General features: G+C 38.2%; 5 protein-coding genes and 1 long non-coding RNA gene across 12 annotated transcripts in view; 1 reads left to right on the top strand and 5 right to left on the bottom strand.

The window, feature by feature from the left end:
• The window catches only part of LOC127979268 (phosphatase and actin regulator 4A), a 43,277-nt gene extending 33,360 nt beyond the window's left edge, over positions 1-9,917 (bottom strand). Inside the window, exon 1 of one of the 3 annotated variants that reach the window (XM_052584605.1) lies at positions 9,510-9,917. The gene's annotated coding sequence lies outside the window, so the exon portion shown is untranslated. Of the gene's footprint in view, positions 1-5,364; positions 5,459-9,509 lie in introns of those variants that run through there. The other 2 variants (XM_052584608.1, XM_052584606.1) reach the window with 2 other exon arrangements.
• A 27,715-nt stretch (positions 9,918-37,632) lies between these two features.
• On the bottom strand, positions 37,633-40,195 carry edn2 (endothelin 2). Its single transcript, XM_052584664.1, has 5 exons — positions 40,028-40,195; positions 39,457-39,610; positions 39,170-39,283; positions 38,631-38,723; positions 37,633-38,521 (listed from the first exon to the last, which is right to left on the bottom strand). Exons 1-5 carry the CDS (start codon positions 40,086-40,088, stop codon positions 38,434-38,436), a joined length of 510 nt encoding a protein of 169 aa, XP_052440624.1. The 5' UTR covers positions 40,089-40,195; the 3' UTR covers positions 37,633-38,433.
• Positions 40,196-47,769: 7,574 nt separating this feature from the next.
• hivep3a (HIVEP zinc finger 3a) lies at positions 47,770-97,186 on the bottom strand. 3 transcript variants are annotated; one of them, XM_052584591.1, is made up of 8 exons: positions 96,224-97,186; positions 82,998-83,072; positions 64,143-68,287; positions 63,524-63,663; positions 57,562-57,737; positions 56,976-57,077; positions 53,298-53,938; positions 47,770-52,166 (listed from the first exon to the last, which is right to left on the bottom strand). In XM_052584591.1, exons 3-8 carry the CDS (start codon positions 67,905-67,907, stop codon positions 51,612-51,614), a joined length of 5,379 nt encoding a protein of 1,792 aa, XP_052440551.1. In that variant the 5' UTR covers positions 67,908-68,287; positions 82,998-83,072; positions 96,224-97,186; the 3' UTR covers positions 47,770-51,611. The 3 variants fall into 3 exon arrangements, with proteins under 3 accessions (XP_052440551.1, XP_052440553.1, XP_052440552.1); XM_052584593.1 differs by having other exon boundaries at positions 47,770-52,163; XM_052584592.1 differs by lacking the exons at positions 82,998-83,072; positions 96,224-97,186 and adding an exon at positions 71,981-72,395.
• A 53-nt stretch (positions 97,187-97,239) lies between these two features.
• Positions 97,240-101,405, top strand: LOC127979307 (uncharacterized). 2 transcript variants are annotated; one of them, XR_008158771.1, is made up of 5 exons: positions 97,240-97,479; positions 98,949-99,107; positions 99,269-99,346; positions 100,876-100,927; positions 101,007-101,405. It is a non-coding gene; the product is annotated as an uncharacterized LOC127979307 (long non-coding RNA). The 2 variants fall into 2 exon arrangements; XR_008158772.1 differs by lacking the exon at positions 97,240-97,479 and adding an exon at positions 97,535-97,932.
• A 3,783-nt stretch (positions 101,406-105,188) lies between these two features.
• Positions 105,189-114,981, bottom strand: LOC127979282 (serine incorporator 1-like). Its single transcript, XM_052584632.1, has 10 exons — positions 114,856-114,981; positions 113,805-113,966; positions 112,394-112,581; positions 112,097-112,176; positions 110,415-110,552; positions 108,289-108,458; positions 108,048-108,138; positions 106,886-107,036; positions 105,969-106,187; positions 105,189-105,887 (listed from the first exon to the last, which is right to left on the bottom strand). The coding sequence occupies exons 1-10, from the start codon at positions 114,892-114,894 to the stop codon at positions 105,749-105,751; spliced, it is 1,377 nt and encodes a 458-aa protein (XP_052440592.1). The 5' UTR covers positions 114,895-114,981; the 3' UTR covers positions 105,189-105,748.
• A 7,956-nt stretch (positions 114,982-122,937) lies between these two features.
• Positions 122,938-144,179, bottom strand: part of LOC127979275 (E3 ubiquitin/ISG15 ligase TRIM25) — a 25,790-nt gene continuing 4,548 nt past the window's right edge. Inside the window, exon 6 of one of the 2 annotated variants that reach the window (XM_052584623.1) lies at positions 122,938-124,782. In XM_052584623.1, the coding sequence (XP_052440583.1) occupies positions 124,214-124,782 (569 nt within the window). In that variant the 3' untranslated portion in view covers positions 122,938-124,213. The remainder of the gene's footprint in view (positions 124,783-144,179) is intronic. The other variant, XM_052584624.1, reaches the window with a different exon arrangement.

Here is a 144,179-nt window from a genome sequence, read left to right as displayed (position 1 = left end):
TCTCGTGCGCGCTCTGTCTCTCTCTCTCTTGCGCTCGCTCTCTCTCTCTCTCTCTGTTCACAGAATCAGCACAGAATACACAACACACTGTTTGTCTGTAGGGCCTCCACTAATAAGCCTCTTTAAACAGAACAGCGCTCTTGTTCTCATATTTAAGGACCAGACTTATGTGCCCTATGAACCCTGGGACAGCAGAAGTGAAATATCCCCAAGCACCCAGAGCAGGATCGAGGACAGCAGATCTAATCTAGATCCATCATGGGCACAAGCTGATTAAAGTGTCACACTGTCAGTAGGACGGCTCAGCTGCTGCCTCACATGTCATCAAGGTACTAGACATGTTCAAGGGGAATCACATGCTGAGTTTCATTAAAAGCATGTAATTATAGTATATTTACACCACAACATATTTGCTGCCAGTGACACAAAAGGAACATTTGATGTGATTCCATAAATGTATTTACAACATCTGCACCATACGGTTTATTTGAGCTTTAGAGTTGAGCTTCCAATGCTGGTGTTTCTATACATATGCAGATGTTTCATGGACAAGTTGTTCACTTTGGCTGATCATGAAAACCTCAAACTGAGAAGTCAGAAACCATATTTGCATGGATGATTTGAGGATCAGTCATCAGCAGTGAAAAAGGATGTGCCAACCACGCATGTCAACATTAATGAAACTCTATCCTACTAATAGCAAACAGACTGTTTTTTCACTGTAGCACTCCAGTGGTCACTGAAGCGGGGAACAGAAAATGTAAAAACAAACATAAATTATCAGTTAACCACTGACTATACGGACTACTTAATGATCAATTAATCGATTAATCGTTAACTGTAATGCTGCAGAATGCCTCTATTGAGTTTCAGTCTGAATAAAAGGGTTATAAAATGAATAGATGTGATTATGATCATTTGATCAAATGAAGAGAGCGCGCCATACGTTTGAGTTCATTTACTTTGTTGACTGTTTTGTAGCAGGGATACTGCTGAACACGCTAGGGCTGTGCGATATGGACAACAAAAACAAATACTGTCATGATTTTTTAATCAATTTTGCGATTTCGATTTTAATCACGATTTTGTAACGTATCCTCACGCTTTTTTAAATGGGTAACTTTATACGGAAATCCTTGGCCTTTTCAGGTGGGTATCCGGCATATACCTGCGTATCACGTAGACTTAGCAGACGCGTTTTCATGCGAGTTTATGTTTGACACTAGGCTAACGTGACATAGTTTTGCTTAAGGTAGAATGATAAGGCTAATTATGTATGCATGCACAACCTTACACAGTTTTGATAGCGTTAATAATGAACACAATGTTAACGTAGCCTACTGTGATGATATGCCGACTGCACACATACACATGCTTAGTCTTGGGATTTCCACACCTTCCCTTGATCATAACTTCAATTCAAAATTTGTTAGTTTATTGGAGGTACAGAAAACGACACAGCAACGACACAGATTGTCCAGTGTATTTAAATTGGCGCCAAGGCAATGTTTTCCCCCACAGGCTAAATTCATCTCGTGACGGGGCGTTCATGGGGGCGGGTCCAGACCAACCGTCTGTTATATATTGGATATAGAGCTCACTTTAGCAGTGCCTCAGGTGTTTTATGTTTTGCCCAATATATTACAACGTGTCTCCTCTCGCTCATCACATTAAAGGTCACGTTTTCGTGTTTATTTGAAGCTTTGATTGTGTTTACAGTGTGCAATATAACATGTGTTCATGTTTCGATCTGTATATACCGCTGTTTTCACTGTCATAAAAACGGGCTGATGACTTCCTTGTTCTATAAAGCTTCAGAAATACGTAACAAGTTCTGATTGTGCCAGCGGTTCCTGTGTTGTGATTCGACAGCAGCTTAGCTCACATTGCCCAGAAAGGTCACGCCTCTTACCATAACGTGGAGATGCATGCGCTCAGTGTTATTGTAAACATGTCTTTAATTTTACCCTATCAATTTGAGCCTGAATCAGACCCGGAGAACATAGATGAAGAGGATCGAGTTGAACCTGTGCAAGCACGACTTTTGCAGGATGTTTCACAATGGTAAGCTGTTTATTTAGTACAAGATTGGCATGGCTGTAGCTAAACCAGCATGTGGTTAAACAGTAAACAATAGATATAATCAACAAATAATTTAAACTGATCATTACAAACACCAACAATCGATGGTGTTCGGTTGAATTACTATACTTTTTTTAAAAAAATTGTCAGATTAGTTTCAATTACCATCTAGTTAAAGCTAAACAGCATTGCCCTTGTGTAATAAGTTACAGAAACTGTTAAACGCACCAACTTAATAAAATACACTTAACGGTTGTGGTCTATAAACAACGCCTTCTCCAGACAAAGAGGGAACTTACGGAGCGCCGCCACACTTCTGTTTAAATACGTAATTTAATTTCAACAAATTCAATAAAAATTTATGCATTGTTTATTTTCTTAAATCTTCACAGTCTAACCCTCTAATAATTTCACAGGTTTATTTCATTATCTTTCACTTTTAATCGCATCTCTTGCTGTGTGTTAAACATGGGAAGGGAAATTAAAGATTTCATGAATTAAGAACCATTTTTTTAATTTGTTCCCTTATTTCAGTTATATCATGGGTTATTTAGGGAACAAAATTAATGAAACATGGACAGTTGCCACAAATGAATAAGTCATAGGAACGAATCAACAAGTTGTAGGAATGAATAGTCTATCTGTCCTGTGTCCCACAGCCCTGCAGAGCACAGTTATCTGATGAAATGACTGAGTTACTACATTTCTATTGCTTTACATCTTGAAGAACTTTTGTGTTGTTTCTATTTTAATGAACTTTTAAACATTAAAAGCTTAATTAGTACACTGTGAATTAATGATGATGCATTTACAGGTGCTGGTCATAATTAAAAAAGGTGATTTATTTCACTAATTCCATTCAAAAAGTGAAAATTGGATATTATAATCATTCATTACACACAGACTGATATATTTCAAATGTTTATTTCTTTTAATTTTGATGATTATAACTGAAACTAAGGAAAATCCCAAATTCTGTATTTCAGAAAATTAGAAGATTACTTCAAGACCAATACAAAAAAAAAAAAGATTTTTAGAAATCTTGGCCAACTGAAAAGTATGAAAATGAACAGTATGAGCATGTACAGCACTCAATTCTTAGTTGGGGCTTCTTTTGTCTGAATTACTGCAGCAATGCGGCGTGGCATGGAGTCGATCAGTCTGTGGCACTGCTCAGGTGTTATGAGAGCCCAGGTTGCTCTGATAGTGGCCTTCAGCTCTTCTGCATTCTTGGGTCTGGCATATCGCATCTTCCTCTTCACAATACCCCACAGATTTTCTATGGGGTTAAGGTCAGGCGAGTTTGCTGGCCAATTAAGAACAGGGATACCATGGTCCTTAAATCAGGTGCTGGTAGCTTTGGCACTGTGTGCAGGTGCAAGGTCCTGTTGGAAAATGAAATCTGCGTCTCTATAAAGTTGGTCAGCAGCAGGAAGTGCTCTAAAACTTCCTGGTATATGACTGTGTTGACCTTTGACCTCAGAAAACACAGTGGACCAACACCAGCAGATGACATGGCACCCCAAACCATCACTGACTGTGGAAACTTTACACTGGACCTCAAGCAAAGTGGATTGTGTGCCTCTCCACTCTTCCTCCAGACTCTGGGACCCTGATTTCCAAAGGAAATGCTTAATTTCATCAGAGAACATTACTTTGGACCACTGTCAAGTCAACAATCTTCCCCGTGATTGTGTAGCCTACAGAACTAGACTGAGAGACCATTTAAAGGCTTTTCAGGAGTTTTGAGTTAATTAGCTGATTAGAGTGTGGCACCAGGTGTCTTCAATATTGAACCTTTTCACAATATTCTAATTTTCTGAGATACTGAATTAGGGATTTTCCTCAGTTGTCAGAAATAAACATTTGAAATATATCAGTCTGTGTGTAATGAATGAAGATAATATACAAGTTTCACTTTTTGAATGGAATTAGTGAAATAAATCAACTTTTTGATGATATTCTAATTATATGACCAGCACCTGTATGTAAATAAGATCACCGTCACTCACAGCCTCTCACACATGTTCATTACATGAGCCGCATGCAGCCTAACATTAAATCAGTTAATCGAACATCGACAGCTTCAATCGATAGCATCTCTTATCAACAATAAATCGATCATCAATTAATCATTGACATCCCTAATACGGACTAAACAAAGGGCTACTGCAAGTTTTAGGCAAATTTAAAAATGTCAGAGCAAGTAAAGAAAATAAGGATTAAATTAAAAGAAAACAACACAACACATTCTAGTGTAAAGGTCTAGGAAGCAGACAATGAGTTGTATTAAGAAGTTTTCCAGTGTAAATGTCTAAAGATCCTCAAATCAAATATATTTACTTGAGGAGCAGGTTTATTTGAGTTTATTAGGATTCAAACAAGAATATTATGTGAGTGCATGGGCAAAAGAATACGTTTAAACAAGTTTTTAATTCCCAGTGATAGATATTTGTTTTGTACTTCAAGCAAGAACTCACTTAATTTTGTTAACTTTCACAAGACTTCATTTTACACATGCATCAAGTAAATCCTGATTTTAAGGACATTTAGACTACACATTACACAAAACTTGACGGATGCAAGAATCATTCTTTCTGTGGTTTTGACATGAGTGTAAACACACACAAATAAATTAAAAGTGTACAAAACAGTGCAGCTGGAACAGAATCAAGGTGCTAACAAATGTAAGGCACACACACACATGGTCTAACCCGTTTCGTCAAACTGGTTTGGCGGCTCATGAACACTGTACACAGTAATGAAAAAATGCAGCGCCGCTGAAGATCTCTTGAATAACACACGGTCACAGAGACATGTTAAGACAAATGGCCTCGGAGGAAAGTTACAGGTCTGTGTTTGACAATTCTCTGGCAGCCCTGCCCATATTCAAATAAAAGCTGCCTTGCTTTAAAATGCTTTGATCTATATTCAAATACAGCCAATGTGTATTTTAAAATTACAACTTATCAGAAACTCCCCTTACATTCATTCAAGACCCATTATAACACAATGACATATTCCTATATTAACAGTAAGTGAAGCAATAAAGCGGTCAACACCAGCATTACATGCACTGACACTCCTGCAGCTCTGTAACGCTCCCCTGGAGAAGGAAACATGAGCAATGAACACCGTAGGCACCATTTTACTGACACCATACAAGTGTTCATATAAGAGCAAACGCCAGACACCCGGTGCAGTGTGTGTGAGTGTGTGTGAGGTGAACAGTATAACTTGCACTGCAGGCATAGGTTAAACAAATTAATAACGATAACTAACCACGTGAATGAGTGAAACGTCCTCAGCGTCGAGAAACTGCCGTGCGCCGAAAGTCTGTCAGAAATGAGACAGAACTGGACTGACTGGTTGTGTAAAGTGACCTGGTGTCACTGCAGTATTTACATAGCTTTGAGAGTTTAAAGTACAAACTAGATGTTTAGCACAAACCAGCAGCAGGCGCGCACACACACACGGCACAGATCTGAAACACTGAAACTGCCAATGCAGCAATAGAGTCGTTGATTATTTTCTTCACACAATGAGTAATGTTTGCAGTTTTCCATGCAATGAGGAAAGAGGCTGGTGGGTGACAAAAAAGCTACATAAATGCATCATAAGCAGAGTCCATATGTCCTGGGGCCAGATGCATACACTTCACAGTGTTATGGGAAGTTGGTTATGGGAACTAACCTAACTAATCTACATTTCCCCCCAGATCCATTTTCCTGCTTGCATTCACATTTCACACTGGTGACAGGAACTCAGAAGTGATGGAAAACAATGTGTTGTATTGTGATGTATTTTACTGATACCATTTACTAGTGTTTTCGACCGATGTCCGTTTATTGACAGCTGCTGCAGTTATCTAAATTAATTATTATAATTATAGTTAAATTAATATTATTAATATTTAAGAAATGGGAAATTATTTGACAATGGATTAAAAAAAATAAATGTGTAAAAAGAAACATACTTATACTTTAGATGACAGTATTTTTTACAAATAAATTAAATATTTAAGAAAATTTTGATTTTAAAAAAGTAACCACTGTAATCAACAGAGCTCTCAGTATTCTGGGAAGTTTGTGTGCATTGGGAATCATACTTTTCAAATAAAGCCAGGGTAACCCTCATTTTACGTACAGCACAAAGTGAAAATGACATGAATATGACAGTGGGCAAATGTATAAACCACAGCTTGATTTGAAAACCTTGAGTTTAAAGTTTAAAGCATTCAATTCACACGGACCGAGCGTCACACAGAGAACATGTGATCATGCTGGATACACACTTCACAAGATCTCACAGCTGGATTCGACTGTTTGAAAGGTTTGTCAAATTAAATGTTCATTAGTCATTCAAAAATTTGTTTAAATGAAATAAATGCGTATTTGCTTAATGCCGACGGAAAACGAGAAAGTACTGTAATGTTTGCCTTTCTATTATTAATAATATAAAACAATCATTATAATACTGTTTGTATACATTAATTCCTTTCTGATCTATCCGTATTAGACAGAACTATTAACGATGAACAAGACATGTGTGTTGCACTGTGAGATCAGGCGCTGCCGCTCTAAATACTAGCTGTCAAAATAAAAGTCCCACCTCAAACATAATGGCCAAGCAGAAAAACTTATCGGCCGATGCAGACATTTGAAAAATGGCAAATATCGGCCATGGCGATTTATCGGTTGACCACTACCATTAACTAACTTGGACTGCACTGATTAACTAATAATTTTTCAAATCGATACTGAAAACTAAAATAGTGCCGGAATAGTGCTGAACAATAAAAATGTTCAATGCAAGCAGCAGTTCAAAACTGTTAATAATTAATGCACATCTCGTCAGTTCTCTAATCATTGGTAAATTCTTAGGATGGGCGTTTTCCACAAATATCACATTCGAATATTTGAGCTCACAAAAAAACGAATATTCAAATATTTGTTTATTTAAATTAAGCTTAATGAGACAGATGTTATTTTTCAGTAACATTTATGGTTTCTGCCATTCATGAACAAGCTTACACACGATAAACTTGAACATTACGCTACATCTTGTTTTGTAGCTGAAAACCTTTAACAATGTGTGCAAACAAACAATAGTACAGAGCAAAAGCAAAAAAAAAAGCGAACAAAGAAAAAACTTAAAGCAGCTTGCAGCAATTAGGCTATTGTACAGAACGTAGCCTACATTTAACTTTGAAACTTTGAAACTGTCAGCACATCTTTTTTTGCTTTTTTTCTATTGTTTTACATGTTCTTGATAAGAAACAAGCATGTAAACATGATCGGGGGAAAGTCGGCTCCTTCGTCTGTTAGCAATAAAAAACGCGCTCTGACGGCACAGACGTTGGCGGGACTCACAAATAACGGTGTGTAGTAAAACGAATACGTTTTGTGAAGCGCTTCGTGTTTTGGTTTCACCACTGAATGGGATCCTAATCTGGAGGAATACATGGCTCCAGCAAGAACTGTCTCCACTCGTCTCGGCTGGATCCTCTGTAATCATCGCTGAAGAACTGGCTCAGCCTTTTCCGACGAGTGGGCGTTGCATCCTCTTCATCGTTGGTGACGGCGGCTGCATCCGCACCACTCGCATCAAGGAAAATGTTCTGATAATGTTCAAAAGAAAATTTCTTACTTCTCTCATGTTTTCATCAAGAAACCTGCCAAGGGTTTGTGAGTTTGTGCCGAGGGTCTAGGGCAGATGCGAGAAGAGGAGTTTTCACTGCATTTTCCAAGTTAGCGGTGTTTATTCGTTGCTTGAGAGATGCCGCAACAATGTTCTTGAATTCGGTCACTTTCTGTGATTCTCCACGGCATATCTGAAGTACTGTAGAAGACCGCAGTTCTTACTCTTTAATAAATTAAATTCTGTCTACAGACATCTTCAAATATGCCGTGGAGAATCACAGAAAGTGACCAAATTAGGTTTTATTGTGTTTTTTTTTTTTTTTATAATAATTTTTTTAAAAGACTGACAATATGCACATTATTTATTGGCTGATATTTATCATGCACCCCTAATTTCCTGTTCAAAAAAACATTTCTCAAGGTGCATTTCCACTGACAAACAGCGAGCGCAGCGGAGTGAGCGTTTTCAATTCATTTTGTGCAGCTTGTCATTGAACAACAACTCTGTAGTGAATGTGGCTCCACGTCAAAGGGCTCCGGTGATGGAGATTTACCGCTGATTACAGAAACAGCTTTACTGATAAGATGCTGTAGTCATTTCTGTAGTATTTCTTACCTGAATAAAAAAAACTTACTTAAACTGAAAAACTTGGTTTCATAGCTCTCTTTATTCGATTGCATTTATTTGTGCTTTTGTTTGCATTTTTTTTTTAATCTGTTCTTATTTTATTAATTTTTTTTTTTTTTTTTTTTTTTTTTTTTTTATGAAACCTTGCGTTGAAGAAAAGTAGGTTTTTGTTTGTATATGCAGGCAATTATATCTTAGGGGGAAAAAAATCAGAATCTGCATAAATCAGTATTGGCAGATCACACTAACAAAAAGATCGGAATCGGAAATTGCATTCGGTGCATCTCTACTAAAATGCCATCATAAAGATAGAGAGCCCTTCATCATCCTAAAGAGCATCAAGAGCTCTGAGCTGAAACAAAACAATCCTTCATTGTCTGACACTCATTATTAGATGAACTGGCAGGATGAATAGAGGTTAAATGGGACACACTCAAGCTTGAACTAGGCCACCGATTGAACAAAATCACAGCAACAGGACACATGTTGATGTATGATGAACTCACTGTGCATTCAGATGGACCAAACAGCAACAAAGTCACAATGCATTCAGCTGCACAGTGTTTGCATGAATGCAATGCAACCTTCCCAGAACAATCAGGGTATGCCCAGTCCTGCTTTAACTGGGTTCAATGTGTCTCCGGCAGAAAACACACCCTGGGGTTGCTCTATTGGTGGGTGTAAGTTATACCTGAGCACCGCCTGAACCTGGACCTGCTCAAACTTGCCCAGAACAACAGAAACCATGTGGAGAATGCATTCATTTTTCGCCTATCAACTCTCAGTGGAGAAGCTTCATCCAAACTGAAACTCATTCTACACATAGACTATAAATCAGAGCTTATGATGACATCATTACCTGATTCAAGCCACTTTATCATTAATCAAATTAACTTGACGTGACAACTTCATTCATACATATTTTATTTATTTGGGTGTATGTTTTTAAAAGTGTTGCTCTGTATATCCAGTGGTTAACGTTCTGTTTTAAAATGTTTATTGTTGGGATTTCCTTGTTTGCTGGTGATGTTTTGAAACCTAACAACAACAGGTTGTTGAGCTATTAGCATTTAGCGGCTAATCATTAACACCAATCAAAACATCAAAACACCTGTTTATTGATAATCACGACAATACGTTAACTGAAAACGCATTACCTGTGTGGATGTATTAGTAGAATCCCTCCATAAAACTTGTTGTGAGTCCGTGAAGAGTTTTAAACGCAGGTTAACCTCGCGGCTGTCAGTCAAACTCTGTCAGCTCCACAAACTCTCAGAACGAGACGAGATTAAATAAAGTAACATCCGAAATGTCCTTGCATTAATATGTCCTGTACCAGAGTCCTCTCATGGCGCAGTTGTGGGTGAGTTATTTCAGTTTACCCGATGAGAACTCGTGTTTATCGACCGCAGCGGTCAGGTTTCTGCCGTCTCTGAGTGATCAGCGGTCGAGAGATCACGGGTTGCCAGGTGTCTCACCTGGAACTCCTCCGCCGCGAACCTGTGCGGTGACGCTTTACCGTAGCCGAAGCCTGACAGGTCACGTGACGAGGAAAAGCTCGAACTGGCTTCCAAGATCACACGGTTGCCAGGTCGCAGCCGTAAATCCCTCTTCAAAAACGTTTGATTTGCAAATGTATTTATTTTATATAATATATTTACATAATAACATTTTCTAGGTAAGTTGTAACATATACTACTGTAAAATGTTAATGTTTATTCATGTTAATATTATTTTATTTCAATGTTATTGTTTTATTTATTTATTTTTAATTGCAGATAAATAAAATGGAAAATTCCTGTATATATATATATATATTTCTTTCTTTCTTTAGTAAAAATAATAATAATAGGGCTGCGCCGATCACGACCGCTGATTAGAGAACCGGCTTTACTGACGAGCACCCCTAAACAATATATATATATATATATATATATATATATATATATATATATATATATATATATATATATATATATATATATATATATATATATATATATATATATGCAGAAATGCATTTTATATAATATATTTATATAATAACATGTCCTATCCAAGTAGTGTAAACTCTGCCAGAGTCATATGTTAATGTTTATTAATGTTGGTATTATTTTATTTTAATGTTATGGTTTTATTTATAATTTCTCATAATTTTTTAATTGCAGATTAACAAAATGGACAATTATGAAACTATATATATATATATAATAATTATTATTATTATTAATGTACTTAAACATTCTTGTCATCATTACAGAAATAAATGAGTAATTTTTTTTTAAGCACTATTCTTCTTTTACATTTTTTCTTTACCAGTATACAAAAAAAAAAAAAGATTGAATACCTGTATTTTCTTGTATTAAGTATTATAATTATAAATCACACTTCTGCGCTTACAGGACATCAGTGCAGAAGGAAATCAGTGTTCTGGTGTGGGACTTGAGTTACTAGACACGCACTCCATCTAGTGGACACGTTTAATACTGCAAGACAAATAATGATCATAATAATAATCATTCTTCTTATTATAATGATGATAATAATAATAATTTGAGAAGCTTATTGCTTAATTAGTAGTATCTCTTGGGAATATCTATAAACTCTATAAACATAAAAAGGAATCTTATTAGTTGAGAAATGGCCATAGTAGTTATAGTTTGCAATCATAATCTCATCAAGTCATATTTTTAATGAATACTACCAGCAGAAGAGATTTTGCTCCTGCCAGGGTCAGTGGTGGAGACCTAAATGAAGCTCATTTAAATCTGCAAATCTTACAGATGACGTGAAATGTCAAGATGCTGAAGGATATTTTTACTGCTTTTTCAAACTGCTGTGTAATGCCAGCTGGAGAATCTCCAGGAGAGTTTATCTCACTGTGTTGGACGTGAATGTCCTTACATTATGATCGTATGATTACAGCTTGAAGAATGGGATAGGATGAGGACGGGGACGTGATGGTCTCTTTGAGAGCATGAAGACTGAGGTTATTTGTGTCTCACAGATCAAGCACAGGTGTCAGTTAGATAACATCCATCCTCCAGGGAAAGTCTTTTCACTTGTGTGCACGTGGAGTTTGTGCATGCACAACCTTTCAGACATGAAGGAAGTGTTTTAATAACAACTGTGTCAAAGGCAATCAGCTCCTGAAATATCTGAAAAACGTATCCTGTTCCTCATACCGATTTAAACATGATGTTTGTCCAGTGGCTATTTTAATAGTGCCTCACATTAAAGGAGTGTTAAGAATTGAGTGTGCACAGACTTGCCTGAAGAAATAACACTTATTAGTGACCTGTCGATGTACTGTAAGTGAGGTTAGAGTAGCATGTTACAGTACTTAAAAGGGTTACATTAAAACATTGCAAGATACAGCACATTGCATATTATGTCACTGAGTTATTAGCAGTTCATTGTCACAGAAAAAAACACAGAGAGGGTATGAAGTCTTCTGTTGACTCGGGGTGGGATCACTTTCATTTCTGATTTTATTCAAGCTACAAGCCTTAAACCTCACACCCCCGTCCTTATCTGTGAAAACCGTAAGTCTCCATATTTAGAAGCATTCTGAGATAAAAGACAAAGCAAAGCATGCTTCATGTTAAATAAAAGGGGTATTTTAAGTCTCAGAAGACAAATGAAGTCAATGAAGTGCATGAAACATCTATAAATACAGCACCAGAAATATACACAATGCATGCTGTTTTCAGAAGCCTGTCCCACCAGGATTTGACTCTCTACAACCTTTAGTGAATGTGAAAGTATAGTACAGTACAATAGTAAAACACTCCTTTTGATATACAGTATGTGCTCAATCTCTTTTTAATCTTTTAATTAACACACAATCTTATATTCAACCTGTGTTAGGTCATAATAAACTGCCTTGTCCCACTCATGTCAAAACATGCTTTAATGTACTTATGCAGTTTAAGTTATATAACCTTAATCGGCATGTATCTGAAGTTTTCTGTAGGTGCAGACTGTGAGCTCCATTGACACTGGATGACCTGCATTCTGTGATTTATTTATAAGTGTTTTTGCTCATTTGTAGTACTACCCAAAGCACCTCCACCTAAACAGGTAGGTTTAAATGGCACTTCCCTATTTCTAAATAATAGAGAGGAATGCAAGTTTGATGAGGGTGGAATCACAGTACACATTGTTTCCATAGAAAGTGCTCATTAAATGACCTACACAAAATGTTGACAGCTTGCTGCTCCCGGATTATTTACCCAGCAAGACTCGAATACCTCCTATACGATATAAATAATATTATATACATAATAAGATATATTATAGGAATAGTTCCCTTCAAAATGAAACCAACAGATTTGGAGAAAGCATTACATCACTTGCTCACCAGTGGATCGTCTGCAGTGAATGGGTGCCGTCAGAACGAGAGTCTGATAAAACATCACAATTATCCTGAAGTAATCTACACCAGTCCTTATAAAGCAATAAGCCATTATTAAAATGTCTTAGCTGTTTCTTCCCGTAAAAAAGTCTATAATAGATACATGTCTGAATCAGGAGAGAAATCTGCACAGATCAAGTTTAACATCTAAGAACAAATGTGTCATGGATTTTGATGTCAGAGACAACAGGGGATTGACTTTTTCACCGGAGGAAGCATTATTGTTTATCATGGACTTGTATTTTATCCAGAAGTAACGGTTTGAAGTTAAAAATGTTTTAATGATGGATTGTTTTGTTTTTTTTCAAACAGGCAGCTTTTGAATTCACAAGATGTTAATTTTTCATTTTTATCAGCTGTTTGGCCTCTCATTCTGACGGCACCCATTCACTGCAAAGGATCCATTGTTGAATGGATGTTCAACATGTAATGCATTTCTCCAAATCTGATGAAGAAACAAACGTATCTATACTGTATCTCGGATGGTCTGAGGGTGAGGGCATTTTCAGCATTTTATTTAGGCCTATATGAATTTTATTATTTTAATGTTATTACAGTGAACCACTTTCTAACAACAAGCGAACTACAATAATCTGAAGTAACAACAATGAATACTATGGGTGGAAAATAATAACATATTGCAGAAATTCCTGGATTAACCTAATAATAAAAAAAGAAGAAAAAAAAATGTATGTATATATATATATATATATATATATATATATATATATATATATATAAACATTTCACATTGAATAAACTTCTCATTAAAAGGTCTAGCTGCTTTTGTCACCCTAAATTGTCACCTTATAATTAGTCAACCCCAGTGGTCCTCACTCAGGTCCCTTTAGACGTCCAGAGAAAGAATTTGTATTGAAGTAACAGTATCACTCTAAGTTAAAATGCTGAAAAGGTTGAGAAATACTAGGCTATACTATATTTTACGATCCAACAATACTTCATCACATCATTTCTATTTTTTTAGACCACAGAAATCATTGTAAAGAGCAGCTCATGATGGGATATATGACATCCCAGGCTTATCAGGTCACAGCGTTTAAAGTAAACACTGCATTCCTCAAAGACTTTATGAGAAGTGATTCATCATGAACTTGCAAAAAAAAAAAAAACATTTCAACAACCACAGTCCATTTCAAATCACAATCCATATGCTCCTTTTTGATATTACGGTGTATTGTTTGTGTAGTTGTGGTTTTGTGCAGCTCAGATATTGACTTCTTTGCTGATAAAAGGTGAGTTCGCACACGTTCAGTTTACAGTCTGAGATGTGAACGTGGATCTATCCGTCTAGACTCCTACACTTACATGAAGCATTGTCCAAGACTGAAGGATTTACAGTTAACTGTGCTGTTTAATCCAGAACTAGTCATAATCTGTGTCTAAAACTACCTTGTGACTCATCTGACGTCATTGTCTGTGCACGGAAGGAAAATAGGGAACGTTTCCAATGCAATCAACCTTTCTCTCAACACTATTCCCACTCAGAAAAATAATAATAATAATAATACAACAGACAGGATTGTACATTTAATAAGTTAGTGTTAACTACTAATCGTATTCATTAACAGGATCGTACAAAAGGAAAAAAAAAATTGTTCGTTTTATTTACTGTGAGTCCTCAAGGTTGGGTTTTCTATTTTGCAAGCTGTTTGGGAATTACAGCCAAACTGATTTCCTTATTATAAAGACAAAGCTTGTTATTTTAAGGTATCAAACTATTAAAAAAAACATATGACGGATATTTAAGCCAAAGTGGGAGAAGATAAAAATCTTTATTTGATCTTTATCTCTATTTTATCTTTGTTATTAACAATTACAAATACACATAATATGCAAGTGTTTGGTGTTTTATTAACATTAAATGAATATTGCTCCCAAAAATGTAAATAGGTTAATGTGTTGTTTTTTATACCTTTATGTACCCATTTAAAAGTGGTTTTAAAACTGAATGAGTTTCCTTCTTCTGCTAAACATAAACCATATTTTGAAGAAGGTGGAAAACCAAACTGGTTCACAGTGACTTCCAGAGTATTTTCCCCCTACCATCAAAGTCAATGTGGACCAGCAACTGTTTGGTTATCAGCTTCTTCAAAATATCTTCATTTGTTTGCAGCACAAGAAAGATATTAATATACTGTAGGTTTGGGACAACGTGTGAGGGAACAAACAATGACAGGAATTTAATTTTAGGGTAAACTATCCTTTAATTCACACAGCGTACTGTCCCTTTAAGACCTGCATGTATCTAATGTACAGACATATATCTGTTTCTTTCAGGTGTTTACTTTCATCGTAGACATAACCAACTGAGGCTATACATAAACCTATTGTGTTTTGACAGTATTAACACCAAACATAACTAAGATCAGTAATCAGGCACAGTTTGAAGGGCTTTTTTGTTTTCGTGCTGCGCTTTCAGTGTACTCAGAAAAAATGGATGTAAAAACAGCACTCATTTAAATAACCAGTAATACTTTAAAACAGATGCAAAAAAAAAAAAAAAAAAAGTAAATTGATGTTAATGTTTGTTGCAGTATATTAAAAAAATTCCAGTATGCTAAAGTGTCCTTCTTTTTCAGAAAGATTGGAATAACTTAACTTTGTAATAAATGGCATTCATCAGTAACTGATGGGTACTTTCCCAAAGGCTCCTGAAAAAAAAAAAAAAAAAAAAAAACACTAATAAATAAATCACATTCAAGATAACCTACAGTCTGTGTTCATTCACAACAGAACAATGAGCGCTTGACAACCGTTACATCCTCTCAGTGATAAACTGTGATCCCTCAGCCCAAAATAAACAGAATATGGGTTAAGTTTGGAAAACAGCATTCTGACAGATCCATGAAGTGTGGGCCGCAGATACGACAGACTCACAGTGAGGACAGCATCAAAGAGAGGGAAAATAAACACGCGTGTGTCTGATAATGTACAGCAGAATGCATGATCTGGGTTGAGACACACATTAATTCCCACTGAAGTACCTGCCTTTGTGTTACATACAGAGACTGATGCCAGAGATACGCAGCAGAATGGAAACTTAGATCCTTTGTTTTTCATAACAAACCGTATCTTGCATTGAAAATGGCATTTTTGTAGTTTCCCAAGCAATTTAAGCTCTTGTAGTTTTAAGAATGGCTTGTCATATTTTTAGTATGACCACATAAACAGCACTATATTTATCTGATGAAGTTCAGCAAAACAGTCTATTCTCTTCATTAGATTCCAGTCAGCTTTCACTGTTTCCTTTCAGTGTGTTGAGCAACATTTGACTAAAAATACTCTCAGAATGTCATATTGTGAGTGAGTGAATGAGTGTGTGTGTGTGTTTTTTTATTATTATTATTTGTCAAACTTCTGTTTGAATAGGCAAGAGTGAATAGAAACTTGGAGAAGTGTTTCTGTATTTCATTCATGTAATTTCCTGGCAGAACTTTGTTTTGAAGTAAATGTCTCAAACTGATAAACACAGTTAGTGCTGGTGGCACTACCATGTCTTTGATAACCCGTGATATTTTAAGTCAACTAGAAGTCAGTATCCACTTTTCATACACCATTACTATAAATACAGTAATAAAAATGTGAATGATGATCACTGAATGCATGGACTCCAAAAACACCTGCATCATAAAGTGATTATTATTACTGACCTACAGCCAAGCTGTTTGAAAAAGAAAAGAAAAAAAATGTTTTTCGCTGAATTACACATGAAAGATTTTGGTGTATTATATAATTATGCATTGTATGACATGCACGCACACACACACACACACACACACACACACACATTGTGAAAAACAATACAACTTACCAAAACACCCCTTAGACTTCTTTGGTAAATAGGGTAAATAAATATTTATATATAAATATATATATATAAGAAATACTTTTTTCAATGTTTTATTTCATCCTGGTGTTTTTAGAATTGTGTGTATCATTTATGCAAATAATAAAATTAACATTTATTATTATGGGGTTCCGTTTCTGTCCATCAAAGAATCTAAATTGTTTTCAAGATTGCTGATAATAATAAAAATAATAATAATAATAATAATAATTTCCTGCTTGCCGATTTCTAAAGATCATGTGACACTGAAGACTGGAGTAATTCAGTTTTGATCACAGAAATAAATTACGCTTTAAAATAAATATTAGAAAAGAAAACTGGTATTTTACATTCAAACACATAAAACCTTACGAACCCCCATTTTTGTAACAGTCCTGATAACTTTCAGTCAACTTGATATAAATCACTTTTGTTTTATATCATTTCAAGTCAAACATAGCATAAGTACAGATAAAGTTATTTTCCTCCTTGCTCAAAAGCCAGATGTTGTTAAGACAGAGCTAGCGTAGATTTGTTCCTCCTTGATAAGCAACATTTAATCTAGCACACAAACAATGAGTTTAACCATCCCACACTCTTCCGTGCTTGGTGTCAGAGGCTAATAATAGAGCATCAGCAAAGACGACTCTTCATGGCATTTTAAAGCAGTGACGTGTGACTGTGGCCACTCAGATGAGATCACAGGAGGACGTGTCTTCAGGGATGTTGTCAGGTTTATAACAGAGGCTGCTTCTGATTGAGTCCTCTGATAAACATGCTCATGTGAGGTCTGTGCGGAGATGCAAGTTGGCATGTAGCAATACTTGAGAAGGGCACGTAGTTCGTGTTATCACGATCACTTTGTTTTGTATGATATCTGAAATGTGTATAATACAAGCACATATGGGCTGTACTACGGGAATGGCAACAATATTTTCCCCTTATGGACAAAACATGTTTTGAGAAAAGGAACAAAGCCCCTTTTAAACGGTTGATTTAGTTATTTTATTGTAACGTATAATCCATCACACAAACAAATAAAAACTCAATATTTTACGTTGTTATCAAACACCTCCTTACGAGACTTTTCATTTCTAAAATGTTATTTTTAAATGCTACAACATTAACGCTTTACATTAATGGCTGCAAAACATCCTAAAACATCACCACGTTCGGGTTGACTGAAGGTGCCTTTAGCGCCATTTACTCCAAAAAATTTTCAATAAAAAAATAGAAGAACCAGTGTATTTTGCTAAAATATTTTTTTAGGCAACGGATATTGAAATAAGGCAAATCATTCAATGATTAAGCATGTGGCCTACTGTATGTATGTTTGTGTCTAGCATATTCCTCCTCCTGCAAATGTAAGTTTAAGTCTCACAATTATGAGAAAAGACGACAGAACTGGCAGATTTAAACTCACAATTTTGTGAAGAAAAAAAAAAAGTCAGAATTGAGCGGAAAAAAGAGAGCCTACATTATTTTTTCATTCAATGGCAGAAACTGCCTTCCATATTTAGTAGGCTATGTTTCTAAGAATATTTTTTATTCTATGACAAATTAAATAGCCTTATGCATAAAGTACAAGTTTAGCACTGTAGAACTTCAGAAACTGACGTTTGGCTTCCTGTAAACATATTTTTAGCAACAGAAGATTTTGCATTCCTGATTATTATCAAGTTGATTCAAGTGTCACTGCAGTACTTGAGAAATATTAAATATGTTGTCACTTACAGTGACCATGAGCTCAGGCCTTGTTGCTTCTGTTCCCTTTCATCTACAGAACAGATGCCACTATCCAAATTATTTTGCATAGTGGAAGTATATACTGTAGGTTAATAACTACAGGGAAAAAAAGTGAAGTAAAGAGTACAATTATTTTACACTACATACCAGTGCATTTATGATTATAAAAAATACCAAATACCAGTTTGCAATACAAAGCAGCACAACCGACTGTTTGTGTATAGTAAAGTAGCTGTAAGTGAAAGCCTTGCACGTTCAATTGAAAAACACTTACGAATAAGGTGGATTGCATAATATCATCAAGATTCAGGACCGAGACAGATAGTGTGGTGTTGTTTCAAATGACGCACTGTAGTGATCAGATAAGCCGACACTAGTGTTAAGAAACACTAAACAAACTCACAAGATCTTTTGGGCAAAAGAACGGCATGGTCCAGACACTAAAGCCTGACAAATGCACACATTCCGTCTGATCTGCATTGCTAAGCTCCTAGTGAGATGATAAATAGGTAGGTCAACGGTATGTGTGTGCCGGCTCAATTAGCTCTTCTCAGGTTATCAGTCACGAACAGATGATTGAGTGTGTATAAATTCAGGTCATGAGAATAAGTTGAATACAGTATGTATCTAGTAATCATTAACCTTTGTTGCAGTGGTTAAAAAGTATAGTGGAGGATATTTGCTCTGGTTTTGTTGATGTCAGTGATTGTGCAGCACTAAGGCTTTCTTCTGGAGATTAAACTTGAATGTTTCTACTAAAGCCCATATATTATTATGTAGCATCATCATTAACAGATTTGAATATTGGCATAACGTCTGGTGCATACTGTAACGGAATTCAAAGTATCATTTTAGTAGTTTAGGGACCAATTCTCTTTATTACCCAGTTGCTTATAAAGCATGCCTATAATTACCATATTGGCTGTTTATTAGTTTTTATAAAGGACACATTCGGTGTGACCATATTCTACATGCCTAATTCTACCCCATACCTACACTTAACAACTACTATACTAACTATTAATAAGCAGTAAATTAGGAGATTATTGAGGCTAAAGTCATAGTAGTCATAGAATTGGACCTTAAATTTAAGTGTTGCCATTATCAGGTTTAAGTTCTTCTTTAGAGTGTTCCTTTTTCAGGCCAGTCATGGACATTTGTGATAATGAGCTAAACAGTTATTTAATCATTTCACAGGGACATCATGTTTTTAAGCCCTGTGATGAACTGGCCATCTGTCCTGTGTGCCCCCTCCCTATGACCCAAAACGCTGACGCAAACTCCAGCCCCCCGCGACCCTAAAGAGGATCAGCTTTTTGGAGAACGGATGTATTGGTCTTGTAGTTAAAGTAAGTCTATAGCGCACAAGAACTGACTGCACATAATCGGATCCATATGGCTTTTCAGAAGTAGTAAACTTGCTCTGTAGTTCACCTGGTTCTACTGCTCACTTGCACACTTTTATGACCCTGGACTACATTTCCCATGATTCATTGAACCAATCACATTCACCTAGTCACACCATGCACCTGAGATCAATCACACCCACACACAGCATAATCATCAGACACGCTTTATAAGCATTGGACTTCCCCTCACACACGGCCGAGTATTGTTCTGCACATATCCCTCTCCTAGCGATAGCTGTGATTCAAAGCTAATTCCATGTTTGTTTTTGTCACAGTGTCTGGGTTTTATTCCCTGGGAATCCACTAGGTGTCCTCCTTCCCCATGTTGTCTGTCACTTTATGAATCACATTCCTCACGTCCTCTGCTTAATTTGCACCCAGCTGTCACTAGTTACTAATCATTACACTCTGTCTAATTCCCATTAGCGTTTGTCTCTCCTTGTGTATTTAACCCGGTCTGTCTTTGTATGTGTCACGGAGTCCTTGTGAATTCATGTCCGTCATTCAGTCTTGCCCTTGCCTTGTGTTCGTGTTTTGTTTATGTTTGGATGGATGTTTTGGTTTTCGACTCATGTCTGGACTGTTTATTCTATGTGGATTAACCCCTAATAAAGACGTACTCGCAATTGGTTCTCTCTCCGTGAATCCTTGTATCACCGGCCGTGACAGAAGGACTCCGTCACTGCAAGAACCAGCGGTATGTCTTTTTCCTGTTCCCCAGCCAGGATGGCGGAGCGGAGAGGAAAGTATCTCCTGTTGACCGCCCTCCACCAACAGGGCAATGAGGTTGGTGCCCTGACACAGGTGTTCTGGTCCCTGGCCGAGGGCATGGGATACAATGATGCGGCCCTGAAGGATTATTTCAACAGCGGGCTAGATGATCCAGTTTCTCAGGAGGAGATGGCGCATTTAGAAACACTTGAGTTCTGGGAGTTTGTGTACTATTTGCAGCATAGGCTTTACGTGGGATGCCCCAGCCACTCCTGTCTCTTCCGGTGGGACAGTCGGCAGCCCAGCGCCACTGCCCAAGAAGTCGGCCATCCCAGAGCCACAGTCCAGGATGGCCGCCGGTCCAGCGCCACTTCCCAAAATGGCCACAGTCCAAGATGGCCGCCCTTCCAGAGTCATGGCTCAAGATGGCCGCCAATCCAGCGCCACAGCACAAGATGGCTGCCAGCCCAGCACCACAGCACAAGATGGCCGCTAACCCAGCGCCAATGCCCAAGTTGGCCACCGATCCAGCGCCACAGCACAAGATGGTCGCCAGCCCAGCACCAAAGCACAAGATGGCCACTTGTCCAGAGTCATGGCCCAAGATGGCTGCTTGACCAGCGCCGCTGCACAGAATGACAGTCACAGCTGACTCTCCGGAGTCGAGTCAGGTTCCTGTTGACCCTCCAGAGTCGAGTCAGGTTCCAGTTGACCCTCCAGAGTCGAGTCAGGTTCCAGTGAACTCTCCAGAGTCGAGTCAGGTTCTAGTGAACTCTCCAGAGTAGAGTCAGGTTCCTGTTGACCCCTCAGAGTCAAGTCAGGTTCCAGTTGATCCTCCGGAATCAAGTCAGGTGCTCGTGGACTCTCCAGAGTCGAGTCAGGTGCTCATGGACTCTCCAGAGTCGATTCAGGTGCTCATGGCCCCTCCAGAGTCAGGGTTAGTCACCATTGACCCTCCAGAATCAGGGTTAGTCACCGATGACCTTCCAGAGTCAGGGCTAGTCACCGATGACCTTCCAGAGTCAGGGCTAGTCACCGATGACCTTCCAGAGTCAGGGCTAGACACCGATGACCCTCCAGAGTCAGGGCTAGTCACCGTTGACCCTCCAGAGTCAGGACTAGTCACCGTTGACCTCCAAGAGTCGAGTCAAGTCACTGGTGATCTTCAAGGACAGAGTCAAGTCACCGATGATCTTCAAGAACAAAGGCAAGTCACCATTGATCTTCATGAACAAATGCAAGTCACCAATAATCTTCATGAACAAATGCAAGTCACCAATGATCTCCATGAACAAATGCAAGTCACCAATGATCTTCATGAGCAGAGTCAGGTCAGCATTTATATTCTGGAATCCAGTGTAAACACCATAGGGTTGCCAGAGCCTCGTCAGGTCCCAGTCAAACTCTATGAGCACCCGATGGATCCTGTTGTGGCCACGGAGGCTAATCTTAACTTGTTCAGATTCTTTGTTTGAGACTTGCCTAACCAGACTTCTCCTCCTGTTGGTCCGGCCGCACGGATGTGGTGGTCTTCTGCTCCACCCTGGGGGACTCCGATCTCGACCACACGGACATGGTGGTCTTCTGCTCCGCCCTGGGGGACTCTCGTCCTGACCACAGGGTTGTGGTGGCCCTCTGTTCCGCCCTGGTTGGCGCCATGTGATGTCCTTCATGGACTTATGTTTTGTGTTTTTCGTTTTCTGTTGTGTTTCCTGTCGGTTCCCCTCTGTTAGCCTGGCCCTCCGTCCCTCCCCCTGATCCTCTTCTGGTCCACCTCCCTCATGGCCTCCCTGTTTTGTGTTTACACTTCTGGTGTCTGTTTCCCATGTTTCTTTTCTGGCCCTCTGTCCCTCCCCCTGAGCCTCCACCTGTCCGCCTCCCATCTGGTCTCTGTTTTATGTCTTGTCGTGGAGCGTCTGGGAGCCGCTCCGTAGAGGGGGGGTATTGTCACAGTGTCTGGGTTGTATTCCCTGGGAATCCACTAGGTGTCCTCCTTCCCCACGTTGTTTGTCACTTTATGAATCACATTCCTCACGTCCTCTGCTTAATTTGCACCCAGCTGTCCCTAGTTACTAATCATTACCACCTGTCTAATTCCCATTAGCGTTTGTCTCTCCTTGTGTATTTAACCCGGTCTGTCTTTGTATGTGTCATGGAGTCCTTGTGAATTCATGTCCGTCATTCAGTCTTGCCCTTGCCTTGTGTTCGTGTTTTGTATATGTTTGGATGGATGTTTTGGTTTTCGACTCATGCCTGGACTGTATATTCTCTGTGGATTAACCCCTAATAAAGACGTACTCGGAATTGGTTCTCTCTCCGTGAATCCGTGTATCACCGGTCGTGACAGTTTTCATAGTCTTGTTTAAGTTTCCTGGTTTTCATAGTCTTGTCTCTGTGTCTATTTTTCATTTGTTTTCATAGTCTTGTTTAAGTTTCTAATTTTCATAGTTTAGTCTTTTTCTTACTTTGCCCTGTAACTCGTGTTTTGACCCTTTGCTCTGGATTACCCCTCCTGCTTAGCCCTCTGGATATGTTCGCTTATCAGAGACACATGCTTGCCCTTAGCTTATTCTTGTGACTTGCCCATATGACATATATGAATCAGAGATTTGTATTTTGTATTTTACACAGCCAGCTTTTTACTTTTTTTTTTTTTTTTTTTTTTTAATTTTTTTGGTAGGGTTTGGGGTTGGTGTTCGGGGTAGGTTTAGGGTTAGTATAAGTTGACAATAAGTTGACAAAGAAAGTGTTAAAAGATATTAAGCAGAGAGTCTACTAATACTCTAGCAACTTCTAGTTGACGTGTAGTTGCAAAGTTACTTACTTACTGTAGAATGTCTAAATTGGACTATAATTGGAATTTTTTTTTTTGAGAGGCTGTTTTGATTTATATGCTCCTGAATGTTTAGTGATCATGTTGGCTTACTTACTTGCATTAATAACTTCTGTACACCTTTCATTTATTCAGATCTTCTTCTTGGATCCAGAAGTGTCGCACTATTTCAGATGATCCATAACAGCGCCCCCCTACAGTATAACTTGATTGTATTACAGATACACTTCCAGATTGCCAGAATAACTTGCCACTTGCCTTGTGTCATAAATTATTGAATTACAGTTTATATCCCTCCACCTCTATAGTGGTTCAGATCAGAGTATCGGAGTATGTGTGTGGTGCTGAGTGGAAATCGGGTTGTGTGATTTCGCCTGGAGCAAGGAGATGATTTTTGAAAGTTGGTGCATCTGTGTTTTCTCTAGTCCCAAGATCGCTCAGAGTTGATGTGACCCAAAACCCTTTCAACGAAAAGGGAAATTGGTGTCATTCCAGTCTGTTGGTTGCTTGACGCTTTGGCTTGTTTTGTACCTATTTTTGATAGTGGATGAAAATATATGAACTAACTGTTCACATTTGCTCTGAGACTTTACACTAAACTCTTATAAAACATGCCCTATGACATAACAAGTCCACATCAAATCTCATGTAACACTGGGTCTGCTCTTAAGCATCAGTATCCCAGTGCACTGTGGAAAAACCCTTCTCTTGGTTTTAGGATAAAGCAAGCCATGCTTTTTGCATCACTGTGAGTCATTTGATCTCTTGTTCCTGGTCCATGCCAGAGCAGTGCACCCGTAACCATGCTGTATGCTAATTCTGTCAACTTTCCAAGCCTTCAAGATGAGTATCTGTGTCCCTTCATGTCTGTCACATCATGGAAAATGATAAGTTGTTGGAGGAGAAAGACTGTTTTTTGAGCAGTGGAAAACAGGCCCAAATTTAGCAGATCTGACAGTCTGGAGATTGTCATATAGTCACACAGGAAAATGGAACAATGACTTCCAGCTACGGAGGAATCTGGGTGTACCCAGCAGGAGCGCAGACTGACTTGTTTGGAGGGCGTTTCAGGACAAGAGTTTAATGGAAAAGAAACTCCAGGTCAACACATTGGAGAAAGCGGGTCTCAGATGTATTGTGGTATGTTTACCTATTACCTAACAGTGGGTCAGGAGCGGACAACAGTGAAAAATAATTAGATCACAACTCCGTCAGGAATGAGGGCAGAAGATGTAAACACCTCATGAATGTGAACAGCAAAAACAAGATCTTAGTTACATTACCAAATGTAATTCTGCAATATTCTAAAGATGCTCCGTGTCACATTTACAGGGGAACTCATGGTTGCATTTGGAATCTTTAAAGGGACAGTTCACGCAAAAATGATGTTGTTTCAAACCTTTATGAGTTACATAGAACATAAAAAAAGATATTTTTGAGGAAATCCATATCATGGATGTCAGTGGCCACCATCTGTTTGTTTACCAGCTTCAAAATATCTTCCATTGCAGAACAACTTGAGGATGAGTAAATGACAGAATTTTAATTTCTGGGTGAACTATACCTTTAATAAAACTATTATTTTCTTGTTAACCACAGGCTTTAAGTATGGGTTTGGAAAGACTATAGTTAGGCTTTAGTGAGAGTTTAGAAATGTTTTATGAAGGGTGGTTACACTGAAGGTGTTCACTTGGTGCTTACAGTATATGTAACTGTGTGACAGATCTCAGAAAGAAGAGAGTGAGATTTCAGCCGGGACACTAAAGGACACCTACTTACTTATAATTTTCTTTTATTGCATTTTATTTTTTATATTCACATAGTGCCTGCCATAAAAGAGTTTCATATCATTCCAACAGTCTAAAATGACCAAAAAACAACAGAGAGTCAAATCACTTGTGTAAAATGTACAGTACATACAGTACTTTTTTTTTTTTTTTTTTTTTTTTGACATAACTAACTGGTCAGTAGATATGTAGTTCCCAGAATGCTTTGCAAGGGACTGCACTAGCACAGTAAATGTAAGGCTTAAAGGGGGGGTGAAATGCTCGTTTTCACTCAATATCCTGTTAATCTTGAGTACCTATAGAGTAGTACTGCATCCTTCATAACTCCAAAAAGTCTTTAGTTTTATTATATTCATAAGAGAAAGATAGTCTGTACCGATTTTTCCCGGAAAAACACGACCAGCTGGAGGCGTAACGTGTGGGCGGAGCTAAAGAATCACGAGCGCGAGTAGGCTTTTGCGTTGAGAGCGTTTGGAAGCTGTGACACCGTGAGGACAAAACAACCAAAACAAACCATGGCTTACAGTCAAATTCAGCGTATATTTTTTTTAAGCTGTACATGTGGAAAGTGCAGTTTGATTACAACATCGCATGTTGTTTACTTGATGGGCTTACACGCCGACAGCTAAGTTAATAACACAGAGATATTTGAAGCAGTTTTACTCACCGCATGTGGTTCCAACACACGATCGTGACCCTTTTTCGTTGGGACTGCATTATCCTTAAGAAATAAACTGTATTAATATACAAATCTCCATATTCATCGGGAAGAAGGAGGCGGGAACCGGCTCACAATCAAAATGAAACTTTAATTACAAAAATAAACACAAAACAGCGCGTCAGCCCCTCACGGCGACTGACGCGCACAAATAAAAGCCAAACACATAAAATAATGTCCCAGGCCTGGTCCTCTCTCGTCCTTCACGGTCGTCACTCCAGTTTTATATCCTTCCATCTCCTACGTGGGACTCGATACTAGCGGTGGGGCTCAGGTGTAGCTCATCTCCAATCACTACACCTGGCCTCACTCCTCGTTCCCACGCCTCTCGGCCCCGCCCCACTCGCCACATAAACGATGTGCAAATCCGGCGTCAAACTGGGCCTTGTTTGTAAAACAAGCATCTTCGAAATGCAGGGGAACAAACACAAACACTTGCACAACTCCGTTGATGCTCTGTAAAAATAAACTCCATCCACTGGTCCCTTAATGTTGTTTCTCTTTTGGTAATCTGTGCAGGGTTGTCTTGCGCTGGCAACCAAAAACACACTTCTTTTGTGACATTTCGCGACGCTCTAGCTCTGATCAGTGAAGTCTGTTGTGCTCTCAGTGCTCTGCTATACGGGAGCGCGCGCTCTTCCGGCAGAAGTGCCCTTAGGACCCATATAAGGAAATTCCACTCCATCTAACGTCACACAGAGCCATACTCGAAAAAAACTTTCCGAAACTTGTGACGAACCGGAAGGAGTATTTTTGGAACAGAAATACTCCTTCAAACGTACAACTTAATTTTTTAAACTTTGTCCATGTTTAGCATGGGAATCCAACTTTTTAACAGTGTAAAAAACTCAGCATGCATGAAATAGCATTTCACCCCCCCCTTTAAGTATTATTTTGTGCAGAACCATTATGCACATGTGTGCATCGCCTAATGTGTGTTTAGACTGTAGACACTCAGTGATTCTTGTGCCAATATTGACATCATTTTCTTTCTTATTTGTTCATTATGTACATTGTGTATTAACACAACATCTTATTATTATGAAAAAAAGGATTTGATCCCACATAAGATAATTTCATTTTTTTGAGTGTTTTATGTCACATATCTAAATATTTTGTAATTAAGCATTTGTAACAATTAAGTTGCAATTTAATGTTTTTAAAATATTTTTTTTTCTTTGAATTTAATAACATTACAGGAACAATTATAATCAAGCACATTACATGTGCTTCAGTGTGTTAACCAACACATCAAACATGTAATTTTTAAAGCACAACAAAAATTATTAAAACATAATGATTTAAAATGTACTTTAAAGTAAAACTTTTAACTTCATTTCTTACCAAGTGCAATTTTTTAAAATGTAAAAAGTGTGTTAAGAAACAGTCTTTAAAGCGCACTCTCTTCTAGTACACTTAAGTGTCTTTTTTTTAAATCAAGTTACCTTTTATTTCATTAATATATTATATGCAAATACATATTTTTAAACCTTTTAAAATTTGAAGGACACCTCAAGTGCACTTTCAAAACAATTAAGTGCACATCTTTTTTCACCAGGGCAGGTATGACACCCAAAGTAATATCAAGTTCTTTCATGTCCAGCCAGTCAGATGCCGTCTATTGGTATGTTAAGAATTTAGTAAGGATTTTGTAAGACTTTACTAAGGGTGTGACATATGTCATTAAAGCCATTAAGGTCGTCTGTTCTCAGAATGACGCCATTCCATCATTCCAGATCAGTCACAGTTCATATACAGGCAACTATGGCAAACATGGAAAACCCCACACTGCTCCCAGAGAAGAATGTTTGTCTTTGATCGCATGTGGAGATTTCAGAAACTTGTAGTGATTACAAGAAATCATTTTGCATTCGCTCTGGTAAAGCATAACATTTTAGGAAACAGTTAATGTTATCTTGTTGACATTAACAAGAAACTGGTGCCACCAATAGCTTTGGGGCAAAAGTTTTGAATAATGATTTTGCCATATGATGGTTTTATAGTTTGTGTTGTTGATTTGTTTGTTAATGGAGGCACAGTGAGTGACTCAGTGGGTAGCAATGTCAGCAAACACACCAAGAGGATTTCTGGTTCGAGTACTGTCTGAGTTTAAAAATAAAAGAAGAGTCATTCTGGGCTCCTCAAATAACTTTTCTGTGAGTGTTTAGTTTGTTTATAATTGTCTGAAGAACATTTTAATAATCTAAAGAACTTTTTTTTCTCACTAAAAAGAAACTTTTTTTTTTTGGTAAAGTATGGCAAACTAAAATATATTTCAATTATATTGAAACTTTTACGTTATGTATTTAAATATATTTGTATTTCCACATTTGTAATGATGAAGTTGCATTTTAGCACATTTAAAGTCTATTAACTTTAAATGTAAATATTTAATAACAAACTACAGTTAAAATTATAATCATGTAATTTGCATGTGCTTTATATTAGTCAGCATATCAAAAATAAGTGTACTGTACTTCCTTAAAACATGACAAAATAAAATGTACTTTAACTTAAAACTTCAGTTCAGCATTCAACACAATCATCCCTCAACAGCTAATTTACAAACTGGTCCAGCTGGGGCTCAACACTTCGCTGTGTAACTGGGTGTTGGACTTTCTGACTGGAAGACCTCAGGCAGTACGGGTCGGCAGCAACACATCCAGCACCATCACACTGAACACTGGGGCCCCCCAAGGATGTGTGCTGAGCCCCCTCCTGTTCACTCTGCTGACCCATGACTGCACACCTTCACACAACTCCAACCTCTTCAATTAGTTTTTTATTTTAAAAGTTATTTGATGGTTCCAAGAAGAACCCTTAACATCCACAGATCTTTTTCAGTACACACACACACAAAAAGTGAAAATTAATCATGTTTAGTAATCATCTCGACTCCAACTCTTTTTCTCAGAATTGTGTGATATAAACTGGCATAAGTCTTGCAATTCATATTTTTTTCTTGCAATTCTGACTTTGTTTTATATATCTCAAAATTCCGAAAAAAGAAGTCTGAATTGTGAAATATATATTTGTATTTGCGAGAGAAAAGGCAGAACTGTGATAACACTGCTCAAGTCTGGTCAGAGGGGGGTGTTAATCAGTTTCAGCTGCATTGGTGTTTGATAGTGACAGGACACACACTTTATTCAAAAGGAAGAACCACTTGCTCTGTGCATCACACATCATTATGCTATTTCTGAGTCATTGCAGATCCACAGTCATTTAAGTTTCGGGGTTCAATCTGATCAGTGTTTACACATATTCTCAATCTTATTAGAAGATCCGGGGGATTCGGGGATCAATACGATTACAAACAAATTATTTGGTTGCATGTAAATGCAACCAATGAGACAACCCCCCAAAACAGGACTGGTTTTACAGGTGGAAGCCACTGACATTTTTCCCCCTACTCATCTTCTCTGACTGAAAAAAGTCAGAAATGCAAGAAAAAAGTAAGAATTTCAAGATATACTGTAACTTTGCAATTGTGAGAGAAAAGTCAGAATTGCAAGAAAAGTCAGAATTGCAAGATATAGCTCATTCAAATACTGAGGTGCTAAACCATTCAGGGCTTTATAAGCAATAAGCAATATTTTAAAATCTATACGATGTTTGATAGGGAGCCAGTGCAGCGTTGACAGGACCGGGCTAATATGGTCATACTTCCTGGTTCTAGTAAGAACTCTTGCTGCTGCATTTTGGACTAGCTGTAGTTTGTTTACTAAGCGTACAGAACAACCACCCAATAAAGCATTACAATAATCTAACCTTGAGGTAATAAATGCATTGAATTTTGCATTTGACATTGAGATCATAGGCCGTAATTTAGATATATTTTTGAGATGAAAAATGCAGTTTTACAAATGCTAGAAACATGGATTTTTAAGGAAAGATTGCGATCAGATAGCACACCTAGGTTCCTAACTGATGACGAAGAATTGACAGAGCAGCCATTAAGTCTTAGACAGTGTTCTAGGTTATTACATGCAGAGTTTTTAGGTCCTATAATTAACCTGGCACCTCTGTATTTTCAGAATTTAGCAGTAAGAAATTACTCGTCATCCAGTTTTTTTTTTATATCGACTATGCATTCCATTTTTTTTTTTAATTGGTGTGTTTCACCGGGCCGCGAAGAAATATAGAGCTGAGTATCATCAGCATAACAGTGAAAGCTAACACCATGTTTCCTGATGATATCTCCCAAGGGTAACATATAAAGCGTGAAGAGTAGCGGCCGTAGTACTGAGCCTTGAGGTACTCCATACTGCACTTGAGATCGATATGATACATCTTCATTCACTGCTACGAACTGATGGCGGTCATATAAGTATGAATTAAGCCATGCTAATGCACTTCCATTAATGCCAACAAAGTGTTCAAGTCTATGCAAAAGAATGTTGTGGTCAATTGTGTCAAACGCAGCATTAAGATCCAATAAAACTAATAGACAGATACAACCACGATCAGATGATAAGAGCAGATCATTTGTAACTCTAAGGAGAGCAGTCTCAGTACTATGATACGGTCTAAATCATGACTGGAAATCATCACATATACCATTTTTCTCTAAGAAGGAATATAATTGTGAGGATACCACCTTTTCTAGTATCTTGGACAGAAAAGGGAGATTCGAGATTGGTCTATAATTAACTAGTTCTTTGGGGTCTAGTTGTGGTTTTTTGATGAGAGGCTTAATAAGAGCCAGTTTGAAGGTTTTGGGGATATATCCTAATGACAATGAGGAATTAATAATAGTCAGAAGAGGATCTATGACTTCTGGAAGCACCTCTTTTAGGAGCTTAGGTGGTATAGGGTCTAACATACATGATGTTGGTTTATTAATAAGATATATAAGTTCATTTGTACTCACACTTGCCATAGTCTGTCACACAGACATGAGCTCACCCTCCTCCATCCCCAACTCCTCCTTATGCAGATACATGATCACTTAATTGCTTGCACATATAGATATATCATCTGTCCAACTCATTGCTTAATTGTCCAAATTTATTCACAGTACTGTATTACTCTACTTGGAATATATAACTGTTGCATATAAATATCTGGCAATTGCTTATGCTTCAGTGGATTTCAAGCCTCAGCAAGGTTTACCTGTTGATAGCTCAGAAGCCTTCAGAGTGAAGCCTACCATCAAATATAAAATTCAGGACCTCTACAATAATCTTACTCAAACAGAGTGGTCCCGACTCCCGACTAAACTTGCAGTTGTGAGAAAAAAGTCAGAAATGCAATTAAAAAAAGTCAGAAATTTGATAAATGAATATAAACTAATATACTAATGCACATCTAAAGTATTGTTTATGATTTTAATGCTAACATGTGGTTTGATATTAAATTTAAAGTTAATATATTTTTAATAAAATAAATAGCAAATTTACTACAAATACATAATTACAAACATTTTTAAATAAACTGTGGTGGCCAAAATTGTTAGAACACTCGGCATATTTAAGAGGTTTCGTTTGTTTTTGTTGAACTACCTGCGACTGAAGGAATCAGCTTGAACATTGAAAATGATGGACTGAACCACTCAAAGACCTCAACCAAAGACGATTTGGAAAATAAACTGGACAGATCGATTGTAAATTGAAAGGAAAGCCTTTGGCTTGAGTTACAAAAAGCAAGGGATAACATTAGTGTTGAAGTTTTCAGGAAATATATTGACACTATTCCAGAGAGATGTGCTGCTGTAACAAAGCTAAAAGTGGATAAAAACACTTCATCTGATATCTGTTGGGCTCAGAGCAACCATCTGCATGTTACATGAACATTATGAAATGAATATCATGCTTTGGAGGCAAAAAAAGGTCAATATTTTCAGATCTGTCAGGTGTTCTAACAATTTGGCCACCACTGTAAGTGAGGCTTAAGTAGAACTTATTAAATTTAATATAAATGTAAACTACAATTAATTTTCACTTAATTGCCTTTTACATGCAATGAAGTCACTGACATTAAATTCAAAAGGAAATTAATTTAAATTGTATAACTTCTGTAATAAGTACTCTGTTTAAAAGTGTGCTCTACATCTTAGAAGAAGTAAATACTTATTTTTTTTTTCACAAGGGTATACATGCATATTTACATCTATCCAGAAAAATATGGGGGAAAAAAATTACTTTACTATGAATTTTGGAACTATGTTTCAACTATTTGTTGTGGTTTACATGAATCTGTCTGTGCTTCTGTAGTCGAATATCTCTCAGTGGTGTTTGTTTTGTGAGAGAGTATTCTTTAGAAACACCAAGAAGACAGGACGTCTTTCATTAGAAATAGCTGCTTCTCTTTCTACAAAACAAGTAATATTTCCCTGAGGAAATGCTCTATTATGTGACTCCCATGATAATTCCTCCGTTCTTGATCCAAGGAGACAATTGCCATAGTATTCCTTCTTTTCACAACTTGCAGTAATGACTTCCCACAAAAACAAGTGTGTTTGCTTCTTCCTAGTGTTTAGACCTGCTATAGGAAACAACTGCATCTGCAGTCAACAGCTGTATCTTCATGCACCTGCTCGCAGTAGACGTGACAGTCTGCATTCACTCGCAACATCAATCCCAGCAGATTCCAGCGTCCTGCACCAGGAGGCACTGGGTTTCCCTTTATTCTCTGGTATGTGGATCAGGGTCAGCCGCAGATGGTTATCACTGCCAGCTTTGAATGAGAAATTAAGATAGTGATCCAATACAATTAAAGTGACAGACTTGACTGTTTACAGAGCTGGCTGAAGGTTGTTTATAAAGAAGGTCTGACTGTCTACAGGCTAGAGAGTCTGTCTATCACTTTATGCTATCTGCTGTACGTGTGCCACAACAAAGGACTGACCGACCGTGATCTGCATCTTGAGCTGTTATTCTCAAATATGTCTCAAGTCCGGACATGATAGAGTGAGCTGTTTCAAAACAGGATTCTTATAAGATACACTTCTTTCCGGCCATACACTGTATGTATCCTTCAAGGAGAACACAGTCCCACATTGCACTGCAAAAAAAAAAAAAAAAAAATCTGCTATGGGGTAATAACGGAACTATTGTTTTATGGGATATTAATTTTCATAGTTTTATATAAATTATTTTTGTTATAAAACAAAACATTTGTAAATCAAAAACACTCATTTCCTATTAAGAGAGAGAGAGAGAGAGATATCTATTACAGCTGAATGTGTCTGTCATAAAATAATGTGCACAATATGGTTGTATTTTTGAGAAGCCTGCAGAAGTCAAGGGAAAACACACATTTTCTGGAAAACTTACACTTTGGGTGGTTTTTGATTATTCCTCTGCTTTCCAAGAAGAAGAAAATGGCAGTCTGAACAGCTTCAGCATGCTGTCTGTTCTTATCTGACCATTATCAGTTTGTAGCAGTGAATAGGTATCATATCAAGTTCAGTATGGAGTGCCACAAGGCTCAGTATTAGGACCATTGTTTTGCACACTTTGCATGTTACCCTTGGGAGATATAATCAGGAAACATGGTGTTAGCTTTAACTGTTATGCTAGTGGTCCTCTGCTCTCAAAACTATTGGAATGCATAGTTGTTATAAAACACTGGATGACTAGTTATGTTCTACTGCTACAAAACAAAAATGAAAAAAAAAGACAACACAGAGGTGTTAATCCTCACACCAAAAACCTCTGCATGTAGAATAGTGGCTGCTCTGTCAATAGTGCATAGACAAAATGTGGGAAGCACCTTAAATTTGTTGTACCATTGCTGAAGTTGTCAGGTGATTTCTATAAAATGCAGATCACTATCTTCTCAGTTGTTTAAAATATTAAGTGTAATAAAATGGCATTTAATTTTCAAATTAAAGAGGATACAGTTTACATTTTGTTACATTTAATTATCACTTAGCAGATTTTGACTCTAATACAAAGTTCTTTACATTTTGTCAAGTTTCTGCATTAAACCTGTGATTTTGGCATTGCTATCTTGGGTCATACATCCATGAAAACTGCCAAAAAAAACTGGTATGCCAGACCAGTAGTTGGCGCTGTCACCTTGTTAGTAAGCAGTAGCCTACCTGTAGGGAAATGACGATTAGCTCTTTGTGGGCGGGAGTTCACACCGACTGCGTTAGAAAACTCCTTGAGCAGCAACAACACTACCATGCACTCCGCCATTGTTGTGTATGTTTGTTCATGCTTGCCTTCAAAATTGACATGGACTCCACATGTCTACATACCTAACATGTACTACGCATGTGCATGACGTCACTGTTTTCAAAGATTTACATGGAAACAGTAATGGTGGCGTTTTCAAAAAACTTGCACTTTGAAACCCATTTTTTTTTAATTATGTGTTATCAGTCCACATATGTCGTTGCCATGTGAATGAACAGGCAAAACATTTTGGGCTAAAAACGTTGTGTAAACTACATTATCATAAACCACATAATGGCATTATCATTATCATAAACTGCATAAATCATTCAAATCCTAAGGTTTGCTTTCAATAATTTACTGGTATTTGCGCCATTATTTACAATGGCTTTAACCCATTTTGCATCTGTGTTGTTAGCAGATGACCCACACCTACTGTAATCATCAAGTTAGGTAGACAAGTTATGTCGTGTGTACTATGCAATAGCCATTTTATAAGAGCAACAAGAGACAACACATAATTTCAAACAAATATCACATCCTTTGGGTCAGCAGAGCTTCACAAGACACACGTTATGTAACCTCACACATCAGTTCTCCTGAACTCAAATGTCCTGTCACACACTCACACATTCATTTAGATATCATGATGGAGAGCTCATATTGACTTTTACTGTTTTTATATTAAGTTTCAAATGAGGACTTAAAGTACAACTACCATGACTTTTTAAACTAAAATACCAATTTACAGATATAATCAAAACATAATTTAATCTGTTTGTACATTTTTCTCTTTTTTTATTTCTTTTTTTTTATTATCAATCCTCACATGTAGGTTCTGTCAAGTTTTAATAATCCTGTTGTGAAATTTAGTTCCCACAAATAAATAAATATCTGATCCCTGTCCCCTCAACAAGGGCGAATTATACACTCACTCTGTAAACATAGGGATTTTTTTTTCTGTATTTATTGGTGTTTTACCAGTGTTTTGAATTTCACACATAATTTTGCATAATAATAAGAGATATTGTCATGTGTAATGAGCTGCCATTACTTTTTCTGTTATTTTACGGATTTATTTTTTATAGTGTATTTAGTGCAGATTCTACCCCTAAAAGAAGTGCTCTGCATTTGCATTTCCCACTATTGAGAAGACAACCCCAAAACAAGATTTTGCCATATTTAGCTAGCGATGGGCACATTTTGTCCTTAATGTAAAGCACACACACAGACACACATTCCTGCAATGAAAGAGAAGGAAGACTAGGAACTTTCAGTCTGTTGTTATCACACCAGTCTGAAAAAAAGAATGAGCAAAGAAAAGAAAAATTTCCTTAAAATGAATGCATGCCAACCTGCAGACACGCACCTGCATCCACGTCTAATGGCCTAAACGGCACAAAAAATCTTAGAGAACACAAAGGGAAAGATTAAAACAAAGCACACTGTGTTATGACAACCACAACAAATAACTCCTAATCAGTTTCCGTCCCAGCCACATTAGTTCCTCTCATAGAGTGTTTTTCCACTGTTTTTCCATTTTTTTCTCTCCCAGTACTTCATTAGCTATGCATCTGAAGGAATGCGACGGGAATGTGCAGACGGCATCCTGTTTTTTTTCTTACACTTAGTCAGCTGTTTACTCTCAGAGAGCTGTGTGAGCACAAGCTGCTTTCATCTCCGTTGTAGAAAGAAAGACAGATGAAGGGGGGAAAGTTTGTTTGAGGCCTAGTTGCACATAATGGTGTAAAATTCTACATTTAAATTTGTGGTCACACTTTATTTTAAGGTCCACTTGTAGCCATTAATAAACTATTAATTTGCTGTTCATTAATATAAAGGTAGTTGTTGGTAGTTGGGGAGGATAAGGGATGTAGAATATGGTCATGTAGCATATGTGCTATATAAGTACTAATAAACAGCCAATATGGTATTAATATGCATGCTAATAAGCAACTTGTTAATAGTGAGAATTGGTCCCTATTCTAACGTGTTACTAAATTTCTATTGTATTAAAATATAATCAATATAGAAAACCCTAATTGCTAGTTTCATAATTAATTACAAAGAAATAGCAGGTAGCATGGAGGTAAATATGATATTTTATTTTGAATGCAGAAAGTTTTGTGAAATGAAAGTGTGATGATATTTTTTTTTTTTTTTTTTGTTAAAGGGCTAGTTCACCCCAAAATGAAAATTGTGTCATTAATTACTGGAAACCTTTAAGATAAATGAAGATATTTGACAAAATGTGAGAGCTTTCTGATCCTCCATAGACGGCAATGCAACTGAAATATTCTCAGGTCCAGAACAAAATGTTCTCGTAGCTTCACTAAACTGAAGTTGTGCCACTGTAAGCTTTCAGATTCCATCACAATTATCTTCATTTGTTTTCTGAAGCTAATCAAAGGTCTTACAGGTTTGGGACAACATGAAAAATTATAATAAAAAAATAAAAATAAATATTAACAATTAACCATGCCTTGAAATTTTGTAAAAAGAGATTTTGCTTACCATCCAAAGATTAAAAAAAAAAAAAAAAAAAAAAAAAAAAAAATATATATATATATATATATATATATATATATATATATATATATATATATATATATATATATATATATATATATATATATATATATATATGTGTGAGTATGTTGATTAATTAATCAGCACATAATGTAACTGATCTAATATATATTGTAATCAGCGTATGGCTCTGTTAGTTACTCTATGGTAACCCATAATAATTATGCAAAGTATTCCAAACATTTTACATAAGCCAAATTCTATAGATCGACCCGCATCATGAGGCTTTCCTCCTGCATTAAGGGACTTTCAGAACTGCACATGTTGAGTAAACATTTGGGCAGCTGGAACGGGCTGGTAGACAAAGAGACTGCACATCTCAACAAGATAAAATACCGTCCCAGACGACTGTCAAACACTGCTTCGAAAGAAATAACACAAATGCTCTGGCCTCGGTGCTGACCTGAGAACGGTATGTTGTGCACCTGTTCAGATCCACATGTGGAAGTTCTATTAAGTTCTACATTTGTAAAGAGTATCTTAATGTATGAAATATGACGTTGGCTGAGCAATAACATGACATACAGTATGTAAACAGAAGTCACAAAAGATATCCAAATATGTGCATCTGTAAATCTTTTTAATGTATAGGTGCATATTCCATAAATTTGCCTGATGTGAATTTACTGACAATGAAATTGCCATAATTTATACACACCCCAGAAAATACATAATAGAGCACACAGAACCTTCCTAATCGAAGGTGTATCGCTCACACATTTACAGCCCACACAAGTGGGTCGAACAAAGTATGCATGAAGTCATTGGTCATTATGGGATTGTGTATTTGTTGCAGGTTTTAAAGTGTAATGTACTGTTGAGGAGTGTAATGTTTAACACAAAGAGCAATGTGATATTTTACACATCTGAACCGCATTGATTCGACAGCACAGTAGTTCAATAAAGACTTCTTTGTTGTTTGGTAGTATATTGTTTATTAATAGATACTATAATACAAAAATACATTTCATTCAATAAATTAAATAAGTTAACAAACTAACAGTTGGTTGCAAGCAGTGTTTCAAGTTTAAACATTCAAGTATCTGTGAGGAACTACTAGTCCTTTTCTTCACAAGAACAGGTACAGCAGAACTAAATGCATATATTACAATAGTCAAAACTCTGTATGTATAATTAAAGTAGTCATGAACAGATTGTATTTAATAAGGCAGTAATGGGAACTCTACACAGTAGCTTTTACAGTATTTATATAATGGAGCCGGCTTGACTTTAGGAAAACAATAACAGATTTTTTTTTTTTTTTGGCAAGCTTTGAGCTATTGAAACATACACACTCCACTGAAAGTATGCAATAAGTACTTCCTCCTTCACTGAAGGGAAAATCAGGAAAAATGGAGGGAAGGAAGAGCCATAAAAAGAAAACAGATAAACATTCCTCACTGGGCTTTTTTTCTCTTTTTTTTTTGGACACTTTTCTTGAGCAGCTGATCACAAAGCATCAGACACATTCATCTCCAAATAAAAGAAAAATAAATATGTAAATAAATAAATAATAAAGTTAAGCTCTGATACAGAGAAAACATAATAAATAAAGGAAAATAAAAGAAAATATTCAGTGTCAAGAACAGAGATTAAACAGTATCTAAAATCTTTCAAGCGCAGGGGTTTCATCTTTCCCACCATAGCTTCTCACATGGCAAACTTAAATGAAGTCCGCTGTTTTTAACTCGCTCTTAATTGAAAATGTCACCATTTCACTGATGCAGAAGCTGATCTTTTCTTCTTTTCTCTGTGTTCTCTCGTTCTGCTCCTCTTCGGCTGAAGTACCTGAGGGTTTGTGCCTCAGCAGTTCAGCTCGCTCTTGAACTCAGTGAATCCGTCCCGTCTGCAGGACTTTGTTCAGGCGCTCCATCAGACGACCGTCGCCTCATCTCTCTCTAACTGATCAAGAGATTCCTGACTCGGGATTTCTTCTTGGTTGAAGCTGTTCGTGAGGCTGTCATGAAGTTGTTTTTAATCACCTTCCTGCAAATGAAAATAACACGTTGTTTAAGCCCCAGAGCAGGATATTTCGTATATTCACTGAAGCGAAGGCATGTGCTGAATGTGCTCATGTTGAAAGAAAATTATTTACCTGAGAGACGACAGTAAATAACCGCTGGTTTTGCCAATGTGATTTGACCGGTCATCAGATTGGGTCACAATCTCCATATCTGGATTTTCTGAACTGCAAATAAAATTTGAGAATAAGGTTACACACTGAATTCACTCGTTGAAAAAAAACCTGCTCATTCAGATGTGCATGTTATAAAGCGATGGTACAAAAGATTAAAAATGTAATTTGTACACAATCTACTTTATTTAGTGACTTGCTCTTGTGAAACCAGATCTAAATGTCTCTCACACATAAATACAAGGGTTAATGCCATCCCTGAAAAACCACAGGAATCTTCAGATACTGTTTAACTTGTATGACTCGTAACTGCTTTAGTCATTAGACAGTTTCTCATTCATTCCCTTATTTGCTTCTTTGAAGAGCATGCATATCAGAGCTAGCTAACCCCCCACACAAGCTGCCCTGATCTCGGCAGGTCACACACGGCTGCCTACGGCATCCGCCACAGACGTAACGACCCGCATCTGTCTGATTTCATCTCCAGCGTCTGAGCTCACCTGCTGTGACAGAAACTGGAGCAGGTCCGGTCGGTGGGATTGGCACATTCACAGCGGCCCGTGGAGCGCCGGCGACGGGACAGAGGGCTTCCCAGACCGAAAGGTGTGATCTTACTGTATGAGACGAGAGGGAGAGGGTTAACAGAGAACTGTGAGCAGACAAATGCAAACACTGAGTCATATTTTAGCGATTACAATGACATATTATGAATCTAATTCCAATCTTGTTTTGGTTTAATAACTTTCTATTCCCTACATTCCCCCTTTGTCATCTTAGACGTACTCACTTCGGTGTGTTGACCCAGATGATGTCCAAATGGCAGAAATAGATGCACTCGTTGTCCGACCAGCTGCTACAGGAGCAGCGTTTGGTCCGGACCCGTTTGAGAGCAGGGGGATCGCTTGATGCCTCAGACTGATCGGAAAGAGGATATCCAAACCCTAGAAAACACACACACTCTGATTAAAGCCATTCATAAAATGTTGTATATGACTATATTAATCTGTATGCATTAGGTTACACCACCAAAAGTACTTTTTACTCATCCAACTGCACAAATGTTGGTGTTTTTCCATCTTATACGTTTCTAAATCTGATCACTAAACATATACTACAGATACAGTACTCTGTCATTTCTCTATATAGATATGACACTCCGTAATAACTGCTGACCTTATCTGTAAAGATAACAAGGCATAATGATTTTCTTTGTGTGTGAAAATCAGGCTCCATAAAATCTAATTAATAAGACAACTGAATTTTGTATGTAGTCTCTCTGATAAATAATGGCATAGAATCGTGTCAAGCCACGGAAAACACACATGCTGTGGAAAACGCATAAAAGGTAAGTGTCTCACCTTGCTGCAGCACACAGAGAGTAACTGAGATAAAGACAACAGTCCACAGTGAGCAAGCCATTCTGGAGAGTTGAACACGTCTGGTAAATCCAGTTAAGTGATGATATACAGCTAGTATCTGCGGTCCACAGAGCTCCACACTGACAGGTGCTTGTGTTCAACTCAACCTGCCCGCCTTCATTTATCCTCCCTGAAGCTCCGCCCACTGGGCTGTCACACGGCACTGGATCCAGGAAGTGGAGGAGAGAGTGAAAGACAGCCGCTGATGTCAGTGACTCCCCCTGGACGAGTCAGTGTCACAGAAACAGGAAACGTTTATTTCCACAGGGGAGGCCGTGTGCTGTCATCGTCACAGGAGATACTGTTTAATGGCATGTTTTGCATGTGTCCCGGGATAGACTGCACAAAACCCCGGAGGAAAAAGCAGGACTGATAGTGCATGTGCAGGATATCCAGTTAAGTCCAGGAACACAGATTGTGGATACAGAATGGGTGCTGCAATGGTTTAGTATTGATGTCAAGCTGGAAAAAAAACATGCCAAACATTTCACAGTAAAAGCGCACACGAATCTAATAGATATTTTTTAAGAGAATAACTTTTCAATGTGATCTTTGTATACAGTAAGTATATTTATATTTTCAGCATCATTAAATATGATTACATATATGAGAATTGGGTTGAGAATGAAACCAAACTACTGGGGTCCAATTCCCACAATTAAATATACAGAATTACTATCAACTACTATATTAACTTCTGTATTATAACCATATTACCTACTACTTCTACTTTAGCCTCAGTAAACTCTCCCTAATTTGCTGCTGATATGGTTTTGCACAACAGGGCATTAATATGTGCTTTATAATACTAATAAACAGCCATAATGCTAGTAATGTGCATGATATTAAGCACCACTATTAAGAACTTGTCCCTAAACTAAAGTCTTACCATATCAGATGAAATCAATGTCTGAGCAATAATGTTTTCCTTCTCAATATCGTTTTAAGGCATGGAAGATACCCTATGTATTTTACCAATGAGATAACATTCACAAAGTATGCAAATTGCACATGAAACCCACTCATTGGAAATAATGGCAGCGTCGTTTGTCTGTCATTAATATTATCAGCACACTCCAGTTAACAAATGTCACTGATTCAAAAATGCAAAATATTGTAACCTGGAGGAAGACATTTTATTACACACTGGAAATATGTGCTGGAAGATCCTCTCACATTAGCTGTGCTTCCAACTAGTGTGTGCTATTAATATCCTTTATTTCCTATTATTATAACTCTATACCTGATAATCACACACACACACACACACACAAGTGTCTGGTCAGCTATCCTTGTGGGGACTCTCCATAGGTGTAATGGTTTTTTATACTGTACAGACCGTATTTTCTATCGCCCTACACCAACCTTACACCTAAACCTAACCCTCACAGGAAACTTTCTGCATTTTTAGATTTTCAAGAAACTTCATTCTGTGTAATTTATTAGCTTGTTTACCCGTGGGGACCTCAATTTAGGTCCCCTCCGTGACATGAGTCCCCATGAGTCTGTGTGTATTCAGGTTTAAGTCCCCACCAGAATAGAAAAACAAGTACACACACACACACACACATACAGTATATTACTGTTAACTTTATTTATTTGAATGCATGCTTAATATTATTTATTTTATGATAAATAAAATGCATGGATATGCCTTGAAAATATAAAACCAAGCAAAACATGCCATGGCACCTTTTTAAAGAGTGACATTTTAGGCTAGTTTAATGGTTTGATATGTTTATAAACACCATGAATAATATTCACAAGGAATAAAACGGAAAGTATGATATTTATACAGGAACAGTTCCACTAAACAACTTTTTTTCCCCCTCTATGAACTGGAAAAATATTAAACATTCAAAAGTCACTGCAGGGGGGCAGGAAATGCCAGAGTGATGTCACAGTCTACTAAACAATGGCACCTCACAGACTGTTTGTCCTGCTGAGGTCAAAAACATAAAACAATAACTAAAGCAAATGTTTGTTAGGTCTTACATCATGGGAAGATTATAAAAAGTGGCAGTTTTTCAGCTAAACCAAGATTTTTGAGGATTATGGCCTATCTTTGTATGATAACATCATCTTTGTTTTAAAAAGCAAATTGTCAGATTTATGAACTGAGAGCTAATAAGAATGAGATTAATTATGCTGTTTGACATTTATAAAGCAATTTATCCCGAGACATATTCTTGTGCTTCATAACAAGTTAATGATTGCCCTGGTCCCCGTACAGTTTCTAGTCACAATCTAACAATGTGTCATGTTCCATTTCCTCTTCCACTCAGCACAGTGGCTCGCTGGAGGAATGTGGCGATGTGCGCTGACAAACACACAAACAACTGAAAGCGCCTGTGGAATTTATCCGGAAGCTCTCAGGAATGTGCTACTCTACTGCACTTTGACACCTTACATGCTCCTTTAGACTTTCCTGACCAAAACTGGTCACTGAGAGAGAGAGAGAGAGAGAACAACAAAGATGACATGCAACATTTGTTTAACGATGCTACAGGAATAATGATGTCATTGTTGAAACTTAGCTGTGGAATTAAGACACATGATATCACACGCAGACCCATATTAAGACAACGCATAACAGCAACCTTTTAAAGGGAGAGTTCACCCTTGTATGACAATGCAAAATCGTAGTAAGATCTTTTTATCATACAGTGAAAGTGACTGGTATGATTATGGAAGACCATTTCCAACACTAAATTAAAAAATAAATAAATAAATAAAAAGGTTATTGCGACTTTACAGATTTACAAGATATAAACTCTCAGTTGATAGAAAAAAAGGCTGAATTTTTAACTGGCAGTTGTGACTTAATATCTCGCAATTCTGACTTTATAACTCGCAATTGTGACTTTTATATCATGCAATTGTGACTTTATAACTCGCAATTGTGACTTTTATATCATGCAATTGTGACTTTATATCTCGCTATTGTGACTTTTATATCTCGCAATTGTGACTTTATATCTCGCAAGTGTGACTTTATATCTCGCTATTGTGACTTTTATATCTCGCTATTCTGACTTTATATCTCGCAATTGTGACTTTATAACTCGCAATTGTGACTTTATATCTCGCTATTCTGACTTTATATCTCGCAATTCTGACTTTATCACTCGCTATTGTGATTTTATATCTCGCTATTCTGACTTTATATCTCGCAATTCTGACTTTATCACTCGCTATTGTGACTTTATATCTCTCAATTGTGACTATATATCTCTCAATTCTGACTTTATCACTCGCAATTGTGACTTTATATCTCACAATTGTGACTATATATCTCTCAATTCTGACTTTATCACTCGCTATTGTGACTTTATATCTCGCAATTGTGACTTTTTTATCTCGCTATTGTGACTTTATAACTCGCAATTGTGACTTTATATCTCACAATTGTGACTATATCTCTCAATTCTGACTTTATATCTCGCAATTCTGACTTTATATCTCGCTATTGTGAATTTTATATCTCGCTATTGTGACTTTATATCTCGCAATTGTGACTTTATATCTCGCAATTCTGACTTTTATATCTCGCAATTGTGACTTTATATCTCGCAATTCTGACTTTTATATCTCACTATTGTGACTTTATATCTCTCAATTCTGACTTTATAACTCGCAATTGTCACTTTATATCTCGCTATTCTGACTTTATATCTCGCAATTGTGACTTTATATCTCGCAATTCTGACTTTTATATCTCGCAATTGTGACTTTATATCTCGCAATTCTGACTTTTATATCTCACTATTGTGACTTTATATCTCACAAGTGTGACTTTATATCTCGCAATTCTGACTTTTATATCTCGCAATTGTGACTTTATATCTCTCAATTCTGACTTTATAACGCGCAATTGTGACTTTATATCTCGCTATTCTGACTTTATATCTCGCAATTCTGACTTTATCACTCGCTATTGTGACTTTATATCTCGCTATTCTGACTTTATATCTCGCAATTCTTACTTTATCACTCGCTATTGTGACTTTATATCTCTCAATTGTGACTATATATCTCTCAATTCTGACTTTATCACTCGCAATTGTGACTTTATATCTCACAATTGTGACTATATATCTCTCAATTCTGACTTTATCACTCGCTATTGTGACTTTATATCTCGCAATTGTGACTTTTTTATCTCGCTATTGTGACTTTATAACTCGCAATTGTGACTTTATATCTCACAATTGTGACGATATCTCTCAATTCTGACTTTATATCTCGCAATTCTGACTTTTATATCTCGCTATTGTGACTTTATATCTCGCAATTGTGACTTTATATCTCGCAATTCTGACTTTATATCTCGCTATTGTGAATTTTATATCTCGCTATTGTGACTTTATATCTCGCAATTGTGACTTTATATCTCGCAATTCTGACTTTTATATCTCGCAATTGTGACTTTATATCTCGCAATTCTGACTTTTATATCTCACTATTGTGACTTTATATCTCTCAATTATGACTTTATAACTCGCAATTGTGACTTTATATCTCGCTATTCTGACTTTATATCTCGCAATTGTGACTTTATATCTCGCAATTCTGACTTTTATATCTCGCAATTGTGACTTTATATCTCGCAATTCTGACTTTTATATCTCACTATTGTGACTTTATATCTCACAAGTGTGACTTTATATCTCGCAATTCTGACTTTATATCTCGCAATTCTGACTTTATATCTCTCAATTCTGACTTTATAACTCGCAATTGTGACTTTATATCTCGCTATTCTGACTTTATATCTCGCAATTGTGACTTTATATCTCACAATCGTGATTTTATATCTCGCAATTGTGACTTTATATCTCACAATCGTGACTTTATATCTCGCAATTATGACTTTATATCTCACAATCGTGACTTTATATCTCGCAATTATGACTTTATATCTCACAAGTGTGACTTTGTAACTCACAATTGTGACTTTATATCTCACAATTGTGACGTTATATCTCACAAGTGTGACTTTATATCTCGCAATTGTGACTTTAACTTTCCATCGTGAATTTATATCTCGCCGTTGTGACTTTATATCTCGCAATTGTGACTTTATATCTCGCAATTGTGACTTTTATATCTCGCAATTGTGACTTTATATCTCGCAATTGTGACTTTAACTTTCCATCGTGAATTTATATCTCGCCGTTGTGACTTTATATCTCGCAATTGTGACTTTATATCTCGCAATTGTGACTTTTATATCTCGCAATTGTGACTTTATATCTCGCAATTATGACTTTATATCTCACAAGTGTGACTTTGTAACTCACAATTGTGACTTTATATCTCACAATTGTGACGTTATATCTCACAAGTGTGACTTTATATCTCGTAATTCTGACTTTATATCTCGTAATTCTGACTTTATATCTCACAATTGTGACTTTACTTTTAAGTTTAAATAATACATTTCCATATAAATGCAATTAACATTAACACCGTGTTTAGCAACATTACAGTTCACACTTAAGTATATTACTTAAAAGCATTTTTTTTTCAGTGCACTTCTTTTTTCACAAGGGTATCCTATATTCTTTCTCTTGTATTTTGTGAATATAGTGATATAGAGTGATATAATTTGCTGCTATAACTCAAGGGTGTTGTATGTGGTTGCTAATGTGGTTTGGGTGTAACCGTGCAGGACGAGTGTAGTTTTGGTCAAATCATTAACCCTCCTTATGTGAGTAATATCTTATCAGATGAATATACTTCATTCTGCTGTCAAACATGACACTGTTCAAGGTGTTTTGGAACAGGTGAGCACACCCTTAAAATTGCAAAATGCATTGTTATTCCATCTACCTGCAGCTAGAATGTTATGCCCCCTGTAACAGAGGTGTTTGAGGAATTACAAACAATGAAAAATGCGTTCATTTTGTTGGAATGCTGCAAGAGATTAATCCGTTTTTGGCAAGTGTCTAAGAGGGGTAATGATGGTAGATGATAGTGCACACAAACACACACACACACACACAGTTCAGTTCTGTTTCCTGTGCATTCCTCTGGAGTGAGCTATGACCTGCATCACAGTAAAGAACGTAAACAGCATTTGACGATCTGAGGTCTGGAACTCAGGCTTCATGGGGGCTTTACTGATAAACCCTCACTTGTCTTATTAAAACACCTGCCTAATGTAAATAAACATCAGTAAACTATGCCAATACTGACACCTGGCCAGACCTGTAACAATGTTTCTATGGATACCGGCGGTTCACTTTGGCGACAGTCGAGTTTTGACAGAATAGTTGCACAACCATAAGAACAAAAAAAAATAATAATAATAATAATAATAATAATAATAAAAGGTAGAATGTAGACCAATATATTTCATTAAATAGAATATTTAATGCACACACACACACACATATTAATTTGGCCATCGCAGTGAGGACATTGCATAGACTTTCATTGATTTTCCTTCAGGTTAATGATATTTTCTATAACCCAACCCCTACTTACACATCACAGAAACATGTGCAGAACACTAGATTTACATCTAAATATATTGTCCTGACTGGTGGATTGTCAAAGTGTTTTGTAATAATAGGATAGCTGGTCCTAAAAGGTTTTGTCAAAATAACATACACACATTACAATACATTACATTACAGTAGGCCTGTCTATTGTAACTTGTCTGTTTTAGCGCATCTACAGCGACATCTACTGACAATATACTCTCTCTCTCTCTCTCTCTCTCTCTCACACACACACACACACACACTCTCTCTCTCTCTCTCTCTCTCTCTCTCTCTCTCTCTCTCTCTCTATATATATATATGGGAAACAGCAAAAATAATGAGGTATATTGTCAAAGTGAAACCTTTCAGCATTTTTTGTTTAATTAAATAAAAAACCGTAAATAATATGTGAAGACTTAACCCCCCCCCCCCCCCCATTAATAAAATAAAAGACATTTATAAACTGTATTTTTCCTGTAAACACAGTTCATTAAGTGGAGTGTGGATATATATATATATATATATATATATATATATATATATATATATATATATATATATATATATATATATATATATATATATATATATATATATATATATATATATATATATATATATATATATAAGTGTTTAAAACCTACCTTACAATTACCGAGTATTCCTTCAAACAACTACGGAGAAATGACGTCATTTAGCGCTGTGATCACGCGCCAGCAGAGGGCGATATTTCCTCTGAACCATTCCTAAAATCATTCCTCTCTTCAAGAGGAGTCAGAAATAACCAAGAGGAACAGGTACGAGATTAAGTCCAGGGTTCTGCTGGTTAGCATGACCTCGTTAGCATTAGCTGGAGGATAATGACGCTTGACAAGAATAGATGTCTTATCCTTTAGACACCAAAGCCATTCACTGGCTGAGACCACTTTTAAAGGTAGCCTACTCTTGGTCTGAAATGATAGAAAATCGCTATATAGTCTTAATCATAAAAATGCTAATTTATGTATTTTAAATTACATATAATATTACCAAAGCTAAAACTGGTCCAATTAAACAGTTGCACAAACATTACAAGAATGCTATTAAAATGCTATTAACAGCATTACTTAATGGAAACATGAAGATGCTAATCCATGAATTAACAATATATTTGTATATAGTCTGAGATATAATTATGACAGAACACAGGAACATTTTGTGCATAGTTTATCGAATAAAATAAAGATAGGTAAAGCAACAACAGACTCTTGAAACTATCTTTCAATGTAAATTCCTGTAACTCTTATATTTCTGATAATACTTTGTCCTGTCTGAAAGAGTACATCACAACGGGAGGCACACCGTACTGACTAAATAACCAACACCACAAGAACAACTGAACCATCAACCAGAGCTGCTCATCTTCTGGGTTTGACCACATTCTAGTCTATTTACTGGAAATGCATGAGTGTTTCAAATGCTGGCCAAAAATAGTCTACCGACCATCACATACAACAAAGAAAAACAGATGCTGCAATGCCATAGAATATAGTATAAATGCATATAAAAACATACATTTGTACAGTAGGATTTCTACTAAGATTTACAATAGATATAGATATATTTTCCTCATGATGAGTGGAAAATTCCTTAGTTAAATGCCTCCATGCTGTAACACAATAAAATGTGAAAAATGGGACTTGGATTTTATTGGCACCTCATATATATTTATGTATTATTTTATCAAATACATAAAAAGTATTCATTTTACACTGCATATCACACACACACACATAAATGCGCATGTGTGGTAGGTCTATGTAAAATGTGAACTGTAGACAGGAAAATGTACATAGATCAGGAACGTATTGTATCTACACATCTACATAACTAGCAAAAATGATTCAGCAAAGCTTAGTCCAATGATTCAATCCTGGTCTGAGACATTTTCTCTGCTACCCAAAATCTGACAGACCCATAAAAGGATAGTTCACCCAAAAAAATAAAGCTCTGTCATCATTTCCTCATGCATCCAAACCAGCATGTTAGGCAGAATGCTACAAAAAGCATCCTATAAAATACCCTAAAAATACAAATCATGTCTCCTGAAACCATGCAATGGTCGCATTTTTCAGTATTTTATGCTTCCCGAGCTACACTTATAATGTGACAGTGATAATTTCGAGATCAAAGGCTATTTGATTTTAACCCTATGATATAAACACTCTGCTGTCTCTTTTAATTGTTCAACAACTTGGCATACGAAATAAGAGTTACATGAGCAACTCTTTTGAAAACTTTTACTGTGTTACTGTGTTTTTGATATCACAGCTGCCCATGGCTAACTAATTGTAAAACGTGTTGATTGTTAGCATTAGATCTACAGCTAGCATGTAGGTGATCAATCAAGTCTGTTGAGCACATGAATGCAATGATCTGCCAATGCAATTTGACTTCTACACTCTGACGGATGCTTTCATCATAACTAGCACAGTGAAGACATGAAGTAAACATGGGCTTTTGGTGAGAGTGCAGATGTTTCGCTGAACTGAAGTGACTGACAGTGATTGAATGCAGGGATTGTTCATAATCAACCTATTGTGGCATGCGAGAAGGTGGGGTCTAAAGATGGTCAGAGCAATGCAAATATGTGTAAATACTGTACATTCTCAGAAGAAAGGTACAAAAGCTTTCACCGGGATGGTACCCTTTCAAATAGTACATCTTTGCATCCAAAATGTGCATTCCAGTTATACCTTTTTTTTTTCTGAGACTGTAGAGAGCAAAAACTTAGATATTTTAAGAAAATTAAGAAATCCCATGCAGGGAAAGTCTGGTAAAGAGGCTTGATTCACGACCACAAAACCAGCTATTAACAAAAGAACATGTGACTGTAAATGAGTCCTTATTTTAACATTAACATGCTTGCATGTGGTGGGTCCATAATCTTTCTGTAAATGTATATTTGCAAAGCCTGCAAAAACTATGATCCTGTTTTCTTATTTCTCCTGCCTGTGGACAAGTCAAAAAAAAAAAAAAAAAAAAAAATCAATGATGTAGAATTGAACTCTGCTGATGTTTTCGTGTCTATAACATCATAAAAACCCAGAGGTAGTTCTTTTTGGAAACTTGGTTTCAATAAAAGCTCTTTTGGACTAATAAGAAATATTTTCAAACAAATTTTCCATAAAATCATAGTTTGATTCAAGACCCCTTTAAGGTGTTATTCTGTGAAAATCTTGCCTTTCGATCTTCAAAAATAGTGCATGATGGAATATTTTACATGTTGGTCAACAGGGTCAGAAATTCACTAATCCACTTTGGGGATTTTTAGAGTAAAAAAAAAAAAGTCTAATTACCTTATTTCATATTTTGGTTTTGGGAGTCCACAACAACAGGTGGACATTCATGCAAAGTCAAAAAACATTTTCATTGTCTTTAGCATTTATTTTTTTACCTTACTTGCTCAACGTCTCCCAAACGATTCACTCAGTGATCATTTTTTTCAAACCCCTTTTTTGCGTGTTGCGAATCTGCAGTGATCGGTCCGATTGGTCAGTGTCATTTCATCATGAGCCTGTAACGCCTGATAAAGCTGCGTTTGTGAGCACAGTGCTGCTTTGTGTACAGCGTTATCAGGGAAACGTTTCAAAAGTGGCACCTAGTGGCAAAAAATTAATATACTGTACATTATCATTCAGAACAATGCGAAAATACCAACAAGTGGGCAGGCAATAATTCGTTTTAAAAATGACTCGTTTCAAATATTCAGAGTCAACTCTTTCTTCTGAAAGACAATAACTTTATACAGGGTGCACTTTCAGATTTAAAACTTTGAAGGATGTTTTCATTCACTTAGGCCCTGTCCCAAATGGCACCGTGAGCCCTCACAGTCGTCCTCTGAGGTCGCACTTCCGTGTTAGAATGTCGCTTTGACTGTCAGGTTGAAGTTTGCTGCGGAGCTCGCCCCAGTGCGGACTCTGCAAAAGTGCAGATCGAGGGCACATAACAGCTGCAAAGGGGGTGCAAAGTTCTGAATGCTAAAATGATGAATGGGACACCCAACGGTCTCGTGGACTTAATGGACATGCGCACACGGCGGTCATTGTAAGTGCACATGAAGTATTCCATTTGGGACAGGGCCTAAGATCCGTGTTACACAATGCATGACATTTCATTTTCAAATATTAAAGGGGGAACTATAAATGTTTGGGAAAACCACGTCATAATCTGGCTAGGCTACACAGACAAAACATACTTAAGAACCATTTATGAACTAGTTTATTGCAGTTTACGCTTTAGAAAATCAAGACTCTATTTGACAAGAGAGCACAATTCATTCAGTGAATGTGACGCTGAACAAAACTGGTGTTTTCAGCAGTGACCAATCTAAACGCCTCTGACTGGTCTTTGCATTCATAAGCTCAACAGAAATGTGTGACTGGTTATGATGCTCAATTCTGCAAAAAAACAAAACAAAAAAAAAAACAATGATGAGATCTGATGAGAAGAACACAGATGCAATATTAGCAGAACTAAACGTAATGCCAAAATCATCACTTTTCCTTCATTTTTACATTACAGCCATAATATAGTTTCACGGGTTTGTGTGCCCATATAAACTTAACATTAGTGATAAACAGGTTTGGCTTGATGTCTGCAATGGAGGGCTGAGAGAGACTATTCTGCTCTAGCTCTGATAGTCACTCTATAGACAGAAAGATAAATAAATAAATATGACTAAAAGGTGGAGATGGGGAGGAGGAGGGATGCTGAAAGGACTAACCACGGAAGTGATAAAAGGCCATATATATACTCAGATATTAATGTACTCGAGGAAGTTTTGGCCCCCTTATTTTAAATTTAGGGGCATTTTTGTTCCTTTTGGTTGCATTTTGCCCCAAGCTCGCATTTATTGCCAACACTGTTGGCCAATACCAAAAGCTATTGTGTTGAAAGAGCAAAACCAATCATCGTGCCTAACACGCAGGTTTGAAATGACAAATGTGTGAATAAATCATAACAACATTTTCATTTTTGGCTGATCTTTTCCTTCAACACTTAGCATCCATGGATGTTCTTGAAGCGTCCACCGGCTGAGCCTTCTTAGGACTTCGAGGATGCTTTCTGTTGTTTCTTTGAGAGATACTCTTCCATGTGGTCATGGGAACACTGGGAACCTCCTTCTTTTTTGAACCGAGCTCTGCTTGAACTGCTCCTTCATCGGAGGAAGCGTCGCTCTTCGAGCTCATCTCCACCGCAGGCTCTGTGAACACTATCAGCTGATTTCTGGGATGAGAAACGTCGCCTGGAGGACTCCCATCGGCCCCTTTCTCCTTCGTCAGCAGGGTGACGGTCATCTGGGCCACGCTGTGGTTCAGAGATGCGCTCCGGAGCAGTATATTGGAGCGTGGCTGCACCATCTGGATCCCACCGATGGGAATGGTGAGGCTGAGGCTGGGAGTCATCACCTGGGGCTGCGAGTGCAGGGGCAGGTGACTTAACACGCGCTGGCCTTCCTTGGGCTGTGTGTTCCTGGAGAGACACCCCTGTGCCGGAGGCCAAGACTGTGTCATGCTGGTCCTTCTCTGAGGACTGTGTGTCTTCTCCTTGGGAGGAGCCAGAAAGACATTTTTAGTGAAATCACCATGTAGAGTGAGCACTAATGCAGTCATCTTTATTCTAGGCGAAACTGTGCGGCAAGACTTGTTTTGCGGCTATAGCTAAAGATAGCCCTGGTTCATCCCAAATGTGTATTTCAGATGGTAAACAGACGTGTGTGTATTTATACGTTCATTGGTTAGTATCTTAGGTTTTGTAGAGACCAGCAGCCTGGCTTCTATTTCTAATAAAAGTTGTGACACTGAAATAACACACAGTGTGCTTTTGGAATCTGAATATTTGTGTTGGATGTTTATCTTGGATATATTTGTCTGTCTTGTTTTCATACTAATTAGACTTTGTGTGCTAATAAAAACCATATTTCTATCCTTCTAACATATTTAGCTATCAGGACTAGAAAAGCACAGTTTACTCACTATTGAAATATGGGTGAATGTCTGTTAAAAGAGGTGGTAAGGGGTTATATGGTTCGGTCAAAAAAAAAAAAGATATATATATATATATATATATATATATATATATATATATATATATATATATATATATATATATATATATATATATATATATATATATATATATATAGTTTTTGACTTTTAATTTTGATCTTGATTCTTTTTCCAAAGACTAAAACATTAATGCAAAGTAAAAAGATGGTTTATTATTCAAACAATAAATCAGTCTATTCTTTCTATAGACATTAGCCAAAAGGTTACTTAATTAGCCAATATAATATAGTTTTAAGAATAATTTTTATAATAACTATAACTATAAATAAGACAATTTTTTAATATTATGATGTCTTTTTAAAATATGCATTGCATTTTCTGCTATTTATTAAAATAATAATAGTAATAATCAAACCCACAAGCTTTATTGCAGTCAGTTATTGTTGTCAAGCAAAAACACTATTTATACAAAACTGTTTTAGTTTTTTCTTTCTATGGGGAGCATTATTTGCTTTTAGACAAACTGAACAAAACCAATATAAAAATGCACTTTAAATAAATGACATCATTCATAAGTGTTGGTGTTTTAGCAGTATTTGATTATAGTTACTTGGCACAGAAATCATAAATAAGCCAGTCAGTAAGACAAAGCTGCATTAAGACACTCACCAGTTTGGTCTTGAGGTGTAATCTGCTGGGCGAGGTTTTTGTTGAATCTCTGGGTTCATCGGCTGGGTACTGAATAGTCACACTGGCCCCGACGGTCAGTGCAAGTGGACAACTGGGAGACGCAGGATGTTTGGGGGACAGGGCTCTAATGGGGGACACACGTCTCTCTGGGAAAGGTGAGGCTTGGCGGTTTGAAGGAGACAAAGAGGACAGGCAGGATGCTGGAGAGAAACTGAGTCTCGGCGAGGGACATCGTCCAGGAGACTGCGGTAAAGCAGGGGACATTTGCAGGCCAGGAGACAGGCTGCGGATGGGGGACGAGCACTTCCCTGTGGAGGGTTCGAGGAGTGGAAGGGTTATGACAGACTTGGTGGTCTTAGGAGAGGAGGCTTCTCTGTAGTGGCTCGGTTTGCGGGGACTCATGCTCACAGGCAGTTTGGGATGCTGCTCCCAGCCTGGGTTTGACAGGCCTGAGACGCCACAGGAGCCAGGAGGGTCTCTGGACAGAGACGGGGTTTTAGGCGAACCTTGCTCATCACCTTCATCATTATCTTCAGGCTCGTCCTCATCTGTCTCCTCTGCATCAGAGAACTGATGCTCCTCCACTAGTTCCGTCTCGAGGAGATGCTTATCACTGTCACCTACAGCACAGGACAGTGTCTATCAGCACTCATTCGACACAGTTCATTCATCAAAAATAAATCAATAAATATCATGTCCTCTGAGCATATTTTATGATCGTGTTTTAGTGCCGCGTTAAAAATAAAACAAATCTAAGATTATGAGATTAAAGTAGTAAATTCTAAAATTTCCAGTGGTCTGGCAACTTCTCCCGGTGCTCCCAATCAGGGCCATTTGCATGTGCAGTATAGGCTATATTCTCAAAATATTAGGCTATATCTATTTATTTTTAATTCTTGTTAACATTTTGACCTTATTCTTGTAATTCTGACTTTATTCTCAAAATATTTAGATGTTATACTTGTTATTTCAACTTTATCAAAATATTTCAACTTTATTCTTATAATTTCAACTTTATTCTCATAATTTCAACTATTCTCAAAACATTTTGACTTAATTCTTGTAATTTCAATTTCTTTCTCAAAACATTTTGACATTCTTGTAATTTTGACTTTCTTATCTAAACATTTTGACTTAATTCTTATAATTTAAACTTTATTCTCAAAACATTCTGACTTTATTATTGTAATTTAAACTTTATTCTCAAAACATTTTGACTTTATTCTTGTAATTTAAACTTTATTCTCAAAACATTCTGACTTTATTATTGTAATTTAAACTTTATTCTCAAAACATTTTGACTTTATTCTTGTAATTTAAACTTTATTCTCAAAACATTCTGACTTTATTCTTGTAATTTTGACTTTATTCTCAAAACATTTGGACTTTATTCTTGTAATTTAAACTTTATTCTCAAAACATTTTGACTTTATTCTTGTAATTTAAACTTTATTCTCAAAACATTTTGACTTTATTCTTGTAATTTAAACTTTATTCTCAAAACATTTTGACTTTATTCTTGTAATTTTGACTTTATTCTCAAAACATTTTGACTTTATTCTTGTCATTTAAACTTTATTCTCAAAACATTTTGACTTTATTCTTGTAATTTTGACTTTATTCTCAAAACATTCTGACTTTATTCTTGTAATTTTGACTTTATTCTCAAAACATTTTGACTTTATTCTTGTAATTTTGACTTTATTTTCAAAACATTTTGACTTTATTCTTGTAATTTTGACTTTATTCTCAAAACATTTTGACTTTATTCTTGTAATTTTGACTTTATTTTCAAAACATTTTGACTTTATTCTTGTAATTTTGACTTTATTCTCAAAACATTTTGACTTAATTCTTGTAATTTTGACTTTATTCTCAAAACATTTTGACTTTATTATCGTAATTTAAACTTTATTCTCAATTTTTTTGACTTTATTCTTGTAATTTAAACTTTATTCTCAAAACATTTTGACTTTATTCTTGTAATTTAAACTTTATTCTCAAAACATTTTGACTTTATTCTTGTAATTTAAACTTTATTCTCAAAACATTTTGACTTTATTCTTGTAATTTAAACTTTATTCTCAAAACATTTTGACTTTATTATCGTAATTTCAATTTCTGTAAATATTTCGACTATTCTTATAATTTAAATTTTACTCTTGTAATTTCAACTTTATTCTTGTAATTTCAACGTTATTCTCAAAATATTTTGACTTCTTTCTTTTAATTTCGGCTTTCATCTCAAAACATTTTGAATTTATTCTAATAATTTCAACTTTATTCTCAAAACATTCTGACTTTATTCTTGTAATTTTGACTATTCTAAAAACATTTTGACTTTATTCTTGTAATTTCGACTTTCTTCTCTAAACATTTTGACTTAATTCTTATAATTTCAACTTTATTCTCAAAACATTATTCTATTAATTTGGACTTTATTCTTGTAATTTATACTTTATTCTCAAAACATTTTGACTTTATTATTGTAATTTCAACTTCTGTAAATATTTTGACTTTATTCTTATAATTTCAACTTTATTCTTGTAATTTCAGCTTTATTCTCAAAACATGACTTTTTTCTTGTAATTTCGACTTCTTGAAATATTTTAACTTTATTCTTGTAATTTCAGCTTTATTCTCAAAACATGACTTTATTCTTGTAATTTCGACTTTCTTCTTGAAATATTTTAACTTTATTATTAGAATTTAAACTTTATTCTCATAATTTCAACTTTATTCTCAAAACATTCTGACTTTATGTTTACATTATTCTCAAAATATTTTGTCTTTTTTCTTGTAATTTCGACTTCTCTAAATATTTTGACTTTATCCTCATAATTTCAACATTATTCTTGTAATTTTGACTGAATTTATATACAATATATCTAACGTGCCACTAAACTGCCGTAATATTTAAACCACATGCCACAATAATCTATTGTATTCACAAATACTATTACTGTCTATATTATTATTTGTAATTAATCAAATTGATTATTCTGTGTATCGTATAATTTGATATTTTTTTAATCTAAGCGACTGTCAATGGTTTAATTCTTTCAACTAGCAAGTTAATCCTGAGAAACTGACATTATATAAATTATACATCTGTATGCTACCATTAAAATTTTGGGTCAGTAAGTTTTGTTTTCATAATTAAATTTGAATTAATTATATTCAGCAAAAATGCAATTAAATTTATCAAAAAGTGACGGTAAAAATGTATAATGTCGCAAACGATTTCTATTTCAAATCAATGCATTTTTATTTTTACTTTCTATTAATTACAGAATCTTTCAAATTTATGTTTTTAATAATATTTGGACCAAATATTAAGCAGCACAACTAGTTTCAACATTGATAATAATAACAACAAACATATTAAAGACAAATAATACATCTTAAGCACATATTAGCATTAAATCATCATATTAGAATGTTTTCTGAAAGATCGCAACATTTGAAAATATATTCAAATAGAAATGAAATAGTACAAAATATTTCAGAATATTACTAGTTTTACTGTGTTTTTGATTAGACAATATTATACAATTTTAATAAAATATATTATATAGTTGTATATATATTGTTAATATAAAATTTTAAGCCTTTTCCCCATCCAAAGTTCCTCAAGATGTTTTTGTCTTCTCTCACCTCCCTCATCTGTCTCAAGCTCACACTGGACCGGTCCTGGAGCAGTTCCCTCTGGACATCTCTTCCCATGAGCCTTTGACTTCATATGTTTAGTTAGATTCCCTGAAGAAAGCCGTTTCATCATGGGAACACAAAAGAAAATATGAAATGTATTTATATCATGTGCATCCCTGTGAGGATACAGGTGTAGACTTAACCATGTGCATGCTGTATAAACAACTTCTGATGTCAACTAGTTATATTATAACATTAATAAACCTCATTATAAACCCCTATCTTTCTAAAACAGAAAGACAGGGCACATATTGTTGTGCTTGCCCTTTTCATAAATTAGTTTAAATACGTTTACATGGCATTGACAAAATATTTGCAGGACATTGTGTTTTCTGTATTTTGGTCCATTTAACTGGAAGTAAAAGACTGTACATTTCAAATGTCCATATTTGTGAAAAAAAAAAATCTTTTAGTTGTACACTAATATATAGATGGGCTTATATTGCCTTCTTATCTAATTCATGCATGTCTGTTAGTAATATTAATGAAATGTAACATGGACTAAATGGCTCAGCTGTGCATCATGCAGTACCTTTGGTTTTGAAGGCGATGTTGCAGTGCTGGCAGACGTAGGGCCGAGCGTCCGTGTGCAGCCGTATGTGTTTGCGCAGCATGCTGGGTTTCTTACAGCGTATTCCACACTCTTCACAAACATATCTGCCCCTCCCACGGCCCCGGACATACACGTACTCCTCACTCGACCTGTAGCTGGAAAACACAACATAACAGCTGAAAGAACGTCACCATCGCTGACAGATAACAGATGAACTACTTGAGCATAAGATTACATTTCTTTTATGGAAGAGAATAGAAATAAAAAAGAAGTCCTGCAGAATTTTGAGAGTGCAGTTTATACCACAACTTTGAAAAAATTGTCTTAACCACATCGCATTTGGTACCTATAACACAATTAGTGTTATAGGTACCAAAAGGAAACTTATTGGGCAATCCTAAAAATTCTGGACACATGGGCTAAAAAAACAAAACACATGTTTTGAATTACAGACTTGTTTAGAAAAACTGACTGATTCATATTTATTAAATAAGGCTCAGAGGTCAAAGGTCATTGACTTGCATATCTTGTGAGATCACTGTATTACACCTGGTGGCAAACACAAGATATTTAAATTAAAATAGATTTAAAAAAATATATAAAAAATCCACCAATTGATGCACAATTTTTTGTTCCCTCAACAATGGCCTCAGAAGTCTTGGAATATAATGCGAAAGCCGTATGGACTGCTTTTGCTATTTTTGGTTCTTAGAAGGTTCTAACGGTACTCTGGGAACCTTCTAAAAAAGAATATAACCATACTTTTAAAAAGAGTTCTTACTTATTATTGAAGTATATTTAAGTGCATACTGAATGTAGGGTTTTCTGAAACTTAATTACCTGTTAATTGTTATTCAGTTAAACCACATTACAGTTGAAATTTCAATTAGATTCATTTTAGAGTGACCCACTTAAGCAGGACTTAAGCACATCTTTTTTTAGAGGCTGACACAGGAGTGGATTTTCAAACCTTTCCCATCCAACTCCTGCAAAAATAAAAAAAATCCTGTCCCGTCTCAATTGAATTCCACAAAAAAAAAAAAAAAAAAAAACTGGGGGAAAATCCCGTTCCGTCCCAATCCAGAAAGAATGACTCCCATTCCCTCCCACTCCCATGCTGTGATTGAGCGGCCATGTGACGTATTTACTACATACATCTTTCAGATGAAAAGCTATATTTAAGGTCGATGAATGATAGTTGGGCTTTTGCATGTCCTGCCCGATGTACTGTATTACCACATAGACCAGCCATTAATGATCTGTCTGTCACGGACTGCGTACATCATTCACTCAACCAGCCGTACCAAAGCAAACAGGAGGAGAGCATAGAGAATCAGGGCAAACTAGAATTGAGTTCACAGTTTTACACACTTTAGTGCACCATATTCTACAATTTATTAACTTTAAATGTAATGACAACACATTGTTAAAACTGTACTCAGGTATGTTAATCAACACAAAATAAGTGTCCGTCTGTAAAGCCTGACAAAAGATTACTGAAACATTGATAGTAAATGTACTTCAAAATAAAGTTTTTAATTTGACATTATTGTAAAGGATGTTTTAAAAAAATTAGTTTGTTAAGAAACATAGCCATGAAATTGCAAATAAATGCCTTTTGATTCATGTCAGCTGCAAGCTTTATGTTGTTGTTTTTTTACTGTACTTTTTAAAGATCTGAAGTATACTACAAGGGCACAATTAATACAATGAAGCACACTTATTTTTATATCTCATGTATATCAATAGATTACATGTGGATTTGTTGATTAAGTAATAACAGATGCTGCATTTTGGAACTGCATGATATTAGTATAAAACGCTTACTATTTATCTCTTTCTATGGCAGGAATAGTAAGAGTAGCATGCGATTTTCGAAATCAGCAACCTTTTAACCTGGCTGAAATGTGTGCAAACAAAAGGTGAATCATATTAGACTAGCAATATTTATTTAATGTAAAAAAACTGAATGTAACAGAAAACAGCACATGTACAGTAGGTTGACATTTAAGCTGTAAGTTGTCAACATCACCTCTAGGTTAATTGAGCAGAGCATAGCCTCTGGGCTGGAATACGTACATAAAGAGCTCTATACATTGATCTAACAGGTCTGTGTGGGAGATCTGATCTCCAATCTATGGCACCTGCATGCTACACTTTTAAAGTTGTTTTTAAACAGCTTGATATGCTTGGCACAGTCCCTCTTTCAGACACCAGGCGTGCATATATATCCATATACACCCCCTCCGCCTACCCACACACACACATATGGGTAGTCTGGCTGGGTATCCACCCTGTTTGTGTCCAGAAAGTCCCAAAACGGGAGCCTCCACTTGACCTCAAACAGAGCGCCATTTATAATGTCAAGAACTAGGGCCCCCCTCCCTTCCGACCCCCTTCACCACCACCCCGGCTCAGACCTGGGGTTCTTGCAATGCCGCTCTGTGCCCAGAGTCCAGGCGTCTGTGCCAATCCAAACAGCTGAGGGGGTGTGAGAACCCTGGACCCGACCAGATGCTCATAGCCAATGACATGAGTACAACTCAAGAACTGTGTGCCAGCTTTCTTAAAAATAACAGTCATAATAGAGTTCAATTCTGGGGGGCTTAGCGTTTTAGTTTTAGACTCTGCAACTATTTATTTTAACAGACTACTGTTCTTCACACAATAAAAAAATATATATTTTCTGATCCAAAAACAAATGTCATTCCAAACATACACTACCATACAAAAGTTTGTGATTTGTCTCATTTAAGAGGCATTAAGTCTCTTTAACGTGAAAACAGTAATATTGTAATGGTTTTCTATTTAAATATACTTTCGATATTTATATTTCTTAAATATATTTCTTTTTCAGAAATAATTAGAAAATGCTGATTTATTGTCAGTGTTGGAAACTTGTCAGTGTTGTGCTGCTTAATATTTTATGTATTTATTTATTTGTTGGCTTGTTTGTTTGGAATCTATGATACTTTTTCCAGGATTCTTTGATGAAAACAGCATTTTATCTTCTTTTCTTTGGGGGGGGGGGGGTAACAATATACAGTACAGTATCATTCAAAAGTTTTGTTGTTGTTTAGAAATTAATACCTTTATTTAGTAAGCATGTGTTAAATTGATCAAATTTATGATATGATTTTCTGATATTCTGTGGTCTAAAAAATTGCTTGCATGTGTCCCTCCTTTAATAAAAGTCTGTATGATATTTTGCCCAATTTATCATCTGCCAGGTCTTAGAAAAATCATGATTTGATTTTAAATTTTGATTTTTAAGTATCAATAATTTCTTTAGTAGGGTGTTGGTTAAGTTATGCACTTAAGTGCAACACTTAATGCCTAATGAAAGAGCTTCAATCTTGTCGTGTTTTAAATAGAGATCTTGTGCAGAAACCACATAAATAACCTCCACCTGAAATGCTTACTAAATACATTTTCTAAACTTTCACGCAAAATCACTAAGCTCATACATCAACTTAAACCTCAGAGCTTCCAATTTAAGATTCACAAACCAGCTTAACCACCTTCAGCCTTTTCATTCCGAAGCGACAGAAATGTGTCCTAAACTCTGTTTTAGTGCTCCCCAGAGATCATACTTGCATGGTGGAAGAGCACAGCCAAAATATGAGTCAATTTTATGGCTGCTGTGAAGAGTATGTTGTGTGTTACAAGTGCCATCATTCCTCAGAAACACCACAGATGGTTGTTTCTAGGAAGACGTGTGCCTGTGAACTGATCTCAGTCACGGCAGACTACATAACCTTGAAAATTGCATTGCTTTCTTGTAGTAGTGTGTAAGACTTATTTTGTAGTTCATATAAGACTTGAAGTCAGACAGTTTCAGAGTTCTAATTCATAGCTCAGATTATTTTATTATATAGACTTCCCTCTTTCATTAAAATTACCACTTACTCTAATGAATATCCCTTAGATCCTGTATAGCACATAGAGTGCTTCGGTTTTTCTGCATATGCTAAAGTACAGTATTTGAACTGAGCGTGCCTTAAATTTCATCATTAGCAAAGTATGTATATACTCTATGCATGCAGCCAGAATTTTTCAAATGCCTTGTTTTTTATGTACTAATTTATGAATTTTTGCAATAATTGCTTGTCCACAAGGTGGCAACACCGTTTTTTCACAGTCAAAAAGAAATGGAAGAGACGCACAACTTGGATTTTATCAGTCATAACTTATATAGCAGCACAGATACTAGATGCAATTTTCTAGTGTGCATGTGCTAATCATATGGAGTATACTCTGAAAAACTATGGACCAAAGTTTACAATGTTTTTAAACATATGCTTCGGTATGCGTACAGTATGCAGATGACAATGTGCATTATGTCACATAAGTGTGAATTTTCGAATTACTTGTATTCTGTACGTGTAGGCTAAACATGTGCATTAATTCTTTGGCACAAATTAGATTGTCCACAAGGTGCCAACACTAGCCCGGGCTGTTGTTTCACATTCTGAGAAAAAAATGGAAGAGATGGAGCAACACTAACAACAAAATATTGGAGATGGCAAAAGATACACATGTTGCATTTTTGCACCTTTGTGAAAGGGGTTACCAGATTGCTGCCACTCTAAATAATAATAATAATAATAAACAAATAAATTGAAAGGAATTTTATTGGTCATAACTGGACAAACGTGAACATTTCTAGAATGCATATGTCATGCCCCAAAGTATACTTTGGATTTTACATGTGCATGCTACCAGTGAACTTGAAGTTTTTTGTTTTTGCTCTAATTGGTTTGTCCACAAGATGGCAACACTAAACGCATGGAAGCCCATTTTCAACACTGAATAAAAAAATAAGTTTTTTTCTCACAATTGCCAGTTTCTTGCAACTCAATCTTTTTTTTTTTTGCTAATGATCGAATGATATAGACTTGCAATTGCAAGAAAAAAGTCATAATTGAGAGATTAACTTAAAATTGCGTTTTGAGCGTCTGTGTTTGCATAAGGTATTATATTCAGTATACTGAAAGCTATATTTTCACATGTGTGCAAATGCTAAGCACTTGCCTAAAAAACAAAGTTTGGTTTGGGCTTTATGGTGGTTCCCAAACTGGGTCAAGATAGTCTGTTTTGACTGGATTGTGAAATGCTAAATGCCATGCATCCAGTTAAAAAGCATCCAAATGTTATCACCCAGACTACATTAAATACAGGTTTAATTGCAATAAGGGTTAGTTGTGGCCGAGTTTTAATTATTTAAAACCGAAGAAGAATATCATATTCCTGTTCATTGTGCTGTCCAAATAAATTTTGAATGTTCAAAGTCTAATATAACCTTGGGTTTATGCTAACCACAGTTGTGTGTAGTGAATTACTGGCTGCTGCAAACAGTTTACTTTTGTACTACAAAAAATTCGGTACTGTCTTTGGTTGCCACTTAGAATCTTGGTATTGAAGCAAACCAAGTAAAAAAAAAAAAAAAACACTCGTAAATCTCTTAGATATTGGTTTTTCATTCATATAAAACACCTCAAAATTTGAGTCTACTCCATCTTGGCCATCTCCATATGCCTCCAGCTCAATGACCAAAATCATTGATGCAGTATGGTGTAAATGGGACTCTGTGGGGTTCCACAGGAAGTGACCGCCAGGCTAGGTAGTTTCCTGGCTCGGGCTGTGTAACAGACGGTTCGTGTTGGCTCTGACAACCAACTGATTTCCTGCAGCGGGGCAAGAACAACACTGCTCAAAATACTGACATACTGGTGACAGAAAGCCACCATACATACAGTAGCCTATGAGCAGGGTGCACCGTGCAGGAACTACAACAGAAGTAAAAGACACTAGCTTTCAGATGGATGAGAATATACTTTTAGAATTGCAATTACCTTTTTATTTTTTATTTAGTGGCTGACACTTGCTTCCATATATACACATTGCATTTGTACAAGTATTATGTATTAGTATGACTTACCCTCCCTCACAAATCTGAACCCGTGAGCTGTATTTGGAGGTAAATTGTTGATCTTCCTTCTCCTCTGATGTTTTCTTTTCTACCTCTGTCAACTCAGTTTGCTGGGTTTCTTTCAGTTCTGTGGGCTGGGTGGCATGTACCTACACTCGAGAGAGACACGGGCAAGTTCACCAACCCTATTCCAGGTGCCCAGGGAGACAGAGATGGGGGGGAAGTCTCATTCAACATTTTCCAGATAGCATTAGATCTGACTTACGTTTACGTTGTCATGAGTAGTTGATGAAAGCATATTCAGTACAAATACTGGAATGTGGACTTTAAAGCTAATTGTGATATTTTTAAGAACATTTGTAATATTTTATGTTACTAAAACACTCATATACATTTTAAAATACTGAGCTAAGCAAACATAAGCCCCCAAGTTAATAAAGTCAATGTCAACTACCATATTAATCATTCTCCCTCAAGTTTTAAATGGTCAAGCAGTTTTGAGAAAATGGTAGCTGGTTAAATAACTAATGACCAGCTTGGAGCAGTTTGGAAACAGCAACCATGTTCCAAAACACAAGTGTAAGATTGTTCATGCATTGACTATAAATTCAAGAGTTGTTACATTTACCTCAGTCACGTTAGGCTTTTGGGAGTCAGGTGTTTCTTGTTTCCTGTCCAGCGATGGTGACATGTCCGCCATGGTGTAGATGAGTCCTTCCTGTCTCTGCCTGCAGTGCAACAAGGCTAGCATGTCCTTGCTTGTCAGGCCAGGAGGGTATGGGTTACGGGTACTTGTACTCCATGAGGAATAGACAGAGTTTTGTTGTTCACTCTGTATGGATGGATTGGGCTTTATGTAATTTAGATAGCACCAGCTAAAATTAAGGTTAGTGTTAAGAGTCGGAAATGAAGGTTCTTTCTGTTCTATAGGGAAGATGACACTTTGCTCACCAAATCTTTCTTCCTTCTTGCATTCGATCAAAACTTTATTATTTCTACTTTCATTTTCCCGATTGTCCTCCTCCTCTTTCACTCGTTTTTGTTGTTGTTCACTTTCTGGGATGAGCTCCTCACCGCTCGTGGGGGACAGCACACGTTTGGTTGTGCCAGCACTTGCTGATTTGGATCCATCAGATATTGGTTGTTGGTGCATGATCTCAAGGTTTGAAACCACTGCAACTGAACCGACTCCAGAGCAGCAAGGTTCCTGAGGCCTTGCGGTAAATGTTTGTGAAACTGTAGTGTAAATTGAGCCTGCATAATGAGGAAGGTGTGAATTAATACGGACTGGAATTATCTGAGCTGGTAAATGTCTCATTGGTTCTGGGTTTGAAGTAACATCAAAACCAAGATTCTGATGGTGATAATGAGTAAGGTATGGTTGGTTGACCCTTGTATCAGAATTCACCAGTTCATTCTCTAGTGGAATTTCAAGCTTAAGGCCTGTCGACATTGAAGAATAGTGAGCTCTGGCAGCACCTGATGGACAAATAAGACTTCCCACTGTTCTGGGCTGATCAGTGTGTATCACTGGGGTCAACTGCAATGCATTCTGCTGGGTATTCTCTGATAAAATATGCTGTAATTGCATGACCTGTTTCTCACCAAATGCGTGTACAGTATTGCTTAAAGTCACAAGATGGGTGGTGGTTGGACTGTAGGAGGTGCCTGGGCTATAGCTAGGCAATGTTATATTCCTTAGAGTTGGAGAACTGGCGTTGATGGCTTTAGAAGTTTGGTCTTCCTCCTCAGGTTCCCTCACTGCACTATGCCTCATTAGAAGGCATTTCCGTCTTTCTTTCCATCCTGCAGTGGTTCGATCTGGAGACAAACTACTGTAGTCGAATGACCTACTGCGAGTTTCCATAATAAGGTTAGCAGGTTGAGGTACATGGGGCGCCTGCTCAGATGCAGAGCGCCTCATTTCTCGGTGAGAATTTGTGGGAATTGTCAAAGTATGAGTGGCTCTTGATCTCCTAGTTGGAGTCATGTCTGCATCACCTTTGCAAGTCTCTTCAAATGAAGTTGATCGACTGGAGGTATGAGACACACAACTGTCTTGACTTGGACTATGAGTCAGGGACATTGATTCAAAGCTTGAGTCCCCTGATGACTGGGCAGCTTCTGCGAGACGAAGACGTTTCTTTTTAGGTGGTAACTTTTCAATTGGAAGTTGGGCCAAAGTTGTACTTCTTTGGGGCCATTGGAACTCACTGACTTTTTCAATGTCCTTTATTTTTGGGACAGTTGGAAGGAGTGATGCTGCCACTGTGTTGGTGTTTGAATCTTCAGTGACCAAAATTTCTGGCACATTGTGTTGGCGTACAAGTTTACGGAAGGATGGTTTACTTGCTTGCTGCTTTGATTCTGAGTAAGGAGAACAGTGAGAGACATCATGCGAGTGAGAGACCTCATCTGGTCCAGGGTTTTTTAAAGTACTATCATGTTTCTCAAATGAACTAGTATGCTGTATGACAGATATTCCTTTCAAAGCACCGTCTGTACCATGTTCTTGAGTGGTCTCTTTAACAGGCTGTTCACATGATTGTTTAAAACCTTTCAGTGGTATATAAGAAGCAGATGGTAAAGAAGGATCTTCAAGTTCAATACTCTCTTCTTTCCTTCTTTTTCTAAATGCAAAAGCACCAGGACGAGTTGTGTCTGTTCTTGTGGGTTCTTTCACTTGGTAGACTTGACTTTCAGTTTGTTGAGAAATATGAACCGTACAGCAGTGCTGTTTGTGTGTTTGATATCTCTCCCAGTCAGAAAAAACTATACCACATGCATCACATTCAGATGTCTCTTGTTTTAGGCTTGGATGAGGCACTGTCGAAACTGATGGATGAAATGTTGAGCTGGAATACAGTTGTTCCTCCATGGTCATTTCAGCACCTATGGGCAATTCAATGGCAGGTTGCCGTCTTAGCATACCGTGACGCCGATTCTGAACTGGCTGCTGGTCATCAAAGGATTGGCTAAGGCGAAGGCTATGAGAAGTTTCAGACAGATCACTAACACCTGCATCTGAGGGCATAGAGTGACTTCTTAGAAGAGGAGCAGTGGTGGTCGGGTCAGCTTGCTGGATAATAAGAGGATGGTGCTGAAATTTCTCACAAGGTACACCAAGAGTGATGGAACCACTGCTCTTTGCACTCAGATCTATTTCTTTAGGACTGTAAAGAAAGGGCTCTTTAGAAGAGGCTGGCTTCACTTCTGTGCTGCTTCTCCTAGAGAGTGAGAACCTTCTGGGTTTGACACTATCAATCTTACTGGTGTCTACCACAGCCTCATTGATGGTAATGAGTTTAGTTATGTGGTCGATAACTTGCTTTTTAGGTACAGTGAATGGAATTCTTTTCCCTTCTTGTCCAGCAGGATTGCCATGTTGTTCAGGAGCAGTCCTTTGTAAATGACCAAGGCGACCAAACTTTCCAAGTATGACTTCTGCATAACTTTTGGCACTTGTGTTTGGTGGACTATCTTGAGAGACTTCTGTGCTCTCAGATCGAGAGAAATAGCCAGACTCTGTGCTACCTTTGCTACTTAGACCAAATGATGAGGATGCTTCATCAGATGATCCTATAGGTGTTCGTCTTCCTCTGCTAAGTCTCATTGCAAGTCTCTTTTTAACTGCATGGGAGTCTTCTATACCTTGTAACTGTTCCTCAGAGCCCTTTTCTGTGACATTTGGCTCTTCAATGGACATTCTTTGTTTTTCTAAAAAGGAAGATCGTTGTCTTTCTTCATCTGATTCTGTAAGTGGCTCCTCTGAACAACTTATACCTGGTCCCTCCGTTTCTGCAGTCAGACCAGCTTTCACCCTATGAGTGTGGGACTTTCTGTGTTTGTAAAGGTTACTTTTAGTCTTGAAGGAGAACCCACATGGCGCACAGGGGTAAGGTCTCTCTCCAGTGTGGGATCGAATATGTTTCTGAAGCACACTAGGTTTAGCACAAGCCCGGCCACAGTATGAGCACACATACTTTCCGGGCTTTTGAGGTTTACGTTCACGTTTTTGTCTGGGTGTACCTTCCATGGCCTCATCCGTGGAACAGGATGGTGTAGCTGATACTGCTGAGGAGGCTTCTCCAGATGGCATTTCAGTAGGCTGCCTCATTTTAGTGTCAAGAAATTCAGAAGTTCTCGATGACATTTCATCTTTAACAGTTTCTGTCTCCTGAGCAATTTTCCTCTGTATTCGGAGACGTTTTCTCTCAATATTGAGATTCTGTTGTTTTTGCTGTTGTGCATGTTGCTGCTCGGTGACAACCTTGTTCTGTTCATGATACTGTGGGACCGAATGTGGCTGGGGGCTTTCCGCTGGAGTCTCATTCTGATTTTCTAAACATCCAGATTGCTCCCCTGTGGTCAACTGGCTATGCAAGGCCTCCATAAAATGAGATGAAAGCTTAAGGTACTGTTTATTCCAGACTGTATGAACAATCAATTAATTTATGTCCATTCAGAGCATCGCATAATTTCTTGTTCCATATAGCATATGCATGGATTGTAAAGTTTTGGGGCATTCTGTAAACATTATTGCTTAATGTGAGAAGAGCTTCTTCAAAGGAATAATATGAAACGCTACAATTTTTATAATTATACAATTTTTTTCCGTTTTTATTTTTCAGTTAGGTGAAATTCTGCCTCTTCTGTTTCTTGTTCTTTCATGTCCTTGGAATCCCATGGCAATTATGTTTTTCCATGAATGTACTCAAGTTGCCTTATTCTGCAGATGCTTTATGATGATCCAATTTGATCCAGATTTGAATTCTGGGAAATATCAGAAGACAACAATGTTACAATTGCTAATAAAATAGAATGCACAACACACTCTATATTCTTGCTGCTCAAAACCTTCTGGCCAATAGTGCATTCATACAAACACATATGTGAGCAGTAGAAAGATCAACTGTCAACTGTCAGTCAAACAGATCCAACAACACAGAAAGACTGGTATTGTTCCAGGTTAAAAAATAATAATAATAATGCTCGTATCAACTTGGTGCTGATGTACCAACACTTTTGGAATTAAATCATAATGGCATTGCTGTCAACATTGAACATTGAAAATAAGGGAGATTTCCCGGAATCCATCTCCAAAATAAGGGATTTTTTTTCTTTCTTTTTTTTTTACACGGTTCTTACCCACAAATATAAAAAAAACACTAATCATTAACAGTCTAAAGAGTTTATAACTGCACAATATATATTAAAGTATGACAGACCAATGGATATGTTAAAAGTTATTTATTTATGAACAAGGTAATATTAATAATAATTTAATATTAATAATAATAATTTTGTGCTGTGTAACATCTTTATTCCCTCCATGACCAACACTGAAATTACAACTTCAAATTTTGCAGTAGGCATAATTTGGACCTACATGGCTGCTTGTCAGGTAGTGGAAGTTGGTCTCCCATTTACTAAAATATCGGCATAATGTCCTCGGTTTTGGTTGGTGATTAATCCCGTGATTTTGGCTGTCGGCATCCTGATCCATCATCGCACATCACACCCATCTACTCTACTCTCAAAGTTCACTTTCTGCTACTTTTTCCCTCTTCCTCCCACCCGCCGGCGCTGCTGCAACTGTCTTCTTCTTCAATAGTAGCCTAAGCTACTGTATACTGCCATCTGCTTTACTGGAGGTCTAGCAGTCCAAGTGCAAGCCCACTTAACAGACACAGATAGTTGCGTGTTCTGAGTTAACACAATCAGAGTGTAAAACTGGGATATTTTACAGGAAAATACTAAAACAGGAAGACAAATACGTGAGAAACCCAGAAAAAATGGGAGGGTTGACAGCTATGCAATGGATTGTTATAAACCTTCTTCCTGGTCAGTTGTAACAGTAGTTCACTTTGACTTAAAAGTAAACTGTTTTAAAAAAAATGGTCTCACTGGACTTAAAAATAACATTACAAGGTATTAGAGTTTCTATAGGTGTCTTTGTGTGTGTAAATAAAAGAGAAAAGGGGTCTAAGTAAAGAGTGAAAACATCAGGTTTCTTTTCTTAAAAAAAGCACAATTTAAGACAGCAAGGATGGTTGTGAAAATAAACTCTGACACTAATTTCGCTGGAAGGCAATAAGGAATTAGGCATCCCACTCACTGACCAGCTGGTATTGGCACCCACGCTTTGCTTTAGGGGGCGGTTAGGTGTGGAACCACAGGAGATCCTGCTGGTACATATCAAAATCACTGCCAGCTATACATTCCAGCACAATTCTTGTGTGAATCCAACTCCAAGAGTTCGCAGACTTCCAATTATAGTGAAAACAGAGCATACTGATGAGTGTATTATTAAAGAATGCTGTAGTGTGTGTACATATTATTATACAGAGTGTAGAGAATCTGACAGATGTCATTCAGTTAACCAAAATAAATTATTCTTGGAAAATTAACCAATAACCACTGAAGCTATAAACAAATCTTTTTGTTTTAATGAAAAGGTTTGAAAAGCTCAACCCAAAATGGTTGAAACAATAAGACATGAACCTCGGTTTCAACCAAAATAGGATAGAACTGCCAGGCTTGTATTCACATATCATTCTTTGGCTCACGGTTTGTTGGGTTTGATGAGGATATGTAGGTCGGACGGATAGTGTAGGAGGCCTAAAACATGGTGGTTGTCTGGACTTGGATGTGAGTCAAGCAAGCATTCATCTCTCTAGAACCACCTGTTCTGTCCTCCCACTCAAAAACACTGGCGACCTTGAATCACAGACTGCAGTGGCACATCATAATGACTCATTTTAGCTTGAACACAGTTCTATAACCATTCCACAATTCTGTATTCAAACTACACACACTGCTTCTACAGAGAGGCTCGATCTGTCTTCTCTCAACTGCTTTTCCAAACATGTTCTTGATTAAGAGTTAGAATTTAACTCGAAAAACTCAAGGTCTTTTGAGGTAAACTCATAAAATCTCTGCAGGTAATCAACTCAAGTCAATATGATATCCTAGATTACAGAGAAAATGTGCATTTAAAGGAATCAGGCCAGCAACTGGGAAGAACCATAGGCACTGATTTGTACCCACTTGATGAGAACACGGAAACAGCAAATATGTGTCAAACAGAATCATCAAGCTGCACTGTGAATTATCACTGGGCACCTGTGAGCATTTGAAAATATTTTATAACGAGGTCAGTGACGAGTCTTACCAAACCACTGCGTAACCCTGCCAGGCTGAGATGGTTAGAATCTGGGAACAAAGCTTTGTCCACTCCGTCAAAACCACAAACATGCGAAACATAAGCTTTACACTGTACTTAACCAAATCTAAAATATGTCGTTTAATACGTTTAAGAAAGCTCGCCAATTTTCCCTCTTGCTCACTAATGGGCACCCAGTGGTGGTTCCTATGGCAACGGCCCTAAACCATGCAATGGCAGATGGAAGCAAAGCTGGAGGGCTAAATTTATCTCCCAGCATCCTCCCTGACTACAGAGTGAGCGCCTGACAAACCAAGGAGATGCCCCCCTCCCCATCTCTCCAAATACACTCATCTCTCAGACAGGAGCGGATGGACAAGGAAAAACAATATCAGAATCTAGTATTTATTTTCATTGTTTCATTAAAAAAACTAAATCAAATTAAATTTTAAATCAAATGACATATTTTTTTTTAATTCAGTTTTAAAAGATGAATACAAAAGAAAAATAAATTGATCCAAAGTTGCTAACTATAAGATAAAGACAAATAAAAAGCGCATATTTGAACCATACCGGAACAATTCTGAGATCTCAGAGTAACAAATGCCCTGTCTGCATTTAATGCATGGTCATAATGAAATCTCTCATAGAACTTCACATTACATAAACATTACTCATGCAGACAGGGATACACAACACAAAGCATCTCAGCTCTGCAGTCATTCTCTCTCTCTGTTGATGCATTAAAACCCTGTGTCAGGCAGTCCAGATAATTAGTCTTTTGCCTTTACTATACATATGTCTCTTCCGTACACTATCACAAACCATCAGCCGGATCCCATTGACTTCAACTACACTGTTGTATCTATCTCCCGGGATTTAAATTTCCCCTCCCACCAGTGAAAGAGCCCTGGGCAACCGCCGGTATCCATCCGCCCAGAGTCTCATTCATACAGCAGCAGTGTAGAAGAGGACACATACGCAGTAAAGTCAGTCCATTCATCCTCTCTTTGCATGCCTTCTGTACTGGAAGCCATTTGAAACACACACACACATACAGTACACACACGGTATACTACGGGTAGCATGCAGCCTGACTGCCTCAATGTCAGTCGGTACACACTGTACAGCCAAACATAAATAACTCTTACTACTCAGCATAACACATTACACACAAAAAAAAAAAACACAGACTAATGCTAAAAAGAGCAGCATTATGATCCTGTGAGCCCTGCAGAAGGGGATATGTGTGAAATCTGGTAATTGAGCAGATTAGACTAGTAATCATCAATGTCTTTTACCTGGTAGCTGCAGGTCTCCTCTTCAGCTCTGCTAATGTGTGAGAGCAGTCAGGCTTTGAGTTAAGGCTAAGAGTGTGTGAGTCATACCAAGAGAGAGAGAGGCTGAATGTATGAATGAGCTATCGTAGTCTAGCGCGCTAACCGTGAGGCGAAGGGGAGGTGAGATTATGCTTCGTTTTTTCAAAGAGTGGGAGGCACAGATGCCACTTATTATTGCCAAAATGTGTCATATTTTCAGGGAGGATGGGGAAATATATGACCATATTCTGAACACAACACATGCATGCTCTTATTGAGAACTATTTATTGGTGCATTGATACATTTTCAGAAATGCTTGCTGCCTCATAAATGGCCAGTTTCTCTTGACATCACAAGCTATTAGGTTTTTTTTTTTTTTTTTTTTAGCAATCTTGCATTAAGGTTTGATTTCATTCTATTAATGCCCATCCAGTCAGTTGCCAAGGGAATACAGACAAAATGAAGTCTCTTCTACAAAATTTTCTTATTGAATATTTTGTTTTGCTTGGAAATACATTGCATCATGTGAGTAGAACGGATGGCAATTCACTGTAGTGAGCTGTAATGGAATGAAAGATCGAGTCTGTTGAATACGCATATATGCATATCTTGTTTATTAAAGTATTTAATGTTCTATATACAAAACAATAAAAAAATATATTTCTCTTTTTTTTTATTTAGATAATGGTTGATCATGAATGAACAATGATGTGTGATATCACAACTGAACGTGCACTTGTAGAGTACTTCATAACTTGAAAGTATATTTAAAAACTACTTGCAGATAAATAAATCAATAAATAAATGCCACTTCAATTTTTTTTTAAAAAGTGCCTTTTTTTTTGTAATACTGTCAAATTCAAAGTTTTAATTTAAAATACCTTTCAGAGTCTAACTGCGTTTCCCACCTGAAAGGTTATGTGGTCTAATGCACATCTGGTGTCTGTTGACACATAATTTAGAAGCATTTAGTAGGATTCCCTCATTCACTCCAGACAGAACTGGACATTTCTAGTTATTTTGTAAAGCTGCTGTTTTCTTTTTTTCAATGTGGAGAGAGTGAGGGAAAAGACTTTTAAGTACACTTTCCCATTCAGCTTTCTGCTGCACCCATCAGTCCTGAATCTGCACAAGATGGAAAGAATCAAGCCGCAGGTGGAAAAAAGGGGGTCCAGTTAGAAAGTGGCTCTGGAGAACTTCCACATGAAACTGCCCAAACTCAATAAAAAACCTCCACTCCAGCTGAAATAAGACCAAAAACTCTGACATAAATGCAGTTTTCTGTTTCTTTCCATTCATATAGTTTGAAGGAAGCTGAAGCACAGAGTGCAGTAAGCTGGTGGGTGAGAGAAAGTGCAAGCCTGTGCTGAGAAGACCAGTTTAGACGAGACTGAGTTTCAAAGGTGGTTTAGGGTGTTTTGGTAATTGTCTTGCTGTCTTCTAAATTATTTTTGTGCCTTTGAATGCATGCACTTGCAATGCATACATGTTGTTCCCTGTCAAGGGAACTTCGAACTGGGTCCTCTGAAGGGACACTATGGGGAACACCTCGTCGTGACCCGTGTCTGAAGCATACTTTGAAAAACGCCAATGTGTTGGCCGGCGACAGCTTCTGACGTCACTACCGGCGCAACTATAAATACGCGCCCGTAGGACCCGTCACTTATCTTCTTCATCTTCATTGACTGTTTTGTTTGAAGCGTGCATCTGAGAAACGACCAGAACGGTAAGAGCGATCTATTATCGTTATCATGGCATCCAATAGCAAGGCGTTTAAACAGTGTGTGCATCCATGTCAGCGTTATTTGACACCTGATGACAAACACAGTCTTTGCGTCTCTTGTTTGGGCGAAGAGCACGTGCGCGATGTCCTTGAGGGGGCAATCTGCGTGCACTGCGAGCATTTTTCTGTGAAAGAGCTCCGTTCTCGTTTGTCATCTGGATCTCGCGGCTCAGGACCCGCCGTTGCTGAGGCACGGAGGAGAATGAGCTCCTGGGGATCACAGGTTGATCTCGCTGAGGAGTGTAGAGAGGGACTTTTCCTCTCACACTCTCCGGCGGCAAACGAGAGCGAACTTCGGGAGGAAGATGCGTTTTCATTAACCCTTTCTGTCACTGAAGTTAGTGCTCTGCTGGGTTCTACCTAGAAAGAGCAGGAGATATTTGAGAGTGGCGAAGAAGCTGAGGCTGAGCCGCTCATTTCTCCTGCTCTGCGTATGGGGAGCTGTTAGAGGTTATGGATCGCGCCGTGGCAAAATAAAAAAAAAATAAATAAATAAAATAAAAATAAATAAACTTGCCATGGAAGCATGCCAGAAAGGTAACGTCGCGAGGTAGCCTCGATGAGCGTTATTTTTCTGACCATAGCCCGCCAGCCCAAGGTGAGCCTCCCATTCTTGCCTGACTTACATGCAGAAGTCGAAAAGGAATGGAAGAGGCCATTTTTCTCTCGCATCCATCGGTTTCAGCATACGAGTTATGCTGATATCGATGGCATGCACAAGAACGGATATGAGAGGATGACCCTGTAGAAGAGATGCTGGCTTGCTATCTCTCAGTGGGGGAACATCCTCTCTAAAATCTCCCTCTTTGCCATCTAAGCCCTTCCAGGATACATCGTGCTTAAATGGTAAATCATACACAGCAGCAGAGCCCAAACAACAAAGGGGTCCTGGCCCATCTCGATCTGAGGATCGAAGACGGGCGCAGAAGGCTAGTGTCGCGGCTCGCGCTCCTCCCCCGCCTGAGGGCAGGGGCAAGAGGAATCGCGGGTCACGAAGAGGTAAGCAGGGTCTGAGGGATATGATTCAGAAAGGGCAGCGTTCTCGTCCGGATCGGAGCGATACCTAGGAGTTCGTCACTTGCTTTTGGATGTTTTTAACTTCTGTTTTATTTCTCCCCTGCCTAATTCCCCTGTAGCCACCAGCGCTCCACCTGATCGGGGTTAGGTGGAAAGTTTCTCACATAACAGTCTCCTATCCTGGACCTGTCATGTTTTTGGTTGGTCCTATTTTCATAGTGACCACCTTACTGACGGTCCGGACCAAAAAGGGGCACCCTGTAAAGCGGGACTCCAGTACAGGAGGGTGGGTGAGTATGTAACCCTTTCTGCTTATGGGTGTTGCTGGTGGTTATGTCTACTAACAGACTCTGTGAGTTTCCTTTACAGTGCTCAGTTCCAGCCTTGTGCTCTGGCCACGATCACAGGCTTTCGGCAGGCGGCCGTGCCGCATGGGTTCGCCCCCCCAGGGCGCGACACCCACCGCGGAGCGAGTTCCACGTGCGGGAAGCAAGCGCTCTGCGGTTGCTCGTCCCACACCCCTCCCGAGGAGCCTGGCTGATCGTCAGAACTGGCACAGCACTGCAGGGAATTTCATGGATGTCCGGCCAGGTCACCCTGAGGGGCTGCCTGGCCGCTTGGCACATCCGGGGAGGTGGTAGTTACAGAGTCCTTCTGTATGCACTGCCTCAGGTGATGCTCCCCTCGCTTGAGGGTTGGAGCTCGCCTCTCCCGTGCTATCCAGCGCCTCTGCGATGCTTAGGAACCCTTCTGTACACACGCTAAGCCTGTGTACTGTCTCAAAACCACATGGTGGTCAGTGTGCACGTGAACACTTTGCGCACTGTCTCAAATCCACGTAAGTGTGCACGCAAGGCTCTGCGCACTTTCTAAAATCCTGTACGGTAAGGGTTACGTGCTCCTCTTCATTCCCTTTCTTAAGATGATTAGCCCCGAGGTTCCTTGGGCTTCATTCAACCAGTGTGTATTTGTTATACACCCCAAGCATCGCTTCCCTCAACATGAGGGGCTGTGTGGACTCTTTCAGATAGTAGGCTTCACCAGGTCTCTCTGAAAGCGAGCTCCCACATACTGTGGTTGTCAGGTAGTAGGCCTCACCAGGCCTCCCTGGAGATTTAGCTCCCACATGCTGTGCGTTTCCACTAAAAAACAAGCTCCCACGGTTTGTGGTTGTCAGGTAGTAGGCCTCACCAGGCCTCCCTGGAGTCGAGTTCCATATTACCTTCCACTGAGGTGGTTATCTGGTAACAGGTAGTAGGCCTCTCTAGGCCTCTCTGTAGGTGAACTCCCACATATTGTGGTTATCAGATAGTAGGCTTCACAGGTCTCTCTGAAGGTGAGCTCCCACATACAGTGGTTGTCAGGTAACTTTTCTGTACACACGCTAAGCCTGTGTACTTTCTCAAAACCACATGGTGGTCAGTGTGCACGTGAACACTTTGCGCACTGTCTCAAATCCACGTAAGTGTGCACGCAAGGCTCTGCGCACTTTCTAAAATCCTGTACGGTAAGGGTTACGCGCTCCGCTTCGTTCCCTTTCTTAAGATGATTAGCCCCGGGGTTCCTTGGGCTTCATCCAACCAGTGTGTATTTGTTATACACCTCAAGCACCGCCCCTCAACATGGGGGGCTGTGTGGGCAATTCTCGCGGTAGTTTAGCAGCGCTCCCCTTTTCAAAAAGGGTCGCCTATGAGCATGCTGCTCGGAGCTCTGAGTCCTCCTCTCATGGGAGACTGAATTCTCAGTTTTTTTTTTTTCATCATAGCGCTCCAGTACTACATACTGTTTTGAGACGCACTGTGAGAGCAGACATCCTGCTGAGGCAGGGGCTGAGGCTCTGGGAATGGCGCCTTCGCACCAAGGTGTTGAAGCCGAGTTAGAGAGGTTGGCCAGACCTGGGTGGATCGGTTTTGCGGCTCAAGAGAGCGTCGCACTATCCCCTCTGGCTTCCTCTGACTCATCCAGCTCCATTGGGGCTGGACGCCATGGTACAGGCGTGGCCGAGGCTTCATCTGTACGTTCCATCCTCCAATTACTCTGCTCCCGGGCCATTCCATCTACGAGCTGCTCTATCAGAGTGCCACGAGAGCCCCTCCTTTGTGACAGGCAAGACTTGGTAATAAACAGTGCTAAGTTCTTAGCCGTATCCCTTTAAAGGAATCTTTCGTGATTCCAAGCCTTCAGCTCTACCCCGGGCCGAGGCCCTTCAGGTAAGTTGGGTATGTAGCTTAGGCCTTTGGCCATAAGGGATAATGTCATGGACGGCCGTCGAACCGTCCCAGAGGCGAATCCCGGTGAAATGGTAGAGTTGGTACTTAGTGTTTGCCATGATTCTGGCCTGCACTCCCCTCAGCATGGCGGCGTGGGTATACTGTTCCCCATAGTGTCCCTTCAGAGGACGCAGTTCGAAGTTCCCTTGACAGGGAACATCTCAGGTTATGAATGTAACCATGGTTCCCTGAGAGGGAACGAGACACTGCGTCCTCTAGCTCCCTGCCATGCTTCGGACGCAAGCTTCACGAAGAAGATAAGTGACGAGTCCTACGGGCGCGTATTTATAGTCGCGCCAGTAGTGACGTCAGAGGCTGTCGCCAGCCAACACATTGGCATTTTTCAAAGTATGCTTCAGACAAAGTATGCTTCCCTCTCAGGGAACCATGTTTACATTCGTAACCTGAGACGATTTGAATTGACAGGTTTGAGTCAATTATAACAGCTAAACTTTTTCATACTGAAAATTTGTTTCAATGAATTTAAAATAAAATAATGCAAATGGAAGGCGTGTTCCTGTTTTATTTATTTTATAGAAAAAACAATGATCAAAAATAAAGGAAAAGCAAAAGTTCTAACAATGGTTTAAGGTCTTCCCATAAGTATTGTTAGCCAGCTTTGGTCTATGTCCGAGCCTTTCAGCTTCCTGAACAGAGTGTCATCAAGACAGCCTTTTGACGTGAGTGTTGGTGTTACGGTGCGTCAGCAGGGGTTGCCAGTGCTGCTGCTTTGATTTCAGCGTGTTGTAGCTTCTTATTCTGCAGTCACGCTGCAACTCCTCCTGGGTGCTTTAACAATTCGGTGTTTATTCACAAAAAGAACAACTAAAAGAGCTCAATGAGTGATGGGGCGTCTTTTTAAAGATGTCTTTCCCCTCGTGCATTTCTGGATGTGGTTGCTTCCTTGCACCATCTGATGGTCACGATCACTGCATCTCGTGCCTGGGCCTCGAGCACACTGAGGCAGAGTTCGTGGATGAGTAGCTCAGCGGGGACCATCACGATGTTGCGATCAAGGCTTCTCTTTATCAAATGAGGAGGAGTCCCCCTCCCCATTCCCCATTCGAGTTCCTCCTTCAAGAGAAGGACTAGTTCGGCTCATGGCCAGAGTGATCTGAAGATTACAGAGAGGGCTTCCCTGCTGAGCGAATCTCCACGGCCCCTTCACTCCTCCAGCGCATCGTGCCCTTTGGTGTACCACGATTCAGATGCTGGTGCCTCAGACAGGGCGGGGTCTAGCACTTTATCCAGCCCACCAGCAGATGACCTGATGTCGATCACTGCATCGGGGGACAAGCTAGGCTCTGGAGATGAGGAAATAGGCTGCATTGCCTCTCTCCTTCTGGGAGAGTGGCGTTGCCTGAGTCAGATCCAGAGCTGACTGCTATACTTGCCTGGGCTGCCAAGAGCGTCAGGTTGCCATGGAAGGCCCCTTCATCTCCCGAACGATCAGGGCTGGACGATTGGTTCTTGGGGTGCCGCACGATTGTCAGCAGCCACCTCCCGTTCCATTCTTCCCGGAAGTGCATGAGGAGGTCACTAGGTCCTGGAGCATCCTCACTACCCTCGACGGCGGGGGGGCTAAGGGGTAATCCACGCCTCCCCCCCAGGGCCTGTAAATTCTCGTCTGCACTGACGGCCAAGGCTGACGGAGCTGCTGGACAGGCCGCCTCGGCCCTGCATGCCATGGCCCTCCTGCAGGTCTACCAGGCCAAGGGGTTAAAGCAGCTGCAGAAGGGTAGTTCAGACCAGGTGTAATGCAATAGCTGTTCTTGGGGGTGCCGCAGGATTGTTGGCAGCCACCTCCGGTTCCATTCTTCCCGGGAGTGCATGAGGAGGTCACTAGGTCCTGGAGGATCCTCACTACCCTCGACGGTGGGGGGGCTAAGGGGTATGTGGAGATCCCCCAGTTGAGTGCGCTATTGCGATGCAGCTTTGCACGTAGAGCGCTGCCGCCTAGCGGGGTAATCCATGCCTCCCCCCCAGGGCCTGTAAATTCTCGTCTGCACTGAGGGCCAAGGCTGACGGAGCTGATGGACAGGCCGCCTCGACCCTGCATGCCATGGCCCTCCTCCAGGTCTACCAGGCCAAGGAGTTAAAACAGCGGCAGAAGGGTAGTTCAGACCAGATGTAATGCAAGAGTTGCGCACCGTGATGGACCTTGCCCTACAGGCAACAAAAGTCACAGCGTGGTCCCTGGGTCAGACAATGTCTGCGTTAGTGGTCCAGGAATGCCACCTTTGGCTTACCCTGGCAGATATGAGGGAGTCCGACAAGCACAACTTCTTGGACTCTCTGATCTCCCAAGCTGGCCTCTTCAGCGTTGCGGTGGAGAGCTTTGCTCAACAGTTCTCCCCCGCACAAAAGCAGACAGAGGCAATCAGACACATCCTTCCCCGGCCACCTCCTATTGCTGTCACCCAGCTGCCCTTCCATCTTCTCCCCCGACACAGGCCGTTTCACTGCTTGGCATTCGAGGGGCGGGCATATCAGTATAAGTATAAGGTCCTCCCCTTCAGGCTGTCCCTGTTGCCTAGTGTCTTCACCAAGGTCGTGGAGACAGCCCTCATCTCCTTGAGAGAAGCAGGCATTCGCATTCTCAACTACTTCGACAACTGGCTTATATTGGCCCAGTCCCGAGCTCAGTTGTGCGAACACAGGGATGTGGTTCTCAGCCGGTTGGGGCTTTGGGTCAACTGAGAAAAGAGCAAACTCTTCCCTTAGCAGTGGATCTCTTTTCTCGGTGTCAAGTCTAACTCAGCTGAACTGACAGCGTGTCTCTCGATAGAGCATGCTCAGTCGGTGATGAACTGCATGGAGTGATTTCGGGGCAGGAAGGTGGTTCCACTGTTTCAGAGGCTCCTGGGGCATATGGCATCCGCTGCTGCTGTGACGTCGCTCGGATTGCTTCATATGAGAACGCTTCAGCATTGGCTTCACAATCGAGTCCCGAGATGGGCATGTCAATCATTATATTTTAGTGTGTCAGCAATCAGTAGTGTTTTTAAAAAGTATGCATGTGCATAAATGCATAAGGGGGGAACCTGGGATTTGTTGTAAAACAGAATCCATGATGAATTAAACATCAAATAAAACTAAATGACAAGGAACAAAAAATAATTAAGTATTCATGAAATGCCATGTTCATTGGCAATTGAATAAATTAATTTTGATTAGTTATTAGTAATTCGGTTTACCACTTTGGTCATTCATAGCATAACATCATTCCTTTATTTTTGAACCAATGTGGGCCAGAGGTGCGACCATGTTACTATGGTTTTGGAAAACAGTTGTGACTAGTTGGTTGGTTTCTAAAATAATTCACTATCCTATGCTAGTTAGGCAGCGAGTTACATTGTTGCACAAGAAATGACCCCTGGTCAGTTAGGGCTGTCACAACAATACTTGTAGAATACAGAGGTAGAAAATGAGCCCTTCTGCCTCTGAGGCAGTGATAAAACAGACAAGTGTCTGTCCCTTGCTGTCCTAGTTTACTCTTAATTTTAAGTACATATTGTAAGGCATTTAACAAACAGGCTTTCCTTTTTCTTTAGTTAAGAATGGTGTATCTATATCTGACAAAGTAGAAATGTTAAATTGTTTTAATGAGCATTTCATATCATCTGGATTTTTGTTTAATTCTGTTGCCCCCATAGTGTCAGAGTCTTTAAATGACACCTTTATTACTGCCGACAAAACTTTCAGTTTTAGCTCTTTCTATGTTGCTGATGTTCATAAAGCCTTGAAACAATTGAATCCTTGAAAACCTGCGGGCCCCGATCACTTAGAACCTTTCTTTTTGAAATTGGCTGCAGATATACTAGCTGAACCTCTGACTCATCTTTTTTAATCTTTCACTGGTCACAAACAAAATTCCCAAGGTATGGAAGTCTGCTTATGTTTTACCACTTTTGAAAGGAGGTGACCCTAACTTGCCAAATAATTACAGACCCATCTCCAAACTTTCAGCTTTGGCTAAAGTGTTGGAATATTTGGTTGGTGAACAAGTGAAAGAGTATTTAAATGCTCAATCAGTTTAATCTAAGCATTAATTTGGTTTTAGGAAAAAACACAGCACTACCACTGCGGCTATAAAAGTAATTAATGATATAGTCAAAGCGCTTGATGATAAGAAACACTGTGTGTCTATGTTCATTGATTTGTCCAAAGCATTTGACACTGTTGACCATAGTATACTAGTTCAGAGACTGATCATTCTAGGTATGTCTAAGCACTCTGTGGGCTGGTTTATCAACTAAATCGCTGATAGGACTCAAGCTACACAAGTTGATGGCCTAACATCAAAATATGCATCTATCTGCAAAGGGGTCCCACAGGGCTCCATTCTTGGGCCACTTTTATTTACTATTTATATGAACTGTCTTGGGGAAAATGTCCAACATGCATCTTTCCATTTTTATGCAGATGATACAGTCATTTATTGTTGTGCTGCTACCAGTAGGAAGGCATATGAATACTTGCAAACTGCTTTCGATAGAGTGCAAGCACAGCTTTGTCATTTAAAGCTTGTGCTTAATGCAGATAAGACCAAAGTAGTGGTCTTTTCAAACTCAAGGAAAAATGAGTTAGACCTGAATATTGTTACTTATCAGGGTAAAACTGATAAGTTCTTATAAATCTTATAAATATTTAGGATTTTTAATTGATGATCACCTTTCTTTTAAGCCTCATATACAGAATTTAGTAAAAAAAAAAGTTGAAATTGAAGCTAAGTTTTTTCTTTAGGAACAAATCTTGTTTTACTTATTCTGCCAGAAAAAGGTTAGTCGAGGCTACATTTCTCTCAATGATTAATTATGGAGATCTGTTGTATATGAATGCCCCATCAAAGTGTTTTCAGATGTTGGATGCTGTGTTTCATGAGTCCATCTACATGTGTAAATGTTTTAAGTAATGCCATTTTTATTTAACTGAAATGTACTGGAGTACTCATTTTGCCTTTTTGTGTTTGTTTTGTGAATGTGTTTGTTCTGCTATCTTGGCCAGGTCTCTCTTGGAAAAGAGTTTCTATATCTCAATGAGACTAACCTGGTTAAATAAAGGTTAAATAAAATAAAAATAAAATAAGCCAATGTTCAACATGCCAAACATGAGAATAGGATGTCTGTCAACTAGACATATGATCCATTGCAACATCAGGCATTTCCAGTTTTAACAGCTCCAGTTTTGTTTAGTATTTGGAGCAACCATACCAGCAGTAAACTGACAGTGGAAAGGGGGCATGGAGTACCTCACGGATCTGTTCTGGGACCTTTTATTTTGTCCATTAAATTACAGCAACAATACCTGCATTAAACTCTGTAAATTACTGTAAAATTTTGGATTCTGTTTACACATTTGAAATATTATTCAAACAAAGGCAACAAAATGCCAATGTCAATTGTTGAAAATTAATTTTACCTTTTTTACCATATGCCCTGAATGAGATATGTGTTTTAGTTTTATTGATTTACAAATGACAGAGCCATTCACACAGAACACATTTTTAACTTTAAAAATGCAAGATGCTGGACAACAGCATTTTTAATAATAAGGAAGAGTCTCAAAATGTGTTTTAATGTGCTGTTTACCTGCAAGATGTGGCGCAATGGACAAATTGAGAGAACTGATTTACTGGTATATCTCTATCTGTTTACACATGATTTCTAAACCATAATTTTCTAGTAATTTTCCAGAAAGGGCTGTATGTTTGAAAACCCCTGATGTCTCTGCACATTACTAAATAAAATATATGAGGGATGTGCATCAGCTCTCTCCAAACAGGATATCACAGCAGACAGACCCTGAGTTACTCAACAACCCCACACATCCCTTAGATGTCCTTGTCATAAATCACATCCAAATTGTCCTCGTCAGTCACATCATATTAGACTAGAACATCAGACACTAGGTGAGTCTCTCTTTTACCGGTGTACTCCAGCTGGGTCAGTCTGAATATTCTGTTCTCTGTGCCAAAGGAGAAAACTCTGGGCTCAATGTCACCTGCAAAACAGAGAAAGACAATCACTCACTCAGACACACAGTCTAAACCAAAGGCTAAATACACACCTCAACATAATAAATAACAGTAAGCCAATCTGCTATTATAAACTGAACTGCCTTTACGTGCACCACCAAAACTCAATTTTTTGGACTCACCTGCTCATTTTAATTTCTATCATTTTCCATATTACCACACAGAATTGTCAAAACTAGAAAAGTCAAAACTATTATTTAGCACAAACATATTCATATCTGTATATTCTGGCAATGATATAAAGTGTCTATCGATAGAGAGTTTGCTATATTGTGTATATTTCAATATCTAAATACATATGAGCAGCGCAATACTGCATAAAATATTAAAGAAATATGCATAAATGATAAAGTGAAGTGCAGGACATGCTTGATGTTAAAAAGTGCTGTTATGCACAATAAACCTTGAACGTAATGTGTTCTCGCATTGACGCATATCTAAATCATGCACGCAGAAAGCCATGTCCCAGATAACATGTGATCCCGAATGCTTTGTCTTTCATGAATTTTTGTGGCAGAAAGCTTATATACACATACAATTGTCTTAGTGAGTATTACTGTAAACACGTTTGTTTATGTCTTCAGTTAACTTAAGAAGTGTGTGTTGGATCAGTGTAGAGGGCTGCATTGGGTTCGGGCGATGCAAATCTCACGGGAACAGCCAGTTTTACCTTTGCTGCGGGCTGGAGTGGGCAGTCAGAACATTTCACGGGAGACCCGTGGGGAACAATGGTGTGTAGTAGAAATGGGAGTCAACACAAAAAGTTGAGAAGAAAATTAAAGCTGCTGTTTACTTGACAAAAGAAAAGCAAGGCAATATTGAAACAATTCTCACTTGTCACTGAAAAAAATGGGAAAGAGCGATTTCCTGTCCTCTCAAAATTCACACTTTTTATTTTGAGCATTCCTGCATCTAGTGCGCCATCAGATAGGACATTGAGTGTGAATGGGTGGATCTTGGAAGAAAGACGCACAAGTCTGGGACTGCAGTCAGTCAGCAATATACTTTTCCTTCATAGTAATATAGAGTAAGCAAAGCAATAAGGACCAGTGATCAAATTCATTTGTTTAAGTAGTCTACCACTAGACTCTACGCTATGAGCTATATATATATAGTATTATTTATTTTCTGTTTGCAATAGCCTGTTTAGCATGCTATTGTGAATGTGAAATCTGTGAGATTTTTTAAAAAGCATTTAATTTTGTTTTATTTTGTTTTGTATTTATTTTGTTACAATTATATCTAGCGAATTTTCAAAGTTCTCTGTGTTTATTTATTTAATGATAAAGTTATTTCCTAATTAATCGATTGGTGCATGTATGCAGTAGGCCTAGCCTGCATTTTAAAACTGAGGTGCCACTAGTTGCCACTAGTATTGTTTTAATGGTTAATGTTTTAAAATGCTAATAAAAAAAAATACCCAATGTTTTTGTCATGTGTGGGGCTTTGGTTTAGCATCGGTTACTTCATATTATTTAAATGCAATCATGTTTAAAATGTTATTCTGGATGTTAACTTGAACGAATATTAAGTCTGAATACATATTTGTTTACACATTTTTCACAAGTCCGTGGCAGCGGGCGAGAGTGGACACAAACATTGCGGGTGGGTGTGGGTTTAAGAAAACAGTCCCGCGCATGGCTCTAGATCAGATTTAAGATTTAAGATTAGGCCTTAAATTGACAGCAGCCTAATATACCTGCAGATATATTTTAGGGCTGCATGAAATCATTATTATTCAACCAATTGTCCATTTTTAACCAATTAATCAGTAGGCTTTGATCAATTATTCATATTTTGGAATTGGTTAAAATAGTTTACATATTCTATACATATTCATACACATATTGAGCTGTTTTATAGCAGAAAATCAAGTTGTAATTCTAACTGAAATTTCATGATTAATGCTATAAAGATGCTTGTTTCAAAGCAGTCTATTGCATATGGTGCTACATAAACATAATGGAAACATGCCTTTAATGGACTGCTGACTGCAAAGCATTTTTTATTTGTAGTTTTTTAAAGCGTTCTCATACTCCACTTGTTAAGCTTAATTTGAACGTCTCACAAGTATGTCTTCCTTTATTGGACTGCATCCAAGAGAGCTGAATTACAATCCTGCAGTATAGTACCACGCTGGTCAAACCACATCACTGCAGGCCCTTACATTAGGTCACATGAGATCAAACAACTATTTGACAACAAAGGAAATTTGTAGACAATTTTCATTGTCGAAGCTGTTGATAATGTCGACCTATTATCAATACCATTAATTTTAATTAAAAAAAGAATGAAATTCACTCACTGCTCCACTGAATAACTTTTGTAGCTTTAATAATTAACTGTCTATATTTATATCTATACATCTAGATTTTGAAGTGTTTTATTTTCACATTTGATAGTTCAGTTTCTTAATTGAATGCTACTGTTACTGTAAATAGAACAACTTACTGAACTGTACTGTTTACTTAATTTCTTGTATTGTATTTGTGTACTGTTGTTTCTACTTTCCACTCTTTCACTTTTAGAAAAAGAAATGTAAAAAAAAACTATAACTGGGGTGGTAAACTTTCAAAAGATAATAATATTAATACTTCAGATACTAGTTTGTACCTTTAAGGTACTAATATGCACCATTTAGGGGCAAATAAGGTAATACATTTTAAAAAGTATGTCTCCATTGACAGCTTTTGTACCTTTTTTTCCTGAGAGTGTTGAGTTATCATGAATGCTTGACTGCTGTTTCATCATTTATAGATTAGCATCATTATCTTGATATTGAGAAACACAAATTCAGTCAAATGTTTCAGACTTTTTACTGGTAGTGTATGTCACAGCAGTGTAGGATCCTAAAGTATACGTGCGTTTGTTTAAGAGTGTGAGAGAGCATTTTTGTGTGTGCCATATATTCACAATAAATGAGGGTCTTTCATTTCCCTGTGAGCATTCGAGGGCACCTTAAGAGGGGTTAAAAAACAACCACATCTGGGGTGGGGGCCAGTCACACCCCTTGTCCATAAACCTACATACATACAGTAAAACATGAAAATATGTACACACACACAAACAGCCTTAAACCTGAGGCTATGGACTTTTCAGTATATAAAAAGAAAACCATAGACTGGACTACTCCTTCAAATAAAACTGCGATATGAAAAAAAAAAAAAATTCAAGCACAGAAGCGCACTCAGGGACCCCTTCACTTCAAACACATATTCGTAGCCACAATGTAGCTTATGGTAAGGCTTTTCTGGAATATGTGTTATTAACTATAAAAACAACACTGTTTACACAGTATCTAACACTGCCAATATTTGTCAAATAGTAATTAAATCTGTCTCGGAAAAGGTGGGCTCAGCATATTATTGTCACTGCTGTTAAAATGCTGTCACAGCACAGGGTCACACATCTGGACCATGGCGGATTAAACCAAGATGGATCAAACCAACTGTATCCGACCAGAGAGCGCTGGAGAACTCAAAGAAAATTCATCACATATGAGTCATCTATTTCCAGTAAAGAGTCTCACTGAGGAGACTCATTCCTGACTTACCACTCTGTATTACTGCTTCTTGTCTTGCTTACTGGAAAAACCCTGATTATTTTACCAAAAGATGCTCAGCATCTTTGTAGTGTATTAAGTTATAGCATCACAGCTGACATGTAGGATGGAAATCATTAAAAAAGTTTTTTTGTTGTTGTTTTGTTTGGAAAAAGCAGTAAAATGCATACAAATGGTAGTTCACTGAGGAGACTTTTGATACAGAGAATAAGAAAAATACACAGAAGAGGAAAGGGGCAGCTGTGTATACCATTCAAAATAAATGGGTGAGGTTTGTAATTGATTCTAAAGATAAAAATGAAAATATTTACTTGTTTTGACAAAAATCTAAAGAAAATCCTTACTCCACCCACAAAATACACAGATCAAACAAACATACATTCGTCATATACAATATCAGTTTCGTACTATACTTCAGTTTCCAAGACAAAAAGCAGGTCTCTTCACCAAACGTTGCATATTGCTTTATGTCAGGCCTGCACACACTTCTAGTACACACATATAGCATGTGCAGATCACCTACAGATATCAGGTGTTGTATTTAAAGTAACTGTTGAGTAAACTAGTTAAAGTGAAATGATGAAAGCAATTTATGTGATGCGATTCCTTAAAAGCATAAAAGTAATATAACATTGGGTCTATAGACAGCTGTAAATGCACTAGTTAACCACCATACAGTAGTTGTTTGAAACTGTCTGAACATACTCGGTGTATGTTACTTCAGATGGGGTGCTGAATGGATCGATGCTAATGGTGTCAGGCAGGATGCATTATCACTCAGCTAATGTCAAGCTGGATGCAAAGCTTGGTGTCATACAGGCTCAAGCTGAAATTTGACAGTCACTGAAGCTGCTTGATGCTCAAACCAGGCTCGCTGGAATACATGCCTGTGGCAACATTTCAGCAAATTGCTTCTTCAATGTTTTGCAACACATTTAAAGTGAAAACATGTACAGGTGCATCTCAATAAATTAGAATGTTGTGGAAAAGTTTATTAATTTCAGTAATTCAACTCAAATTGTTAAACTTAAATAAATTCAGTGCACTCAGACTGAAGTAGTTTAAGTCTTTGTACTCAATACTTGGTAGGGGCTCCTTTTGTTTTAATTTCTGCCTCAATTCGGCATAGCATGGAGGTTATCAATTTGTGGCACTGCCGAGATGGTATGGAAGCCCAGGTTTCTTTGACAGTGGCCTTCAGCTCATCCGCATTGTTTGGTCTCTAGTTTCTCATTTTCCTCTTGACTTGGTAAATGGGTGCAGTGACTTTGGTTTTCAAAAAATAACAGTGGACCAACACCAGCAGATGACATTGCACCCTTAAATCATCACAGACTGTAGAAAGTTAACACTGGACTTCAAGCAACTTGTGCTATGCGCTTCTCCACCCTTCCTCTAGACTCTAGGACAGGGATAGGCAACTCCGGTCCTGGAGGGCCACTGTCCTGCAGAGTTTAGCTCCAAACCCTAACCCTAACCCTGCAGTATAGTGGCCCTCCAGGACCGGAGTTGCCTATCCCTGCTCTAGGACCTTAGTTTCCAAATGAAATACAAAACTTGCTCTCATCTGAAAGAAGGCTTTGGACCACTGGGCAACAGTCCAGTTCTTCTTCTCCTTAGCCCAGGTAAGACTCCTCGAACGTTGTCTGTGGTTCAGGAGTGGCTTAACAAGAGGAATACGACAACTGTAGCCAAATTCCTCTACACGTCTGTGTGTGGTGGCTCTTGATGCCTTGACCCCTGCCTCAGTCCGTTCCTTGTGAAGTTCTCTGAAATTCTTGAATTGATTTTGCTTGACAGTCCTCATAAGGCAGCAGTTCTCTCAGTTGGTTGTGCATCTTTTTCTTCCACACTTTTTCCTTCCACTCAACTTTCTGTTAACATGCTTGGATACAGCACTCTGTGAACAGCCAGCTTCTTTAGCAACGAATGTTTGTGGCTTACCCTCCTTGTGAAGGGTGTCAATGATTGTCTTTTGGACAACTGTCAGATCAACAGTCTTCCCCATGATTGTAGCCTAGTGAACCAAAATGAGAGACTGCTTTGAAGGCTCAGGAAACCTTTGCAGGTGTTTTAATTAGCTGTTTGGCATGTCATTATATTCTAATTTGTTGAGATTGGTGGGTTTTTGTTAAATGTGAGCCAAAATCATGTTCAGTTAAATCTAAAACAGATCAACATGAATCTGGCAAGGTTTTGGTTGTTTTCCAGAAATAAACTCTCTGGTGAGTGGCGCTAAACATTTAAGGCTCTATTGTACCACCTACACCTAAACCTAACCAGCAGTGTTAACAAAGGAAAACATGAAATAAAAACTATCATACCATCAAACTATCAAAATCTCTTCTGCACCAGGTGCACTACCGAGCAAGTTTATGACACCAGAGAAGCCATGCACACAGAGCTGGTTATGTGATCCAAATGTTAAAATGTATTTAATCAGGTCTTTGGTAGAATCTGCCTATAATCATAATTTGTGCTAAACATTTTTGGTGTTTTACTGCCACTAGTATTTATTTTAGCTAGAACCTGCACCAAATCGTAAGCATAGACATGCATTAGTAACACTCCAAGGAGTTAATGGCATAACTTGTGTTTACCAATTTAAATTGAATTTACACAAAGCAGCCAGGAATCTATTCTCATTTAGTGTTGGCTATCCTGGTATTCAGATCATAGAAAATGAATTTACACAAAGCAGCCAGGAATCTATTCTCATTTAGTGTTGGCTATCCTGGTATTCAGATCATAGAAAATAGTGAGGGAGTAGAGGGTTTTGAAATGAAAGCGACTATGGTTGCACCCCATGAGAGCAGCCCGGGCAAACAGATCGGTTCTGATAGCAAGGTGATGTCATGCGGAGAGGGACCAGACATATGTTCTCTCATTTCACCCACATTGAATCAAGAGACCCTGCTGCCCTGAAACCTATAGCATTCATAGTACAAGAGATGGATAGATTAGGGTGGGTGATGGGGCTTTGATATGTGTAGATAAGTAAGGCTATGATTACTATAATTGTCCGAACTTTTTGGTTTTAGAAATTGCACACTATTGTTACTCTAACAGGCATGACCGATTGCTTTTCATTTACTTATTTTTTTAAGTATTTAAGCCACATTAAGACAGTGACAAAGATGATTTCTGATGATTTCTCTATTCTAACCACAACGTGGGGAAATTGGGAGTGTTCCTTTTTTGCAGTTCCTTCTGCCTAACTGGCTGTTCTGTCCAAAGCAGAGAGAAAGTCAGAGGAAGAGGGAAGATAAATATGCTGTGAAAGCTTGACAATTGCATATTGTCAGGTCAAACCCCCTGTATACTTGTCAGTGTTGCTCTGGGATCCAAACAGGACGACGTGCTTCAGCACTGTGGACAGAGGCAAAGCAGGCGCACCACGGACACAACATGCACATTAAACCACTCATCCCCGATCACAACAAGTGCTCCAAAGACCGGCTCCAACCTAGAAAGGAATTAGCTTCTCTGCCGCCTCCACCAGTTCTGATGTACCCATGTGAAGGTAAAACAGGTTGATCGGTGAATTCGTCTTAAGTAGTCCTTGATAAACCTGTATATTGGTATCAATTTCACATATGGTATGTGTTTTTCAAATCTCGCCATACCGGAGCTTAACTGAAACAACTTGTTTAAACATTGTGATATTTGTCCTTGAATATTAAACCACAAACACACAAAAAATAATAATTAAAAATAAAAATAATACTAAGAAATAATAAGAAATATGTGATATGAGGTCAGCATGTTTTGCATGTATGTCTGTTAGACACTGTTTCATGGATGACACATATACTGCAGCACACTTGACATTTGTGGTGTTTTTAGCATTTGCCGTATCACAATTTGAAGAGAACACGTGATCTTAATCTCTAATCATTTCTGTTAATAAAACCTCTCAACAAATATACGCATAGAAACTCAAAGGAAATGCTAGGTTCATGACAACTTATCAAAAGAAAAAAAACAAGTTTGGATTAACTTATATAGAAAATACATTACCATTATGTAAATAGAAATATAGAAATACCATACCTTTGTACAGTAGAATGTAGCAATAAAATGTATTTAAACACAAAAAAAGAAAAGAAAAGAAAAATCATTGCTACACAAACCACCAAAATAAAAGTTTGGACTAACTTGAAGAAATTATAGCAGACAGTGTAGAATGTACTTCTCAAATTAAAGTAAACCTGCCTAAAAATGTAAAGAATTAAAGAATTATACGTTTCAAAATTTTTAATTTTATAAAACGATTCAATAGTAAATTTAGAATTGGCATTACAATAGTTTTAGAGTCTATATCCTCCTGGCAGTAAATTAAGCCACTATCAACCTATATAAAGGTCCAGGCATGCAAATAAACAATACTGTGATATTCTGTGGAACCCCAAGAATCCTAAAAAATACACTGATACAGATTTTTGGTCATAATGCCTGAAGATCAAGCATGAATATCAAGTGTGTTTATTAAAGGGATATTCCACCACAAAATGGCTACGTTTACATACACAATTTATGGTTAAACCCAACTGAATTAATTCCGATTGATGAATCTGTATGTAGTGTTTACATGAACGTTAAATAAAGTGATCAGGTTTATGTGTGCATTTATATGTTACAAGCTTCAAATCAGAATAGATTGTTTTTTGACATGCGCACACTGCACAAATAAAAAGTTTCCATTCCCCTACATTGTTTCTTTATTTGTTTTTAACAGCAGAATTAATATTTATCCATTCGTGGGCATTTATAGATAAATATACATAGAAACCACTGTGCTGTGCTGCTTATATTTATCATGCAGTAAAAAATGCCCCTCCCTGCACCCAAAACTTGTTTACTGTGGATGACAATCCAAAACAAGAACTGGTGGGAGGTTGTCCCGCTCCACTTCACAGTTGCTAAGTGAAAGGAGAAATAAGCCTTTTGTGTAAATAGAAAAAGTCTAGATCTTTGAGTTCAGCTCATTTAAAATGGGGGCAAAAACAAAAGTGTTGCATTTATAATTTTTTTCTGTGTAGAAAAGGAATAAACCACCCCCTTCAATCCGATCAAAATGTAATACCGATCGAGCTCAATCGGATCGATTAAGGTGTTTTCACGAAGGCTTTTCAGTCCCATTGAGCCATCAATCTGATTACAAATGGATTATTTGGTTGCATGTAAATGTAACCAGTGAACATTATTGTCATTAATCAGTTACCCTCATGTCATTCCATGCCCGCAAAAGCTTCTTTCATCTTCAGAACACAATTTAAGATATTTAAGATGAAAACCAGGAAGCCTGTGACTGTCCCATAGTCTGCCAAGTAAAATACGCTGTCAAAGTCCAGAACAGTATGAAAGATGTCATCAGAATAGTCCATCTGCCATCAGTGGTTCAACCGTAATGTTATGAAGTGACAACAATACATTTGCAATACATAGCAAAATTTTCGTTTTGGGGTGGAGTATCCATTTAATTTGCAAACTGCAAATTGTAAGACATGATGGATCCACTATGGCTACTATGAGGGTGTGGCTGCTTTATTTTGAATAAAACATATTTTAAATTATTAAAAAATATATATTAAAAAAAAATATAAATTTATTTTTTACACATATGAGTCAAATCTACTGGTTTAATTATTAGGTACATTGATGACTTAGATTACTCTTTCAGTTACCCATCAGAACTACAGTTTCCTTTGTTTCAATGTTTTGCTAGCTGAGCATACAGAACTGCTGGTGAAATCTTTGATTGCAGTTGAGGGGTTAAAGGTTCACAGGGCAGTTGGCTATTTTTTTCTTGTGTGATGCATTGCTAAGGTGGGCTGGACGGTAGTCTAAGTCCCAGCTCTCCAGAGGAGCCACCTGACTGACAGAGACCGAAATGTGAACGAGACATGATTTTCAATCTAGACTTCACTGGGATTAGACGTGCTTTTATAAATAAGCTTTCCATTGATGTATGGTTTGTTAGGGTCAGACAATATTTGGCCGAGATGCAAATATTTGAATATCTGGAATCTGAGGGTGCAAAAAATGTTAAATACTGAGAAAATCGCCTTTTAAGTTGTCCAAATGAAGTTCTTAGGGATGCATATTACTTATCACAAATTAGGTTTAGATGTATTTATGGTAGGAAACTTACAAAATATGTTATTGGTACATGATCTTTAATTAATTTCCTACTGAGTTTTGGCATAAAAGAAAAAATTATAATTTTGACCCATAAAATGTTTTTTTGGCTATTGCTACAAATATAACCCAGCGACTTAAGCCTGGTTTTGTGCTCCAGTGTATTTGGTCCATTGCTTTCATTAATTACTTAAAATGAACTCAAATCAATTTATTACTGAATATTTACTCAAATAATTAGTTGATTTTTATTATGATGGAATAATTATTTTATAATCATCTTGACTTTGTATTCAAAGTATTCTATACTGATAGTTATGAATACAGTTCGATTAGTATCTGCAGGCTAGATTGAGAGGTTTTAGTTTGTTAATATGAACACCTCATCTTTATACTTTCAATTTAGAGTGTGTTCAATAGTGCATTTGTTTTCCTTGGTGATTAACATTGGTAGCAAGAATAATGAAATTTCACCGGTATCACCGCTGACATTTAGGTATCGTGGTAACCCTGAATTCAACATATTTGTCCAACTGGGATTTACTGTAATCTCCTCAAGTTCAAAACTTTGGCCGAGTCGACAACAAAGCCGGAGCTTCATCGTGGTGCACATCACCAAATATGAGTCATGTTGTCATCACTCTCATACACTTATCAAACAGCTCAAGCACTAAAGCAGATTTGGCCCCTCGCTTGGCTCCTGTCTGGATAGAATGGGTTTAATTCCTTCTGAACTGTGCCTGTATCAGGTATCAAGAAATCAAACTCCGTATTGGCTCTGATGACACACCTTCAGAGTGCCATTTGGGCTCCGGGCCTATCAGTTTCACAATCGAGGCTTTATTCCTCTGGACTATGACGGCTGAGACTTTAAGTATGATTACAGAGGGATTGTCTTAAATAACCTCCGAGAGAAAAGGCACTGTGAGCTAAATCTTACGCTGGCAGGACACATTTAGCACAGAGGAGAGCCGAGTTACGAGAGTTACGGGAAGGACAGTTAAGCATCAGGTTTGAGTTTAAGGGAATACTTGGGATTATTTGAGGTAGCCATTGAGCGCTGTAAGAAGTATCTTTATATTTGGTTACATAAGCAGATACCATTGAGATGTCATTGAGAAACCAGTTTCGTTTCCACTTCGTCCTCTATTACTTCAATATTGTCGTTTAAAGTTAACCAGTCATTTATACACCTCTGGCATGACTCCACTGGCATTTTGCATGTTAATTTGAGCTACGACCTGCACAAATAGAAGCAGCCCAGTGGTGTGTACAGAAAGTAGGCTGTGTAAGGTAAGGTCCTGGTCGATCTTGAGCAACATCGCACTTATGGAAGAAGAAGTGAGAGATACACATGGGCCACTGGGGAGATTCCTAGAGAAACCTGAAAAATCAGACTGCCTTATCATTATGTGAGCGTGCCAGGGCGTCAGAAACATGAGGAAAGGTGCCTTTGTGGGCCCTGCAGGGAAGAACTGATTCATCAAACCACATGGTAGAGACTCAGTTCTGTGTTTGATTAATAACTGGAATTTGCTGGATGATCCATGAGTGATTATTAATATTTCCATTATTATTATGTTATTAATTGCTCATATGATACATGGATTCCTTGAGTAAAGAGGCATTATCTGTAGTGGTAACAGCTAATGGCATATCTCAAACACAAATGTACTTTAAGGGTTATTTTACCCAAAATTTAAACTTTTCTGTCATTTGAACTTTTTTCAAGGCTTGTTAAAGAGGAAACTTGCCTCAGGGTTCGGGACAGTGCGTGTTGGTATTTGTGGGACCATCAGCCAATCAGTGCTGTTATGACATCACTTTTCTGCGGCTCCAGAGGTGTAACTCACATGACATTGTATCTGATTTACATCACAAGCACATCTCTTGATATTTAAACATCTCTCAGACACAAGAAACTGAACAAGTCCAAGCACAGTGCCAAGGCCGCATTTCCACAAGCTCAGTGTTATGACACTCTCACGCATTGTACAGCAATACAAGGAAATGTCAGCTAACATCTGGGTCAAATGTAGCAGGTACATTATCAGAAATACTGTGTATTTGTCCTGAAGTGCTCTCTGCCTGACAGCACAGACGTCTAGGTTTCTGGATGATGGGTAATGCCAGTTTTACAGTAGGTCAAATCTAAATGAATGGTTTCATTTTTTAACAATCTCTCATTTGCTCATATCATTTTTAATAGTGTGCATTTGGCTTACTCGGGCAGAATGTGACTGGAAATGATAAAAAAGGTAGGCTATAATTAGGCCACATTAGCATAAATCACATGAGCTATAGGCTAGCGTCATCCACAGCGCGAGCGAGCGACGCGACAAAAACGCTCCCTTGCAGCGACGCGTACGCTATGTCGGAGGCGTTCACAGAGAAACAACAAGACACAGCGCGGGGTTGTGGAGACGTTGCTCACATTACACTTTGTCTAAAACGCGACGCAACGGCGAAAGATATCCGCACGCGGGTGTACCGAGAATGAAACTAGCGCTCTGTGAAACATCGACGCTTATCCTGAGGGGCAGCGATTGTAGGCTACTGTTAAAGCGCAATAAAGATCAACAGAATTACTGTCTTCTAGAACGCGATGCGCTCGCGCGTATTGCACCGCTGCGCGGATGTCGATGTAACAAAGGCGATGAGCAAACGACGCGACTGCTTGGTTGATTGACTAATCGTCATTATGAAGTGACATTTCGCATCTTTCTAGGATCGACAGGATCGCACTGACCCCCGTTTAACCCAATCCCGCATTCTGCGATTATGTAACATTATTGATGATTTCATCGCGCTCTGGACAATGCCGGGAATTCTGTGCGCCTGCACTTCACTCCGGCACAAAACGGCACTCTATCCAGATCAACGCTGACTAGACACTACATTAACTCTGGTATTCATATGCAGTAGTGTTGATTATATATGTAATAATGCGTCCCAGAGAGTCTGGATATCCTGGTGACTCAAAACTGCACTTGAAATAATAACCGGTAGGAAAAGAGCGATGATGTCATTATACTTCAGTTCCACTAAATTAAGGTTTAACAAAGAGCTTGCATGTCAAAATGCCTATCAACAAGAGGAGGGCAGCTGGGAATCACATGAAGCCACTGGACATGTTTGGTGACCCGCTTTACACCACTGACAATGCAACATATACCCACCCTGTGCCTTGGCATCTAGAGTGATGCTCGCAGCGAGCATGTGACTTCACAGGGTTATAAATCACTGACGCACTAAACGCTCCATTTTGGCGTCATATTAAAGATCTAGCCCATGCATTATTCTTTAAAAGATATTTACACACCGCACGGGACAGGCTCGGTCATGCTCTTGTCACTGTACCCTGCAAGACAGATGCGTGAACACAATGAAAGCGATGTCAGAAAAGAGGCTTACCTGACAGCGCGCCCGTTTCTTCTCCATCTATTAGTCCACGATGACTCGGAAGCCCGATTGCTTTGTAGCATTTAGGTCCGGAGAGGCAGGTCTGTCGGATGCTGGGACGTGTCTCTCCTCTCGTCCCGCGGATGGCACTGGCAGAGCTGCAATCTCGCGCAGGACACGCTGCTTCGCTGAGCGCAAGCGCAAGCGCCGCGCGCCACGCTCTCCGGCACGAGCCCATTGAGCGGCCCGCGCCACGCCCCCTTCAGTGAGCTGTCAGTCCCGCTGCATGCTTCCATATTACAGTCGCTTACAGTATGCTCCTCCATGCAGACATACAGTGGCCCCAAAACCTGTTTGGATGCTTAGATCAGCTTCAATGTTGAATGTTATCCATTTCATTAGGCAATATATAGTCAAAAGGCATGTGCAAAAAAGTTGCTAGAGCTTTAAAAGGAGTTAGGACATATATTATTATTATTATTATTAATATTATTATATGTTCCTTGAGGGTAACTTATAATGACCCTCTTTCTAAAACAGCCTGTTAGGGTTAGGTCGGGTCCTGTAAGTCTTATCAGTGATCAGCCATTGTTATTATTGTCAGTGATGTCGGATCCAAAACAAGCCATTTGGAGATGAATTAAATAAATGCTTTTTAACCTATGACACTTGTAGAATGGTTAATGGTACAAGGACCTCTTATATGCCAAAAAGATTAAGGCAAATTGGATTTCTCATGCCATGCCCCCCTTTTCTTTTCTTTTCTTCAACAGGGTTTTAGTGGAAGTATGAAGTCAGTTCTATTCAATTTCTAACAGAGTTACCACATGCACAGTTCATCACATTAACTATGAATTAAATTCATTTCTCCACTAAAGTCTAACAACCACAAAAGTAGCCTAAAACCTGTAGCTTCATTCTGAGGCTATATATCTTTATGTAAGGGAACTTTTACTTGATAAAATTTAATTCAATTGCTTAAAATCATTATGATCTGTTGTGTATTACACTCAAAAAAATGGATTTGTGGCACTGTTCGTTTTACACATATATGTTTTGTTAAAACAACACAAATATATTTAGTTTTCCGACAAAACACAATTGTATTGTGTTTAATCAACTTAAAATGTTTAATTTTAAATTTTACTTAATTATCAATCGTTAAAGTAACGTAAAGGGTTTAATTTCGTGATTCAAAAAAAAACCGGAAGTGACGATTTCCAACGCATTTGATGACGGTGTGGAGGGGAGCAAGAGGTATCAGTCAGGTAAGAAAATCTAAAATTTTTATTGTGTTAAGTCAAAGTCTTTAATTTCTCTTAGAGTTTCTGTTTTGAGGTGCTTTTGTTTTGCAGTCTAGTATTGTGTAATCGGTTTATTGCACCGTTAATAGATGATTTTGAAGCGTTGGGAGATGTGAAAGCGCACGACTCTCTGTAATGTATTTACTTTAGTATATATATATATACACTAGGGCTGAAACAATTACTCGACATTATCGACAACGTCGACGATAAAAATAAAATTGTCAGCAAATGTTTTTGAGTAACGTTAGTGGTTTGATCTCGTATCTGCCTGATTTGAAAGCCTGCATTAATGCAGTTTGACCAGTGTGGCGCTGTAGCGCAAGATTGTAATACACTCTCCTGATTCAATTAAAAAGAAGAAGATAGCACTTCAGTTTGAGGCAAACCGACCCGATCCGAACCTTGGATGAATATGTAAATATATACTGCACGCCTTCCTCTCAATAACTGCATAAACACAACAAAAAACTGACCGCGATGTAAAAGCAGCTCTTAAGAACACAGAGATATGGATGTTTGCACGAACTCTGAGGTTCTCCAGGCACTCCAGTAAAGAAAAGTCCAGTCACGTTTATTTATATAACAGTCCTTTATGCAATCGATAGCTTTTCAATATTAAACATGAAAATACAGAGTAAGTGTCGCTAGAATTATAACTTGATTTCCTTTTATAAAGCAGCTCTCCGGTATGGAGCTAGCTAATAATAAAATCATTTTATAAGTGGGGGAAATATTTCATTAAAGTCTTAGTTCTGCGCTAGATCAAACCAAACTGTTTTGATTATCATAACCCAATAAGGTATTTTAAGAGAGATTGTATTTATTAATAAAATGTTTATCCAAAAATAAAACGTCCTATCACTTACCTTTACTTTATATTATACATATGGCTTACAATAAGAGATGTTAAGAGATAGAATGATTTGTCATTCAGCTACTTCCTCATATAACTAATCAAATGGCGAATAGGAGTTTCTCTCTTATCTCATTTTGTGTGCCAAATATATTTGTATAAATTAATTGTATTAGTAATACATAATGACTTTAAAAAGTGGAAGTAATTACCTTTATTTGTTATAATATGTATATTTTAACTAATTTAAAAAGATAAATAATCAATAAATGTCCAACCATGAGATGTTGACCGAGTTTTGAGAGCCCTGGCTCAGCACAGTGGGAGTATTTGAAGCTTTGTTTATGAACATGGCGGTGTGGTCATACAATGACTTTAAACCGGACACTACTCTGAGCTGTTCACATTATACATATGCTCCAGATATGTAATCAGGTCCTCCTTTAGGAATGGTAAACATGACACTATTCATCACTCACACAAATAAATCACTTAATATTTTGATCATTGAATTGGTTTTTGCTGTTCAATTTTTTTTTTTTTTTTTTTTGTAACACATTGCACTTCATGTGTACAGGTTTGTGCAGAATTTGAGACATCCAGAATTACCATAGGCCCATTAGAATCAACAATCTTTGCCAAACTTGATTCGGACTGCAAAATTTACGAAGATGTTTTCATACTGAAGAAGAGACCTTGGACAAATACTGAAACCCTCTTGGTGCCCACTACACAGGTAAGAACAACTGCACTCAACACAACCTTGTATTAAAACATTATTCTCTCACTGGTTACTGGAAATTGACAAAAAAAAGACAGATAAGATAAGGTTTATTAATACAATAAATACAAAATATGTGGTATATCTATAAACTGATAGATTTATTTTGATGCAAGGCAGGGGTGTCCAGACCTGCTCTAGGAAAGCCAGTGTTCTGTGGGGTTCAGCTCTAACACACCTGCCTGGAACTTCAGGTAAGACTTTTTTGTTTTAAAATTCCCAAGAACCTTGATTAGCTGGTTCAGGTGTGTTTAAATGGCTAGATCACCCAAAAATAAACATGTCATTATTCACCCTCATGTCGTTTCAAACCCGTAAGACCATCATTCATCTTCAGAGCACAAATTATGATATTTTTTAAGGATGCCCCGATCATGATTTTTCATGGCCGATACCGATTTCTTTTACAAGCAAACTGGACGATTTTTTTTTTTTATCTTTAAGCAACAAACAAGAAGGAAGGACAGTCCACAGTCTACAGTCCAAAATTGAGGGAAAGCTCAATAAAGCCCCTTTCACACTGCGATTCCGGCAAATACAGATCCCGTAACGACACGTGACATCAGGGCGTGACGTGTAATGTACGAGTCGAAAACATTAGGCATGTAATACTTTCACTGAATCTGGCGAACGATCTCGGTGTCACCGTGGAAAGTGAGGAACTAACTGATCTCTGCTTCATACAGTTTGCACTTTTTTTTTTTTCAGTGAACGTTGATCTTCCTTCAAAACAGCCAGTAAAAGAGTCACACGATAATGTCATCACTACGACACGGCATTAGATCTGGCTTTTGTTCACACAGCGCTTGCCCCGGGATTGAACCCAGCAATGTTACTACGTCCCCGACCCGAGTTCAATGCTGGAATCAATCCCGGGATGTGTTTGCTTTCACACAGAAGTAATGTAGTCGGAGCACGCGGGCGCACTTCCGGAAAAATCGGCTGAAAAAAATTCCAAAGACCGGCCGATTACCAATTGCGTATTTAAAGCAAAAACCGTCTGGTTTCCAATTTATGGCCGGTCAATTGGTGCATCCCTAATATTTTTATGAAAATGCGAGAGATTTCTGAACCTCCATAAAGGCTGCAATGCAACTGAAATGTTCCCAGAGTCATAGTGAGGACATCAGTAAAACAGTCCATGTGGCATCAATGCTTCAACCACACTTTTACAAAGGTACAAGAATACATTTTGTGCAAAGAAAACAAAAATAGCGACTTTAATCAACAATTCTTTTCCAAATCACATATTCTGCCATTATGGACAGTAACAAGAGGCATGAACATTGCTTTCCTCTGCGTGTAATCAAGGCTCAGTGCAGGCGTGTTGTAGGTCAGCAGCACCATGTGCATGAATTATTTACGTGCTGTTGATAATGGTGGAAGATGCGATTTGGAGAAGAATTGTTGAATAAAGTCGCTGTTTTAATTTTGTTTGCACAAAGAAGTATTTTTGTTTACTTTGTAAAATTATGGTTGAACCACTGGTGTCACATGGACTGTTTTACTGATGTCCTTACTATGTTTCTGGGTCTGGGAACATTCCAGTTCTGTTGTTAACCATACAGGGTCCAGATGTGTAACATTTTCCACTGTAATGTTTGTTAGAATCCCATCTTGACTGCTTGCCTGGATTTCCCATAAGAAGATTAATGACTGACTTTTTTTCATGTAATTTTAGAAAAAAAAAACAAAGGCTAAATTTTGTTGTTTTCATCTTCAGACTAATGAAATTGAAGTATCCAAATGAAGACCCTAGCAGTATGGAGTATATGGTGAGTTCAAGGTTAATAAATTATTTGTTAAAGTTAATACACAATAATTTGAGTTCTCCATGCTTTTAAATACTTCTAGGATACAGACGTTGCCAGCAGTCAGGAGGTGATCCAGAAGACTCATGGGAATCTATTTGAAGCTGCATCATTGAAGACAGTCCAGCAGAAGTTGGAGTTTTAAAGGATAAAGTTCTTCAGGACCTATAGCAGTTTACAGTCTGTAAAACCATGTTACTGGGACTGATTTATGGACTGAACTTGAGCAACCCTCCTGAACTCAGGTACACATTTGGAATACTGAAGAAGTTATTTCTGGAGCCACTTCCTGTTCCTGGAATAAGGTTTGATTGGTTGCCCATGAATGCCAATTAGAATTGTATTTGCTATTTTGTGTAATTTTGTAATGTGGTTTAAACTGTATTTTACTGTGTGTAATTATTTATTGCTTGTTTAACAAATACACTTTGATCATTTGTGACATCTTGTCTTTTGTCTCATTACAAGACAAAACATACAAAAAATGCTTTGTTGAAGGGAGTAACTTCAAAAAGAAAATATTGTGTTAAAGTAACTAGAACTAATTGTGTGGAACCACTGTCCATAATTGAAATGAGTAATTTGAAACAAACCTCCTTATGTTGATAGAGTGAAACAAATTTGGCTAGATTGTAATAAACCAAAACATGTTGAGTTAACTTAACCAGTTTAAGTTGAAGCAAAGTCAATAAATTGAGTTGGTTGAACATTACTATTTCACATAGATTCTACCTCATTCAGTTGTGTTGTCACAACACAAGGAGTTTGCATAGATTCAAAAAATTCCATTAATGTTATCAAAACACAATTTGGTTGTGTGGAACCACTGTCCATAATTGACTTAAGTAAGTTTAAAGAGTCATTTTTTTGAGTGTAGGTGCCAATAGTCAGGTTTTTTTAAAGAATTATATTAAGTAACAACAACAAAAAAGGTAATCTATATTAGGGATGCACGATATTGGATTTTGGCCGATATTCGATATGCCGATATTTTCTAAATAATTTTGCCCGATGCCGATACCGATATCGATATATATACAAATATATACTGATATATTTACAAATATATACTGATATATTTAAACTTTAATTTTACTGAAGAGAAATCCATGTATCTCTTCTGTATTGATTCTACCATAAATTTATTATTTTACAAATGTAGACAGACATTCACATCTGAAAAACAGGTCAATTATTTCACTTGGAGAATATCGGTTTGGCTCATCGGCAGAAATATTCATATCGGCCGATACCGATAATGGTCATTTTAAGCTTTTATCGGCCGATACCGATGTTGTGCCGATATTATCGTGCATCCCTAATCTATATCTGTTTTTATTATTATTATTATTATTATTATTATTATTATTATTATTTATGTATTTATTTTATGAGGGTTCAGAGTTTATTAAGTCATACTTTAGCTTGTATTATTGTGTTTGGAGGTTAAGACTTTATTTTCTCTAAAATGTTACTGTCATTACTGTCACACACAATATCCATTTTTTTTTTTTTTTCTGAGCCAAATCAAGGTTTCTGGTTAAAATTACACTAAAAATTACTTTGGAGGTTAAATAAGGCAATAATACAATCTTTTTTTTTTTTTTTTACAGCTGCAACCAATTGTTCTGCTTGGTTTGCCACTGTCCACAGACACATTGTCTGTTCAGTACAAACAAGTGTAACATATTGTTGAAAATGAATAAAAAGAAAGCCACCAAACAGCATTCATAAAACAATTCTCATCATGAATGCTTTTTTTTTTTTTTTTTGCCTCTCCTCTGGTGTACTAACCAGACTCCTAAAATGAGCTCCGATGGACAACACAATGAGCACCATTAGGAGCAATTACTGCTGTTATGGAGCAGGTGTAAACGGTTGCTGTTTTTCCCTCTACATAACCATGGCAGCCTCCCCACACACCGCACTGTTGTCTCAGAGGCAGGCAGCTGAACCTTTAATTACCCTGACAGCAAACACACAGATCGGGAGAGTTCAAGAGGGTCCCTAACCAGTGCATCATCCTCTATTTGAGTCAGTCCCTTAAGAGGGACTTTGATATTGTGAAAAGCCGGTTTTGGGCCTTCAGCTTCCCGTGCTGACGGGATGGCAGCCGCTGAACTCAAGCAGACAGACAGTCCTACTTTAGACTATGTTGTGGTGTAGTTACTGGTTATATAACAGAATTAGATTTGCCTGCTGCTCCCTGGAGTGTGTGTGTGTCTGTGTGTGCGCTGACATAAAACCATCAGGAGTAATGACGAGACAGACAGGGAGATACCCGCACTGGGACAGCAGTGGGTGGAAAGGGAGCGAGAGCACAATTAGTGAGGTCACTGCAAAGTGATGCGTAACGGGAAAGGACTCCTTAGTGTTGCACCTCAGCCACGTCACACACGGTTACATGACTGATGCTTGAAGGACAGCAACACATATAACTTTACAGGGTTTCAACAGATGCTAGTGGATTGTTTTTTTTTGTCTGTCATTTATCTAATATTTATATATCATTTTACATTTCTAAAACAGTAATATAGAAACACAAGTAACCAAGTCATGCTGAATAACAATGAGTGCAGTATGAACAGTTAACTCAGCTCATAAACATTCAATGCATTCGGCACAGAGTTGCTTCAGTTTATGAGGATTTATTCCTGTTTGGGATCTAGGAGTCGACAGTCTCCTGTTTGAGGGTCCACAAATAAAAAATATATAAATCATTATTTATAAAAACATACACATTTACTCATCCATAGCTTTCTATTGATTGTGTAGTTGGGACCACCTTTTTAATTTGTATGTTTTATTTAGTTATTTGTTTTATGTACTTGTGTTTCATATGTTACTTTGTTCTAATTTTGATTTATTTACTGTTGTATGTAATTGGATGCTGGGATGACAATACTGCAGAATTTTAACTGTCAGTTATTTGTGTACTTATTTCATGGATAGAAATCTAATATAGAAATTGCAACTCACTACTTGATTCTCATAAGCAGTGTTGAGTTAATTGCTCTGGGACTGCCCTTGAACTAATGCTTCTTTTGTGTGTGGGTGTGCTTTTTACACCTTGCAAATCCTTAACAGTAAGGTTATGCATAATTACATGCCACTAACCATAAACCAGACCATAATCATAACCCTATAGAAAGGATCAGGATTAGGATTAGCCTTGTCTTGCCTTGCCAGTGTGTATTTTATTCTTTGGACTTTTCCCTTGTGTTGTGATTGTTTGCTGCCTGCCCCGACCTTTGTCTGTTTCTTGGATTACTCTTTTGTCTTGCCCTCGGATATTGTTGTTTGCTGGTGTTTGAAACTGCCTGTTTTGACTACGCTCTGTAATAAAGCTTGCATTTTGAACCTGTACTCCATTGTCACACCGTCTGTATCAATTTCTTTGTAATTACACTGTAACAAGAACAACTCAAAATAAAGTTTAGAATCCAACTAAATCCAAGAGATTTATGCAAGTGTAATTTTTAAAAGAAACAATCAAATTTTTAATTAAAATAAAGGTTAAAAGTCTTTAGGTTGAAAGTGAATAGGCGTATGGTCAGAGAGAATGTCAGAATGAACATGTAGAAATATAGTAAAAATATAATATTCTGAGAAAAAGTACGAAGAATCCTCTTTCAATGTATAGTACATGATTCTGGACTTTAGATATCTGGGTCCCTCCTTCAATCAAATAATAAAAATAAGAAATAACAATAAGTAATCAGCTTTGTTTGTGCTTAGGGCAAACACTAACACTCTCCATTCTAATTATATTCTTTAAAAAAACACTAGCTTCTCTAATCTTTTTTTTTTTAGTTTGATCTATTCTTTTTCTATTCTATCAGTTTTTTATTAAATAATAATAAAAAGCTTGCTACATGTACTGTGTTATGCTAACTGAGACTTGTCATAGCACTTGCATATTTTTGCTCTTTTATTGATTTTTGATTGCTTCCATCGTCCTCACTTGTAAGTCACTTTGAATAAAAGTGTCTGCTAAATGACTAAATGTAATGAAAATGTTATATAACTAACCCTTTCTGCAGTCATAATTAAATGGTCTTGTTTAAATGTATAACTACAGTCTAGGAGTAATAGCATACCGTGTGACTTTTCAGGTAAAGGAAATGTACTTCTGTAAGAACAACACTTCCACCTAGAGGAAACACTTCCTGTATTACAGCATCAGGATAGGAACAGCGGGATTAAAGACACATAACCTCTCGTGTACAATTACTGTAATCATACGCTTTATAAGAATGGATAAAAGTAACATATACAAAAGATCAACTGATCTGAAAATCTAAAAATGTTTGGTCAGGAGTGTCATCATGAAGCTCATTAAATAAAGCTTCAAAACTAATTAGATACAGCTCTAGATAAACATCTTGATATGTAAGAGACATTCAACTGTGATTTGATCAAACATATAGTGCAATTTGTAACAAACTGGACCCAAGACAGATAGAAAAGACTATGAGATATCCAGGAATAGATGTCTACATATGTGAATGGAGGATTAATTCAAAGCATTCAAGCTCAAGAAGCCTACAATCAAGAAACTTGGCTTCCTGAGGTGTACTGTGGGTAGAATTTAGGATATTTGTTAACAGATTATGATTAAGTAACAACAAGAAATACGAAAGGTGTCTAGTTAAAGTATACATGTGTGCATAGTGCATACAGCTCAGCGCATCTTAAAGATTGACAAAAACTCCTGTAATGTACTAAATAAGTGTATTCTTTGGTAAAAGGTGTATTGCGTCAGTGCAAGGCCACGGTTTGTGTTTAGCTGAAGTCTCGGTCGCTCAGGACCAGCGGAGCCACCAGGGTCCAGAGGTACAGCGCCAGTCCCAGCCAACTCGAGCAGATCTTCACCCACACAGAGGGCATGCTGGATTTCATGGCTGTGTAGTCCGTGTCAGGTCTGAGACGTAAAGAGAAAAAGAGATGAGCATCTCCACAGAACTCTCCAGGAGCAGCGGATGGGACAGAGAGAGACACTCACTGGTACCAGTTGGTCAGGGTCATCATGATGTAGAGGGAGGCCAGGAGCAGAGAGAAATGGAAGAAGGAGTAGCTGTATGTGACCGCGTCCTCTTCGTTATCCACAGCGTGTCTGGAGCCGTCCTCAGAGTCGCCCTCGCTGGCATCGGCGGCCACCAGCCCCTGAACGTCCTCTGTGTGCATCAGCTTATTCACCTGACCGTTGTTTGAGGAGCGAATGCTAGAAAAAGACAAGAAGCGAACACGAAAAAGATGGCTTCGATAAAATAATTGAAGTAAAAATGACTTCATTTCAAATAGGAATTTTACGGCGGGATGATAAAAAATGTTTCTATATATTGAATATTAATTTTTAGCCGATATAAACTACCATTGAAAAGTTTGGGGTCATAAGAGATTGACTGATTTATTTATTTTCAAAGAAATTAATACTTTTATACAGCACAAAAAAAAAAAAAAAAAATTAAACAATTAAAAACAATATTCGGAAAAAAAAAAGAGAGAAACAGTCATTTTAAATTTTAATAATATATATTTTTTACAATATTACTATATTTTTGATCAAATAAATGTAGCCCTAATGACTTTTAAAAACATTTTTACAAATCTTAAGAGCCCAAATGTAAAGCAGTAATGTAAAATACAAATATACATGTATATATATATATAATCATGAATATAGCAATGATTTTAATGTCTTTTGTATATAATCATTATGGTTTCCAACAAATATATATTTTTTCTATCTAATTTTCAGTAATTTCAAAGGAAATACACCAATAAATATTTCTTTGAACGCAAAAAAAAAAAGAAATGTAAGATATACTATTCAGCACAGCTTGTATTCATTCAGCTAACAATATTGCACGTGTCTTTGTCTGCTTCTGGCAGTGGTGAGGATAATGGTAACCAGCTGACCTGGCATACAGAGTGCAGAGGAGGAAGATGACCAGCCCCACGATGCTCTGGGCGTCCCACCACTGCGTCTGGACGCCCGGGGCGCCGGTGGGAGGGACTGCTGTCGGCCCGCTGTGGACCAGACTCAACAGACTCGGGTTACACTTACGATCTGTGCACAGACAAGAGCAATGCAACAAATGAGAAACAGGTTATTTATGAGCATAACATAGCACACTCTAAAACAGATACCTGGGCTATTAAGCACTGGCTGGGAGTTAAGCAGGGCCAATTATAAAGGGATCGTGACACAGGATTTCCATACTGTTCTCCACAGCAAAACAAGCTCCTTTAAACTTTAATTACATTACATCCCATTACATTTGGCCTGGAGGTTGCTGAGCTTTGTCATTTTTTCCATTCAAGCAGCTCCTTGTGTTTATGCAAGTCTTCTTTCCCAGAATCCAATTCTGTAAACAAACAACCTGCATCTGGAATTTTTCCCATGTCTTTCTGAGAATTCCTTTGTTTTGGTCAAACTTTATCAGGCATGAGATTTTTTTAGTTTTGGTAGCGAAATTAAGTTTGAGACAGCATTCAGATTATTAACAGAATAATTGTATGATAGCAATAAAACTACCTTTTTTATATAAAAATGTACTCAGCTAGGGTGCATTAAATTGATCAAAATGACTGTATGGACATTTATAATGTTACAAAAGATGCGTCAAATAAATGCTGTTCTTTTGAACAAAAATAACAAGATCATAGTTTCTACACAAATATGAACCTGCATCTATATATGTATAGATATATATGCATGCAAAATATTTTTTCCAAATATATACTGCATGTGTGTGTCTTTATATATACATAGTAAATATACAGAGTACACACACATATATTATATAGACAAAAACTTTATTTTGGATGTGATTAATCAGTCCAGCACTAATAAAAATTCATTTCTTCAAACAATGACAGAAACAGGTGTCACTGCTAGACTCTGTCTCTCTTTGCCTGTCAGTCATTTTGCACATTCAAGTTTGAGGTGTGAAGATGAGGATGCTCATGAACTAGATTCTCCTGAATTAAAATAAAATCAGAAAGTTCGGAGGTAGCGCAAAAAAGCATTTGATGAAGTCGATCTCGTATGGAGATGTGATGTGTTTGAGAGACTCACTGGGGTTGTTGCTCATGGCAGACCATGTGAGATACATGGTGTAGAGCGAGATGAGCGACGCCTGGAGCAGGCCAGAGCTCGGCTGAGCCTCCTGTAACACAGTTACCCACAATCACAATCATCCTGTCAGTGCATGTGATGTGTGCAGATCTGATGAGGAGCAAATGTGCACAATCTCGTTTGCATCATTTCAGGGAGAAAAGCAAGAAAAACAAGCGGCGCAAATGAGCATGGTAATGACCTGCACTTTTGGAAGAATAGACACCACAGACACCAGGACGCAGAGGATGAGGTTGAGACTGATGAAGGCTTTGTGCTCGGCGCAGTCATCCGGCTGGGTGTAGAAGATATAGAACAAAACCACGGCAGCAAAGGCACAGATATAGTGCACCAGTGTGAACGACAGCAGGGCTGTGGAGACAAAGGAATACAGTTGTAGCCAATCAGCTCATATCTGATATTTAATATACAGTTATGTGGATTTTGGGACAAAGAAAGAAAGAGTTACTAAGTCTTTACAAAAGCAGAAAAAATATATATATAGATCAAGGGTGTTTGTAGGTTTTCAATCAGTACTGAGATAGAAAAGAAAAAAACTAAAAACGTGAGTACAATCAAAAAAGTGTGTCCATATTTTGATCCTCTTTTTTTGATGTTTTGGATATAAATTGTCTTTACCTGCAGCACAAAGTAGTTTAAAAGACAGACAATGACAAATATTAGCAAGTTTAGGTAAATATTCACCTTATCTAGTTCTCTTTTTGTTTTCTGTCTTATAAAGTATACTGTTACTATTGTTGTGTGTGTGTATATATATATATATATATATATATATATAAAATAATAATAATAATAATTGTCTGGAAACTAATGAATCAAACTGTATAGAGAACAACTTCAGAACTTTTTGCAAACACGTTTGACCAGTTCGATCAAAGGAGCGATTTATTAGCAAACCTGTTATGATTCAGAACAGATGATTGCTGAAATATTATGAAAATGCAGAAATATCAAGAAAATGATGCTCGGGACGATATACATCAGTCCCGCTGACACGTAAGGATTAGTTGATAGTATACTAAAAAGGTAACACTTTAAATTAAGTAACACATATTCACTATTAGTATGAACTAAGACTTTATTTTACAGTATGTGTACTTTCATGTACTTACGGTGTACCTAAGAAAGTATCTGTAATATAAAATAACTACACAGGGCACAGTTAGGTTTAAGGGGTAGGTTCAAGGTTAGTACATACTTATTGTGTAATTACTATAATAAATACATTTAGTGTACACTGTACACAAGTAACAGGACTGTGAATTAAAGTGCCCTCAGTAAACTCCTACTTTTCTGCTTATTCATAGTAAGCTAGTTGTTGTAGTAGTGTTGTTTAAGGGTTAAGGGATCTAGAACATGATCAGAAAATGGCATTAATATATGCTTTTTAAGTACTAATAAAAGAGCCAATATACTAGTAATATGAATGTTAAGGTGCAACTAGTTCAGGGTTTGGCAACCGTTTGGGCACAGAGTGCCATTGTTTTGTTTTTTCCTGGTTAACCTCTGTGGCTCGTATGCGTAGCAGTCATGCAAATGGTTTTCCAGAGCCACATGCATCTGTAGACTAGCACTGGTTGATTCTCACACAGTATTTATTGAAACTAATAGGCCGTGTGACTCAATGTACGTCGATATTCAGATTTCCAGCAGATTTCCCTATTGCTAGCGTGCCATAGGTTGGGGACCCCTGAACTAGTTCATAGTGAGAACTGGTCCATAATATAAAGTCTATATATAAAGTCTATACATATATATATACACCGATTGCATAATTATTAGGCACGTTGATATTCTAATGATTTTTTTTTTTTCAATTTCAAGCCACATTGGTCTTAATAACTACTATAAATTTTGTATTGAATAATTTATGAGCGATATAGAATTGTCCATGAAGGTTGGAAGTGAACAACTCCTAATCGTCAGGTCTAAAGTATTATGAGGCAATTTTCTTTTACAGATGAAATGAGCCAAAAAAAGAGGCTTAACTCAGACTGAAAAGTCAAAAATTATTAAATACCCATGAGAAATATTAAAAACTAATGCAATACAGATATTGCAAGGGACAGCAAAATGCTCACCGGGTCAGCGGGGGCAGAAAAAAAACAGGTGGAGAAGAAGAGACACGTTAACTGCAGAAGATTTCAGATTTCATGTGAAGAATTAGATGTAGAACCATCAGGAAACATTTAGTCTCCAGTACCACTAAACTGACAAAGATATCTTATAACGCTTGTGACTTTAAGATGACACCTGCATTCAGCTCTTAGCTTTATCAGTTTAACAGCTTAGACAAGCTGAACATACCTGCATACCAGCATTTGCTGTTCCCATCCTCCGCGTTCTCCACCCACCTCTGGTTCCAGGTGTGAGCAAAATCCACCAGCAGAATGAGCTGGATCAGAATGAAGATGAAGGACCCAACCACACCGAAGTAGTACCACACTGCAACGGACAAAATGTGAGCGAAGTAAGACATCCATTCCTGATTTCTTTACTGGCATGACTCCAGCAGCTGTTCCTGACAACTGGGAGGGATTTCTCATTTTACAGAGACTGCACTCACAAAGTGAGTTTCTATTCTTTTACATTTAGTCATTTGGCGGATGCTTTCATCTAATGCGACTTACAAATAAGGACAAGAGAAGCAATCAAAACCAACAAAAGAGCGATAAAATAAATGCAAGTGCTATGACAAGTCTCAGTTGCAGTACATGTAGCAAGGTGTTTTTTGTTTTTAAGAATAGTAGACACAATAGAAAATGAATAGGAAACACTAGCGTTAGAGAGTTATTTTTTAAGGTTAATTACCAGACTTTTCAGGTAATCCAGTCTTTTACATTTTTAACAAACTCTGTTATCTTAAAGCAATTTAGAAGTTTCATCTGGTCTGGTTGAAATATATAGCTGAGTTTCATCACCATAACAATGGAAACTAATAATATAATAATATATAATAATATTTTCTAGAATATTACCAAGGAACACCATGTATTTTGAAAATAGCAGAGGGCCTTGGACAGATCCTTGCGGCACTCCATAATTTACTTGATTTAATTGAGATGATTAATTAAATGATTAATCCACCTATGGATTAATAGGTGGACTGGATGAAAAAGGTCTTGATCAATCTATGATAGAATCAATTGTATCCTAAGGTATGAAAATCGCAATTTTAATATTCCCTGAAATATAGTTTCTCAGTGACGGTGGGAATCCTGGTGTATGTATGGGATTTATCACCACTTTTAAACATTCATGTAACCAGAGAAATGCAATAGCAAATTAGCAGGTGGTCATTCACTGTGTTGTCTAGCATGCATGAGGAAGCGTAAGAGTTTACTCTACAAATGAGATGTGGTCACATGGGTATCAGGTGTAAACAGGGCCTATAAATGTTGTTTGCTTGCATTCCCAACTGGTTGTACATGAGAAACTACTATTACTCCTGGGAACTACAGAGCACTCAAAAACAACCTGCTTGTTGTGAATGTTAATAAAAAATAAAAAATAAAAATAATAATAAATATATATATATATATATATATTAATATGTAATATAGCCACACACTCAGTGGTCATGTAAAATAATCTATAAAGAGTGGGAACAATTACAAGAACAAAAAATAAAAAATATACTAAAAATAACCAGCTTTTATTAGTCCTAATTTGTGACCATGGACAACAAAAGTTGAAAAAATAAGCTTTCCATTGATGTATGGTTTGTTAGGATCTGACAATATTTGGCCGGGACATAACTATTTAGAAATGCATATTACTAATCAAAAATAACATTTTGATATATTTAAGGTAGGATATTTACAAAATGTCTTAATTGAACATGATCTTTACTCAATATCCTAAGGATTTTTTGCATAAAAGAAAATTCATTAGTTTTGACACCATACAATGTATTGTTTGCTGTTTCTACAAATATACCCCAGCAACTTTAAGACTGGTTTTGTGATCACATTAATCAGCTGATGTACCTGTGTTGAATGCTCCATCTGGAATGAAGAAAGCTCCCACTGTAAGAGCGACCAGAATCAAGAACTTGAAGAACCAGAAACTGAAACACAGCACACATAGTCACATTGGCATTGTTGATTACTTAAGACTTCCTGGACAAAGTAAAACTATTGTGCAAAAAGGAATTTTCCAATATTTCAAAAACCCCAGCTTTCACCAACAGAGGGCAGCACTGTTACAAACATTGTCTGAGAACACCTTGTCCATGATTTCAGTGGGAGAGATTACAGCTGGTACAACACATAGCAAAACTATACCCGTTTTGAATTGCGGCTCGTGGGTCCTTGCTGCTTCTCACACGGATCATGATGATGGAGAAGAGGAAGAAGAAACAGGCCATGGCAAAGCACATCCTGTAGACCGACTTATAGCCAACAATGATATCACAGTTCACCTTCCCATGCACTCCAGGTATAGAAGTGCCTCCTTCACAAAAACCAGGAATCTGATGATCAAGTCAAAAAACAAAAAAATAAATAAATATGCAGGTTTACAACAGGGGTCAAACAAATATAACATTTCTCTCTTTACATACTTGATTAAATACTGTGGCTGTTTATACTGCATGTTAAAACACAATAAAAAAATTTAGATTATGAACATGTGACATTATAAATGTATAAACCACTAAATAAACTAGCTGCGTTTTCATAAAGCTACTAAAGCATAGCACAAATCAGAGGAAGAAAACAAACCAGCCAGAGAGCAGTGTGATGAATTTAGAGGGGAACAAAATATTGTTAACTTGCTTTTCATAAAAGTATGAAATTATAAGCATTCACACATATTTTTGGACTGTTAGGATGTTAGTAGTCTAAAGGTAATTCTCCATAACCTGGAAAGTCCATGTCAACATCAAACAGAACTGAAAAACATGGATTTATATAATGCTTTGAAAACCGCAAAGAGCGATCTAATCTAATGATTTAAGGCTACTAATTTCAGACCACTACACTGCCCTGGATCCAACTTAAAAGTATATTTAGCTTACATTGAGAGTCAGAAATACACTTACATTTCATTATTTAGAAATAACCAAGAAATAGTGTGCAGAAATAATTATTTACACTACCTGTCAAAAGTATGGAGTAATTACGATTTTCTTTTAGGCCTGTCATCATGATAACTTTTTGTTGTGCGATATATGACCCCAGAAATAGTTGTGATAACCGATATTATTGTCATTTTGAAGACCATTTTATGCCACTGAATAATATATAATCATAATGTTGCAGCATAATGCAAGAAGGCCTACACATTTCAAAATGAAAATGGCAATTTTTTCTATTTTTAAGAAAATTTTGATCACGGAAATCACGTATCAAAATATTAAATGCCTTAAAAAACTTGAAAAAGTGCAAATTGTGTGGAGACTTTTTTTCTTTTTTTTTCAGATGAAACTTTTTTTGTAGAAGCATTTTTTTTATTTGAACTAGCACCTCATGACTACACCACGTTATATGCAATAAGCTGCAAAATAAATGAAATGTAAAAAATTCATGGTGACTAATTTTTAAGTAAATATAAATGACGATATATTTTGTCACCAAAAATTATCGTGGTCATGTACATATATTGCACGATAAGTCGATATATTGATTATTGCGACAGGCCTATTTTCAGTATTTAACAGTATTTAATCAAATAAACTGCAGATGTTCTGTGTACCTTCTTCAGCTGTGTCTCCATGCCGGGCAGGATCATGATGATGGACACTATCGTGCCCAGCAGCAGGAAGAAGGAGAACGCCAGGCGGGTCACAACAGAGTTGTTTGTAGAAGGACAGCATCTTGATAAAAGACATGATGCAGAGCCACACAGACAAGACGCCTACAATGACAGAAACACACTCAACACAGAAAACACATACATTTTTTCTCTGCACTACAGGGTGCACAAACCTACTGTATGTACTGTGACCCTGGACCACAAAACCAATCACAAGGGTCTTTTTTTAACATTGTTTAATTGAGCTGAATAATAAAGCAGAATAAATAAGCTTTTAATTAATGTATAGTATGTTAAGACAATATTTGGTATATAACTATTTGAACATCTGGAATCTGAGGATGCAAAATAAATAAATCAATACTGAGAAAATCTCCTTTAAAGATGTCCAAATGAGGTTTGCTACAATGCATATTACTAACCAGAAATTAACTTTTGATATATTTACGGTAAGAAAATGTAAAAGTATCTTCAAGGTGCAGGATCTTTACTTAATATATTTTTATTACTTTTTGGCATTTAAGAAAAATCGATCACTTTGACCTATACATATTTTTAGCTATTGCTCCAAATAAACCCCTGCTACTTGATTCCAGGGGTCACATATGAGTTCAACGTTTATATTAAATAATACTGTTAGAATAAATAATTAACAAATAATTAAAATAACTGAACTGCGTCAACTAACGTAAGTTAATCAGAAACTCGAGAAAGTGTTTTAAAGTAAACAGTTTACAAATATTACATCATTAAGAGCAAACAAAGTCTGAAAACATACAGAAATGCCGCCCTTGAGTCATTTATTTATGGTTTCTCAAAACTTATATAGTTTATTTACGTAAACAAAACGAGGAAACGGTCTCTAAAGCGCATCTATGAACAGTTTGGTATAAAACGTTTTTGAGAAAATGCTTTGCTGTCTTCAGCAGATGAAATTTGCCAACATGAAGAGACGAACTTGATTTCAGTCAAAATAATATTTTAAACTTACGCAGCTCGCCATAGAGCACAAGGCCATACACGCACCCATGATGACGGAGAAACACCGAAACTAAAGCAAAACACGGAAGTCAATCTTTCCACCACAGTCGAGTTTCTTATGAAACTCTAAAAAGTTAGCAATGATTGGCTGGGAGACACATCGCAGGACATGCGGACCAATCAGAGGGCTGTACAGAATAATCGCTGAAGTAACAAGCCAATCAGATGGCAGTCTAGAAACTGCGCAGTTAGGTTTGGTATTCTTGTTTTAAAGCGATTTATGAGTCAGTAATATAGTCTCTGAAATGTCAGCCACTCTAGATGGCGCAAAATCCCATAATATGGATTCAGATGTAACGTTAAGTCATAAATCTTTTAAAATACGAAAACATAATTCGATTTTTAAATGTTTCAATCAATAGAACCAACTATTCTGCTCACCAAGGCTGTATTTATCAGCTCGAAACAAAACATTAATATTGTGAAATATTATTAAAATTTAAAACCACTGTAAAATGTATATTGTAAAATGGCTCCAGTCATGTGACAGTTTAGGTTTTCATTATAGGATAAATTTCATATATATATAAAAATCCAATAATATTTCAAAATATCGCTGTTTTTACTGTATTTGGTTTATTTTTATAAAATAAATGCAGCCTTGGTGAGCATAAGAGACTTTATAAAAAAAGTAAATCATAATCTCGTACAAGTATTGAATAATTCAGCAGAATAAGTGAACAATGACAGGCAAATCAAACAGCATCACAGGGACATACAATTCACAGGGAAAACATATCGTCTGAATTATTATTATTATTATTATTATTATATTTAATTTAAGAGATCACTTTACCTATAACTATATTTCTCATCACAAAACTATAATATGTGTCCACAAATTCAGCATTAACAGACATGCATTTTATTAACAAATGTAAAATAAATTTATGGCAAATTAGATCATATCATAACTGTTTAGATGTAGTAGTTCTCACAATCTCAAACACTGCTGTTCAGAGTAAATGTCAACCCAGATACAGTCGTCTGGTGAATCTAATGGTTAGAGAGTTGGACTTGTAATCTGAAGGTTCGATTCTCGGTGCTGGCAGGAGGTGTAGGTGGGTGGGGGGGTGAATGAACAGCGCTCTCTTCCACCCTCAATACCCATGGCTGAAGTGTGCACTTGGATGGGTTAAATGCAGAGCATCCGAATATGGGTTATCCTACTTGTTGGAAATGTCACAACTTTCACTTCACTGATAGCCAGATCCCTTCCCGCTGATGCTCTTATATGATACAGAAATACCCACACCACCAGTCCCACTCCACTCAAGCTCCCAGTAACAGCATCCACACACACACTCTCTACACAACACCAACCATCAAATCTGTCTGGATGATCAGGACACTGCTGGAGTGTGTGTCTGTTTCTCTCAGGCAGACAGAGGTGTGTATGTGCAGCGCTTGGATGCAGAGTGAACTGATGGGAATATGATGATATAATGATTTAAAATATTTTTTTATTAAACATTGATTGTTTATAGAGATGAACTGACAGTGTGGAAACTCCCATTAGATTTGAATTCTCCAATGTAAGAAGACCTCATGCATAATCCAGTGCAGGGATTGGATCATAAGAGTTCATTTTTTTGAATAATACTGAGAAAGCTCGGAAAACTGATGACGTGTAGGCTACTCTCCAGCCACAGAAGCCAACCACCACTGCAAATTAATGCATATATGGTTCAACTTTTCTTTTTGAACCGGAAGAACTAAAAACACTTTTCACTTATTAATAGATTTATGCAAAAAGAACTTGAAAAAAAAAATATGAATCTGATACATTTTAACAGCAGTTTAATTGAGTGGATGTTTTCATCCCAAACATAACAAAAGGGTATAGTGAATTTGAACAATGCACAAGGGTTACAACTTCTTCTACTCTTAATATTGTGGCACCTTGAAAGAACGAGCTGTTTCTTACACTAGGTCATCCCCTTGGTACACTAGGGAATTGCGGGCTCTCAAAGTAGAAGGAAGAAAGATTGAGTGCTTATTAAAAAAATCTGGTCGTACTGTCCATAAATAAATAAAGTTGTGTAAAAACTGTATTACATACATGTTTTTGAAGCCTCATAATCCAAACATTAGTCCCTCGGTTGAGTACTTTACTGAGAAAGTGCAATATATTCACAATGCTTGCTGTTCCACCCAACAAATTTATATAAAAAAATAATTTTTAAATTATTGGTTCAGTTGATTTTGAAACTGGTCATGTCTATGAATCCATCTATGTGCCTTCTTGCCCATTGAGGTATTGAAACAGTGTGCAACATTCCTGGGTCCCTCTATTACTGTAATCATTAACAACTCTCTTTCTGCTGGAAAGGTTTCTTCAGTCCTCAAGCTAGCCGGATTTAGGTCAGGTCATAGCACTGAGACTGCTCGGCTGACATGGGGCAGGGCTCCAGACTAACATTTGACAGCAGTAGGGGGTAGTGTGTGGGGGAGTTCAAAATAAAGATCATTTAATCATAAAACTACTATGCATTAATAAGTGCAGTTACTAATAACATGTCATGTTCATTTCATGTTCATTTCTTTTTTATTGTTTATACAGATTTGACAATAAAGCAATAAGCTTGAAATGTACTTTTATTAACAACAGTAACAGGTGCAAAATCTACTTTTAATACACATATATTCCACTCTTATTAAATGTGCCATTATTCTTTTATCCAATGGAGCTGAACAAGTTCAGTGATTATGTGTGATTTAGTAGCAAAATGATGAAAAGTTTGTAACTTTTCTTTCTTCATACACAAAACAATTACTACAATTCTGACAAAATCTTGATGATTTGATATTTTATAATAGTGACTCCAAAATTTCAAAATATATAGAAAAAGCATAAATGAATGACTAATAAGTCAATAAGTGCTCCTTTGCTGTTGTCTAATGGCTATAACTGTGTTTGATGTATTTTTTAAATTTGCCATAAGCGTTTGTTTACCACAAAGTATATTTTGATGATTACAATTTATGACTATGATTTTTGAGTTTATGATTTATTGTCGAATCTTATTATTTGAAGATTATCCAGCTCAGCAACGCTAATGTATTAATTAGAAAAGAGGAACTAACATGAAATGACATCAAAGTTATCAATACCAAGTGTTAAATATGCAGTGTTTTACACCACAATTTGTCAGTGTGGAAACAAAAATATATATTTTTTGTGCTTTTTCAGTTGGTCCGATGATTTTTTTGGTCTTTTAAACCAAAAAGATGGCAAAATAAATTGTGCAGAAATTATTTGGTAATGCAAGCTGATTGTTGCAGCAGCTGTCTGGGTGGCTGGTCTCAGACGATCTCGGAGGTGAAGATGCTGGATGTGGAGGCCCTGGGCTTATGGTAGAGAAATGAACATTTAATTCACATGCAACAGCTCTGGTGGATATTCCTGCAGTCAGTATGCCAATTGCACGCTCCCTCAAAACTTGTGACATCTGTGGCATTGTGCTGTTTGATAAAACTACACATTTTAAAGTGGCCTTTTATTGTGCTCAGCCTAAGGCACACCTTTCATTAATCCTGCTGTCTAATCATCATCTTGATATGCCACACCTGTGAGGTGGATGGATTATCTCAGCAAAGGAGAAGTGCTCATTAACACAGATTTAGACAGATTTGTGAACAATACTTGAGAGAAATAGGCCTTTTGTGTACATAGACAAAGTCTATTGTCTTTGAGTTCAGCTCATGAAAATGGGGGCAAAAACAAAAGTGTTGTGTTTACTATTCTGTTCAGTGTATTAGCAAGACAAAGAGGGTTATATGCTCATTTTCCCCAAGATATGACCAGAAATGGATAAATATTAAAACAAATAAACAGTGTAGGAGAATGGTTATTATGTGCAAACAGCTGGAAACTCTCTATATGCTTGCAGTGTGTGCATGTCAAAGTTTTTTTAATTTGATGTGAAGATTGTGATATAAACGCACATAAATTTGATCACTTTATTTAGCGTTTATGTAAACACTACACACTTCACAGGAGGAAATGGTCTTATTCTGGGTTGTTCTGGAGTCTTCATTACTGCAGATGAACAACTCTCCTTGAAGTTCTTGATGATGCAGTAAATGGACATTTCCTGTGAAATATTCTTAGCAACACTTTCCTTGCACTGAGGCAATTTTGATGCAATGCTAGCTGGTCTAGTGAAAGTAAATAAATAATTAAATAAACCTTTTGGTATCCTAAACAGGTATACTTAAAGTCTGTTTAGCTGGAACAACTAATTTTGTGCTCTTTAATTGTGTAGTGCTGTGGTCTGACTAAAGATATACTAAGTAAATTTGACTTGTGCTAAAGTGGAACACTTCAGGTGTCTTGCATTTAAAGACTGATATTATACAGAGATACAGTCCTCATTAATAGTGATATTAAAGCAAGAAATGTGCACTGTGCAACAAAGAAATACTCCAAAAAACTTTAATTATAATCTAATCTAAATAGTGCTTGTTCACACTTTCTGCTGATAATATTAGTGAAATGATGTAAGCTGCTCATTTTGAGCCAAAATGGGCACTTTGAAGCGCATGTTACCGTCAGCAATGCCCCCTGTACACACTGATGCGCAGGTCAGTTTTTTTTCAAACCCGCGGGTCCTGCTTTTATGAAATTATTTGGCCTGCCTTAGCCTGCCCTGCACCACTGTATCTATTTTTACAACCCACCCCACCCCGCTCCCACGAACATTAAATAGACACACTAGGCATTGAAATGTAAATGAAAAATACTGTACTAGTGTCAAATATTTTCAGTTAAGGCTTTTGCACCTTGCAATGAAATTACTCACGTTGCGCATGTATGTTGGCGTGTTCTCCTTTACATCAGATGTGTGTTTGACAACGATGTTAATTTTAGATTAGATTAGATTCAACTTTATTGTCATTATGCAGAGTACAGAGCTAATGAAATGCAGTTAGCATCTAACCAGAAGTGCAAGAATATAGTGTTTTATATACATAAAAGTGCAGAGTAAGTAAAGCTATGATATACAGAATTTACAGTGGAGTTGCTATATACAGTATTGAGCAGAGTATATACAGATTATAAATATGAATGCAATGTAGATATTGTATGTACATTATGAACAGAGCAATGAAGGATTATATATACATTATGAATAACAGGAACGTGAGAACAGTGGTAATAAATACAGTTGAATGAGTGTGCAAAAGTATTGTTGAACAATCTATTATATGCAAAATAACAGTAGTGCAATGATTTTTTGTAGAAATAGTCTACTGTGCTTGTACAGTAACCACTTAGACAGTTTATAGTGTAATGGATTTAACCATGTGCAGTCTGTGCAAAATATGAGTAGTGCAATACATGTATGTAAAGTACTGTGACCAGTGCAGTAAAAGAGCAGGTGCAGGTTAGATTGGTGGTGTGGCGTTCAGGAGTGTCACAGCCTCAGGAAAGAAGCTCTTCCTGAGCCTACTAGTTCGAGAGCGTAGGTTTCTGTAACGCCTGCCGGATGGAAGGAGGGTGAAAAGTCCATGGTTAGGGTGAGAGGCATCCTTGATGATGTTTCTTGCCCTGCCCAGACAGCGCCTGTGATAAATGTTCTCGATGGATGGAGAACATTTATTTAATGACATGGTCTGTGCACGGCATCCACTTGTAGCTGCGAAGGGCTGCTTTTATGTTTGCGCCCAGGTCACTTACAAACATTACTTTTGATATGTGAGCAGGTTCAATACCGAAGTAATTCTTCTCCTTAAATTTGCTTGTCGATGTCATGTGCTGTCTTTTTGATAGTAGAGTCAACTCTCCAATTTCCAGTGACCAGTAAACACTCTGTGAGTTCATTTTTTGAACTCATCAGTCCACATGTCAGGGGTTATAGCTATGCCACAATCCAGAGCTTTATTTTTTTTTTTTGAGAGGAATTCTTTTTTTTTTAATTCTCTCGCAGTTGCTTTGGTTTTGTCGCAAACAGTTTGCCTGTAAGGGAGTACACTGCTGGCATCCACACATCCGTAATGTGAACCAATGTTAATTAGACACTGGGCTACAGATACTATGTCGAAGGGCCGCAGATCTCGACAGCACAATTCAACACAAGCGTCTGTGACCTCGGACTTGACAGGTGCTGGTGTAACGGAGGCCAGCGAGTAGTGCTGTGCAGGTAAACCTCACTCCCCGATCTCAAGAGACGCACTAGCGACAGACGCTAGTGGCTGTAGCCATTTTGCCTCCTTGTTAGTGCGTCCGCCTCCCATGCCGGAAGACCCGGGTTCGAGCCCCGCTCGGAGCGAGTGCGAGGAGCGTCAGAGAGGACCCGGGTGAGAGGGGTTACATTGGTGACGTGACCGTATAGTGGTTAGTACTCTGCGTTGTGGCTGCAGCAACCCTGGTTCGAATCCGGGTCACGGCACCAGTGTAACCGTCTTCTTCTGTCTGCGTTGTGTTGTTAATTCAGTGCAAAAAAAGACAGGAGAGCACCAGATTGGGTCTGCATAAGAGAATATATTTTGTTTTACAGGCCGTCACGCCAGCTTCAGCTCAATTACACAGTGACACTCAGTTCGGGAGAAAGGCAGAAAAGGGAGAAAACGAAGGAAGACAAAAATAGGGTTTTGTCAATGCATACCTGCATAAGAGAATATATTTTGTTTTACAGGCCGTCACGCCAGCTTCAGCTCAATTACACAGTGACACTGCCAAAAAACATAACATTCCCAATATATTGTGAATAAAATAAATAAAAACAACTTAAACATCGTGTGTGTGACTTGTTTTCAACCAATGCTAACAACTAATCGGTAGCATAGAATACAGCATACCTCAGTTCGGGAGAAAGGCAGAAAAGACCGCTCAAAGATTAATACAGCGGATATAGCTGCCTGGACCGAACCACTTTGTTGTAAAGAGGAGGGGGGGCGCGGTCGAACCATCACCTCTTTACAGACCCTTTTTTAATGAATATAAACACTTGTTTCAATAATAGTAAAACAGCCTTAAATGTATAATAACAGAAAAATCTTGTGAAATAAAACCATTTTAACCTCGTTACACTGGTACTTTACTTTTGAGGAAAGTGGTAATATTTTGAGACGTGTCACAAATATGTCTTGAAGTGCCCATTTTGTGGCTCTCATGTTTGTATATTTTATGCCGTGTTGCACTTCACGTAGCTGATACTGCTGTTGTGTCTTGCTGCAACTATTTCTGATAACTGGTCCCCAACATTAGATCAAGCAGCCTGACCTTTATTTCTTTTGATGGAAAATCACGGCTTCAATTTCTTGCACACCTCGTCTTCCGTCTTCACTTTTATTTCTGTTTTTGTTCTCGTGGCTGGTGGCAGTAGCTGATTGACCCTTTTGTGATGTGATAAAGTTTTGGGGACATCACGCGCATTACGTTGCTACTTTTATATTGTAACCTATAAGAATAAGAACCTAAAAAAAAATATGAAAATATATATCTTTAATATAGGCTATAGGTAATTGCACGCAACATACATGACCTACCCCACAAGTATATTGACATTTCCTTTGCAATTTCGGGGTCCATGTGTTATGAGACGACCCGCACATCACTAGTGCACGCCACTGTTTATACACCCTGTTTGCATTTCATCTTCTTCTTTTAATTATGTTTTATTGACAATGTTCGGGAAGAGCATGGTCAAATAATCAACCAATTCAGCACAGGTGGAGCTCTGTTTAGCTGATCAACTTAATTAGCGTGATATACTCTGCCAACTCACCTCTGTCCCGGGACAGTTTAAGGCATTCCTCCTCCAGGGGTTCTCTGGGTTTCAGCACACAAAGTATGCTTACTATTTGCTCAACTCTATTACATATGTAAGAGTATACGCTTGAAATAGCGGTTTGCAAACCAAACACTTTTGGTGCCATCTAGGAACCTACAATTTCAAAATGATGAAACATAGAGACAGCCCTAAATAAAACACACAAGAGTGTGAAGAGTGTGAACACAAACAAAAAATAAAAGGCATCACTTTCATATATGATATAATTGAACAAAGGCATATACATACATGGCTTCGTGGTAGGGGTAAAGTTTATTGTTTGTTTGAAGGAATACATTTTCATCATACGTGTAACATATACAATGCCAGTTTAATAAAATTTTGCTCATCCATCAATTTTACGATAAAACTGAAGTGTGACTTTTTTCATCTTCATTTCAACCTTTAATGAACTATGAGGGCAAAAATGTAAACAAATACAAAAATAATAATCAAGCTAAAGAGTTCAATTAATCGAGGTTTTGATTTTAAGCCATTTCGCCCAGCCCTATAATACAACATCTGATTTACACAGCATTTTAGCTCAGATTGATCTTAAGTCTCTCAGATACAGTATACAGAAGTTAGCATGTAGTTAGCATATAGAAGAATACAGAATACACAGAGAAAAGCATCCCACATTATACGCAAATCATTAACAATATGGACATCACAGACTGAATACATGGTTTATAATGACACAAATGTGTATGCTGGCACGGGTAATGCAACATAAACATGGTTTATGAGGATAATTACTGTGTCCTTAAAATAAACAGTGTTCTTAAAATAAAAAAATGTCTGTAGTGTTGTGCGAGGGGTAGGGTTTGGGCAAGGGGAAAGCAAATACTACGGTGGCCGAGAATCACAAATCTGAAAACAAAATAATAAATTACAAATTCAAATCTAAGAAACAAAATAAGTCGAACAACACAATGACAGATTTAGTCAGAAAACACAGCGACAATGAAATGAGATAATATCTCACTTTCTTGTTGCTGTGTTTTCTGACTAAATGTATAATTGCTCAATTTATACAGCTCTCTGCTTGCAGTGCATCAGTCACGTCAGGAAAGTGAGTGAAACACACATAAACACAGTTTTTATCAAATAATATGTCATTAATAGCGGTTCACTTCTGTTATTTTATTTGTATTTTTTTGCATTTGCATTTGTAATTTGTTATTTTGTTTTCAGAATTGTGATTTGTTTTGAACTTCTCTGCCACCGTAAAATGCAATTTGTACAGCAGAAAAAAAAGACAGGTATGAGTGTGTGAATGTGTGTTTAGATTCTCAGAACACATTCACTTTATACTTTAAATGGAGTTGAAGAGTATTCTTATGTCAGTGTATTATAGAGATTATCTATCATCTCCACTGCAGAGATCTCTCAAGGATTAAAGAATTATCTGTTTTTGTTAATTGAAAAACAATATATAACAAGCTGTCGCTCTCTTTCAAATCTTTTTTTTTTTTTGAGATACTATACCATCTCATGGCTGGTGATTTATCATGCATCTCAAAGATTTCATTCGGCAACATTATTGGTATTTTCAGAATCATCTTTAATTTCTAAATCACAGAGATTCACTGTTCCCCAAACATAAAACCCAGGATATAGCGGCTGAGTGAATGTGGTCTGGACTGTGTGGATGAGGTTCATTGAGTCAGAGACGCTGTAGAAGGACAGAGTTCCTGCTCTGTGATCCACATACACTCCTATTCTCCTGCAGCTGGAGGAAACTGGGAGTTTAGTTTCTTTGTTATCGTGCCAGAATGAGAAGCAAGAAGGGGAGCAGGATAAACTCCAGGACTGATCATTATATCCAAAGAAACACTCATTACCAGATCCCTTCCTGCTGATGCTCTTATATGACACTGATATATTCACAACACCCTGACTCCCAGTGTCACTCCACGCAGCTTCCCAGTAACAGCGTCCACTCACACTCTCTCTACACAACACCTGAGGATAAACATCAAATCTGTCTGGGTGATCAGGATATGGCTGGAGTTGGTTCTGGAAAATCAACTGTCCAAAATAGAATTGGAGGAGTTTATGTGCAGTGTTTGGGTCCAGAGTGAACTGATGGGAATCTGGTGAAGAAAATAAGAGTTTGAAATTGTCTTATTCCGTGGATATAAGTGATCCTCACTTTCCCGCCTATCTCAACTTCAATCTAAATTAAAGACAAAAGCTAAAAATAAAATAATATAAAATATAATAAAAAATATATATGCACGCACACATACACAAACACACACACACACACACACACACTGTAAACACAACCTGAACATTGGGCAGCCATTTTTGCTGCGCACCTGAGGAGCATTTGGTGGTTTGGCGCCTCGCTCACTGATCTCACCTCAGTCGTGAACCACTCCCCCCAACTACAATCCCTGCCGGTACACAGACCCGATCCTGTCACCTTTGGGTTACAAGTCCGACTCGTTAACCATTAAAGGGTAAGTTCATCCAAAAATGAAAATTATGTCATTAATAACTCACCCTCATGTTGTTCCAAACCAGTAAGACCTCTGTTCATCTTCGGAAAACACTGTTTAAGATATTTTAGATTTAGTCCAAGAACTTTCTGGTCCTCCATTGAAAGTGTATATACGGTGATGAGTGGCAAGGCAAAGATCTTTTCAATAACAGTATCTTTTACTATGAGAAATGCAGGAGTTCAACATGCAGTGTACAAACTTCAACACCGTAGCACCAACTAGCGCATGCATATAAAACAAGGTCGAGGATCATAGTCTGCTCAGATTTAAAGCTACAAAACACCACTCCTTTTTTAACTTTGACAGTTATTCCTTAATGAACAGTTGCTAATATTAAAGGGGGGGGGGGGGTGAAATGCTCGTTTTCACTCAGTATCCTGTTAATCTTGAGTACATACAGAGTAGTACTGCATCCTTCATAACTCCAAAAAGTCTTTAGTTTTATTATATTCATAAGAGAAAGATAGTCTGTACCGATTTTTCCCGGAAAAACACGACCGGCTGGAGGCGTGACGTGTGGGCGAAGCTAAAGAGTCACGAGCGCGAATAGGCTTTTGTGTTGAGAGCATGTGGAAGCTGTGACATTACCGTGAGGGAAAACCCATCATCCAAAACAAACCATGGCTTACAGTCAGATTCAGCCATTTATTTATGATCCAGAATCAGATCCTGAGGCTGAAACTGAACGAGAGCAGCAGCAGCAACGACTCGCTCCGAGCGGGGCTCGAACCCGGGTCTCCGGCATGGGAGGGGACGCACTAACAAGGAGGCAGAGATATTTGAAGCAGTTTTACTCACCGCATGCGGTTCCAACACACGATCGTGACCCTTTTTCGTTGGGATTGCATCATCCTTAAGAAATAAACGATATCCAAATCCGTCGTCAAACTGGGCCTTGTTTGTAAAACAAGCATCTTCGAAATACAGGGAACAAACAAAAACACTTGCACAACTCCGTTGATGCTCTGTAAAAATAAACTCCATCCACTGGTCCCTTAATGCTGTTTTTTTTTGGTAATCTGTGCAGGGTTGTCTTGCCCTGGCAACCAAAAACACACTTCTTTTGTGACTTTTCGCGACGCTCTCGCTCTGATCAGTGAAGTCTGTTGTGCTCTCAGTGCTCTGCTATACGGGAGCGCGCTCTCTTCCAGCAGAAGTGCCTTAGGACCCATATAAGGAAATTCCGCTCCATCTAACGTCACACAGAGCCATACTCGAAAAAAACTTTCCGAAACTTGTGACAAACCGGAAGGAGTATTTTGGGAACAAAAATACTCCTTCAAATGTACAACTTAATTTTTGAAACTTTGTCCATGTTTAGCATGGGAATCCAACTCTTTAACAGTGTAAAAAACTCAGTATGCATGAAATAGCATTTCACCCCCCCTTTAAAGTTTCTCATAGGAAATGCATTTAACAGATTACTTGAGCTGAGAGTAAGAAGGGCAATTAACACAACATTTGTTAACTCACATTTTAAAATAATTTATAATGTCAACATTTATAAATTGAACATTTTGTTACTGAATTACAGAACTTTCTTTTCTGTCTCTCTTTTTAATTTTTTGTTTTTCATTCCAGGTACTTTGGGTTTGGTTTGCAAATGCGACCTGCTCTGGTCACATATGGAGCTGTAGAAAAACTTTTGTTGAATGTTCATTCAGTGGTTTCTTCTCCATTCCTTGTGGGGTGCATTGTTCTTGGACCTCATTTGGAGTGGATAATTTGTGCTTAGATTCAGCAGAGGGGGTCTGAACAAAGGGGAGCAACATTTCACTAGGGTCTAACTTTTGTGGTGGTGGCTCCGCGACAGGAAGGATTTGTTTTGGGTTTCGTCTGTTTTCTCTTCCTTCAACCTCCACAAGATATGATCTAAGTTCATCGAAGAACTGTTTAACGAGTCCGATTCGGTCATGGCCTTTGGACGCTGAAAGTCTCACTAACTCTCCTTGTAAGAGTGGACGGAGAGTTTTGCTGGACTTGTCCTAGTATGTCTTTTGACAATGTCTCTTTTTTGAGATCTGATTCTTGAAAGCAATGTTATTCTTTGAGGCTGGCACCAGAATGGACTTGCTGACTGGCAGAGATGTGCGTGTCTGCCTCGATATCAATCTCTCTGCTGGGGAAACCAGTGTCTGGTCATGTGGAACATTTCTGAGGTTGAGCAAGTTTTGAAACACATCAGAACCGTCCCTCTTGAATTTCTCCATTAGATGTTTTGCACTCTGCACTGCCCTCTCATTTAGCCCATTAACTTGTGTATATTCAGGGCTACTGTACTAGAGGACAGGTTACGAAGCAGATCCATTTCTAACCATCCTGAATATGAATCAACTAGTATGAGGTAGTGCTGACCATTCCACTCAAAGATATTCATAGCCACACTTGACCATGGAAGATCTGGGATGTGATGTAAGTGTAGAGGCTCTTTTTGATGATGGGGTTTCATACTGTTACAGATAGAGCATGAAAGAACCTCCTTTTCAATGTCTTTAGTTAAAGAAGGCCAGAATACAATGCCCCATGTCCTGCGGTTGGTCGCATCAAGGCCTGGATGACCTCTGTTAATAATGGTTATATACTCACTGCGTAGTGATTCTGGAATAACCGTTCTCTGTCCCTTCATGAGTATATCTTCATCGACTGTGAGCTCATCCCTGAAGGGAAAATACTCAAAAATTTCTGCTGGCAGCTTTGATTGGCTAGAGGGCCACCCTGACTTGATAATACTGCAGAGACGTTGAAGGACTGGAGCCTGTGCAATATGAGTTTGCAACTCTTTCAGTCTGAAAGATGAGATGTGTTGAACTGACATAACTTCGACGTCAGCTCTGTCATCTGTGTGTTCATCTGGTGAGTCTCTAGGGGAACGTGACAATGTGTCGACAAGGAACATATGTTTCCCTTTCTTGTATGTGATTGTGAAGTTGTATTTCTGCAATCTTAGCATCATGCATTGCAGCCTTGCTGGAGCTGTGTGGATAGGCTTGTTAAGGATGGTAACCAATGGCTGGTGGCCGTTTCGATGTGAATTTGTAAACCAAGTATATAATCATTGAATTTGGTGCACGCAAATACAACAGCCAGAAGTTCTTTTTCTATCTGTGCATAACGTACTTCTGTTTGCGTCAAGAGTACATGAAGCGTACGCAACAGGAGCATCTTCTTGAAGCCATGCAGCTCTGAGTCCAAACTGGGAGGCATCACAGGTGAGTGTGACAGGTTTCAGGACGTCGTAGGTGGACTAGAAATCCTGTGCTTCAAAATCGTCTTGATGCTGTTTAAACCAGCACCACTCTGTGTTTTTACAGGTCAGCCCGCGCAGAGGAGCAGACAGCTCACTAAGGTTTTATATTAATTTTCCTATGTAATTGATCATACCCAGGAGGTGCTGCAGTGCAGTGGCGTTGTCTGGTGCCATTTCTGTGATTGCTTTTATTTTTCCTGGGTCAGGTTGTAGTCCCTTGCTTGCAACAATATGACCAACATAGCTCACCACACTAAGGCGGAATTTGCACTTTTAAGGGTTCAGCCTCAAGTTCACTTCACGACCATGGTCCAACACTTTCCTTAGGTTTGCATCGTGTTCCTGCTCGGCATTACCTCCAACGAGGATGTCATCAACTATGACTGCGCACGGGTAGCCAGCAATGATCTGTTCCATAGCGCGCTGAAAGACCTTGCTGCCCAAATTAATGCCAAAGGGCATCCTAAGAAATCGGAATCTTCCAAATGGCATACTGAACATAGTCAGGAGGGAAGACTTGTGATCCAGCAAAATCAGATAAAAGGAGCTTTTTGCATCAAGCACAGAGAATACTGTGGAGTTTGGCGTCTGTCTTCTTCAGCTTGTTTAGGTCCTTAGGTTCTTATTTCATCTGAGTTTTTCTTGTGAGTCGCCATCATAGATGACACCCAATCAGTTGGCTCAGACACAGGAGTGATTATGCCCATAGCGACCAATTTTTTCCAACTCAACATTTCTGCAGGAATTCTGTGTGCTGGATGGACGACAGGTTGGGCTTCTTTGTCCGGTTTCATGCAGTACGTTACGGGAAGCTTTCCTATTTCATCTCGGAAAATATCTGCATTTTCTGTGTTAAGCTGCTGGACAAAACTTGAGTTTTCTATTACGCTGACCTGGTGGACTGCATTATTGAGAAAAATAAGGCCCATTTGAAGACAGTCAGAAAGTCCAAGCAATGACTGTACTTTTTTTTTTTTTTTGCACAATATAGAACTGTAGATAGTAGGTCTGGTCACTCAGATTGCAAGATAACATGGTTGAATCTCCTCTCCAACATACGCAACAAGCTTCACATGGCTTGACACCTGGAGGTTTTCATCTTGCTTTTCCTGTGCAAATGTCTGCAAAGACATGATGTTACATGAAGCTCCTGTGTCGATCTTTGGTTCGAGAGGCTTTCCATTGGTTTGCACTGTGCAAGATATTGCAGTTTTGTTTTTAACTGTTTTGAGTTAATTTTGGCCACCTTTTGATGATTTACCACAACTCCATCTATAAAGATTGAGTCTTCACTACTATTTGAAGCTTTGGTAACATCAATATGATTTACAGTCTTTTTTAGATTTCGTGTGCGCTGAATTTTAACTGATTTGCAGCATTTCTGGAAGTGGTTCAATTTTTTGCACTCGTGACAATGCTGGCCAAATGCAGGACATTTCTCCCATTTTGCCTCATGGTTGCTTCCACAATTGCTGCAAAACTTGTCTAATCTGTGTTTGGGAGATACAAAATGTTTTTTTTTCTTTTTACCATTTGTTGAACACTATCCACATTTGTCAAGTTGTGCTTTGGTCCAGCTAGTGTTTTAATGTGCTTGTCAGTCACTTCATGTATTTGGCATATTTCAATGGCTTTTGTCAATGTTAACTCATTGTCACACAACAGGAGTTTTCTCATTCCATCGTTAAGTATCCCACACACGAGTTAATCTCTTAACAATTCTTCCTGTAAATCATCAAACCTGCAACTCTGTGCCTTGTTTCGTAGGTCGCTTACATATCGTCCCCTTGGAATTATAAGGTTCTATCTGACATTTTTGTCAAAATTGAGTTATACACATATTCTTATTCTGTGACAATTTATTTACATTATGTGATGTTTTGTTTGAAGTTGTGTACATTTTGGGATTTTTTATTGAAAAAACAAAAAGGTTCTATCTACAGAAGTCTATGGAACACAAAAACTTTAAAGCTCAATATCTCAAAACTACTCAGAACGCAGATAGAACCTTATAATTCCAAGGGGACGATATGCCTCTATTGTTTCTCCTGGCTTTTGGTTTCTTGAATTAAATTTTGGCGTTTGTGGACTGCAAAGTTCGCTAAACTTGTGTTTTAGACATTCTGGGTCCTCGCGTGATTCAGCCGGAGTAATTAATCATTGATTTTCTCCCTCGCCTGTATATGCAGCGGGTGCATATACCAGTGTTAATTTTGACACGAAATTTTAATTTAGTTTTAGTCTTAGTCTTTTGACTATAATTCTTTTTAGTTTTAGTCAAGTTTTAGTCATCTGATTTGTTTTAATTTAGTCTTATTTTAGTCGACTAAAATTGCTTGGTATTTTAGTCGACTAAAATTGCTTGGTATTTTAGTCGACTAAAATAAGACTAAAATCAATAACAGATTTACTAGACAATTTTTTACAGCTGGTATAGGAAACAAACTTAAACAAAATATATAAAACACAAATTCAACTTTATTTCAACACAACTGTGTTTTTATTTCGATTCAAAAGCTTTTATGCAGCAACAAACACTGTCATGATAATGTAAACAATAACTAGCTGCCAATTGACCATCAATAAAAGAAAAATAACGTTAGGTCCAGGACCTTAAAGCTTACAGCTGAGCTGAACAATAAGTGCATACATTTAAAGTAAATATTTAATAAGTTGGCAGCTAGGTGGATAAAAAAAGTAACAAGATTTTATAAGGTATTCATTTGTCTAGCAATATTGTATGTTTTAAATACTACAATATTGCTAGATTTGTATGTATAATGATAGGATGTGAACATTCATGTTTCACATGACTAATATAGAAATATTTGTGATATTGTCAACAAGTAGAACATTATAAAATATACTAAACATTAGTATTAATCAAATGTATTTATCATGATATTACGTATTAGTATTGTGCTCGCATCTAATTTGAAGAAGGGACTATTTTACAGTACTTTTCAGTTCGTAATATTTAATGCTACAACATCTACGCACTGCACTATTCCAATTTTGCTTAGCTCAATAAACAAAAGAACATCGTTGTAAAATTACATTTGAGAAAATGTCCGGGTGGCTCGTCTGTAAATGTCTTTTCAAATTGGTTGTGTTCTTGCCACGAATGAGCGCTCTGCGTGCTTTACACTTTGTTTTGTTTTGTTCGTCGTCAAACGTGAAGTGAGCTGTGGACATTTTGTCGCTCTTTTAGACAGTAGGGACTTTAAGCAACAGCTGCGAATGGAACGGCTACAGCGACCGGAAGTTTGCCGTCACACCGCTGTAGCCAAGAACGTAAAAGTCACTAAGCAACGGTAAAACAGAACAGCGCAACGCAGCATTAATTCATTTATTGAGATCCAAAAAAATATATAATTTAAAAAAGCAAGAGAAGGATTGCTTTTGGCGTTAAATGACAATCTTTTGTCAGAAGAGGAGTTTTTAATATTGTATGATGTAAATAAGTCTAAAAACATAACATTTATTTACCTAACGTCTCACGTTGTAGCGACTCCGGCAAATCAGCTGTTCTCCCGTAGTAGACCGTTAAATTAGAACGTCACAAAGTAGCAGTTAAATTCGCGCAGGCGCAATACAACGCCAGAATGGCGTTGCCGTTCCACCAGAGGCTGTTGCTTAAAGTCCCTATCACCTCTTCGAATGCCGACTTCCCGGGAGCTCATAAAAACTGAAAACCTTCGCTTCACGTCTCAATAAGTCAGGCTCTGATTGGTTCTCTTCTCTCATGCAGTCTGTTCTGTTTTGCCGGCTCTTTTGCTCATTCCTCGCATCTCTGCCGTCTGCTGATTTGATTTTCGTCACAGTCTATTTTCGTCTCGTCCTTTATTCGTTGACGATAATGTCAATCAATTTAGTCATAGTTTTAGTCTCCATCAGTGCCTTCTATTTTAGTTTTCGTTTCGTTTTCGTCGGCAAAAATATATTCGTGACGAAAATAATGACGAAAATATTTAGTCAACGAAATTAACACTGGCATATACAAATTTTTGCTCGCGCTCATTGGCTTCCGAGCCGGCCAGATTAAGCAGTATGAATGCTTTCGTGTGAGGCTCTTTCTCCGAGTGTGCAGCAGCGGGGAATATGTCGAATTCCTGCTAAAACACACGCCAATTTTCAGCGATATTGCCATTAAATACAAGAGGATCAGGTCTGCGGAACCCTTCACCTATGATTTATTGTGCGATGAATAACGATGGCTTACTGTGTGGATGCTGGTTGGAATAGTTAATTTTTCCTTGCTGCTTTTACAATTCTTTGCAGACCACTTCTGACACCATGTTGAATGACGAGTGGCAAGGCAAAGATCCTTTTAACAACAGTATCTTTTACTATGAGAAATGCAGGAGTTCAACATGGAGTGTACAAACTTCAACACCATAGCACCAACTAGCGCATGCATATAAAACAAGCTTGAGGATCATAGTCTTCTCAGATTTAAAGCTACAGAACACCATTATGTTCTACATACGGTATACTGTCCATTTCCAGAAAGGTAATAAAAACATCTACATTTTGGTCCAAAAAAAATATATATAAATTACGACTTTATCCAGCATTGTCTTCTCTTCCAGGCCTGTTGTAAGTGCGACTGCTGTGACATTTGTCGTACGACGCTGCTGGCGTGTTTTCTGGTGCGCCCAATAACAAAGATAACACGTCAGCAGTGTCGTACGTCAGCAGCATCACTGCAGTCTTGTGAACACGCTCACAACAGCCCGGAAGAAAAGACGATGCTGCATAAAGTCGTAATTTTTGTAAAGTCGTAATCCAATTTTTTACTGTACATACATTTTCAATGGAGGGCCAGAAAGCTCTCAGACTAAATCTACAATATCTTGAACTGTGGTCAGAAGATGAACGGAGGTCTTACGAGTTTGGAACGACATGAAGGTGAGTCATTAATGACAATTTAAATTTTTTTTTTTTTTATGATTAATTAGTCATCTGTTTTGGATTAGGTTTCTAAATTAAGTTCCAAATGCAGGTTTGCTAATCATTGAGTCCTGTCAATCATCATTGTGAGTCTATATAAGCAGCTCTCGTTGCACCGTCCCATTGTCAACTCTTCTGGCATCCCTCCACCTCCCCATCTTCTCCTCTATTTCTGTTTTCACAGTATGGGGGGTTAAACTTGGCACTAAAGCAGTGCCTCGGGTCCGAGCATCCATTACGGACAGCATGCAAGTTTGTTTACCAGTAACAATCAGGACTGGATGGGTGGGCAAACTTGTGAAAAGTTACAGAATACATGACTGATGTCCAGCAAATGTAACTGCTAATAGTTTTCAAAATGAAAATATGTTCTATTGTAAATGTTATGAGGGAAAATATCAAACACTTATTGTCTTCTCACTACATCTAAAACGTGTTCAAAGGAAAGGGTGCACTCATTTATATGCTACACAATGGATTAATTTATTTCTCTTTTTTTGGTAAAAAAGTGCTTGTTTTATCAAAAGCAAAACGTAAAAATATCTCATATCAAAGCAATGTTGTTTTCAATGACACGTGTGTTTCATAAGGTTTCAAAGTTGTGTCCCCACTTTACGTCGACACAATCAGACATTCATTAAAATTAAAACAAATCTGGGAATATCAGGAGCAGCTTTCACTATAAATGAGTACAAATTAATTAAATTATGTGGAATCAGTATATATTTGCTTAGTACACCACAGCAGCGGTCCCGGCAGCCCTCGTGTGAAGCCTCCTTGTGTGAAGACCAATGAGTGTAAAGACCATTGACTTTTCCACTGTGCACCGCCAAGCAAAGGCACTGACCAAGAGTATTGCCTTTTTCCCCCTTTTCATTACTTTTTGTATAACTTGTTCTCATGTACTTGTTCTAGTCAGCTGTACTCAATATGTGCTTTCAGATCTCTGCTATTACTACTAACACCCATAAATCACACACTATATGTTGGAGGGAGTGCAATCCTCCACTAGTTTAATCTCTTTTCCAACTGGTCTCTGGACACGCAGACGGGGGAAGAGACCCAGCACCCACGTGAACCTTCACTCTCTACCCAACAAAACGTATGAACTCTTTCTGCTCTCCCAGACATATAAGGATTTCTCACACTCTGCTCCCCTGTGTTTCACGGAAACCTGGCTGAATGAAGCCATACCGGACAGGGTGCTAAATCTGCCGGGCTTTCAGCTGTTCAGAGTGGATCGCGATGCAGAATCAACTGGGAAATTGAGTGGCGGCGGGAGATGTTTTTACATCAACAAAAGGTGGTGTACAGATGTAAGAGTGTTAAAGAAGATGTGCTCTCCTAATCTAGAAGCTCTCTTTGTTAACTGCAAGCCATTCTATTTACCACGGGAGTTTCACTCGTTAGTCTTAACATTCCTCCGCAAACGCATGCGGGCTCAGCTTTACAGAAACTAGCTGATCAGATCACAGAGACAGAACAACAACATCCTGACATGTTACATGTCCCACCAGAGATTGTAATATATTGGATTAATGTTACACCACAATGAAGGATGCATATCACTCAGTTCCACATGAAGCTTTGGGGCACTCTGATCACCGTTTGGTAAATCTTATAGCAACCTACAGGCAAAAACTGAAATCAGTTAAACCTGTATTAAGGACTGTAAAAAGATGGACCAATGAAGCAGAGCAGGATTTAAAAGCTTGTTTTGACCTCACTGATTGGAGTGTTTTTTTTTAATCTGCTTCCACCGATCTGGATGAGCTCATAGAGACTGTAACATCTTATATCAGTTTCTGTGAAGATATGTGCATTCCTACCAGGACTCATGTAACTTACAACTTAGTCAGCTCCGTTAGGCCAAAAAAGATGCTTATAGGGAGGTGGACAAACTCTTGTATAAACAGGCTAAATACACAATGGAAACGGAGATCAGAGTGACAAAGACTTATTCTGAAAAACTAAGCACTCGAATCACTTCCAACGACTCAGCATCAGTGTGAAAGGTCTGAGGGAGATAACCAACTACAAGGCACCATCCCCCAGCACTGCGGAGAATCAACAATTGGGAGACGATCTGAATGAGTTTTACTGCAGGTTTGAAAAAACACTCAACACCCACCCAGAAAACCTGTCCACACAATCATGCACACATTCTGTAACCCCGCTCCCCCCCACATCTCCGATTCAGATAAGTGAAGAAGAGGTGCGCTAGGTCTTCAGGAAGCATAAAAGGAAAAAAAGCACCAGGCCCAGACGGTGTTACACCAGCCTGTCTGATATCCTGTGCTGACCAGCCGGCCCAGCATCTTTACACAGATCTTCAACAGATCATTGGAGCTGTGCGAAGTCCCTTCATGCTTCAAATGCTCCAGAATCATCCCCATCCCAAAGAAATCCCAAATTACAGGACTAAATGACTACAGACCTGTGGCTCTAATGCCTGTGGTCATGAAGTCATTTGAAAAACTGATGCTGGCCCACCTGAAAGACAAACAGGTCTGTGGACGATGCATTAAACATGGGACTGCATCATGTTCTGCAACATCTAGACAGACCATGGATTTATGTGAGAATCCTGTTTGTGGATTTCAGCTCAGCTTTTAACATGATCATTCCAAACCTTCTCCTGCCCAAACCAACTCAGCTCTCCATGCCCACCTCTGTCTGTCAGTGGTCGTCTGAAAGATAGGCAGTAGCTAGTGAGGCTGGGAAAATTCACATTCAGCACTAGAGCTCCTCAGGGCTGTGTTCTCTCCCCACTGTTCTTCTCCCTGTACACCAATGACTGCACATCTAAAGATCCTTCTGTCAAGCTCCTGAAGTTTGCAGAAGACACCACACTCACATTCAGGATGGTGACGGGTCTGCTTACAAACAGGAGGCTAAAGAGCTGGCTGCCTGGTGCAGTCTTAATGACCTGGAGCTGATCACGCTCAAAACAGTGGAGATGATCGTGGACTTCAGGAGAAACCCCCCTGCTCTCCCCCCACTCACCATCATGAACAGCCCTGTGACTGCAGTGGAGTCATTCAGGTTCCTGGGCACCACTATCTCTCAGGACCTGAAGTTGGACATTCACATTGACTCCATCATGAAAAAGGCCCAGCAGAGGTTGTACTTCCTTCGCCAGCTGAGGAAGTTTAACCTGCCACAGGAGCTGCTGAAGCAGTTCTACTCCGTCATCACTGAATCCATCCTCTACACTTCAGTAACTGTCGGTTTCAGCTCAGCTACCAAATCTGACCTCAGAAGACTACACATGGTAGTCCAGACAGCTGAGCGAATCATTGCTACAACCAACCTTTCTCTCCAAGAAGTGTACTCATCCGGAGTGAGCAAAAGGACTTGTAAAATCAATCTGGACACCTCACATCCAGCACATTCCCTCTTTGAATTGTTGCCATCTAGTCGACGGTACAGAGCTCTGAGCACCAGAATGACCAGGAACAGTTTCAGTTAGAGCACACAATATTTATACACTTATACACTTATTAATCTAACACTGTCATAAGCCTGTCTCTTTCTATCCTTCTCCACCCTCTTCTGGCCACTGGCCTTTTAGCACACTCTATCACTCACTCTCCTCTTCCCAGCTGTTCCCTATCTTCTCCTGCTTTACTCTAAGTACATCAAACCTGTCCCCTTTTCCCTCTGATTATGTTTGCTACTTCTCCCCTCTCTTCCTCCTGTCTCTTTGTCAGATTGTTTATTAACCACTGATTAAGAAGTCTCATGTTGCACTTCCTCTCTATTTAGTCCTGTCCTTTCTTGTCGTGGTTTCATCTAGCTGCTAGTATAATTTGCTTTTGCTCTAACCTATGTTCTGCTCTGTATCCGTGCTGCGCTTGATAGAGATACTGCAGTGCCCCGCTGTGCTTCATCTGTGTATGCTCCTGTATGACCAGAGGCTAGCCACCATCTGTGACCAAGATTCCTCATTGAACTCTGTCAAAACTTGAATTTTGTTTCCGTTGTGATTATTTTTCAAGAAGATTTCTGTTTATTCACCATAAAGTCATTTAGCTAATGGGTCTTCTCTCACTTTATAACAAACACACACAATTAGTTTTACCTGTACATTTTTTGCAAATGTGCACATATTTTACCTGTACATAAAAAACTGGTCTGTTGTAATATACCTGCACATTAAATTTTACATTTGTATTACATTTTTTGTTTGCTTAAATACATTTTATATATACTTTTTTTTGTTTGCTTGTTTTTTTTAACCCCTTACTAGTAACCCCCCTTTTTTGGCATGGAGACCGAAATTACATACCCAAAATAAAAAGGTTTCTGCTCATGATTCTTTCTGACTAGATACATAATCAACCTTTGTTCACAAAGCTGACACTTTAAAGTTTACTGTTCAGGAATCAGAATCACTCAGACTGTTATGATAATAGAGATATATAAGCTCAAACATAAAAACAAAAATAAAAATATTAAAAACATATGTTTTAAATGTATTTAAAAAAATGGTGATATAGGAAATGAGTTTGAAAACACAGTGTAGCTAAGGCCACAAGTCTTCCAAAACTTCATAAAAAATTTCATAATCGAATCTGTAAAACTGTGAATTTTATGAAATATTTTCTAAGGCCATGTCATGTGTGTTTTTAGAGAAGGCTAATCAGATTGATTTATGGCACTTGTCATCTCTATAAGATCTCACATGTAAACATTCCTGTGCTCTTTGTGTATGTTTCACTGTTGAAAGCTGCCCGATTCATTGTTCTATTGTTCTCACCAAACAAGTCTTTCACACCTCCGCCAGGTATGACACATTATCCGCATTATTCTTTTATCATTATTCTTTTGTTTTTATTCCACCTTTATTAGCCTTGATTGTGGTTTTTCAGGCTTTACAAAGCAACAAAGCAGCGATCTCACTTCAGTCTCTCTTTGCATTTAGCCCTTATTTATCAAAAGTCTTACTATAAAAATACAACAAAACATTTTCTTACGACCTTACGCGAATTATTGAGACTAAAATGCATTATGAAGAAGAAAGGCACCTGCTATTAGTAGCATTGGAGCTAACGATAGCATCAAGCTACATCAGACAATTTATGAAATTATTAGTACACTTTTCTCAAAACTCACTTTAAACCCCGATCGAGTGTTTATAATAACTTCCTTTAGCGATCAGGCGTGGAATTTGGTCGTTTACTGTTGTAAAAATATGTTATTTGTAGCCTTTTTCATCGCTGCACAAGTTAGCATTTCCGATGTACATTTTCGATTTTTTAAATAAAAACTCCCCAGATCTCAAGAAATTCTCATACCAAGCTTTACTATCGTAATCGCGGGTTTATTATTCGGATATTTCGTAAATCACTAAATATCTGTCACTGCAACAATGTTTTATGAAAATATTGGTCAAATATCGAAGCTAGAGTCTTTAAACTTTCAATTGATGCACAGTTTGTCCAGATGAAGTAAGACAGTGATGTTTAATGTTCTGTGAAAGTGAAACAATAATAAACTGGGGCCGTCGGCGATGTTTGCACGTAAAGGGGTTAATCAGTGTTTTTGTTCTGTTGCTGTCATTATGTTGCACTGTGGAAGCTTCTCTCATGAAAACAAATTTGTTGTATGTGTAAACATACCTGCCAATAAAGCTAATTCTGATTCTGAACTGCCAGTCTGCTGTAAACAAAGCAGACTTTCTTTCATCTATTCTTACTCATTCAAGTCTCAACCTCACGGCCCTAATTTGTAGTTATTTATTGTCCCCCAGGTCAACTGTGTGACTTCTTATATGAGTTGGATGTGTTACTCTCAAACTTCACAGAGAGGACAGTACTCATCTGGTACTCCCACAATGCAGACTGAACACCTTCAGAATCATGGAGAGCCACATCAGAGGAAGCAACAAGGGCTGGGCCACCCGGTAAGAGGGTTCAGGACCAGGGATAGCTCCAACACAGGCGTTCACCTTTTCCCCTCTAACAGAGAGCCTCAGCTGCAGGCTGTTAGGGACAATCAAACACCACCACATAAAAGAGAACAGTTAGGGGAGATGATCAGATGCTGAATGCTGGATCGCCCTAAGCCCAGACACAGGACAAGTTCTTAAGGATGGAAGCTCAGTGGGGTAATGAATAGCCTGAACACTTTTAACTAACCCTCCATCTCTTCTGACTTTCCTTCAGAGAGAGTGACCTGCTGCCTCAAGAACCAACCACAGAAGGACGAAAGGCTTAAGGCACAGTTTTGCCCATCCCCACTCCCTCACCTTATTGAGAAATAAAGATAATTAAGTTATTTTCCGCCAAATACTTGCCTGGTGCATTATCTATGAGGACAACTTGAGCTCACCAAATCTTGTGTTCAAGGGCATACATACTACTCTGTGACTTCAACATCCACCTAGATCAGGGGTGCCCAACCCTGCTCCTGGCGATCGACTGTCCTGCAAAGTTTGGCTCCAACCCTAATCAAACACACCTGCCTTTAATTTTTAAGTGAGCCTGAAGACCTTAATTAGTTGCTTCATGTGTGTTTGATTAGGATTGGAGCTAAACTTTGCAGGACAGCTGATCGCCAGGAGCAGGGTTGGGCACCCCTGAGCTAGATAAACCACAGGCTGCTGACTTCAAAACACTGCTTGCCTTGTTTGACCTCAAGCACATGTCTACTGCAGCAACTCACAAATCAGGTAACTGACTGGACTTTATTTACACACGCTACTGTTCAACTGACACTTTAATTATGTCGTTGCACACCTCAGACCACTTCCTCATCAATTACAACCACACACTGACTCAGGACATAAAGCACAATCTTCCGCAGGTCACTGTAACCTACACTCACTTTCTCCCACTCGCCCATCCTCTATGGTTTCATCCTCACTTCCTTCACTCTCAGTTTTCAGCACTGTAGACAAACACTGCTACTGACATTCTTTGATCCACTCTAATATCTTGCTTTGACCACTTCACCCCCTTTAATCCAGACCAGCATGCACCACCTCCTCTGCCCCCATGGATGTCTGATGTTCTCCAGGATGTTCTTGTCATGCTGTCTGGTCTCTGTTTCCCTGAGTCTCCACTAGTGGTCTCACTTCCCCATAGGCACCTCACTGTAGGCACTACAATTCCCACAAAGCCTTGTCCCTTCATCACAGTAATTGCACTCCTGTTAATTGCACTCAGGTGTCTTCACTTGATAGTCATTACCCTGCCTATATTAACCGGTCTTTTTCTGTTTGTCTTCATGGAGTCCTTTCTTTTCTCGCCTTCTGAGTTTCCTCGTCTTCCCAGTTTCCTGTTCCAGTTCCTACTCCCATTCCTGTTCCTTCCCTGTTTGTTTGTGTTTGGATGGATTTATGGTTTTGACCCCTGCTTGTTGGATTCTGATTTGGATTACCCATTAAATACCCCACTGCATTTGGATCTCTTGTCTCCTGTGTTTCTCTGGGTTCCGAGTGTAACAGAAGGACTCCATCAATGTCGAGATCCAGCGGTTTGGGTCTTCATTTGCGTTCCCCAGCTAGTATGGTGGAGCGGAGGGCAAAATACATAAAGTTAACCGCCCTCCGCCAAGAGGGCAATGAGGTGGGTGCTACGGCACAAGTGTTCTGAACCCTGGCGGATGGTATGGTATATAATGAAGTGGCCCTAAAAGACATTTCCAACACCGGTCTGGATGACCGGGTGACTCGTATGGAAATGGATCAATTGGACGCTTTTAATTTCTGGGATTTCATGTTCTACTTACAACATCGGCTTCAGTGGGATACACCAGCCACTCCTTTCTCTCCCGGCCGATTCTAGACCGGGGTCTACAAAAAGGAGGATGGCCAGCCCAGCGCCACAGTACAAGATGGCCGCCAGCCCAGCGCCACAGCGCAAGACGGCCGCAGGCCCAGCACCACAGCACAAGGTGGCCGCCTGCCCAGCGCCACTTCCTAAGATGGCCGCCAGCCCAGCACCACTGCCCAAGATGGCCGCCGGTCCAGAGTCATGGCACAAGATGGCCGCTTGTCCAGTGCCTCTGCACATGATGACAGCCACAGTAGACCCTCCAGAGCAGAGTCAGGTTCCCGTTGACCCTCCTGAGTCGAGTCTTCATGAGCAGAGCCAAGTCACCATTGATCTTCCTGAATCCAGTCTAAACACCACGGAACTACCAGAGCCTCCCCACGTCTCTGCTGAACTACCAGAGCCTCCCCACGTCTCTGCTGAACTACCAGAGCCTCTCCACGCCTCTGCAGAACTACCAGATCCTCCCCACGTCTCTGCTGAACTACCAGAGCCTCTCTACGTCTCTGCTCTTCTTGTCTCTGTTTCCCCATTTTACCTGGTCCTCCGTCCCTCCCCCTGGTCCTCCGCCACTCCACCTCCCTTCTGGTCTCTGCATTCCTTGGTCTCTTCTTGTGTTCAGGTGGTGCATCTGGTAGCTGCCCAGTGGAGGAGGGGGTAATGTCACGCTGTCTGGTCTCTGTTTCCCTGAGTCTCCTCTAGTGGTCTCACTTCCCCATAGGCACCTCACCGTAGGCACTACAATTCCCACAAAGCCTTGTCCCTTCATCACAGTCATTGCACTCCTGTTAATTGCCCTCAGGTGTCTTCACTTGATAGTTATCATTATCCTGCCTATATTAACCGTTCTTTTTCTGTTTGTCTTCATGGAGTCCTTTCTTTCCGTCACCCAGTTTCCTCGCCTTCCGAGTTTCCTCGTCTTCCCAGTTTCCTGTCCCAGTTCCTATTCCTGTTCCTGTTCCTTCCCTGTTTGTTTGTGTTTTGATGGATTTATGGTTTTGACCCCTGGTTGTTGGATTCTGATTTGGATTACCCATTAAATACCCCACTGTGTTTGGATCTCTTGTCTCCTCTGTTTCTCTGGGTTCCGAGCATAACAGTTCTCTAGACTGAAAATCTAGAGAACAAATCAACACACTCTACTGTCCTTAATGTATATCAGTCACTCCTCTCTTCCTTCCCTTAAATTGTTTTCACTGCTAAAACAATATACTACCACAACAAAATTAACAAGTGTTCTTACTCTCTCACTTTTAAAAACCTTTTCTTATTTGTCCTCCACCCCCCTCCTTCATCAAATCATACTGCTGATGACTTCGCAATATTCTTCATAAATAAAATGACAACCATCAGCAACCAGTTCTCCGCACCACAAACTGAAAAAAACAGAGTTATTTTCAACCAACTCTCTATGTTTCTTGCACAGAACATGGACAGCAACCAATCTGGCTTCAAGACCGGCCACTCAACTGAGACCGCACTGCTCTCGGTTACTAAAGCCTACTAGGGCTGGGAAAATAAATCAATGCATCGTGAATCGAGAAATGATTCTACATCAATTATGAGAATGCATCGCAATTCTTTCTTGAATAGATTCTGAGCTTAGTTTTGAATAGCAGATGGCACTGCATGCTTTAGAAACACCCATACTCTGCTCGTTTCCAAATCCTTACAGACACTTGAATCGAAAATAATCATTCATAAAATAAAAAAAGGTTGAAGTGAATTACTAAGGTGTTCAAAGTGGGCTGTTTACATTAATCTTGCATCATAAAAGCATTCTAAGATGAAGTGAAATTACATGACTACATGACCGAATGCACAAGCACTCTTTAGTACTCTTCTTCATGAGCATTTGAGTGTGCAGATGAAAACTAAATTAGAGTGCCATATGCTGTTAAAATCTAAGCTCAAAATCGATTCCAGAGGAATCGCGATGCATTCTGAAAATCTAAGAATCAATCCACAAATCGATTCTGCATCGATTTATCGTCCCAGCCCTAAAGCCTACCTCGAAAAACCTTGAATTAGTTGTTTTCAACCAGGTATCAATGTATCTTTTACAGAACAACAAACTGGATGCTAATCAGTAGGGTTTCAGGAGTGGCCATTCAACTGAGATTGCACTACTGTCAGTTACGGAAGCCCTGTGGATTGCAAGAGCTGATTCTAAATCATCAGTTCTTATTCTGCTGGATCTATCTGCAGCTTTTGACACTGTCAATCATCAGATCTTTGTGTCTGCCCTCACATCACTGTATGGATCTTAGACTGCCGGGCAAGCATCTCAGCATGGATGAAAGAACATCACCTACAGCTCAACCTGGCAAAGACTGAGCTTCTTGTCTTCATTGCCACTCCAGTCCTACAGCATGATTCCACCGTCCAGCTATGTTCTTCTACAACTACCCCATCAACTGAGGTCAGAATTCCTGATGTAATCTTTGACCAGCTGACTTTCAGAGACCACATTGCAAAGACTGCTCAATATTGCAGGTTTGCATTGCACAACATCAGAAAGACCAGGCCATTTCTAATGAAGTATGCTGCACAAATTCTTGTCCAAGCCCTATCAAACCTCTACAAATGATACAGAATGCAGCAGCACGACTAGTCTTTAACGAGCCCAAAAGAGCCCATGTTACACCTCTCTTTATATCCTTGCACTGGCTACCGGTTGTAGCTCACATCAAGTTCAAGACATTGATGCTTGCATAAAGAACAGCCACAGGCTCATCATCCACCTACTTCCACTCACTATTACGAATATACATCTCCTTCAGAAGTCTGGGATCCATTTGTGTGCAAGGCCTTGTGGTACCGTCACAGAAATGCTCAAAACAACTTTCCAGAACATTCTCGTTAACCATTCTTGGCTTGTGGAATGATCTTCCCACCCCTATCCGGAATGCTGAATCCCTGACTATTATCAAGCGATGGCTGAAAACTCATCTCTTTCGATGCTACTTGACTATGCTCTTCCTCCAGTGAAGATTATGCCA

Source organism: Carassius gibelio, chromosome B19 (assembly GCF_023724105.1).
Source record: "Carassius gibelio isolate Cgi1373 ecotype wild population from Czech Republic chromosome B19, carGib1.2-hapl.c, whole genome shotgun sequence".
NCBI classification, from domain to species: Eukaryota; Metazoa; Chordata; class Actinopteri; order Cypriniformes; family Cyprinidae; genus Carassius; species Carassius gibelio.
The sequence above is the reverse complement of the archived record's forward strand: the minus strand, read 5'-3'. Positions and strand labels throughout refer to the sequence as shown.

Coding starts and splice junctions, on each gene's coding strand:
- LOC127979282 (XM_052584632.1), bottom strand. CDS start 114,894: ATGGGTGCGTGTATGGCCTTGTGCTCTATGGCGAGCTGC. Junction 107,037..108,047: donor TGCCATGAGCAACAACCCCA/GTGAGTCTCTCA, acceptor GTCTGTGCACAG/ATCGTAAGTGTAACCCGAGT. Junction 105,888..105,968: donor ACCCTGACCAACTGGTACCA/GTGAGTGTCTCT, acceptor TTTACGTCTCAG/ACCTGACACGGACTACACAG.
- hivep3a (XM_052584591.1), bottom strand. CDS start 67,907: ATGGAGGCCTTGCATAGCCAGTTGACCACAGGGGAGCAATCTGGATGT. Junction 57,738..63,523: donor GTTCAGATTTGTGAGGGAGG/GTAAGTCATACT, acceptor TGTGTTTTCCAG/CTACAGGTCGAGTGAGGAGT. Junction 53,939..56,975: donor GCTTGAGACAGATGAGGGAG/GTGAGAGAAGAC, acceptor CCTGTGCTGTAG/GTGACAGTGATAAGCATCTC.
- edn2 (XM_052584664.1), bottom strand. CDS start 40,088: ATGGCTTGCTCACTGTGGACTGTTGTCTTTATCTCAGTTACTCTCTGT. Junction 39,611..40,027: donor TCTCTGTGTGCTGCAGCAAG/GTGAGACACTTA, acceptor TGTGTTTTCTAG/GGTTTGGATATCCTCTTTCC. Junction 38,522..38,630: donor TATTTACTGTCGTCTCTCAG/GTAAATAATTTT, acceptor TTTCATTTGCAG/GAAGGTGATTAAAAACAACT.